At 38.9% G+C, this 144,179-nt stretch overlaps 1 protein-coding gene and 1 long non-coding RNA gene across 3 annotated transcripts; one reads left to right on the forward strand and one right to left on the reverse strand.

The window, feature by feature from the left end:
• Positions 1–37,541: 37,541 nt before the first annotated feature.
• On the reverse strand, positions 37,542–83,667 carry Tekt3 (tektin 3). 2 transcript variants are annotated; one of them, XM_063241661.1, is made up of 8 exons: positions 83,509–83,667; positions 64,918–65,525; positions 62,173–62,256; positions 53,761–53,831; positions 50,239–50,382; positions 47,765–47,987; positions 44,552–44,706; positions 37,542–38,174 (listed from the first exon to the last, which is right to left on the reverse strand). In XM_063241661.1, the coding sequence occupies exons 2-8, from the start codon at positions 65,518–65,520 to the stop codon at positions 37,958–37,960; spliced, it is 1,497 nt and encodes a 498-aa protein (XP_063097731.1). In that variant the 5' UTR covers positions 65,521–65,525; positions 83,509–83,667; the 3' UTR covers positions 37,542–37,957. The 2 variants fall into 2 exon arrangements, with proteins under 2 accessions (XP_063097731.1, XP_003466256.2); XM_003466208.4 differs by lacking the exon at positions 83,509–83,667 and adding an exon at positions 73,850–73,983 and having other exon boundaries at positions 37,543–38,174.
• On the forward strand, positions 83,397–115,466 carry LOC106026848 (uncharacterized). Its single transcript, XR_001200425.2, has 5 exons — positions 83,397–83,487; positions 102,123–102,272; positions 103,192–103,364; positions 104,811–104,896; positions 113,878–115,466. It is a non-coding gene; the product is annotated as an uncharacterized LOC106026848 (long non-coding RNA).
• Positions 115,467–144,179: the final 28,713 nt, after the last annotated feature.

Raw genomic sequence — 144,179 nt, forward strand, 5'->3', positions numbered from 1 at the left:
TCCAGTTTGTGCCTGGCCCTAGAAAAAGGACGAGGGCCTCAGGGCCTTGGCAGACCATGGGACGGCCGACCAGGGTCTAAGCCAAGGACCTACGGTGGGCCTACGCATAGGGCATAAGCCTCTGCACCCAGTCCAGGAAGGGCTACGATGCGCACATTTATAAAAAAAAATAAAAAAGGGGGAGATGTTGGGAGCCGCAGCCCCGAGCCCGGTCGCCTCACTTGGCGGACGTGAGGCCTGTAGTAAAGAGCAAAGCCTGAGGTAGATTACCCCTCCCATCGAGCACGTTAGTTTCCTGCTTACCGCGTAAGCAACCCGCTCAACAATATAGTCTGCCTGGCAACTGATGATGTTAACCAATCAGCTTGCCTTGCTTACTTTAACATGATTGGACACTGTATCCGTATATATACTGGTGCCACCCCTGGGGGGGAAGAGGAAGCCCGGTAGAAGCCCGGAAGTAGAAGCCCAAAAGGAGCCGCGGAGAGCGGACCAGAGGAGGCTTCGGCTGGGAGCGATCCCAGGGCAGGCTGTACGGAGAAGGAAAATAAAAGAAAAGGTTGTCCACTGCCAGACTTTGTCGTGTGTCCTTCCTGCCGGCCGGGAGCGGACATCGACACACCCATAATAGAGTAAAAATATCACCAATAACATCATTAATATGTGAGCTCTACCTGCGAGCTCACCAATTACCAGGAGTCCTCAGGACCTTTTAGAATTTCCCATCTCAGAAAGGTATTGTTCTGAGTCATCCCCAGAACAGTCTACATAGTATCCTTTCATGCTTTATTCCTACATAATCTTGGGTCACAGTTGTATGCAGTTGTGTCTTATGAATCTATAGAAGAAGACTGGATTACAAAGCATTTCCTCGGCATATGGAGCTATGGAATTTTTGTTCCCAAGTTATCTCTAAGATTTTAGTTCCAATAACCTTGCTGCAGAAAGCATGGCCTATTCAACCACTTCCAATGTTAACATGCTAATTCCCATCAGTGGAGGAAGTGGACCAACATCCTCTCACAAAAATGAAAAGGCAGATGAAGGCAAGTGACACTGGCTGAAAACTCGGGGGCAGCTAACATTCCCCAGACAGGGAACAGAAAACATCAGGAATGTCCAGCATCAAAGACAAAAATCCCAAAGAGATTTGTTGCTGTGACCCAAATGAGAAATCCCAAGTGAGATCTGCGGTTATGCAGTGCTTCAAGAGAGAGTCACATTGCTCACCAGAGCTGCTCAGGTTCCCCTTTGTCATATGTTTACCTTTCTCTTGGGGGAAGAATGCAGCATTTCAGCTCCAAGAGTGACCTTGTCATGGACTTCAGAAGAGTTCCTCAGAACCCAGTTACGATGGCATATACGACCCAGAGATGGCCTTTGCATATTGGATTGCTTATTTCTTTACTGCAGGTTGAGACCCATTAGCTCAAAGGCCCAATTTGTGTATCAAATTCCAGTTTACACACTTTAGAAATATCACCAACAAGTAAATTTTTAGCCTCACAGAACTTACCTGTTCTGTATACCTCGTGACACCACGATACACAACTTCTACCTATGGATGGGACAGAGCCTTGTGATCATAAGATTTCAAACTGTTGTGGTCCTCCAGAGACATGTTGTCCTGAGAACTAGATGGCCACATTAATATTACCTAGTATATAAGGTCCCACTATGATGTCCACCAAACGGTGGCCCCTGTGCTAACAGCCCTTCATGTGACCCTGTCAAGCACCAGCAACAAAGCTTTTTCTGTTCTACTGCTTCTGGTCATATCAATATTTTCCTCTGATTGAACTCCTACTTATGGTCAGGAAGAGATGGGACCCAGAGGACTCAGAGGGCTAGAGAGGGCTAGGGGACAGGTGACCAGGAAGTTCTCCAGAGGAACAAACACATCCTGGTGGTAGTATCTCACCTCCCTCAAACAACCCAGCTTAAGGGTTTCTTTCACAGAAGTTGGGTAAAAGTGCTTGACGTGGATTGTCAGTAACCGGCTTACCATGGAAAGGCCCTCTGTCAAAGGAAATTCATTAAGCTGAAGGAAAAGATATGCAATTAAGCTGAATACATGGCTATTCAGCTTTTGAGATGTGATAAGCAAACCTGTGTGAGTGGAAGTTCACGAAAGTGCTAAATACATACACTACATCACCGGCATCCTCTCAGCCCCAGAGACTAAAGAAATCACTTATCTTTCTACAGTTTCAACATCTGATTTCCAACTTCTACTGCTCCCATGTATGTTACATGTGAATACCTGAGTAGTGGCAGAGCTGGTCTATCTTGTCATAGCAGCTCCAAACTGAAGTATTAGTTTCCTGTCTCCAACATGCAGCACAAGCTGTAAGTTCTCTTACTAAGGTCACTGGACTGTGCTGATTTCTTCTACGATAGAAGAGTGAACAGAAATTGTCTAAGTGTACTTTGGCATGCGGTACCATCCACAATCAGAAGCACATTCTTGGAGAAGTGTATTTGCACATCTTAACCTCAACTATGTAAATGAAAAGGTGCAGTTTTGTTGTTGTTTTATGATAGTATTTGGTCAATGAATATTTACTGAGAACAAATGATGACCCCAACACAAATAATATCACTTGACCCCTTCAATCCTCATAAAAATATAGAATGTTGCCCAGGAAAATATGCATGGCTTCTTGAAATTTGGCTTCTCTGTGTCTCTCACCTCCCATGCAAGTTAGACTCTTTCCTTCCATTCTTTGAATCTGGATATGACGAGAATAAGTCCCACTAGCATATCATAGTCATGACTAATGGGACTTGCAAGCATAGTGGCAAAGGCTGTAAAAGTACTTTCTCATTGGCGGTTGTTCTCTTCTGATGGCAACTCTTGCACCATCATCTAAGCAAACCCTCCCAAACTGCTAGATATTGAGAGACAATGTTAAGAAAGATCCCAGTCACCCAGTCATCCTAACTAAGGACCCTGGCCTCAAAAAGTAGGTATGCCAGAGAAATCCTGAAACACCTCAGTTAGAACTGTGAAATCCAGTTATTTTCTGTGTTAACTCAATCCATTCGGGGATGGTTTGTTACACAGTACAGGATAGCTGATACATTCCTATCCTAGAGCCTGGGTTAGATGCGAGCCGAGTTATTTTTAGAAACAGAGATCTCACCCTCAAGGGTGGAAACAATGTCTCATGCAGCAGCAAACTGTCTTCCACTTGCTCCTCAATATCTGGGGTGTAAAACATTGATTTTTACCAGCTGACTCAACTTTTATCTTCAAAGGAAGATAAAGTTGCCAAGATTCCTGAGGTTTTGTGGGAACCACTTGACTCATCAGAGACTCGGGCAATTTCTGAGAATCTTGTGGTTCTATGAAGAATCTCATACATCTGGAAAGGGTTCCGTGGATTTGTGGGAGTGCTTTGAGGTGCAGGGTAGAGCAAGACTTCTCAAACTAACTGTGACGAGGGACTGTGTTTGCCTGTTCTTTATTTACTATGCATCACAGTTATACGATGCACAGCACAGGGGAGACGCACATGCCCACTGAGTGTGCACTTCCTGTTTGCCTTGGAAATATCAGATTGCTATAAAAGCATATAGATTCTTTTTCTCTGAGTCTGTACTTATTTTATAGTTGGCCCATAACAGTCTGTGAGCCAGTACTGGTGTACTGTACAGCCCAGACTTTGAGCAGATTTGCTGTAGGTAACCTCAGACTGGTTTTGCAAGGGCTCAGTTTCAGGTCTAGAATCACATGCCTCATTAAGGCTCAGGCTGGACTAATAAGATTTTCCTTTGAACACTGAATCAAATGATGTCTCTTCGATCTTCTCCGCAAAGCCTATGGGAAATCAAAAAGCAGGGAAACTTCTGTGAAGACCAGAACCCTTACTTAGGAAGGGCACTGGATGATAAAAATAAGAACTCTTGGATTTAGTACTTCACTGGCTAGAAAAGCAGTAAGATTAGGAAACATTGTTCTATGACCATCTGTTAGCCATGGTGCTAATGGTGTTGACTGGGCACAGTTTACTACCTGAGAGCTGCTTTAAGGGCTCTTGAGGCAAGGTCTACTCAAGGCACTGAGGGCAGGAGAGCTTCCCCATCTTGTCTTGTTCCCTGTGTGGCAGCATCGTGTTTTTACCAACACATCTTTGCACACTGAGAGTCCATGGAATAAACTAAATATTTGTTAAGATAAGGGGAGTCTTGGAAAGTTTCTTGGTAGACAGTGAAACAATTCTAAAAGAACTGAGAAGATCTGTAATTTTTTTAAAAAGGCAAACAAATAAAAATCTGTGTATGACCTTCTTATTAGTCAATTAAAATATTTTTTCATGTAACCCAAAATGTAGCATGATGGTTCTTTGATATATAACACAAAGCACTTTCCTTTCTGGATTGGTAGGTGAGTTACTCCATGGCATCTCTCTGATATGCACATTATAGGCATTAAAACATCACACTGGCTCTTTTTACTGTCTGGAGTTCTGAGGCCTCCATCTGTACTTTCTCTCCCTGACCTGCAGTTCTCTTCCAGGTTTATCATGGTGTGAGTGTGTTTCCCAAAAGTTTGTGTGTTATAAACTTAATTCCTCAGTGCAGCAGTATTGGGCAGTGGGGCTGAATGGGAGGAGTTTGCATCATGACAGTTGAGCTTTCTTGAGTAGATTAACACTTTCCTTGAGGAAGTGTGAGGGTTCCATTTTGTAGAACTCAATTGCTGACCACAAAAATAGATTGTTATAAAACAATATGTCCCTCCTGTTTTACCTCTTTTCACGTGTCTAATTGTGCCTTTATTCTCCACCATAAGTTGAAGCACTTAAGGGCTCTCACCAGATCTTAAAGCTCTAGAACCATCAGCCCAAACAAAACTTTTTTTTCTTATAAGTTACCCAGTTTCCAGTATTCTGTTATAGCAATAGGAAACAGAATAAGGCAAAGCCTCAGTTTATTGCTTTTGGGAAAGTTTCCTGAAATAACTGATTAGTAACCCATCTCCTGTGTTTCTACAATGCCCTGTGCATCCCCACAAATAGCAAAATCTATTGGATTAGAACTGCCTTTATTTGCCTGTCTTTTGCTCTGGGGTCTCAATTGAAAGTATCATTTCTGATAATCCTTGGCACCCTTCCTTTCCAACTTAGAGTCCCACAAAGAAAGGTGGTATTCTGCCACCAATCAGCTAGTGACCCAAGAATACATCATCAGTGCTCACAAGAATATTCATGGAATGGACTTCAAAAAGAATGCCCCTTTGATGGTATAAACAGCTATTTTGAAGAAAACAAGACATTGTAATAGTCAGTGCTGATTTAATATCATCCTGTTTTGAAGTCCTACCATACTTTTGTTCTTCTGTTTCCATTGGTTTTATCATGTTGTATCTTATTGGATTTTATTATGTGTGATAGTATAAACAAAATTTTGTGGACAATGAGATAATATAGTAACCATTGTTCATTCTCTATTATTTGGTTCTGAATGCCCTATACTACTTTCATTCTCTTTAATGGTTTATATTATTTTGTTATGTTTGATACTATTGTGTATGAAGGTATGCTCAACTATTTCAAGGAAAGAGACATTATGGTAGCTACTGTTATATCATGTTGTCGTGTGGTGAAATACTGTGTTGCTTAAATTGTTCTGTTCTGATCTGCTTTGTTATGTCCTCTTCTATCTTAATCTCTTTAAAATAAAAATAGTATGCTCCTGGATATTCACAGAGACCCAGAAATTCACTGTGCAGAAGATAGGGAGCCCAGATTTATACATCAATACTAGGCTTCACATAGCTGTCTGGTCCAATGGAATGAAGAATGTCCCATATGGTGTCCCTGTGTTATTGTCAAAAAAATATAATAAAGATGAACATTCACCAAACGAGCTGTGTACTGTGGTAACCTATGTTCCTGTTACCACTTTCAAAAATCTATAATCAGTGCATACAAGAACTATCCACTGATTGTCAATTCAAATTATAAAACCCCCAAAAGACAATTTCTAACTCTTAGCAGGTGCTCTATAGAAGGTTGTGTTATAAAAATAAATATTAAGTCTATAGTCTGAGCAGATTGTAAATGGCCTAGTGTGTCACAGATGTGAGTCTTTAACTGAAATATTTCTGCATGTTTTATTCTGTAGCTCAGAACCGGAAGACTTGTAATCCTGTCATCTGGCGTGACACATTGTGCACAGGGAAACTATCCCTGATTCATCTCGCACAAAGGCTGACACTGGCTTAGACAGTGTAGGAAATCTCAGGCTAGGCACTCACGTCTACCATACCTGACAACGGGAAGTAAGGGAAATAAAGAGAACTCACGTCCTTAGGTCCCTTCACGATTCCAGTTCAAGTTCACACATCCTCATAATGAACCTCCTTTTTTCTTCTTGTTCCTATTTGTAGCAACCAAAATGCCTAGCCAGCACATCTGGATCTACGACATTCTCTAAGTCATAGCTCGAGAGTCAGTCATTCTTGTAAGTTAGGAAGACAGCATGCTTCGTGTTTATGAGGGAATTCTGCAAGGTTGCAGGTAAGCACTTGCAGGACCAACAGGGAGGACTTGAAAGCCCTGGAGAGCTCACCTGCCTGTCGGTCACCCCCTGCCTTGGCCATTGACCAGTTCATCAAATTGAGGATAATCAGCTTTCAAATCCCTGGGCAATTCTGAGGTATCATTTCCTTCCAGTGTTCTTATGGGGCTGGGAAGAGGCTGCCTTCTGCAATGTTTCACCCTTGTATGGCTTCTCCTTAGCTGCTCTGCACCCCTCCAACCCTGGCACGCTTCCTTCCATTCTGCTCCTGACACTCGCTTAACAAATCACTCACTCCTAGATCACTGCTCCTGGAAATCCTGATGCAAAATAATTTCTTACATCCTTTCTGGAAAGTAGTAGAAAAGGGAAAGGGAAAGAAAAAAGAAAAGTAAGAACAGAAAATTTTAAAAAGCACACAATAGGGGCTGGGGATTTAGCTCAGCAGGCATAAGCACCTGCCTTGCAAGCAGGCAGTCGTGAGTTCGATCCCTGGTACCGATAAAAAAAAAAAAAAAAGCACACAATATTTTCATTTTATTTACAATCTCAATTACAGTCTCATAATGCATTAACTTCAAGTTTCTGGTGCATTTCTTCCCATCTTACTGTTTCATTTAACTGTTGCCATTATGTCTGAAATTACAAAGATAAAATGACCTTTAAAGTTTGCAAAACACTTCATAGATTGAAAGGATCTCAAATCACTGGCAGCTGGTTGATCTATACAGCATCAAGCCACTGTGTCCTAAAATTTAATTTCATTGTCAACATTTAAACCTGGAGCCATGTGAAAATTCCTGTTTGTGAAACGAGAGAAATGATTTATCCATGCCAAGCCTATAGTATTGTATAGCAGTTGTCATTTGGATCCGAAAAATGACTCACGATTAAATATTAGTCAAGCTATAATAGATTCTGCTGGAAGAGTAAATAAAATTTCAAACGTGAGTAAGTTAATCTGACAGAATATTGCCTCTCATTCAGTCAAAGTCCAGGGAGTATCGGTGAGGGTTATGTTACAAGCAATGACTAAGAGATTGAAGATTCCTCCTTGTGAGTCACTAGGTAAATACACAGCACTCAGGGTCACTATGGGAAGAAAAGAGAATTTGATAAAGGCAATACTGGCTCTTAGTCATCTAGACCAGCATTTTTCTTTAGAGTTCATTGATCAAAACTTATCTAATGGACTGCTAAAAAGGAGAAGGGAAATACAGGAAAGTGCATATTATCTATTGAATGTTGTCTCCCCCATAGCTAGTTGTGTTCTCTATTTTGACAATATTCCTATTGTCTCCCTGATACATTTGTTATTTATCATCTTAACCAATCCTCTTCACTCATGATATTACTGTAGGTTAAAAGAGTCAGTGTGATCTGAGGAGTCTCTGGATTCATAATATATCACTTCCTCATTCAGGACTGACACTATCTGAAGTAGCCAGGAGTCCTGGACACACCTCTTTAGGAAGGAAAAAGCCTCCCCATCTTCTGGGCAAGCCCCCCATCAGCTCACCCCAAAATGCTTTTCTGATGAGCATAACACGGAGCTGTTCCCAAGGCCAGGCCCATGACAAGAATTTCTCTATTTCCATTTCAAAAGACACACAAGACACACTGCCACTAGGAAAAGAACTTTTTGAACATCTTTTCTCTCTCTCTCTCTCTCTCTCTCTCTCTCTCTCTCTCTCTCTCTCTCTGTATTTCTCAACATCTTCCACAGGAAAACGATATGATATCTGTGTCCTCAAACCAGGCCACAAACCACACTAAACACAGAAAGTAGTGAAAAATTCTTTATGTGGCTGAAATAAACCACATAAAGCCCCGGGTTAGCTAGAAATGAAGCTATCACTTAAAACTTCTGCAGAAAATGATATTGTAAGGTGGGACAACAAATTTTTTTAATATTTCCCACAATTATTACTTTATAAGCTAGAAATTGTCGTATGGACTAATCTAAAACCAGCTCATTACAAATCCATTTCTACCTTGATGCCTCAAACTCAGTTTGATTAGACCTCAAACTGCTTTTATCTTTAGGATAGAGGAAGACTATTTAACCAGGAAATATCAGTCAAAAGACAGGAAAGTCACTTGCTAGTTTCTATAACTGCAAGATCCTCCATAAAGTGCTCATAGAAACAATGCGAAGCACGTATGCGAGCCATAAACTTCTGAGAGTCACTTTATGAAAAGTAAAACACACAAGCTATAGTTTGACTAGCAAATGTCTCCCATAGGCCCATGGGTAAAAGGCTTGGTACCTACAGGGGTGCTACGGGAGGTAGTGGAACCTCTAAGATTTAAGGCCAAATAAGGAGATGCTACACCATCGCAGGTGTGTCTCCAAAGGAATCATGAGACCTGGGACCCTCCACACTCTGCTTCCTGACCCTCCTGAGCTCATTCAAGGTTTCTGGGCCACACTCTCGTCAAGAGACCCAATAGCAACAGGACTAACAAGTCACCTCTGAAATTCTGAGCCAAAAGAGTCCTTTTCTCCTTACAAGGTGAATAGCAGTTAAACAGAATTTATTAAAGATGGAGATCTTCTGTAGAGGACAACAACCAATGGATTGCTAGGATTGCAGAGAAAGGGAAATGTGTGTGAAGATTGTCCAGTCCATGGGTGAGGAAGGAGAGTGTCATAACGTGGGTCCCTCCAGAGTCCAACCTGGAGAAAAGGGCTTGGAGCAGGTTATTAAGGAGACGATTCGAGGAATCCAAAGTAAAGGAACCAAAAAAGTAACATAAGGAGGGAGAAATGAGATTATTTTATGAGAGGGTTATCACCTTGGGTACCTAGAACTCAGTCCTGCTGGGGACTTTTGAAAGACTCAGCTATGTTAAAGAAACACCTCCGAACAGCTCCCAGATAATTTGTATTGAGTTAAAGAACAGCATTGTTCTGAAGCAGAAGGATCTTGGTAAAATAGACATAGATTCTTAAGACTGTCTAAACCTCCTTCACCATATCTGGGGTTGTAAGTTGCCTTGGAACCATGAAATCTCTCGTTTGTACCTGTGCAAAGGGTTATGCTGTCTTGGGCAGGCCGCTAGAGCACTTTAACCTCCTGCAAGTCTACAGGTGAATGCAGGGAAGGGCTGAGGCACAGAACATCCACAGGGGCCCAGCTGGGTTCTGTTAGGTTTTCCTTTTGTAAAATAGCATTGCTGGATGTGTACAGGACATGGAGAGAGTCGCATACATTTGAAGTAACAGTTTGGTAAGACTATATTCTGCCATTGTTTTCTGAGAAATAGCTCTCTTGCACATAGAATTATGAATTGATGGAGTTTTCTTTCTTCCAGTTTTTTAAAAACTGTTACTTCTCCTTTTCTTGTTTGTATTCTTTTTACTGATCAAACATAGGCTGTCAGCAAGGCTGATGCACGCTTGTAATCTCAGCATTCTGGGAGACAGAGGCAGGAGGATCGCAAGTTTAAGCTCAAACTGGGCAACTTGGCACTTTAGTGAGACCTGTTCTCAAAATAAAAAATAAAAAAGTATTTGGATGCAACTATATGAAGGCCTTGGGTACAATCCCTAGTATCACACATGCAACACTCAATACCAGTTACAGTTTTTTGTGAGATTCGGTATAAACTGAAAAGGTAGAGTTGTTATGAGGAAAAGATTTAACTTCTGACCAGAAATAACAACAGACAAATAAACAAACTCCAGTCCAGACATAGAGAACAACCGATTTTTCCAAGATATCTGAAGAACAGTGATCACTGAGAGATGAAAAAAAAAATGAGATGGACTCAAAAACAGCCCCAGGTTGCAACATTACCCTGCTGGCCATCGTGCAAGGATGCAGAAGGAGATAGAATGCAGGTGAAACCCCTGTCTCTGACAGATACATGATTGATGCCTTATCCTCTGTCTATCACCTGTCAGTCATCTGTCTGTCATCTGTCATCTACTCTCTCTCTCTCTCTCTCTCTCTCTCTCTCTCTCTCTCTCTCTCTCTCTCTCTCTCTCATCTGCCTTAGTTTCCCAGGCTCTCAGACTTTCTGCTTTGTCCCCTCAGTTCACAGAGACAGGGGTTAAATCCTTCCCTCATTAATCCATCTTAGCTAAATACAGAAGTCCCTTTGGTTTTCTGACCTGTGTTTTCCAAGCAGGCTGTGGTCTTTCTCAATGCTTGATGTCAGCCACAGGTTTAGGTACATTACTCAGCTGTCAATCATCTGATCCCAAACTACTTCCTCTAGGAATCTCCTCCTGGCATCTTCCACCTACCATGGCTTACTGTGTATACCACAAACCCTCCTTATTCATGAGGGATACCTTCTGAGCATGTTCTTACTGTTTTGCTCAAAATACATATTTTCTTCTCTCAAAATGTTTCTGTTTTCAGGATAAGAACAATTGCTCCCTTGGGAGATCATTATTTCTTCTTATAGCCATTATGATCAATTTCAGCTGGCTTTTGTCTCAAGGTAGTGTTTCCACGACAATGCTAAGACAGTGTTTGGTCACATAAAGGCCCTTGAGCTAGTGACTACCATAGAGATCCCCACATCCCTGAGACATAGTTGATAGAAATCAGCTGATCCCAACTGTTTGGATTTGTACCTGCTCATAACCCTGAAGCCCCCACCTTTAACACGGTTAACCAGTTCATACTGTACTTCAACAAAATTAAAATCATGGTGTGTCACAGGCCTGGGAGACGCTCAGACTGCTGACACCATGGATACCAACTCCAGTTGTTATAAACCTAATTAGGATTTATTGCTTTTATTTCTTCACATTTCTTTATTGGATTCCTCCTTGTAAGCCCTAACTCCATGGAAGACTGGGTTCTATGTTTAATTATATTCCCTGGCATAAAATAGGAGTTTGTTGAAAGAATGAAGGTATAGTAAGAAAAATATACAAATCTCCAAACTCCATATCTTATTAGAGGGTTAGGGATGTAGTTCAGTGACACAAGCACCTGCCTGATAAGTGCAAGGTCCTGAGTTTTATTCCCCGTACCAAAAAAAAATATATATATATGTATTATTAGAATGCCCACATTATGGTGACCCTGTGTTTATATCCACCACACTTAGGCTATTTAATATTGCTGTCAGCTGCTTTGATAACACTGTCTTTATATTATTTCAAATACTTTAAATTTCAAATCTCATGGCTCATCTACTGTCTGGTTCTGTCACTTAGACTTCCAGAATATTCTTTTCTAGAAGAAAAGAATAAAGTACAATTAGAAACAATGAAGCTAAGGTAGTCACTCTTTTCCACCCATTTATTTTATTTTAAAGAGGATAAAACTAAAAATAACAAAATATAACAAAGCAGATCAGAAGAAAACAATGTAAGTGACACAGATTTCAAAGCAAGACAACAGGAGATCGTCACTGGCTATCATAGTGTCTCTTGTTTTCTTCTAAATAGTTGTCTATATCTTCACATACAATTAATTCATACAGAACAAAACAGTATTAAACTGATCAGAACAGATTGATGAAGGCATTATAGGCTTTCAAAACTAGACAATAGAAAAATCAACAATGGCTGCCATAATGTCTCTTGTTCTTTTCAAAATACCTGTCTGTACCTTCATGTATGTGAATACCCATTTAATTTTAAAAAGCAACCTAGGACCATTCATTCTTCCACCTAACCTAAGAGAAGTGGAGAATCAGATAATTATAACTCAAGAGATCTCCAATGTTCTACCAAAAGCACAGGCAAGTTGAATCTCCTAGCCCAGCAATGACCAAACTGTCAGAGCTTTCAATAACATGAACAGCCCACTATGGCACACATGCCAGAGGCTGGCCATCACTGTCCCAGCCTGATGTTCAGGCACCTTCACCTGACCTAAGTCTCATTAAGAGTTCATAAATATGTATCGCGTGCCATACGTGCAGGTAAGATGAATTCTGGGGAAAACATGCAGGTTGAGATGTTTGCCCCAGACTCAGCACCCGGTTCATCTCTCCTGTCAATCACACGGAAAGATTCAAGGGAAGAACTTGGGCTGAGCTGCAGTCTTTCAATTCTGAGAGCCTGATTTACCTGATGTTTCTTCTCTGTGCTGTGCTGTGATCTGTCATCTGTCATCTGTGACCTGTGTGTAGTGTTTTTGCTTTCCTGTCACCCTGGCAACACTTTTCTGTTTGTGTCCTATCTTTCATCAGCATGGACTTGCCCTGGGCACAACTTCCTGTGATCTTCAGTAAACGTACCTACTTGTCACTTGCCGCTGGGTGTATACTAGGCAATTCTTTGCTCATTATACGTAAGAGCCTCTATGACACTTGCCTGTCAGGCAGTGACAATATCTCAGGAAAAACTTGCGCAATGCTGAATGCTTCTTAAAAGGACCTTCAAGTTATCATTTTGTCATCTTCCCTTAAAATGCTTCTTGAATGCTTCTTGAATACAAGGCCTTCTAAAGCTTTTGTATGATACATACAATTTTCCCTTTTAAAATTTGCAATCTGATTAAACACTTAGAAGCATGCATACAAAGACACACGTTTATTATTTTTATCATTGAGACATCAGGAAAATAAAGTTCAGAAAAACTTCCCAAATCCTTCAGCAAAGAAGGATTAGACCTCCTACATGAGTCTAATGTGGTTTCACCAGCTCCCTCTGAAACGTGAATGTTCTCAGTGGTGTGTTTTTACTTTAGAAGGACAAACACTTCCTGGTGTTTGGTTACTAGAATAGTGGATCTAACACTTGACCTGCGGCGGCTGTTGGGAACAGGATCAGAATTTTGTGCAAAATGTTTGAAGTCCTCTGATGAAGGATTGTGCAGTATGAATATTTAGTCATGTTCTAAACATCTGAAGCACTGAACTATGTTTATCCAGACCTGGCAACTCCTGTGTTCAAAACTATTTTCCTGGAGCACCCTGGAGGAGTTAGCCTCTGCCAGAGAATGTTCCTATAATGTTTCTCTGGACACAGAGGGAAACGTGCTGGACTCTGTACGTGCAGATGATGGTTCGTAAACTGTCTGTTCTCACGGCCTCCTGGCAGGTCACAGGAATGCGGGAATACACAGCTTCCATATAAATGCTTAGGGCACCTCATTCTTTGCATGGGCCACTATGACCGTATGGATTCTCTGGAACCCAGACCAACTTTTGGGAAAGCTTCTGGTTGAGCTGTCTGGATTCTGCTTCTTTCTGGCCACACATTCCAGCCACAACCCGCTTGTGGTTCTGTGTGCCAACCCTGGTCTTGGCACATGGATCCAAAGCAAAATGATAACAGCTGCCCTGCAGGGCTCCCCCTCTGGAGAAAAAGAGGGTGTAGGAGAATTTGAAGGCATTGATCCACGAATGGCTAAGATGCTAAAAGGTAAGCCATAACTGATCTAGCTTTATTTTAATTTTTATTCCCTTTTACTGTATTCCTACCCTACAAAAGCAATGCTTTAATGTCTTCTCAAAGATATGCTCTAAGACATCAAAAAAAGAGTCATTTTCCTTCCTATGCCTTGTGTTAGTTTGCCAGGGTTCCATACCAAAGCACCCCAGTCTGGGTGGCTCAAACAATAGACATGGATTCACATAGTTCTCAAGTCCAGAGCCCCAAATCAAGATGTCAGTGGATTGGTTTCTTCTTACTTTGCAGATAGTACTGTCTCCTCCCTGTGATTTTTTGCATTCTTTCCTCTGTTTCTGCATCTTTATCTCTTTCTTTATGAGGACACCATTAAAATTGGATTAAGGCTCACTTACATGACCTCATTAACAGGTTAGTCTTAAATTCAGTCACACTCTGAGAGACTGACACTAAGGGCTGCCACACGTGAAGTTCAATGTTCTGTCCTGACATACTTCTAAGAGAACAGGTTCTTAGGGTCTTAGTAGTTAATGTAGGGTCCCCAACGGAAAGAAAATTTGGGAGAAGAAAATGGCAGCTTCAAATCTGATCTCACCTGACCCAAAAGAGATTCTCCTTGCAGATCGGCCTCTTATAACTGTCCCTCTCTCCTTTCATAAGGCACACTCACCACATCGTCCCAAAACACAACTCCATCCTTCATGAACTAGTGGGTAAAGTTCACATAACTCCATCCTCTGGCCTTGATATTCTGCTCTGTCATTTTATCCACACTTTCCTTCATTTCAGATAACTAGAAATATTCGCTAGAAACTCCAAGGCTTCTTTGGAAGGAGGGACTCTTCTGGGAGCTCAAGAGAGGCCAGAGCTTAAAGCATCCTGAATTTTCTTTCCCTAAGGAATGATTACAGTAACTTCCAAGTCTCTGCACCTCGTACTGTGTAGGAATGCATTATGGGCTGAATTGTGTCACATCAACATTCATAGGTTGAAGTCCTAAACAACAATCCCTTCTTTTGATACTTTTACTAGTGCAATTTTTTTATTCTATACTTTCAGAATCAGAGAATATGTGTGCTTTTGTAACTGGCTCATTTCCCTTAGCATAATGGCCTCAAGGGCTCATCTCTGTTACATTGGCATGTGTCAGAACTTCCTTTATTTTTAAGAGTGAATAATATTCTAGTGCATGAATATAGTATATTTTGTTTATACATTCTTACATCAGTGGACTCAGGAGTTGCTTCCACATTTTAACTATCATGAAAATACTACTAGGAACATAAATGTGCAAATATCTCTTCAAGTCTCTGCTCTCAATTTTTTGTCTTTATACTGAGAATTGGAATTGTTAGATCACTTGATTATTGCATTTTTTAATGTTTTTTTTTCATATCATCTTTACTAGTTTCCTGCCAGTGGTGAACGATCCCTTCAATTTCTGCATAATCTCACCAATATTTGCTGTTTTGTTTTTGATACTAGTGATTCTAATGGATATAAAGTGTTATCTCATGATTTTATTTACATTTCTCCGAACAGTAGGGATTTACAGCATCTTTTCATGTATTTGTCTGTGCATATTCAGAGAAATATCTATTTGAGTCATTGAACAATTTTTATTTTTTTATCTTTTTTAAAAAATTTTATTTGAAGAAAGCTAAAGAAAACAGAAAATGGCTAGAAATAATACATACATTCAAAGAAAAAAATAAACAGTAAGAAATCACTAGTTGATGATTACAGATTGTCCTCTTACAAATAGTTATTCAAGATACTAAATTGGAGCATATAAAATGGGGATTCAAACAGTGAAACTGCAACCAGTCTGTTCAACTATCCAACAAAAACTTAGAAATATGGTTATCAATCCTATACACTTAAACACACATGCAGTTATCCATATCTTCAAGTATGTTCAGATTGAATAAACCCAAGCAGGCTAATACCACTCTGAACAAAGAGTAATAGTATTGTTGGGTTTCACATTATGACATTCCAGGATCAGCACTGGGTACTTTAGTGTCTTCTTCAAAGTATCTGTTCATTTCATCATGTGTCATAAGATCAGGTCTCATAAAATGTTTATAAATTCTACACATGCATGAGTCTTAACATATATTTCTATCCTTTCTATATTAGAGAAAGGAAACAAAACAAAACATATTCCTATAAACACATGAAACGAAAAAGATATATAAGACCATTGTACAAGGAGTTCTACCATAGTTCCTGTGTTGTCTCTTGTTATCTTCAATAGAATTGGCTATATCATCAGACATAGTATAATTGAATATATCAGTACATAACAGTATTAATAAAAGCAGAACTTTGTATATAGTATAAAACTTCAAAAGCAGGCAGTTATCAAACCAGAATGTGTATCATAAAGTCTTGTCATCTTCAGTGTAGTTGCATATACTCTCAGACTTGATACTATCAATCATATCAGTTTTGAATAAAATCTGTCGATACCAAACAGCAATCAAACAAATCAGATTTAAGTAAGATTAGTCAGATAAAACAGTATAAGTCATACAGGGCTCCAGATTAAGATAATAGGAAATTAAAGATGATTACTGTGCTATATCCTGATGTTTTGGGGATAGCTATCTGTGCCCTCAAATCTAATGCAAGTAGACAAACTGGGACAGAATAAAATCTATCTAAGCAGAGTGGTGTGAGTAATGTGGGTTTTAAATCCTGATACACTATTAACAATATCTTCTGCCACCTTTTTTAAAACTCTCCCTCCCCTTTCAGTTCCCCAAGGTACACTGCATTTTTGGATCTGACCATGACCCCTGGCTTTAAATCAGGAGGGGGGGCAACCTGCTGTTTATCTAAGTGGTTCAGAACCTTCTCTCTCCTGGACTTATCTCTAATTGTATTCCTTTACCTATTAAAGCCTGTCTTTCAACCTGTCCACAAATACTGGTCTAAGTGCCCCTATTACTCTCTGATTGAACCATTTTTAAATTGGGTTTTTGCGGTGGTTTTGTTGGTGTTGAGTTGTAGGAGTTCTTTGTCCCTTATCAGAAATATGATCTGCAAACATTTTCTCCTATCCTACAGATTGACTTCATTCTACTGTCTTTTGATACAAAAATGTTCCTAGTCACCTAGTTCCCCTTTTGCAGTCTGCAGAGTTGTTCTCTTTTTCCACACGAGCTTTATCTCCACATTAATCTGTTCATTACTACCGCCATTTACCACCATTTCCTGATCAGTTAATTACAACGTCTACTAAAAGGAACACTTTCCTTTCCTTTATCATAGTCGGGCCCACAAAAGAATGCATTTTGCTCCTCCCTCATCCTGAGTGCTAAGAAGAGCATATGCAGCCTTTCCTACTCTGTAACTTTCAAGGGTGCTTATTTGCAGAGAAGCAGGAATTATCTGATTCATTGAAACTTGAACTACGTGTGTCTGCTAGTGAACAACCAGTGTGTACACACCACATACTATTTCTTCAGTTACAGGTGGCTTCCTAAAACAGACCGGTTATCCACCATCCTATGGGAAAATCAGCAAACTGAGTCAGGAGGTTTTTTGAGGATCCATCTTTCTCCTCATTTTTGGCACCTGAGAATGTGATCCTCAAGATTTAAATCTGGGGTAGAGATCAGAAAAAAAGACACCCGTCCTGTCCTAACCCTGTGAATTCTTCCAGAACCCAGTTAGTACCAGAGATTTGTATGCATATACTGAGGCTCCTCACTGGCCCACCGAGTAATATGCAGAAAAGAAAGCATGAAAGTAAAAAAGTTTATTTGTTGCAGGCTGTAACTTGGGAATATACTCTGGCAGCAGGAGAGAGAGGGGTCTTCAAGCCTCTGTTTATGTTGTAAAAAGTGACTGAAAATCCAGAAGAAGACATAACAATATAACAATAGAGGTCAAAGCATGACTGTTTCAGCAACCTAGTACTTCACCACCATATAACCCGACTTAATAGTGTCTGTCTTTTTCCTTGTTATGTCCTGTTTTATCTCAATCTCCCCCTTATTCTTTTAAAAAAATTATTTAGTCATTTCTTATGTTTGTCTTAATTAAGGGAAAAAATTTTAAAAATTTAGGATATATAAATAGTAACTCTTTTTGATTTCCTATTAACTTGTTTTGAAGTCCTGTAATACTCCCACGATCTTGTTTTGACTGAATAGACTCTGTTCCATTTTGTATGATACTATCAAGTTTGAGGATATAGGCAACTACTTTGAAGGCAATAAGATTCACTAAGATGCCCACTCTGGTTTGACTATTGTCTTCTTTGGAAGTCCTGTAATGTTTACAATGCCTAAGTTTTATTGGTCTTGTTCTCTACTGTTTTGTCCAACTTTATAATATCTAATGAGATAGACAATTCTTTTTAAGGAAACAAAAGACAACGTTGATAACCATTGTTGATAACCTTGTACTCTGTTCTACACCATGTGCTATGTCTATCCTTGGTTTTGACTGACAGCTTTGTTTTGCCATATTTGACTGTATTCTCTCCCCCCCAAAAAAGTAATAAGAACTAAGGAGTAATAAAATCCAAAATGGTAAATTTTGTTGTAAAAAAGAGAGGGAAAAAAAAAGAGCTCTAACGGATATAACAGCAAGTGTGTTTAGGGGTGTTAAATAGCTGACTATATCAATGTTTTTGGATCATTGAACACAGCTGTTTGCAGTCTCTCTGTTTGAATGTCCACTTTGTATTCCTTAATACTGTGATTTGAGCAACTATTTTCAAGATGATAAGATGTAATCTATTAACAGGTGATTTCTTACTGTTATGTTTTTTTTTTGTAGTTCTGTATTACGTGTACCCTTACACCGCTTTGTTTTGTTTTGTATTTTTCTCTTTTTCCTCTTAAATAAAATAAAAAAAAGAAAATCCAGAAGAGGGAAAAGAAGTCGATTAAGTAACTGGAAAAGTGTTTGCACTAAGGAGAAGAGGTTACTGAGAGGCCCTATCTGAGAGCATAGAGGAAAACAATTGAATTCTCTGGAAACTCCAAAGTTTCAGATTTCTCACTTTCTGAAAATCAAAGAGATAAGATTCTAGGTATTATCCTTCTCTAGGGCTGCAGAATTCTAGTTACATTGTTTTCAGAAGCCACCTAAATACAGGATCTTCTGAGCACACAAGCTCCCTACCTGTTAAATACTCAGGAATATTCCAAACTTCATTTCCTGATAAATAATCTTCTGATTCTACTCAATGGGAAAACATTTTATGTTGAAAGCTTTGGAAAAATGAATAACATTTTAAATCCATTTTTATTAACTATATCCATCTTATACAATTTATGCAATGAAGTCTGGCTTAATTCATTTGACACTTTTATTTTCTTTGCAAATTATTCATTGTGTCTAAATTTTTTTTATTTTGTTTTGTTGTGTTTTACTCTTTTTGTGTTAAATTCTCAGTTCATAAGGAAGAATCAGCAACTCAAAATTGACTCATTAAAGAATGAGAGTGTAAGGAAAATAGTAATATAAATATTAAGCTCCAAATAACATCACAAATATAAATAGAAAAGAAGAGTCCAGTCCAGTTCAAATATAGAACATGAAACTGCATGTGCCAGAGGAAGTGATAGTCCAGAATATTTCCTACAAACAACCCCAACTGAAGCATTGAATGGGAACTTTGACAATAAACTTTTAAATTAAATTTCCTTGAACCTAGGCATTTTGTTCTATTCTGCAATGATTTGTCTGTTTAGAAAATTTAATAAATAAGGATGTGAAGATTCTGCATCACTTTCCAACAATTACTTTTTAAATAACTCACTGAGGTTTATTTTCTTCCTGGAAAATGCTCAAGATAATGCTTTTCCAGTTATTTTTATCTAAGGAGTCTAAAATACATAGTTAACACTTAAAGGTCTTTACCAAAGCATGAATCAGTTTGGGTCAAAATACTCAACCAAATTTCATAACACTAATTTTATGTTTTTTTGACATTTATGTTCACAAGGGAAACAATAAGCTTGTTTTGAAAGCCATTTGCACTGCTCAGGTCTTGTTTCTAGCTTATCACCTTTTGCGTGCATGACGGGATGACACGGCTCTGTTCTCTGTGAGGCTGAGTTTGTCACGTGACCTGCTTCCACCAGGGAATAGGAGCAGAAGAACCACTCTTATGGGTTCTTCATGCTGTCCCTTCCCTGCTGCCATGACAGCATGGCACTGTCCCCGTAAAGGCTGTTCCAACAGATTGGATCCCAGAATGAGGAAGACCTCCAGCACGATTTCAGCTGACCTGCTTGGAACATGAAATTTCCTTAATAAGATTTGGGGATCATTTGTTACTGCACGATAATTTAGCCCACCCTGAGTGATGCTCAGTGAGTGACAGAGTTCTTTAGTCACCGGACGTCTGTTGAGGGATGACAGTATTATTAGCATATAAAGTGCATACCCATGAGTAACATGTAATGAGTAACTTCATGTGGGTTTCAGGGTAGAGCGTGAGTTTGTTCTTGGTCTGTATTTAGATTAAACCATTGCTTTATTCTACCTGCATTTCTATAAAAGAGTATCACAGGCTGAAAAGTGTATAATGGATGAAAATATATGTGGCTTTTAATGCTGGAGGTTAGGAAGTTGAAGAACATGGTGCGTGTGAGAAACTTCTTGCTCCATCATTTGACAACAGATGGCAGGCGGGCAAGGCACAATACAATAGAGGATGTGATTCTTCTTTATAACAAACCCACTCCTCAAAAACCCATGTCACTTTGAGAAAGAGCCCTCGCTTCTTAGAGGTATCTCCTCTCAACACGGCTGCATTGAGGATTAAGTTTCCAGCACATGAGCTTTGAGCTACACGTTTAAATCAACCACGGAAATAGTAACTTTCATATTTATTCTTGGCGTAAGAGTGACACACATTCAAGGAAAAAGTGGCTGGTGAAACTTTTGTGCTGGAAACTTATATTACGGGACAAGAGGTGTTCATTTTAGTTAATTATTGTGTGAGTCATGGAGAGGACTGGAAATGTGTGTCGGAGCCAGGGTCCGTGGAAACCAGCTAAGCAGGCACTGGAGAACAGCATTGCCATGAGAACAAAAGTGGCTCCTCACTCAGCATTACGCCTACCAGTTGTGACGTAATGATGAAGGAAATTAAAATTAAGCGGTACCCATTTGGTGTATGTCTTCTCATCAGGAGGTGTAAGGGTAACCACTGGGAGTAAGAGAGCTTATTATCCACCCGAGTCTGTGTAGGACAAAAAAGGACCAAAATGAATATTGAATTTGTTTTATTTTTAAGTCTTAATTCTAAGTCACTGATAAAATCAATCATGGCCATGTTAACAAAGTCAAGTGATTATTATTAAATTTGTCTCCATTTTCATGGCTTTTAGGAAGTTGTCATCTAAACTTCTTTTCCCCCCCTAAATAACCAGTTACAACACAGCCCATCTTTCCTCCATCAGTGATTTTTTACTAGCTCTCCTGACACAGATGTGAATATTTTTTAACTTTCCACTCCATTCATTTCATCCTAGTATTAATTTCCATAGTTAAAAAAAATACTGCTTCTGGAATAATCTAATACGAAAGGTAGAAACTTTCTTTTTAAAGGAAAATTGAAAGAATTTCTCTTTTTCTTGAGAAGTCTCATCTTAATAACTAACATCATTACTGAATAGTTCGTCTGTAAGTAGAAGGTTATACACACACGTATGATCCTCCTAATGTGCTAAGGTCCTTATTATGCCCATAAATATGAACAAGCTGCCTTGTAGTTGAAACAGGCATTGACTTGCCTCACGTGATCGATGTATCACGTGATCTTTCTGCTCAGTGCTTTCTCTGTTTTGTCACAGCCAGTCAACTTGTTGCATGTGGAACATGATTCTCTTTCCCCTAAATTCCTGTGTTATCTGGCCATGCCACATTTCCCAAAGAGAACTATTAAAAGTTACCATGATTGTGTTGGTGCCCTGCAGTTCTATTTCTGATCTTCACCTTTTGTATAATGTGACATTCTGCCTGGGGACCTCTCCCTCCCTCCACCACCTTGCCTAGACTTTTTCTGACTATTCTGGTGGAAAATTCTCTGCCCCTCCGTGCCACCTCTTTGCTCTTCCTGAGTGTGTGCTTCACTGTACACACACTCCTTCTAAATGTGACACAGTACACAGTCCCTAAGTCCCAGGACCATGCAGTGGGTTAGTTCACACAACCATTTTCATACCTTGGTCTGTTGTCAGTTTACATCTTCCTAGTCTGAAATGAGTTGCACACCTTCATGTGGACTCCCAGAACAACCTGTCTCCTTGACACTGCAGTGCCATCCTTGTCCCCAGCATCTCTGAGACATTTGCTGCCTGTTCAGAGATAGGAGTCCCTATGTTACAACACCTCTGTTGGGCTTCTTTCAAGTCCCCCTCTTTTCACTCTAAAATCACCACTAGCATATGCTTCCTCCTTTTTACTTCCTAAGTAGCTTTTCCTATGACATTTATTAAACATTTATCTATTGTAAACCCATCAATAGGGAGGCTGAAGCAGGAAGATCACAAGTTCAAGGCCAGTTTGGACCACATAGTGAGTTCAATCAAGGTCAGCCTGAACTACATAGCAAGACCTGTCTCAAAAAAACAGACAAAATTATTAAATAAATAAATGAAAGGCCATTTAACCTCCTGCTGCTGACCAGATTAAGTTCAAGTATTGTAATTGGTAAAAGACCACCAGAGTCACTGCATTGTGTTTATATCCTGAGTAATCTCTGAAAATCTAAATTAATACTCTGACTAAAAGGAACTGGGTTTTAGTCTAGACTTGGTTTTTCTTAGGAGCTGTGTGTTGTTGGGCAAGTTTCTTAGACTCATTCTCATCAAACCCAAAGGCCATGAAGTGCCACTGATGGGATTTACAGCAAATGCGTAGCAAGTTTGTGTCAGATGCTAAAGACCCTGCAGTGATCTAGAACCCTGCTCGCTCCTCAAGCACATAGCAGAACATGATTTTGCTGTTTATAGGCGTCGCAGTGGCTCTGGACTCTAGAAGATGAGCAGAAGGACCTCCCCTTCCTTTCTTGGTGCTTTTGAAGGTCAACAAAGAACCTTCCTTCCTTCTTCCTCCTCTCCCCTCCTCTTTTTTGGCTCTTGGAGGTCAATAAAGTGATCCTTCTGTCATGGTTTATGTCTGTGGCCCCCAGGCCTCATGAGTTTGCATTGTGTATTTGTGATGGTTCATTGTCTAGTGCTTGGATTGATGGTGTCAGTGCTCCACCCACAAAGGGGTGGAGCCAGGATGTGATGTAATGGCAGGAAGAAGGTGTGTCTTGCTCTTTGCTGGTTCCTGCTTACTGTTTGCAGCCGCCATGAACTGCGGCCCAGCCATGCCCGCCTGCCTTGGAGCCAACTGAGTGTGGACTGAAACCTCCAAAAACTGTAAGAAATAAACCTTTCCTTTCCCAACTTGGGCTTCAGGTATTTTGTCTCAGCAATGAGTAAAAAGTAACTAAGACACCTTCCTTCTTTATAATTCGTCCATTTTTAGCCCAATGAAGCTTTTTTCTTTCTTGGTGTCATCCTTATGCTACATTTAGTAGATTCTACAAAACTATAAATTCATGGTTGCATGACCTTAGCCATTCATGGGATAAAGAAGAGACCACTGAGACTCAGCGGTTTCTGGCCCTAGGACACTGAACAACTTCATAGCTCTACAGAGCTTCACCGCCCTCAGTTTTCACTAATTCTAGCCAGCGCTCAATAGCTACTAATAGCTGGTAGCTGCCCTTTTGAACAGAGAAGATATAGAACACTTCCAATTGTAGAAAATTCTATTGCATTGCGCTGAGACCTATCTCAGGGTGGGATGGCTGCCAATGATGACATAAATAGTATTTATAGGAAATGAATAGAACAGTGGCTTCAGAGACAGAGAAATAAAACTGCCCTAAATGGAGGAGACAGCCCAGCATCTCTGGGACACACTCCAGTGCATCTGTGAAATTTGATTATTGGGGATTTAGACAAATAACTGGAATATCTCATCTTAATCATGTGGGCTCAGGGAATAATAGGAAGAGTAAGGGAAAATGGTACCAAGGAAAAGCAGCCCTTTCTTATGCAAGGACCTCTAGTATTAAATCAAAAATATAAGGCAGTCCCAGAAGATATGAGGCTACTCATAGGAAAGGGTGGCTTTCCAATTTTTAAACTTAATCAGTTTAAGAAAGTAAGGTCTACATTGACAAGGGAAAAAGAAATGATTGATACTTAGATCAGAGAAAAGAAAGGAGAAATGCATGAGAAATTTGTCTCAAAGATTTTTGTAGGTGACCATACACATCCTCACCTAATTTCAATTTATTCTTAGGATGTGTTACTTTTAATAAACTCACTGGCTGGGTGTGGCAATGCTAGTTCTACTCTAAGATCCTTGAGATATACTCTTTCTTGAAATCCTCACATCACAACCACAGTGATCCTTTGGGAACTGAGGTTTGCACCCCTCCTCTTAAAACCCTCCAATGGGTTTTATATATTATAAATGGGATTAAGAGCAAACTTCCACCTCCAGGACAGGCTATCATTTGAGGGGTCTGATGTATACTAGGAATGCAATTCTTTGCTCAAAGACTATTTGGGATTTTAAAATGGCAATAATAGAAGATATACTAAAAGCAAGATAGCCTCTTAATAAAAGGAATGAGAAAACTGGCTTTCCACATGCCAAAGATTTTTAAAAGTCCCTTATCTCTCAGCATGCACCAAACTAAAATTCAAGTGGATCAAAGATCTAAATATTAATAAATAAACATTAAATCTTATGGGAGACAGAATAGGAAGAATTCTTGAAGACACTGGCATAGGCAAAGGCTTTACAAACAAAATTCCTATCACACAGTAATGATAGCAAAGAATCAATAAATGAGATCTCATCTTATTAGAAGGCTTTTGCACAGCAAGAGAAATCACCAACAGAGTAAAAAGAAACCCACAGTATAGGGAAAAGATTGGCGACTGTTCCTCAGACAAAGGACTAGAATATATAAAGAACTCCAAAAAATCCAACCCCCAAATTTAAAGATCCAATCCTAAAAGGACGCATATACTCAATAGACACATATCAGAGGACGAAGTAGAAATAACCAATAAGTGTATGAAAAAATTTCAACATCATTGGTTATTCAAGAAATGCAAATTAAGACAACACTGAGATTCCACCTCACCCCAAAACAATGGTTACTATCAAGAAATCAACAACAAATGTTAGCAGGTTTGTGGGGAAAGATGAACCTTCTTTTCACTGTTGGTGGGAGTATAGATTGCTGCAACCACGGTGGAAATCATTGTGGAGATTCCTCAAAACCTAGAGATTCTAATCGACTCAGCTATTCCTCTTCTTGTTATCATGCCAAAAGAATTAAAATTATATCACTGCAATATATGCACACCCATGTTTATAGCAGCACAGTGTGTAATACCTAAACCTTTGAAACAGCCCCAATGCCCATTAACTGATGAATGGATAAAGAAGATATGGATTTTCCATACAATCAAATACTACTCTGCCATAAAGAAAGATAAGGTCGAGACATTTCTAGCTAAATGGATGCACCTTGATCCATACTCTTGAGTGAAATGAACAAGCAGGACACCCATGTGTAAATCCTACACTGTTTCTCTGTGTGACAAACTAAAAGTGAAAATGAAGACCAAATGTATGATAGATATTGTGAAGTAGGAATAAAATTTCAGATGGGAAGGGTTACTGGGTAAGGGGAGGGAGAGAAAGAAAAATGATGACAGGAGAAGGAAACAAAGTTTTTGTAAACAAGGAGTGGAAGAGGGATGGAAGGGAGGGGAGGGGATGGGGGAAAGATTCAAGTTATATCATGTACAGGTGCAAATTCCCTGTAATGAATGTGATCATCGCGTATAACTAAAATGTACCAATAAACTTATTTAAATAAATAACAAAAACAGAGGATACACTAGGCATGTCCTTCTGATTTCAGGGTCCTGTACATTTTCACAGGTCTCATAACCGTAAAACAGGCTCTTCTTATCTCCAACTCCTGTATATGGCTACTGAAAATTTCCATCTTTTAAAATGTGTTTCCTTCTACTTAGAATACCTTTGGAGATCTCCTAGTGCCAACATATTTCATATTGATTTCTTGTCTCTTGGATACTTGTCTACATGTCATATCTTCAAGAAAGCCTTCTAATGCTCAATCCACTATTTCTCATAATAGAAATATATTCGAAATTAATAAATACACCCACTTATTCACTTGCAATTTTCCATATGACACCTCTTCAGAGAACTGTCAGTGAGGACAGAACAAAGTCAACTCTGGAAGTGATCACAGCACAATTCTCAGTCCAAGTCTTGTTTCCAGCCTAGTTCTATCAACGATGCCTGTCCCAGTCCAGTAAGGAGCAGGAGGACAGACAGAGCCCAAAATTTGTGTTACTTATTACTGGATCATCCTACCACCCCCACTGAACCTTAGCATGATCATCTCACTTGCCACTGGCTGTTCCTTGCTTATATATTGCTTAAGGATCTTCATTGTTTACAAAAAAAAAGCTTAATCAGCATAGTTCTCCAAGGGCTATGGATAACCATTGCTGTGAGAGACATAGTTAAGGCTTCAAAAGAAAAACAAGCAGTATTTACAGCCAAAAACAGCATGAGAATATCTTGTTATACTTAGAGCAGCAATTAATTCTAACAAGAGTCTGAAACAGGTGTAATGAGCAAAGGAGAATTTAAATTTATAATGTAATGGTTCATGTTAGTTTCCTTTTGATACTTTTTTGCTCATTTAGTTGAGATATTTTTAATTTTTTATTACTAAGAGAGTAAAGTCAAACAAAATAAAACAGAATAAAGCCAATCAAATCAAAACAGTGCAAGCAATACAGGACTTCAAGATAAAAGGAAATCAACAATGGACTATACTGCTTCTTCTTGTCTTCAAAATAGCTGCCCATACAATCAGACTTAATAAAATCAAGTAAAACAGAACAGAATAAAAGCAATTAAAACAAAACAGTGAAGATGATACAGGACTTCAAAGTAAGATAATGGGAAATCAACAATGGCTACCATCATATATCTGTTATCTTTGAAATAGCTGCCCATACCATCAGATATAATAAAATCAAACCAAACAAAACAGAATAAAACCAATCAAAACGGAACAATGAAGATGATCTAGGACTTTCAAAGTACTAGAGAATCAACAATGGTTTCCACCTTCCCTTTTTAGATATATCCTCCCCTTTCATTTTCACATTTATTGTACATTTTGGATCCCACTAACTCCTTCAGTTACGCTGAGGAGACAACATGCTGTTAACCTATATGAATCCAAACCATTTCACCCCAGATTATGATCACAAGTTGCAAGTTGCATCCATTTACCTACAAGAGCCTTATGATTATCCTTCTTTATCGCTGAGTAGCTTTCCATCGTGTAGTACCTTTCGTATCCATTCTGTGGTTGATGTGCAAGCTATCCCTACCCTTTTCTGGTTGGCTTTTGCATGAAGCATTGTTTTCTCTCCCTCTGACTTGAAATCTATGAATTTCCTTTTGAGTTAATGCATTTCTTGCATACTGCATATTGATGGATTGTGTTTCTTGATCCACTCTGCCTGTGTTTCTTTTTATTAGTGAATTGAGGGCATCTATATTAATGGTTATGGCCAACATGCACTGGTTTGTCTCTGCCATGTTTTTCCCCCCTTGTTGTTGGCTCCCTACCTTTTCCCAGCATTCAATTGTTTATCCTACTTGGTGATCCCACTCTGCTGCTGTTCCTGGGATGGTGGTCATTTTTATCTCTCTCTAGAATATCCTTCAGTACTCTTTATAGCATTGGTTTGGTGGTCATGAATTCCTTCAGCTGTTCTTTGCATGGAAGTATCTTGTTTCTCTATTAATTTTGAAAGATAGTTTTTCAGGGTAGATCAATCTGGATTGGTTTTTATTTTCCTTCAGGACTTGAAATACTTCACTCCAACCTCTTCTTGACTTGATAGTTTATGTTGACAAGTCCGATGAGATTCTGATTGGTTTTCCTTTATAGGTCATCTGTTTCTTTTCTCCAACAGCCTTTAATATTCTGTTCTTGTGCTGAATTTCTGGGATCTTGATTATTATATGTCCATGTAGAGATTTAGTTTGGTTATGGCTAGCTGGAGTTCTATATGCCTCACTTATCTGTATTTCAGATTATTTTCCAGTGCTTGGGAAGGTCTCTGCTATTACTTCTATAAAGAGTCTCTTTATGTCATTTATTTTGACTCCTGCTTTTTCACTTACACTTATCATTCTTAAATTATTTTTCTTTACATTGTCTTGTAGCTGTTGAATTTTATTTCTTTCTCTTTTTTATTTTAAGGAGTAAAATAGAATAAAATCAATCAAAACAAACCAGTGTAAAAGATACAGGACTTCAAAACATTATAAAATTAACAATAGTTATACCACAATGCCTATTGATATCTTCAAAATAGCTGCAGATAACTTCAGATATAGTGAAAATCAAACAGAACAGAATAAAACAGAAAGAATAAAATCAAAACAATGAATGCAATAAAGGACTTCAAAATGATCCTATAGTAAATCCAAAATTGTTACCATAATATATCTTGCTATCTTTGAAATAGCTGCTCCTGCCATCAGATTTAACACAATCAAACAAAACAATAGAATAAAACCCAACCCAACAAAATAATAGAAATGATGAAGGACCTTAAAACAAGACCATAGGGAATCAACAATGGCTACAACGCTCAGAAGGAGATACCCCCAGATGCCACACTGCATACTAGTATCCTCTGAACCTATAATCATACCACCGGCCCTAGACCTACAATGTTAGTGAAACACCAAACACCATGGGCATCCAATTGCATTTCACCTCCATAGCTGTCATGACAGCCTGTGTTTCTCTGGATAAGCTGGTCACTTACAGTGGGTGTGTAAGGTGTGGTTGGTGCTTGTTTGCCAGCCTGCATCTGGAAGGGGCTGGGGTCTGTCTGTTCCAGTTCAGCAGTGGCCTGAACATAGCACTGGTGTCCAGAATGGGCTTGCTTGCTGGTGTGGCTTTGTTCTCTCTACCTCTGGTCCTCACATGGTGCTGGCTCACGGGGAAAGGGTGAGGTCTGTCTGCTCCAGTTCAGCAGGGTCTTGCACATAATACTACTGGTTCCCAGATTTGAATTATTTCCTAAGAGATTTTTTTTTAAGAAAGATCTTTCCTTTTATGATCACTAGCTGCCATCCTGTCTTCAAAGTCTGAAAATCTATCTTCAGTTTCTTTCAAGCAATTTTGCCAGCTTTCAGTGGAAGTTTTAATTTCATAGATATCTCTTTGAGTCTGTTTCGGCCATTCCAATTTTTCTCTGTACTGTTCAGGTTTCCCTCATTTTCTTATGTGACTCTTTTTTTAAATCAATGTCTTCTTTCGATACACTCAGCAACCCTTTTATTATGATTGTCATTTCTTTTTTTATCTGAGACATTTCTGATCTGATTTATTTTAAAGTCTCATGAAGTAGTTTCTTTACTTCAATTGCCATCATCCCAATTGGCATTTCAGATGTGTGGCACTTTCTTCTGTGTTTAAATCTACTGAACTTGTTCTGTTTGAGCTGGAGGCCAGAGATTGCCTTTTGCTCCTTTGTCTTAACATTTTCCAAGGTTTCTCCAGATGAGGGGGTCGTAGAATCCGAGGCTTTCCACATTGGCTACCTGTCCACAGTACAGGGCACCTGGATTTCTCCCAACCCAGGTTCCACAGGAAGTACACACTAATGGCTTCTCCAAGATGTGGCTGGCTGGGTACCCAGGCCCGCGCTGGCTACCCACAGAGGAGTCCCGATTGCACCCTACATGTGCAAAGGGGCTGGGCTGGTTTCTTTTCTCTGCCCATGCAGGTTACCTGCAGGAGGGTCCTGAAGGTGGCCTACGTGCAGATTTTTAATTTTAACTTTCATTACATTTGTAAAGATACTATTTTATTCTATAAAGTTGGAAATATAAAAGAGCACAAAGGAAAAAAATCTCAACTTACCCCTACTCAAAGGCAACCATTTTAACATTTTGGTAACAATTTGTCTTAGCCTATTTACTTTGAGTATATATTCCTAAATATAATGTGAATATAAATGTTGTCTCATATTCACTTAAAATTATTTTAAAAGCCTTCTTTTACTAAAATCATTCATAAAGATAATTTTGATGTACATCCTTCCTGATTTCTAACAACAGTATACTTTTAATGTTGTCTTTAGAGGTCTTAGTTACCTCTGAATAATCTAACTCCCATTTTGTATTGAGCAGTTACAGTACTGCAATAAATTAAGCCTACATCTTATTATCTGTCTGGCTGGCACATTCTTGCCTTTCAGGGCCAACGCTACAGTTCAAAGTCTGAGTATAACAGACCTAAGTTCCACAACTAAATCAAGTCTTCTTAACCCTACCGTTACGAAGTAGAATCAGAGGTTAATTACAATAGTACTGTATTTCAGTCTTGACCTTTTTCATCTCCTCAAGCTGGAGGCTCCTGATGGTTGCTAAGCTTTAAATAAGCTCAGCATCAGAGTATAGAAGCTCCAGCCGCACAAGACCACATTCCAGTGTTCGGGCAGAATAGTCTCTTTTTGTCTGGTTGCACACTCTATAGGTTTTTGTTTTCTAGTCTGCTTCCCATTTCCTCAGCACTCTGATCTTTCCCCAACTCAGAAGCTAAATTTCAGCTACCATACCATGATTGTACATGGTTTTTATTACCATAGAATTATACCAGGAAAGTTAAATCAACTTTACTACATGTCCTGGATGGCTGTGCAGTCATTTAAGTCTGCCTTTGCAGCTGTACAGCCTTTGATAGTGCTGACACTCCAGTGCTTTGGGTTATTTTGATTCTCAGACTTGGAAATAGGTGTTTCTGCTGTGCACATCTGAGCTGGCCATGCTGTGGTTAGAAGACCTTGACTTGTCCGATTTCCAAAGCGAAAAGCTTTCGTCTTAGCCTGCTATTTCTAGGAATGGTGTGGGCACATGCGTGATTACTTAGCACTGCAGCCTGAATTCTGGGAAAGTAGAATCTGACTTTCATAGTAAAAGATGGACATTCACTATCGAATTCCTCTGCTCATCTGTTTATTGAGGCCAGTATATCAGTCAGTATATGCTAGATTGGATTGCAATAACAAACAACCCCAAATACCAGTAGTTTAAAACTGTTATAATTTTTACTTACATTGTATAGCTATAATTTTTAGTTTTATTATATGGCCACAGTATGTCAGCAGGCATATTCTGCTTATTGTGATCACGCAAGAGATCATCTCAGAGCTTCCCAGTGGTCATGTTAAAAGTATAGCACTTTGGAAAATATCATATTGGCAATTAAACACATAAGCCTAAAGTGACCCACATCCCTTCTAATCATACACATTGATTTACTCACCCACAGAGACAAAAGAGAGAGAACACTGGAAATACCTTGATGTACATTACTGATGATTACCACATAGTTGGTTCCCAATGACAAAGTTCAATATGTCTTCAGTTCTTTTTCTGGTTATGGTTACTGACTCCACTTGTAGATTAAAATGCCACGCATTAACCTCAATAGGTTTTTCCACCTCAAAATTGTCTTAAAACTGACAGAAACAGTCAGCTCTCTGTATTTGTGAGCTATCCAACTGTGAACTCAATCACCTGTGCATGAATAAGTTTTTTAAAAACTGAATGGATACTAAACATTTACAGAAATTTTTTCTCCTGAATATTCTCTAAACAATAAGGTATAACAACTATTTACATAGCCTTTTGGTATTACAAGTGGTCTAGATATGATTTAAAGTATACAAAGAAGATGTGCATGGGTTGTATGCAAATATTACTCCTTAATATAGAGAGACTTTTGGCATCTGCATAGGACCCTAAAATTAATCTTCTAAAAATATCAAGGGTTCTAACTAGCCTGGTTGTTGCTAAATTCTTTCTTATGGAAACTAGCCATTTGTTTTTCTTCCAAACAATTCTCACTTATGTAGACAAAAAACAAATTGAATAACTATTTGGCATGTAGTTTAGTGGAATATCCATGCCAGGTTCCTTGGTTTCTCTTTCTATCACCTTGTTTTGAGATTCTGTGTTGTTTCTTTTATTCTGTTTAAAATAAAAAAGCAAAAAAAGAGAAAGAAAGTAGCAACAGTGCATTTATCAATAATTCCTTGATAATATGGAAATTTCCATTAGTGTGACATGAAAGTTTTAAATGAAAACAATGAAATGCACTACCTGTTACATGTTTAATGATGCCTTTAACAAGCGACTTCCTTTCTAGGAAATAAGACCAATAAATTTTCTTATTTAACAGTTGTATATTTTTGAAACCATAGTACATTTCTATAATCTTCTTCAAAACTAATTCAAACCCCTAATTATAGGTGGTTTATCCCTAATCATAGTCGGTTGATTCAGATCATTTTTTTTCCTAAGGGCTAATTGTACAAATTCCCAGTGGGATAGTATTGCATGGTTGTCTCAGTATCGACTGAAAACTTCTGAAAGTGTACCCTACTAGACTGTAGATGTGTAAAGGCTTATAAAAACCATGTTTCCCAGACTTGTAGCTAAGATACTGAAAGTGATTTAGATTTTTATATTATGCTATAACAATGGAAGCCTGCATGCAGAACTGAATTATTTTAGAAGAAGGAAAAGTATGAGGTTTGAATTTGCCTCTGTGAATAACAAGCTCCCAATCAATTCTTTGGTGTCACGTGGTGGCCACAGAGCTCCTGAAAGCAGGAAGATCCCACACGATCACACATCCTATCTGTTGGTCCTGACACAGGCTGAGATCTCACGTAAGGCTGTTGGCTGGGAACTCAGTTTTTCTCCATGTGAGCCTCTCCATGCTTTGGACCTCCTCACAGCAAGCTGACCTCAGACTTCTTACCTGGCCATCTGTTTCCAAAAACACAAAAGCAGAAGCTACCAACCCTCAAAAGACTTCCATTGGGAGCTGCCTAGTATTACTCCCATTGTATTCTCCTGATTTAAGCGACCACAGAGTTGGATCACTGTCAAAGAAGGGAATATTTATGAGGGCATGGTTATATGGAAACGGGAGGCTTTTTCTTGTTGAGCACAGCCAACAACTACTACATCTACCTTAGAGAAATAGAAACCTTGGACATTTCATCAAGCAACTCTTGCAAACTGTCAATTCTTCATTTTTGTAGATGAAGAGAAGGTGTCCTTATGTATAAGTGACTGGGGGCTAAAATGCCAAAAAAATAAAACTTTGAAACCTAGTCCAAAGATATCACTTTGCCATAAAGTTAGCCTTTACTTCATAGAGAGAAAAGGAAATGGTTCAGAAATGAAAGTTATTTTTACGGTTCCTATACACTGTTCATCCCCAGGGGAGATCACCAAGAATAGCAGACACCTTGTCCCCACAGGCTCCATCTCTACCACAATGTGATCTGAATTGCTTCCTCGGGTCAGGATAATGTCCTCAGAGATTTTTCCTTTCTGAAAGGAAAAATTATGAAGATGGCATGGTCTCCTGTTAGCTCCCAGCAAAATTAGAAATAGTAAGTTTCCAGGAGAATTAGCCAAAGGTCACAAAACAGTAGTCTCCCTTCATGTTGCATGACAAGTATCTTAGCTAAGGAAGAATTTAAAACTGTCCAGAGAGCAGGATGACATATGTGTACTGACATTTCTCCACCTTGGGCTCCTAGGACTTCTAGATTCTTAGGAGCTGAATTCACAGGTGGCCACGGGAGCCTCTCAACTCAGCATTCCAAATTAGTATTCCCAGAGGACCAGGGCTGACCTCCAAGGTAAAATCAATTTCCTATCCCTGGAGAAAAAATTAGATAGTCTGTCTTCCTCATGCATGCATGGATAATTGCCAGGTATCTCAATAGATATAAAGTTCAGAAAAACTACGACCAGAGCCCTCTGCATAGAAGGCTGATCTTGGCCATGGGACCCAATGGTTCATACAGCCCTTCTGGAGATACTTAAGAGCCATGATTGGAGTGGGAAATTTTGAAGAGAAGTTTCAGGGCACAAGAATGAGCAGTAGCCATGTGCTCTATGGTCAGTTCATATACAAAGAGAAGGGATCATTCCTGTCCTCGGTGCAAAACAAAAATTATAACCTAAAACCAGACCCCACAGTTCAGCTATTTATAACATGAACTCAGGAGCAAAAGTACCAGGTGAGAGGTGTTTATGACAACACTCTCCAGAGACATAAATGGAAATTACTAAAATTATAGGTGGCTTGGCTATTTAGGGGCAATTACCACATTTCTAAATCTGATGCATGGGCAAGTGGAAGCCTTTGACATTCCAGTACCCTTTCTAAAGCCACATAATATTAAAGATAGTTTGGGCCTCAATAGATAAGGCCATATCATGTGCCGATATTCATAGCCTTGAGACTCTTTGATATGGTCACACTCTCTGAGTCTTGGCTACTTGCGAGAGGATTTGCCCGCATGAGGTAGCTGCCGTGTTTCAGACTAGAAACCAAATGTTTATTTGCAGAATTTAGCCTTGCCCACAGTTTACCAAAATAACAAGAAAACTAGACTTTTTCTATGTCTGAACTACATTTTATTCCCATCACAGTCTTGTAATGCCAGGAATATAGACTTAAGTAAAAAGACGATATAAGCATGTATTCCTCAAAAAAAAAATTAAAAGGAAAATTCAGGGAAAAGACTGTAAAGATTTTCCCCAATTCCATAGCAAATAAGAGGAATATAGAAATTATATGCTTTAAAACCATAAAATTATGGGATCGATATTTGAGTACTCTAATTGCTACATATTTTAGTGGCAGTCATGTATCTTTGCTTCCATTAGAAGCAAAAGGAGAAGGACAAAACCTACAATTTGATTTCTAAAACGATATACTGAACCTGAACAAATAACCCTGACTCAAGTTTATCATCTGTACGTCAATCCTTCTGGTATTTTAAAATGTTTTGTGAAGTTAACCAACCAAGATCTTAAAACATCTAAGAAATGTGGGTGGGGATATGAGGAGAGAGAGAGACACAGGAGGGAAGGAGGAGGAGGAAGAGGAAGAAATAGGGATTAATAGACAATAATAGTCATGAGAAATACAAGGAGAAAGAGTGAAAACCCTTTCCTTCCTATCCATTTTTCTCACTTCATAACTTCTAGGACAAAAGGATTCAAAGCTAGCACACTATCTACATAATCTCAACATGGATGTGTAATGCTTTAACAAATCATACAAAATCAGTAGTCTTAGGATGAAGGAATGTTTTCTGAGCATAACCACAAAGGTAAAAATCATACACAAACACATATTTTTACTTTCTTATTTTAAAAAAATGATATAAAAGCAAGCAACATTTAAATATATACATTCTGTAAATATTTACGACAAAATATCCTATAGTTAACACATAGGAGAACACTTGAAAACATAAGTTGAAAAAGATTAATACTCAAAAGGCAAATAATAGAACTGGAAGTTCCCAGAACAAGAAATAGCACATACCAAGTGGAAATGAAAAAGGTTTTACATCAGTGGGCCCCAAGAAATAGACAGTAAGACATAGACTTTGTATTGTGAATAATAAGGTTAGGTTATCAAACATGCAGAAAGAGAAGTCCACTCAGACATGCTTGTGGAATGGAGTAGGGAGAGGGCAATTTAACAACACATTGCAAGAATCTTTTTAAAAATATTCCTAATTTTTTATCTAATGATTCTTTATCTATGAATTTGTCCCAAGGACGATATGAAAGACATTTATATTTAGCTAAGATTAGATCACAACTACATTTTTTATGCCAGGGACGATCCAACAATCCAAATACCCAATCATATGGAATTAGTTACAGAAAATTCTGAAACCCCAATTTAACACAGTATTGAAAAGCTGCTAAGATGAATCTGCTATATTTAATGACAAAGAAGGAGTATTGTGCAAAGCATAAATGAGTTGTGAAAAAGGCACTGAAAAGTATGTCTGACCCATAATAATGTAAATATTTGCATATTTAAGCAAACATTTGCATAAAGGTGCCAGCTACTTTATTTGGTATGATTCTATTTTTGACCGAAGAATGTGTACATAAATACAGAAATAAAATAAAGTCTATTAATAACAAAATAACTGCTTTAGAAATACAGCTTTTTATTTTCTTTTGTCCATATTTTCAGAAATTGCCACAAACAAAATTCATCAATATGGACTCAAATATATCACTACGCATTTAAGTATAAATATCATATACTATTTATCTATGGAGATAAATCGAAACATTACCTGTTGCCTAATATATAATTAGATAGAGATACAGAGACAGAGACAGAGATAGAGACAGAGATACAGACACAGATATGTTGAGAGAGTTCCATGACAAAAGAACTGAAAGAATAAACAAAATATTAACAAACTTAATTAACTATTTCTGGGTGCTGTGATAATGATTTCAGAAATTTTCAAGAGATATGGTATATGTTTCTTTGTGTTTTTCTGTTTTCCAAAATGTATGTTATACAAGAGATTTTCATTTATAATAAAACAGTTGTCTCAGTCTGTTTTCTATTGCTATTGTCAAATACCACAGATGGGCTAATTTAGAGGTGTATTTGTCTCGTGGTTCTGGATGCCCAAGAACATGGTGCTAGGCTCTGCTCAGCTCCTGGCACAGCCCTCCTTGCTGTGTTGTACCATGGCAAAGGGCATCCATGGAAAGACAGAGCAAGCAAGCCACAGAGAATTTGCTTTTATAGAAAAGCTACTTCCTGGAGTACCTGTTAATCCATTAATCTGTGAGCATTAATCTGTGAGGGTAGATCCCTCAGGACCCAATCACCTTCCAAGAAACCTCACATCTAAATATCATTAACATATGACTTTGGGGATTAAGTCTCCAACAGATAGCTTCTAGGGATACACTCAAACCATAGCGACAGTTACTAAAAAAAAAGGAAGAAAAAACTTTAACATAGGACACCCTAGAATTAAGCAGTGCTTGCTTTTCCATCTCATCTAACATCAGTCCCTGTTTTCACCGAGAGGCAGAGAGTCTCACCAAGTCCTCCTGACTTGTTATACTGTGTTCTGCATGCCTTTGCTTCCACTGACACCTCTCCAAACTTAAATATGCATTGCTCAGCCACTGCTTTTATAAAGACATTTCCCTGCTCTGAGACACCCAGCAGCTCCCAGAACCCTTGAACCTGGAGTTGAAAACCTTCCATACCGTTCTCCTCCAGATGTCTCACTTTCTTTCTTCATCTATTCTTTATCTTCTAAATCTTCTCAATCTTTTTCTATATTTTTCTAACTTTTCTTCCCTTCGAACTATCCCAACTACCCCATACCCAGAAGTCTGTCCTATTTTTTCTGTGTATCTTTTAAGGAATAGCTCAAAATGCACCATTTTTCTGCACTAGTCAGCTTCCCATCACTGTAACAAAATACCTGAGATAACTAACTTATAAAGAAAAAAGGTTTATTTTCTCATGGTTTTGGCTATTCTAAGACATGAATGGCACACCCATCATTTTGGGTCTGTGACTGGAGGGCAAAGGTGATGAGGATGTTGCAGAGCAAACTGCTTATCTTATGGCCAGGAAACTGAAAAGAGAAAAAGAGACTAGGATCCCACAGTCACCTTCACCAGCATGGGCCCAGTCACCTAACTCTTAGGCTGTAAAGATCAGGTCTTTAGCTCATGGTCCTTTGTGATTCCTGATCCCACCATCTTGGGGATAATATCTTCTGGTGCAATCCATTTGGGTCTCACATAGAACAATAAGAACCACACAAGTCATCTTATTTGTGTTCTTTTAGATTGGTTCTATTTCTTTAAATCCTTCCCATTATCTTGAAGCCTAGTAGATAGCAAATAACTAAGGTTTAGACAAACAAAAGGCTTTCAGAGACAAAAGACTGGTGTATTTATACTGATAAAAGTTCTTTAATATGTAAATTTATTAGCATTCAGTTAGCTGCGAGGCCAAGCCTGGTTTTCCTTCATTTAGGAACACCAAAACTCCTTCTTTTGCTGGGGTCTCTAACAGAAACCAACCAGCCGCAGGGTGGTGGGGAAGGTCTTGCGCATTCCCATGCATTTTTCTTGGTCGATGTACAGGGAATTGGCTTTGACAGCCAGGTCATGCTCCAGGGTGGCTTTGTTGTGCACCAGGGACTGCAGGGTGTCCTCGGCATCCCTCAGGCGTTGCTGCAAGGTCTGTATGGTGTCATCAACCTCATAGACCTCATTAACAAGGCTGCCAGAGGGAATAAACAAGGTTAGGTTGGCAGACATCACACTCCTAATAGTGTGTTTTTGGCTGAATTAAGGGCATAGACAGTTACCATATTCCTATTGGAGAAATAGCTGCTGGGTTGCATGATATATGGAACTCCCAGCAACAGATGGGTTCCACCAATGTTAAAAATGCTTCATACAGAAAAGAAAGCAGTATTTGTACATGATCCTGATATGCCAGGGCCACTGTTACTAACTACACACCACAGTACATAATCCAAAAAGCAAACTAAGTTTATTTTTGGAGTACTTAACAATAGAAATAAGCTCTGAAAAGACAATAATAATAATAACTTATTTATTACTTTACTGTCCTAAGTGTTTTACATAATCAAGCAATTCAATCTTTGTAACAACACCGGGAAGTAGATACTATGAGTATCTCCATTTTACAAATGAGGAAACTGAGGTTCTGAGAGTTTAGATAACTCTCTTAATGGTTTTGCGTGGAGCTACCTATCAGCTGCTTTTAATTACTATTTCTCTGACTCTGGTCAATTGAAGCAAAGCTCTAAGTACAGTCAAACCTTCATACTTATACTTCTGCATCCTTTGGATTCAATCAATCCTAGGTCAAAAATATCTGGGGAGATAAACTGAATTTGTACTAAACACCTAATAGAATTTTCCTCTTGCCGTGATTCCCCAAACAATATATTATGACTATTTACACTACATAAGATATTACAAGTTCCCTAACCATGACCTGTAGTATATGGGAAGATATGGACACTAAAAAGTACTACACCATTCTATACAAAAGAATTGAACATCTGTGGGTTTTAGCATATAAGGGGAAAACAGGAACTGAACCCCCATGGATACTGAGGAACAGATATATTTCAAATTTCAACCAATAATGTGAAGCTAAAATTGTCTTTATTTAGGGAGTTTACTCATCAGCAGATTATGGGAATGTGGCATTCGATAAAATATGCAGAAAAGTAAAGGGAATAATAGCTATAAACAAATGGGGCTATAAACATCATTTGAGATAGAAAAAATTCATAACGCTAAGCATTATTCCTATTAAAATCACTATGCAAAGGCAACTATATAGCCCCACAGAACTTTGCAACTGAAATAGAAATGTCAGAGGTCATCAGGCCCAGTTTCCTTGTTTTACAGATGAGGAAACTGAGTCCACAGAATTTCTCACAGGCGGACAAGCCGATTGTGTTTCTAAATCGTGCCAGGTTCTCCAGGAAGCGGAGGAGGAAGCCGGGAGCCTCCTAGTAACACTAAGTAATGGGTTCTATTTCCTGGCCCCACCCCTCAGCCCCTTAGGATAAAAGGACAGAAGCGAGACCAAGGAAATCAGCCTCAGGACACTGGATTCTTCTGGGGGTCACCCAGGGACAATACACAAGATGCCCAGCTGAATTTAAATTTCAGATAAATGATTAATTTTTTAGCACAAGTATTTTTTAGATTGGAGTAAAATATACATAACATCAAACTCACCATGTTAACCATTTAAATATGCAATTCAGTGGCGTGAGGTGTATTCACAGGGTTCTGCAGCTGTCACTGCCATCCATGCAAAACTGAAACTCAGTTTCGATTCCTCCTCCCCCAAGACCTTGGTAGTCAGCATTCAATTTTCCCACTTCTATGAATTTAACTAGTCCAGATAGGTGGAGTAATAGAGTACTTATTGTTTAGTGATTGGTTTACTTCACCAAGCACAGTGTTTTCTCCAGGTTCATCTGTGCTGAAGCACACAGTTCTCCTTTATTGCTGAAGGTATAAATATTTTTACTTGGCATTGAGTATTTTTAGTATAAGAATTTCATGCAATATGCAAAAAAAATACTCACTGGTTATTTAAAATTCAAATATAATAAGCTGTCTGATGATTTAATTTACAAGATCTGGCAACTGTAGCATAGAGGCAAGTTCAGTGTAAGACACAAAGTGGGCTCTCACAGAATATTGAGATAATACTCAGCGTAAGAATTCCACTCAAAGGCTCTTATATCCCACTTTGCCTAACAGGCACTTTGTGAACATTTCTAAGGGCATGAAACAAACCATGAGCTGTTGTCTCGGTGGGAGCCAGAGGGGCAGAAAAGGGACTCGTTCTGAACTCCAGTGGATCTGTGTTACTTGAATTTATTTTATAACTGGGCGTATTCCTATCTTACTTGTGAAATTAAAAACTACTTTTAGAAAAATAAGATGCAAAGTTTGATATAAAATTATAAAGGAATCATTTATTTCTTCCTATTTTAGTAAGCAGTAGTGTGAGAGAAGATAAGGAATCAACATTAATGTCTGTTGGTAACAGGCACCATAAACAGATGATAGAATACTGCACAAGCAGTATTTCCAAAAAAGAATGTATACTGGTCCTGGGAAAATAATATGCAATGTAATTCTGGTTGAAAAATCAGTCTTTAAGACTTTCTATGCAGTGTGATCACTTTTTATTAATATTCCTGGCACCAAATACAACAAAATGTTACAATGGGTTATCCCTGGATGCCCTGAGCAATCGAGCTTCTGTTTTTGTTTGATTTTCTGTGCTTTCTGGGTTTTCCACCATCACCATGAACATACACTACTGTATGTTATGTAAAATATCTTTTTAAAAATTAACACATAGGCTACCTTCTCAATCTGTACATTCTGCACCTGGGGATTCAACCAAACTTGGGTGGAAAATATTTTTTAATGACTTTGAGCCTTTACACATCCTATTCTTTCTCACTACTGTTCCCTAAACTATTTGCATGACATTTACATTATATTTGGCCATATAAGTGATCTAGAGATAATTTAATATATACAGGAGGATGCATACAGGTTATAGGCAAATACTGTCCCATTTTATAGAAGGGACTTGAGCATCTGACAATTTGGTATCTGTAGGTGGCTGAGGATCTGGAACTAATATCCCTAGATATGCAGGAAGCATAATTTGAAGGCATTTAACTTTCTCCAGTCTCTTAGAGAGGTTATGTGAAGGGGCTCGCACTGCAGTAAGCATCTCCACATGTCACTGAGAGAACATAGCACTCAAGTGGAGACAGTATGGAAATTCCCCAAGCCACTCCACCGTCCAGGCTCACCCTCTCACACACACACCAGTCAGCTGGCCAATGGCTCTAGGCTGGCAGAGGCAGTGTATGAAGCAGATGCTACCTCAGCACTCCAGATCTCTCGTGTGTGCCCTATTTTGGATGGTGGTGCTGACAACATCCTTGTGGATGTTGAAACCAGAAACCCCTGATCATCAATGACTTGCCCACCTCCTTCATGTACCCAGTATTCCTCAGCTATTCCCACTTTCCAATTGGCCTTCCATGCCTCCTATGTTCCCCAGTCAATGCTCACAAAGCTGTCCCTGAGGATAGGTGTTTGCATCCTCTCTGGCCTCAAAGCCTTCTTCCTTGCTGTCTTCTCAGCCAGGATCACCCTAGCCCACTCTTCATGCCCCTAATGAATGCCATCCTCCAGTCCCAGGAACAGGACACCTGTGGTCCCTGCAACTAGGCTGATGCTGATACTGGGTTTTCCAAGAAGACCAACCCTTTGTGGTCCTCAGACACTTGCGATAGTCTTCTTAGCCCATCTGCCCTGAAGACTATCAACACCACCAAGCAGAGACCAATTTAGGTGCCCTGCTGTCTGAAGTGTCCTGCAGTCCCTCCTATAGCTCTTGGGTTTTCAAAAAATTATTTATTGTAAGAACACAAACTTCTCCATCTTAGGTGAAAGAGGTCATCTTGGGTGGTAAGTTTCCCAAAATTCCAAGTATACACATAATGGGAGTGGGAATTAAAACTTAAGTGAGCAAGTCTCAGTGGGTCTGGGGGATGATAAACACAAAATCTGAGAACTCGTGTCAAAGCATATTTTTTGTCGTTTAGGAAAAGGTAAATTAAAAAGTGTTTTTTTACCAAAAAATCCCAGGGTCTAAAATATCATCAGCACTTCAGGGAGGATGTTACAAATGGCTGGGAATGGGCTTCATAACTGAAGGCTACCATCCTCCAGGGGCTGACTCTGGTCTCCTTCCCTCCTTCACTTCAAAAGGAACCCTGAACCCAAACATAGGAAGCACAACAGGGTAATATATGAGCCCCACTCCTTGCAGCCCAATGCTAGGCCAGTGGAAAATTTACCTGTGAGAGGCTGTTTCAAAGCATACACATTAAAATATCAATGTTTAGATATGAGAATTTAAGATACATAGCAAAGTACTTATTGTCCCACTGATGTATGAGAGAAACACAGTCAAGGCAGCACCACCATCCCCCTCAAAGTCAGCTCTTAGGAATACATTTGGCATCATCTTCAAGGTCACATTTCACTCTATATTTTGTGTGCTTGGCTGACAAGAGGGAACTACTACTCCATTTAAAAAAAAAAAAAGTACAGTCCTGGAATTAATTTTGCATTTAAACACAAGTAAAACTGTCACGACCTTTTAAAAAAATATATCAAGATTATTTAAGTAAAGCAGAGCCTGGCCTGGCTTACCACCAAGGATGTCAAGAAGATTTAGAATCATTTTTGAAAGAACTCCTTTAGAATATTTTAAGTGAAAATAAAAATCTTGAAATGAAAACAGCAATTTTTCTCTGTCCACACTCTTGAGTTTATAACCTTTGCTTTTCTTTAATCTGGACAGCCAAAAGGTTGCTTTCAGCATGATCAATTGAAGAAGGAAAATAATCTCCCCCAATAATAATCCTAAATATCTTCAGCAAGAATTTTCCTAACAAGAAATCCTGACAGACACACAAATAGGTTTTCACCTAAAGTCAATGAAGGAACAGAGGAAATAGAAAGCCAACAGGAAGAAAAAGGCAAATTCTATTTAGCAGGAAAGGTGGTGGGGGAGTAAAAAATCATTCATCCTCTCAGAGAAAGCTGTGAATGCCTCATTCATTATTTGATAACTCCAAAATTATATTGTGCCACTACCCAAAACCTTTTTCTATCTGGGTTAAAACTCAGTGGTAAAGCACTTGCCTAGAATGCACAAGCTCTGGGCTCAATCCTCAGTAATGAAGAGAAAGAAAGAAAGAAAGAGAGAGAGAGAGAGAGAGAGAGAGAGAGAGAGAGAGAGAGAGAGAAGAAAGAAACCAAAGAAAAAATAAAAAGACAGCTCTGTGTCTGTCTAATGGCAGTCTAAAGGATTTTATTTCTATCCTTACTTTTAATGACTCCACAGAAATGTTTTAGGAAATGAAACTTCAATTCAGCTTCTTCTAATCATGTCTCCATAAACCATAATTTGTGTTCTAATTCTAATTGGCCCAGTGGATACGCCCTTATTAGTAGGTTCTTCCAAAGCACAGAAATGCTTCAGGCTGGCTGTACAGGGCCTGTCTGGTCTCTGGAATGGACAGCAGTTTATTTCAAGTAACGGGCTAGGTGGGAAGAGAGGCCCAATGGAACCTACTTTGAGAAACCTGCAGCGTGGGTGAGCTTCCTGGGAGGCCATGGCATAGGACTAGGGAGTCAACAGCTCCACTAGAAGAAATTCAACTAATCTAGGAAATTAGATCCATTCTAAGAGGAAACTGGCAAGGTTAAATAATAATAAAATTAATACAGTATTTAGAAGATGAACCATGGAATCAGATTCCTCTTGTTATGTGTATGTAGGGGCCAGGCCAGATGAGAAGCAGACGTTTTTATTTCTAATGAGAACAGAATGCACTAAAATGAGCCTAATAAGACCTACAGGGATGGCAGAGGTCTCTGTGGATGGTGTCTATGGCCTGGGCAGATGCAAAAAGCCAACAGAGGCCATGCAGAACAAATGGGAACAGAGGAGTTGGAGAAAGTGGTCCTCAAAGTTCCTTTTCCAACAAGTCCCCACCATAATGAGAAACACACAGCCATCAGCTTCTGCTGCTCACGAGAGAGCTGTCTTGGAAACTCCAAAGACTCCAGGGAAGTATGGAGCAATCCAAACACTCTTTGAATGTTCTGTATGAGCAAAATGTTTGTTTACTAACATCATGTCATTTCCTCTTCCAAAAAACTGTGTAGTGAAATACACACAGTAGAAATTTTACCATCTGAATCATCTTATGTGACTAGTCCAGAGGCACTGGGCACACACACACTGCTCTGCAGCCACCACCAACAACTATCTCCAAACTTCTCTACCATCCCAAAGGGAGAGTCACGTCAACAACTCCCATCATGAGTTTCCCCGCTGGGAAATCCACTGCCTGGGAACAGCATTGGAATGAGAAGGCTCCTGCGTGAGCAGTGGTCAGAAAGCACTGTTATCTGGAGCCAGAGCTGTAGTCAGGCTGGGGGGACAGGGTCACACCAGCGTGCATCTGCCTCCCCTCTGCCCCGTCTTACCGAAGTTGTGCCATGTCTCTGCATAGCTCTATGTTAGGTCTCCGTGTGCGCTCATCCAGCCTGGTCTGAGCCACCTTCAGGAAGGCGGACTTCTCCTTGATGGCCTTCTTGATGGATTCTATGCTCTTTTCTGTCTGGAATATCTCCTGTAGAGTCTGTGACAAAGAGAAGCAATTGCCTGGAGTCCGATGCTGTCCTTCATACAACCTACTCCCTGTCTTCATCCTGTCCACTTGCTTCACCCTCTGGGAGCAGGAAGTTGATTCAGGAGAACTAGCTCCTTCCTAGTTCTGAGCCCAGGGAATCTAAAACACTGTACTGAATTCTGCTAGAACCTGCTCTGAAGAACCCATTGTGTTTCTCTTCCCAATCCTTAGGTCCAGTGATTTCATGCTGGTGACCTGAAAGCAACCAAGGTTGGAGTAGATATACCACAAAAGTTGAAAACTGCTAAAATTCATGGTTTCTGGTCCCCACCGACCCCAACACCTGTTGTTAGTTATTGACCAGGGCACATCGGCGTGTATTGGAGGAAAGTGAGGCCATAAAGTCCTAATCTCCCTTGTCACACCAAGACAGCCTTGCCTCTGTATATACAGCCAATTAAGGACAGATGTTTAAGAGAGATGTTGTCCTCCTAACAAAAGATTTGGAGCTCATCAGGTTAGGCTCTTGCACGTCTCATTTGCAGGGGAGGAAATACTGGTAGACTTGTGCTTCTGACTTTATATTCTTTGTTTCTTAAAGAGGGTGCCCCAAATTGCATACACTTCCTGATTCCTCCTCCTTCCCTTCCTCCTCTTTCTCCAGCTCTCTGAACACTTGCCCTTCTGCTGGGACCTTGGCCTCTGCTCTCCTGTAGTTCCACATCCTTCCACCACTGTCCCTCCCCCTTGGTTTCTTTAGCAGTCTAGAGACACACATGAGAATCACCTCAACTGTTTACCATCATTCTCCTGTCCAGTTCCAAGTGGTTCCTCTCCAACCTCTCTACCGAAAATCACTGCTGAAGTAGATTGGCCTGTGCCCATTCCCTCTATTTCTTACATATCTAACTCCTGGTGGCCCCTGAACTCAGTCTCTGGTCCCCATTAACCCTATGAAACTGCCTCTCAAGGTCTATACTGAGACCTCTTGGATATCACCTTCTCCTTGGAGCCCTGCCTTATGTTTTCTCTCTGGCCGATTGATGTCCTAACTCCTGGCCTTTCTAACCATTCATCCATCACCAAAGCAAACTGTCCTGGGCAACTTCTCTGCTGCATTCTCTCTCTCCTACATAATTACACACATTTAGCACTTGTATAATCCAGGAACTCCTAAATTTGCCACTTAATCTTTGGCCTCTCTCCCCAGCTTTCATCAACTCGATAGAAGCTCTTTTCATCACCAAGGTCTTCTTCAGAAACTATGCACTCTGTGAAGCCATGTCTGCATTCACCAGTAGAAACACTACTCTTTCTGCTAAACAGTCTTAACATTTTATCTGCAGGTCCAAGTGGTTCTCCTGCACAGTCTCAATGAGCTTACCATTTCCAGAATTCATATGTTGCCTCACTCTAAGACGTAACATTCATGTGTGTATACCCAAAGTGTCTGGCACAGTAACATGAATGTACTTACAGGCTAGATTGTGTGCCCCTTCCATCAAAATTCCTATGTTGAAGACCTAACCCCAGGTACCTCAGAGTGTGAACATATTAGGACACAGAGTTTCTACAAAGGTATTAAAGTGAAATCATTAGAGTACATTCTAATCCAATAAGAAGTATGTCCTTATAATCAGAGGAAATTTGGATAAGATATACAAAAAGATAAGACAATGTAAAGATAGAGAGAGAAGACACCATCAAAGGTGACCTCAGAGAAAACAACCTCACAGCACATTCAGCTCAGACTTCCAAGCTCCAGGACTGTAAGACTATCACCGTCTACTTTTTAAGCCAGTTGCTCTGTGGTAACTTTATATTACAGCAGACTGAGCAAACTAACACAGTAGTAAATAACAATTAGTAGAAAACACAAACTCTGTCAGCAGCCTTCGCACATAGCTTTAGAATGGCATCCTCCTAATCTATTGACACCACCTGACCCCATTCACCTTTTCATTAATGTTTTCTACAATCTGATTCCAACCAAAGTTTCTTTCCTAGGATCCACACCATTCATGCCAGCCACACTGAACTCCTCATAGACTTGATCTCCACTCCCATTTCCTACTTCCAAAGCTTTGTTCAAAGTTTTGTTCAACTTGGAATCTTTGTCTCCCGATGAACCCCGTACAGATTTTCTCCATTTGTTATTTGACAGCTACAACTTGTAATTTCCTAGTGTTAGGAATTGTTTGTGAACATTTTATATGCGCACATCTCTTCACAAATATAAATTTCTTGGGAACAAAAAGCTGTTATTTTATGCTTCTCTTTGCCCTTTGTAATGTACCATGTTGTCTGGCTCAAGTAATGTTTGCTGTGCAGTGAGGAAAGGCAAACTGCTACTCCCTGGAAGAACTTGGCACCCTCCATTGGGCAGCCCTAGAGCACTAAGAATGAATGAGAAAAGGTCTTAAGAAATGACAAACTAGCTGCAAAGCCCCTGACTGGGCAGCATGAGGTCGAGTTTGATCCCTAGTATAAAAAAAAAGAAAGAAAGAAATAAACTACACACAGCACAATCTACAAAAATAGCTTAAAGCTAGAGGAAGGGCTCCTTATTCATCTTAAAATAAATTCTGCATGAATTCTTTATCATCATGGTAAAGCCCCTACACTTAAAGCAATCAAAAATTTACAATGTCCAAAATACTTTGAACTATGAACAGTTTCTGGCATTTAATTCTTCCAGAAAAAGGGTGTGAAATCACTGAACAGAAAACATTTCTATCATGTGTTCTAATAATAAATTTTCTTCCTGGTTATATACAGTGATTCATTAAACTTCAATAATAATATATTTGTTTCCGTGAAATACTAAGAGCCTTATGTTACACAGTGCATTCTTTGTGTTCCAAACACCAGTGGATTCCAATTTCATTTTGACACCTAGCTACTTGGCTGAAATCAATTTATACTTTGTGCTGTTGTAAAGTCTTCTTACTCTGTGTAGCCAGGAGGTCACATGCCTTATGGCATCTTTCTGGGAGCGGTGACAGATTTGTGGTCCCAGAGCACCCTGCCTTACCCCTGCCACCAGCATACCTTGCGGTTGATTTACCTTTGATAAGTGAACCTGAATCTTATTCTTAGCATCTGCAGACTCAGCAATACGATTGGTGAAAGCCAAGTTCACTTTGTTGAATTGATTCCACATCTCATTGACAGTCACCACCAGAAGGTTTTCGATCTCATCTCTTAGTTTTGCGGAGGTCGCCCGTTCACTCTGGGAGCGCAGAATGTTGTCATCTGTAAATTTGGCCCAGGACTCAGGCACTGAGACCCTGAAAAAGGGCAAGATATCAGACAGTAGTGATAAGGATGAAGCAGTTTTGATGGTGTCTGTGGGTGACCATGTATGCCATGAAAGAGAAACCCACAAAGCAGTGATCCTAATCTCCTTGCATCAGAGATAAACATCAGAGCAAAGCTCAGATTAAGTATTTCTTTAAAATTCCTTCTTTTACTAAGATTCTACAAATCCAAAGCATGAATACCACTTACGCCATTTCAGGTACATAAAAAGCCGGAGGAAGGGTGTAAATCTGTAGGCTCATTACAAGTGCATCGGAGCAACCCAGGAAACACATGAAAAAAAGTTCAACCTCAGGAGCAATCAAAGATGTACTAATAAACAGAGCATATATTAAGAATCCTTTATTGAAATAGCAAGAAGTAAAGAGAATGGTGATTTGCAATGCCAATAAGCAAGTTTAGAAGGCCCTCATATCCTACAGGGGGGAAGTTGATTTAGTACAGCCTTTCTGGAGGGTAAAAAGGCAACACAAACCAAGAGCTTTTCATTTAAATGTGTACAGTCTAGAAATGCCAATTCTAGAATTTTATTCTAAGGAAATACTGTACTACAAAATGGATGCAGAAAGAAAGATGTGATTTTTTAACTATATATAATGGAGTACTACTCAGCCACAGAAAAGGATAGACTGGAGACTATTATGGGTGAATGGATGCAACTTAAGGCCACACTTATAAATTAAATAAATCAGGTCCATATGTGTAAACATCAAATTGTCTCACTGGTGTGAGAAACTGAATGAATAGATTAGATCCAAAATGTCCAATAGGTATTGTGATTGGAAAGAAACTATTCAAAAGCAAAAGACAAATTGTGATGGGGGAAGGGAAAAGGAAAAAAGTTTTAAATATCTTAACAAGATAGTTATGATAGTTATACAACTAGTTTCTCTTAGTTCAATGAAAAGAAAGGTTTATGCTGATATCATGCCTTTGTCTCATACTAGGAAGACAAAATGCAATGCATTAATTATTGTAACTCACCTACTAACCTGTTTTGAAACTGTTTTATTGTTTTTTTCTCTTTCAAATAAAAAATGGATGCAGGAGGATATTAATTTCAGCAATTATCAATCCCTAAAATGTTACAAACAACTCAAAAGTTTAAAAAGTAAAGAAAAGATTAAGTGTGGCACATAAAAATTAATCTGGAAATATTCAAACTCACTCATACTTATTTATTAATGCAGGAAAACATTTCACAAATAATGCTACTCATATATTATGAAGCAAAAAGTCTAATTGGCTATAAAAGCAGTATGTATCCATATAAGTCTTAATTTAAAAATACAAAATGCTACCTAAATGTGTGAAGAACTAATGGCTAATTTTTAACTTTGGGGTGTCTTGATAGTAGGCTTAAGAATGATATTTGCTTGTTAGTGTAATAAGATATTAAATGTCTCAATGTTAAGTAGAGATTTTAGCTTAGGCATCAGTGACCCAAAACACCACCATGCATAGACTCTCTGTACCCCGATTTTGTGTGAGGTAAGTCACTCTGAGTTCGAGGAGATCTTTAAAAGAGGTAAGTGGCCAGAATGTGAGATCTGATCCGAGACCATGTCCTACCCTCCAGGAATGTAAGGAAGATGATCCCTCATTTCCTTAAGCCAAGTAAGAGGCATTTTGTGGGAGCCCCTGAGAATACAGCCTCTGATTCTCTCTTGAAGAACTGAAAAGTCCATGTCAGTAACTGGCAGTGTGGCCCACAGGCCAGCCAAAAGACAGGGCTGCTTTGGGGGTCAGGAGAAACACAGGAGATAATAATAATTCATTTGGGAGTCACTTTGTAAGTGGGATAGGACAGCACTGTAGAGGGATTTCTTGGGCTAACAAAAATACTGTTTATCATTAGTAGACTGTAGCTACGTAGGCATCCAAATTTGTCAAAACCCATCACAATTTAATCTGAATATACTTCGTTATATGTAACAGTAAGAGTGAGTCTATTCCACTCACTTTTGCACATACATACTCACTTGCCTTTCCTTTTCCAGCCCAAGAACCCTTGCCACAAGCTGCCGACACGCCCTTGGACTTCACAACCTCCAGGACTGTGAGTCAAATAGACCTCTATGCTTTATAAGTCACCCATTTGGGGTATTCTATTACACCACAGAAAATGAACTAAGACACTCCATAAGGGACATCATTTTGAAAGGACAGAGTATGAATGAAAGGCATAAAAATCACAGAAGTGGCCTGCGTGTGACTTACGTCGCATCAACCCTCTCCACTCCACGGAAGTAGCTGATGCCATCAGATGTGTTGCGCAGGTGGTGGCATTTGTCATCGATCCGGTAAGCTGCCTGTTTATCACTTAGGTCCTTCTCTAGCTCATGCTGGGCGGCTCTATTGGAGCTATAACACAGAACGGAGAAATGAGGCTTTGCATTCAGGCAATAATTTCCCACAAGAAAGCAGGATTGTCCTTCTATGCCCCCATCCCTGTTCTCTCGGTCTCTCCCCCTTCACATGACACTCAGTGTCCCAATCAGCAGAGCATTCTCTGGAGAGCTGTGTGCACACCTCATGAGAGCCCTACTCCTGCCCTGTGCACACTCCCTAACCCAGGAGTAGGATAGGAATAAGGAGAAGCAATGTACGTAAACAATGTGTATCTTCCTTACACACCAGCAGTTCCAGACTGGACACCGGTGTACAGTAGCCTGTCCATCTTTGTGCCTTCTTTTCCTCCTTTTTCCATTTCTAAATCCTCACCCCCTTCCCCTCTATTCTCTAAGTACAATTTCTCAAGAAACGATGAAGCATTTAGAGTGAAGCCTCTCTCTGTCCAGCCATGACCAGTGTGTGGTCATGTTACAGTTAAGAAGTTTGCTAGGAAATATAAAACCCAGAGTTGAAACTAACTGCCAGGGTACAAGCAAGGATTTCTTGAAAAAAGATGATGAATTATGTCTCATCCAAGCTCTGTGTTCCAGAAGCCTTATGGCTGGGAAGGAAGAGACCTTGGTGAGCTATAGCTTGCATGGTCTTCCACATGGAACAATTTACTCTCAAAGATACAGGCTCAGAGAAAGGGACAGGTGTGAGTGGCAGGTGAACTACCTCTTTGTTCATGGGATAGTTCATTTAGCAAAGAATGACTGAGTGCCTACTACTTGCCAAGCATTGTTCCGTAAGCCGGGATGCATCCATAAATGAAGCAGACATCTGTAAGAGACTCGCCTTCCACTGACAGGAGACTGATTCAGTGAATTGGAATTTGTGTGGTTAGAACAATGAAAACAAAACAGCAAGAAAAAAGAGGCCAAAAAGAAAAAATTATGATTTTAAACAAGACAGCAGGGTCTTCCCAGGTGACACTGGGAAAACACTAAAAAGGGAGACTCAGATCATACAGACTGGACCCTGGCAAGAGTCACATTTTCCTCTAATTAAATTGAAGAGCACCGATTTAAGTGGGTCATTCTGGTGCCAGGCTGAAAACAGACTTGAAAGGGATCCTGGGAGACTCCCTGGGAGATTACAGTGAGATATCATGGCGATTTGGACCAAGGATACAACCATGAAGAAGGTAGAGATACCAGCTGCATTTAAATGATAAAAGACAATCTGCTATGAAACTGGACTTCATTCAGAAAGAAAGAGCTTAAATTGAGTCATCAGAATAATTCCTCCTGTCAGCTCAGGGCAATGCAAGAGAAGGCAAATCAAGTCGACATACTAAGCTTGAGTGTGCACTGAACATTCACATGGAGATGCCCAGTAGGTTGCTGGAACTGGGCAGAGAAGGCTAGAAACAAAACGTTAGACATCACTAGCATACAGACAGTCCTTGAAAAGCAGGATCACTAAGATATCATAGTCATTTCCTTGTTCCCAGCACTTTAAAACAGTCAAAATATACAAGAGCCACTCAGTAAAGACTGTTGTGTTGAACAACTGATTCTAGCTGCAGATTCCCTTCAACTTGGCCTGTGCCTTCAGAGAAATTACCCAACCCATCAGAGCTAAAGTTTCTTCTTTGAAAAGTGAAAATGAAGGTAGCAGCAGGTAAGGCATCTTCTTTTTGTGAACTCTAAAAGCACACATGTAAGACGGGTGAAAAATGGAGGTATTGCCTGCCCTTTCTATTTCTGCATTGTTTCTTGACTTTGGTCTTTTTTAGTGCGGTATCAAGTTGTCGCTTAAGCTTTCTCTCTTGGGCTGACATCCCTGAAAAGGAAGGGTTTCCTGGATCTCTTCTGACCTGGACTCAAAATCTCTTTGAGAAGGCACTTGAAGCAACTCTCCATCAAGATATAGCCCAAGACAGAAAGAATCTTAGCTACCATATTGGCTTGATGTTTTATCAGTTAAGGGATTCATGGTTCCTTCCAAAACAAGTGAAATAGAAAACTCTCTTTCCATCTACATTATTAGAAGAGCACAGAAGAGAGGCCATCCCAGGACGTGAGGTGAAGATTTTGCCTACTGCATATTAAAGGAAAGCTAAGCTCATCAAAGCATCACCAACAAAGATTCCAAACAAGTGCACACACATAGGCAGAATCTCCTACAAAAGCCATGATACAGTTAGCAGGGAGCGATTTCTAATGAGGATATCTAGACAGATGTAGCTACGATTCTAGTACTCAAGGATCTAAGTCACAAACAGCCAAGAATGCAAAAGATGTGAGCAGATTTTAGATTATGGAAAAAAAAATGCGAATGAGAAGAAAACAACCAAAATGATTCCTTAAGCCACACTAAACTGTGTTTCAGCAATTCTTAGGGATGAGAAATCAAAAATTAATATCAGAAATGCAATGCCTTGGAAACTGTACAGTTAACCAAACTATGTTGGTCAGCTTCAATAATCTTGTGCCCCCTTCTCATCAATTTGTGAATGAATCCTTCCAATTATATCTCAAGAGAATCCCTGCATATATACTTCACCAGTCTTTCCAGGATTGATGCACAAAGTGCACAACTGAGTGAGTGCTATTGTGACATTCATTCCTCTGAGGGTATCATTTGTAACCTCTGATAACGTTAGGATAAGCACAACTCTTATTGGAAGTAGCAATCCAATGCTACTTCTTTCTATGGCCATAGCCAACTATGATCTTTCTAGCCATGTAAGGTAATAGGCTCCGCCCATACTCTTCTATACTGACATCACTTTATTTTCTATACTTACATCACTTTATTTTCTATGCTGATATCACTTTATTATTCTTTACCTCTCCCATTCTCCTCCCAGCCCTCCCCTGAATATTAAGTACCTACTATTGCCAAGAAAGAGAATCAATGACTTGCAGGAACTTGTATTCTGGTGGGGCATTGGCTACGAAAACCATTACAACATAATGGGAGGTAGTGAACTTAGTGACGGGGTAGTCAGAGGTGATGGAGCTCTAAGGAGGGGTGGAAAATAAACATGGGTGACCCATACATAACTCATTACATTTCCAATCGCTAGAGTTGACCATATTCAAGTCAACTTGTCATCAAAGAACTGAAGCTTTTGCATTAGGAGAAATCTTATATATTCCAACTGAGGGCAGAAGTCCTTTATATAACACCTCAAAGTTACTTCTTTAAATAAAAAATTTAAAGCGAACATCTCTAGCACTCACCTTAATATCTATATAAAAGTACACATGTGTGTGCCTCTCTTGTGTGCATGTATACTTGGAAGAGACTAAGAGAAAATTAAATTTGAGGCATGAAAGTGAACTTCAATATAGAGATAAAATTATATAATATTGTATAGAGATGTAAATTTCTTACGCAAGTTGGGCAATAGCTTTATCCAAATGTAGCTTCATTCTTTCTTGACAACACAGAATAACATCAATTTCCTACTTAATTGAAAAGTAAAACACACATTAATATTTTCATTATGGAGCATAACATCCAAAGTCAGAAATGTAACAATTTGCCCATGAGGCAAACTTTATGTCTTGAAAACTAGTAATATTAAGCAAAAAAACATATTAAATTCACTTATTATTGATCTGTCCCATTCATTTGTTACAGAGCCACAGGGAAATTATATTGCATGATAGCACAGGTTGGGACTTGGTTAAAATTTTAGGATTTAATTTTCTTTTTATTTTTGTCCTTAATTAAAACAACAAGAAGTTATCAAAATTATGTTAACAAATAAGTTTGGATTCAAACACAGGCCTTCTTCTACAGAAGTTATTCTTCTACAACAGCTATTATTTTTTTAAAACCCACCTATTATGTAGCTATAATGGCAAAGTAAATTATGCAGGTAAAGAGGGCAGTTAGATGAAGCCCCCTCTGCCAGTGCATAGACCCCCACTGGCTGGGCTCCTTGGTCCAAACACAGTCCTGTCTGTGCCCCACAGCCAAGCTCCTACATGTGCATCAGAGCATGCACCAGGTTCCTCACTTGACCACACCCATGGTGTTTGGATGTGCGAGGATGCATGGATTATTCCATAGCATGTGTTCCTCCAGGAACTTTAAACATTTATTTCCCTCTGAAATTAATATTCACATTGGAAAATTATGGTCTTAAAATAGCACCAATAAGATGCTCTTTAAAAGTATACATAATCATTCTTAGTGCTTTCTCATACAAAACATGATCAAACCCTATATATAGCTTTGGGGCATTGTAAACTTGAACATTTTTTTCACGATGTTAAACAATAATGTGGACAATGTAATAAATATATAAACAGCACCAACATATATCTCTTTCCAAGGTTTTGATAAGTACACCCAAATTGCCCCTTAGAAAAGTTCTGTCTATCATACAGTATGGCTTTTTTTCTTTTGTAGCCAAATAGCCATTATCATGCCTCTAAATTTTTGCCAGTATGATGGGAATCCTTCCCAGAAGACTAGCCAACTTGCCTGAATTTACAATCTAATACAAGCATATATTTGTTCATCACCTGAACTTCCTTTGTGAACTGCCTACTTAACAGAGTATCCATTTTTTTCTGTTTTTTTCTTATTAATGACAAAGATTCCTATTGTTTGAAATGAAATCTTTTCCCATAATATATATTATTTGCCTTTCTATAAGTTTGGCCCTTGCCTACAGGTTGTAAATGACGTTTTTGATGTAGACATTTGCCATCTGTATGACTTTAAGTATCCCTCTTTGGTTTCTATCTTTGTTATTTGATTTGCTTTAGAATTATCCTCCATTTACATAGTGGTTTTCTTCTTGTTTAACAGGAAATATTTAAGATACTTAGAACGATAACCTCACTGATTTTTAGCTACTCAATCAATGAGATGAAACAAGGATTCAATCTTCTCTCACATGTCCTACCAAAATAACCCCCTGATCTTACAAAGATTTCTTGCACCGTGAGTTATGCAACAATGTTAGGGGGTTGCTATTTTGTTTGTATGGCTTATTTCTCAACTATTTCAATGATAGTGTGTGTGGGTGTGGATGTGGGTGTGTTGGTGAGATGTTGGCAAAGAGTGCATAGAGTCTTACTTAGAAAACACTGCTTAAAATCCTACTGTGCAAACACTGACCAAATCCTACTGTTCTATATTATATAGTATGTTTTAATATACAATGCACGTACTGGCAGCTCCTAGGACTTCTAGTAGGAGAAAATGCATTAAATGAGTTTTTATAAAAATTGTTAAACAGTAATTTTAAATATGATGAGTGGAGGCAGAGGGAATGAAAGCCTAAAGCTATGTACTTTAGTATGGAGCTCTGTTGACTTGTTCATCTGTGCTCATGCCTGAAAGTAGCTTTGAAATGCCAAATTGAAATTAAGAGAAGTGAAAAACATCCCCTCATCTGCTCCCAGGAATATTTATAGAAAAATACTGGATGCACACAGAAACCAGAAGCATAGGGAGAGTTTGAACCCCACTAGACCTGTGATCGTAGCCTCATGTCTACGGTAGCTAAGATTCTGGCAGAGTGCCACTTTTAGGAACCATGCATTTAGGAGCCTGAAAAGCAGTGTAATACCTCTGGATCCTGACCCGATGAAGAATCATAGACTTCATGGATTGCATGATCATGGTAACCTCTCTGGGGTTCTTAGACTCCCAGTATTCTAAGTAATAAAAGCAGGATCTCATTTGCAGGTCTTCCAAAGGAAATGTAACAAGAAATCACACCAAGGAGTTGGAAGAGCTTAGATTAATCCTACTGTTTGAGCAGGTGGAACATTTATAAAGCATCTCTTGCTACAATGCATCACCTGTGTTCTTAAGACAGTGGGATAGAGAGGCAGAATAGAGACTAAACCCTTCATGTGTCAAGTAAAAACCCTTTAGGACATCACATTCCCTGATTTTGGGTAGAATAGTTATTAAACATATATGCTTCAATGCTCAAATGCTGATACCACTGCTCAAATGCTGGCTTTGCCATCTGTTAAACTGTGACCAAAGACAGGTTAAAAACTAAAGGCAATATTCACCTTGCCATGGCATTTGGGTAGATAAATATGTGCCTGGTTGATGTAAGTATTCAGTAGGGTTAGCACTTATGTCGCAACAGAAGAGATTTGCCTGATGTTAGATCTTCATCTTGTTAGATGTGGGCTGTGCTTTTAGCTGAGGAATACAGGCCACATTACAAGAACACTGAGTTCTGGCTACAAATATAGAGAGGTCCTGGCTCCAGGATACACCCTGAATTCTGAATATAAAATCATTTTTTGCTAGGGGTGGTGGTGCACACTTGTAGTATTAGTGTTCCAGAGACTCAAACTGATGGACTGTGAGTCTGAGGCCAACCTCGACTACATAGTGAGGCCCAAAACCAAAAACAAACTCATTTCTTGGATGTCCTTGTTAAGCCTAAGCCCTGTTCCCAGCAAGTTGAAACTAAATTTGTGGTTCTATTTATCCACATTAACTGGCACATGTTTAAATTTGAGAGAAGTGGGTACTAGTATAACTAGTGGGACAGGGAAGTCCACTTACAATCTTAAAAATCAAAGTTCAAGTCCAGTTGAGTCTAGCTCAAGGAAAACTCACAGATAAAAGCAGGTGCTGTTTATATATATAAGGCTATTTAATGATGAAATGATCATCAAATATTCACATATTCTCACTGTGAATTTAGTAGGAAGAGGCATTTCCTTTCACTAGTGATTTCCATTCCCATTTGCTCCTGAGTCTGCAAAGATGACTGACTAGCTTGCCTTTGCAACATGGCTTGTTGTGAGAAGCCACTGGTCCCAGGACTCATTTACAGACAGAAACCTATGCGAAGAGGAAAGTTACTGATGGTCAGAGCCCACCCAAACATTCTTCCCGTGCAGGGGTCAGGGAGCAGGGGTCAGGGATCTCTATCTGTTCAATCTTCGGTCAGTGCAGAGCCCTCCTGGGTGGATTTTGCTGAAATGTCTCAATGTCTGGAACTGATTGTTTGCACATTCTCAATAACCTCTGTGGCTGTGGTGTTTTTGTTTTCTCCTTCCACAACACGAAGGAGGGGAAAGCCACTTGTGGTAAGGAAACTGGCCAGCTGGGGCGAGGCCCAGAGCCTCAGCCTGAGCTCTGAGCTCTGAGCAGCAGGCCCAGCCTGCACCCCAGAGCAAGAGCAGGAAAATGACGGTGAGATGACTCTGCAGTTCCACTGGCTTCCGAGGTCAAAGAGGTAGCACAGTCCAGGAGGGCCATAAAAATGAGAAGCTGAGGCCATGGCTGACCCTCAGAAGAAGCTGTCTGTAAGCTGAATACAGATTGCTTATCCCTCTTCTGAAATGCTTTGGACTAGATTTTAGACTTTTATAGAGTTTGGAATATTTGCAAATGCACAATAAAATGTCTTGTAGATGGGACTTCAGCCTAAACACAAATTCATTTGTGTTCCCAATACATCTTATGTACATAAACTCATGGTAATTTTATATAGGTTTGTGTCATATGACTGCATTTTCCTTGCAATCTGTCTCTCCCATAGGCCAAGGCATGGAATATTCCACTTGGGGTGCCACGTTAGTGCTCAAAACTGCGGAGTGTTTCAGATTTTGCACTTTTCAAGTAGGTATGCTCATTGATTGAATGTAAGACTCAGCAGAGTTATGAGAAAATATTTTCCTGTGCTCCTGTTTTGCAAAAGTTAGCCTCCTTTCAAGGCTACATTTTTCTTTGCTAACAGTCAGTTAGCTGCTTTAAAAATTGAAACTCATTTCTGTAAGATAATAAAATTATATGTTAATATTATTACCTTGAATAAGTGACAGGACACACTTATTACTTGAATTGGCACTGACCAAGGCATCAATTTATGAACTACTACCCTAATTTGAGATTCAATGTTTGCATGATAAAGCAAGATATGCTACTAACCTGGAAAAATATAACCCTCCAAAATCAATGTCTTTCATTTTGAAGTAATACCTTTATTGAGATATAATTCACATATTATATAATTCACCTAACTAAAGTATACAGTTCAATGTTAGAATATTCAAAGTTCTTACAGTTATTGCTAAAACCAAATTTAGACCATTTTCACTACTTTCCCCTAGAAACAAGCACTTTTTAGTTATTGCCCCAAATTTCCAATAACCTAATCCTCCTTCTCCAAGGAACCACTAACCTACTTTCAGTCTCTATAAAATTTCTATTGAAGGGGCTGGGGATTTAGCTCAGCAGCATAAGCTCCTGCCTTGCAAGCAGGCAGTCGTGAGTTCGGTCCCCGGTACCGATAAAAAGGAAAAAGACAAAAAAAAAAAAATTCTATTGTAGGAGTCTCCATAAGTGGTCCTTTGTGACCTCTGTCAATTACCAGAGTATTCAAGATTCATTCATGTGCCATTACTTCACCCCTTCTTATGGCTGAATAAATTCTATTGTATATGTCTATATTAAATTTATCCATTTGATCCAATTGATGAGTTGATAAATATTTAGGTCGTTTTCACTATTTGAGTATTATGAAAATGTTGCTATAAATATTCTCCTACAAGTCTTTGGAATATTGTTTTCATTTTTCCTTTTGTAGAGTCTTAGAAGTAGAATTACTGGATCATATAGTAGCCATATATTAAACAATATTCCAAAGCAGCTGCACCGTTTTATATCCCACCAGCAGTGTGTGAAGGTTCTAATTCTTCCACATTCTCTTGATATTTTATGTGGTTTTTGTTATAGGCATCTTAGAGAGTATGACATCAGATTTCATTACAATATCAATTTATACTGCCCTGATGATTAATGATGCTGAACATTTTTTCAAGTGCTTACTGGTCTTTTGTATAACCTCCTTGACTTTCTTCTATTCCTACCTTTTGCTAATTTTTAAATTGGGTTGTCTTGTTCTAAAGACAATAATATTTATAAATTCTCTATGTAAGTCTCTTGCCAGATATACAATCTGTAAAGATCTTATTTTCACTTTATTGATAATGTTCTTTGAAGTACCAAACTTTCAGTTTCAATGATGTTCAATTTAATCTATATTTTATTTTGTTGCTTGTTTCTTTATAGTCATATCAAAGAAATTACCACCTAGTCCAATGTCATTAACATTTATGCATGTTTTTAAAAAATTTTTCCATTTATCTTTCACTTAGATATTTTATCCATTTTGACCTAATTTTCATATGTATTGATGGAGGGATCCAACTTCATTCTTTCAATCAAGGGTATCCAGTTGTCCAAGTACCATTTGTTAAAGAGTTCATTCTTTTCTCATTGAATTATCTCAATACACTTGTCAAAGACCAATTGATGGTAACAGAGAGGGTTTGTTTCTTAACATTTAAGCTCTATTCCATTGATCTGTCTATATACATGCGAGTACTATATTACTATAGCTTTTCAGTAAGTTTTGAAATTGAGAAGTGTAAGTCTTCTCTTTTTTTTTTTCCTGTATCTTTTGGCTATTTTGTATCTTTGGATTGCCATGCGAGTTTTGGAATCCATTTATCAATTTCCATTTGGAAGTCAGCTGGAATTTTGACAGAAATCATATTAAACTAGCATATTAAAATAAACTGATCTATGGATCAGTTTGGGAAGTACTGTCATTTTAATACAATTAAGTCTTCTAATTTGTAAACATGCTATGTCCATTTCATTAGCTTCATTTTTAATTTCCTTCCCCAATACGTCCTATTTTTGGAGCCAATGTTTTTAAATCTGGTGGTTTATTAAGATTACCAAAGAAATGCCTGGTCCTCATTCCTGATTTGAATCAGAATCCCAGTCACTGATGTTTTCAAGGTGATTGCAATGTGCGGGCAGCTTTGAGGGCCACTCTAGAATAACAGAAATACCAAAGGCATCCAAGTTGCAAAACCACTGTTAGGAAAATCGTAGTGTATTTGTGGGAAAACTTAAACTGTTAGAACTAGCCTACAGTTTACTCCTGGTGGCACATCTCAGGAACAGTAACAACACCAGGGAACAAATGTGTAAATTCTTCGCCATTTAGATAACAAAGTAAACAAAAGATTGTCTTAAGATTTACAAGATTCACCAAAAGCTTAGAAAGAAGAAACAGCAGAGCACAGACCCATCACTGACTGTGAAGCTATTGCATTCAGGATTTCCTATTCAAATCATGTCTGCAACAGAGACCATAACTTTTACAGAGTAGAATGCACAGTCTCAGTTAGTGGCCAAAGATTTCTTGAGTGTATTATTTCAATTTAGATTTCCCAGAGAACCACATAGTAGAGGAAAGGAAATAGCAAAGAAAAAACTTTAACATCATTCTTAAAACAATGGAGTGCCCAAAAGGGACATTGTAAAACAGAAGTACTGATGACATGTGATGATCGGGTTGCTAGATCATACTGACTTCCTTGCCAAGGACTTATTTCTTACCAAGAACCAATCAAACAAAGCCAAAGAGGTGAGACCATGTGATGCTGATTCAGTGACAGAGAAGAAGGATTTGTCACAGTAGAAATGTTGTGGTTCAGAGAGGGAAAGAGGGCTGAGAATTTAGGTGGTAGCCAGGCAAAGGAAAGTCTGATAATTTTCTTCTGAAGAACCAAGGAACAGATTTTAGCTGAAGAAAGAAACCAGTAGTAATGTATATTATTGATTCCAGTGAAATTTACAAAAGGGAAAGTGTTGGAGTATTTCTGGCTAGAAAGATGCACTGGAAACTGATTAAAGAGTCAAGGAGACAATAGGTATAACCCAAGCCATGGTGTGGGTACAAAGGGTGAAACAGATTGGGAAATGTGTAGAGAGCTAAGGGATGGGGGATAAAAGGAGACTGGGTTTGATCAGTAAGGCTGCATTCAGGTGTAGAAAAATCATATTGAATCGTATTACTATGTATAATTACATGTTAATTAAGGAAAATTCTTAAAATGCTTGACAAAGCAATTAGGGATGAAGAAAAAAGGCTTAATAAAAAGTATGCATCACAGAAAGAGACAGAGAAGGGCCTCCAGGACAGGACATCTTAAGAAATAGCAGAGCTCTTATGGTGATCAGTCCAGAAAGTGAAGGTTAGAGCACCTAGAGCTAATGAGATGTAACAGGTGCAAACAATCTGGGGGCGAATCAGCAGAGCAGCACAGAGTACAGCTGTTAGCTTCTGGGTGGGCATCTGGGAATATATCAAAAGCTTTCCAAATGTATATATCCCTTGATGCCTCAGTTACATTTCTTGATACATATTTTAAGAAAGTTATCAGAAGCACATACAGTATTCATAGTAATATTTTTATGCAACAGTGTTACTAAAATAGAAAAAGGAAACAACCTAACCATTCAATGAGAGGGTTGATTTAAATAATTAATGACAGTATTTTTATATTGCGGGATACTATGAAACCATTAAAAATTATATGTTAAAAAGATAAGATATTGATAAGAAAATTTATCCTTATAATTTTAAATTAATAAAGTACCATCCAAATTCATAAATGTAGTGGGAGTCTGAACTTGAAGATGGGTGTGTCATTGTATAAGCAGGTTGGTGTCTGTCCAAACATCTTTGATAAAATGACTGAAAATTCAAAATTAACACTGATTTCTGCCCAATGGGATTGCAAGTGATTTTTATACTGCTCCATTTTTTATACATTTCAAAATCCCAATGAATTAAAAGTCAAAAAATGTACTTTTGCTAAGCTCTATAAACATGATATGCTAATTCTATTTGTGAATGGGTTTATGCTACGGTATTGTTTTTACACTTTAAATGCATGTTTACAATGAAAATTTGCATTATTAATGCATTTCCCCCATATTTACCGTGAGCAGTTCTTTTTCAGCTTCATCATGAACTAGGTCAATTCCCATCCTCTTCTCTCGATGAAATAAACATTCTCGGGCAACCTACAGAACCACAAGTAATAAAGCGCATAAATATAAACTGACTGATAATTTTCTTGGAAATAAGTCAATAGGTATTCCCAATACCAACCTCCCAAACCATTTTGTGGAAATTTATTATGAAAAAGACCATGACAACTAAATATATCTTTGCTGCTAGCTAAAAAATAAACAGTTAATGCTTCAACATAGCTTGGAAAAATTCCTCATTGGGAAACTTGATTTAAAAATAGCATCTATTTGATCTCTGCAAATTAACACCTGAGAAAATTATTTGGCATAGTTTATTCAAGAGAAATAGTTTAGTAACAAATTATTATTCCAAACAGTTTCGACTGAGAAAAATAAGGAATAAATGTATGATTTTCTTTCAGGCCATCAGAATATTTGTGCAGTCAAAATTATTCTTTTTAAAGTGTCATTTATTATTTTTACAATTATAAAAAGGGTATGCTTTTATCTACTTGTGAGACAAAATAGAGAAAATATGATCAACCATATTCCTATCATTGTTTTGTTTTCTTGCTTTAACAAAAAGGTATAATGTTCTTACACTTTCACATTACGCTTTTCAAGATAACATTAAATAGTAGATCTAAGGCATGAAATATTCCTAGAGACAGAGAACATCAATGATGCCAATGGAAAACGGCTCAGATGGCTTACAATAAATTATGTACGAAAGACCATTATGTAGCTGTTAAAATGCTTTTTTCAAAAGTTATATCAAGACACAAGGCTACTACACAATGCTAAATTTTTTAAAAGCATAAATGTAAGAGTATATAAATTATAATCCAGATATATCATTGAATAATATCTTTTTTTTTTTGTCTTTTTCCTTTTTATCCGTACCGGGAATCGAACTCACGACTGCCTGCTTGCAAGGCAGGCGCTTATGCCGCTGAGCTAAATTCCCAGCCCCCCATTGAATAGTATCTTTGACTCTAAATTTTGATAGTATAATTGACACCTTTGAATAGAAACTAATGTGTCAAAGGGAACTCTGATTTCTTCATTATGTATTACTAAATTGTTTTTTAGGAAATTTCAATTAATCTACCGTTCCATCAACAATATATGAAAGTATCCATTTTTGCTTTTTTGCCTATTCTAGATGTTAGCAATTTTCATTATCGCAAATGTGAGCGATCAAAGTCTACCCGATCAATTTTATTGATGTTGCTTTGTTAAGTTTTCACATTTTTCTTCATATTAGTTGATCATCTATATTTTCTCTTTGGAACTCTTTTTTTTTCTGTTGATGTGACTTACTCTAAATTTAAACAGAAGTTTCCAATCCTGTGTTGGGAGTAAATATTTCAGCACAAAAACCGTGTGAACAAAAATTGTAGAAAAAATTGAAATTAGAGCCATCCCTCAGAAAGCAGCCATCGCTGAGAAGACTAACAAAAGAAGCTGAAGCTCCTCCACGAGGGGAAAGGGCTATTGTCTCAAGGACACTGAATTCTTGAAGGTAGTGTGGAATGTGCTGGGCGTATTATACAATAAACCAACACTCCTCAAAATGAGTGGAGGTTCCAGGAAAGCATAGGGGGCCTTCTGACACTGAACAGCTCCTGTTTAAAAACATAGCATCAGTGCACTATCAACTTTTCTCATGCCTCGAGATTGTATACACGTGTGAGTCTGGGGTTGGTGGGAAGGGGCTGTGACAAGAAGCGATACTGTGCAGGGACACACGGTCAGTTCAGCCACTAGTGTTCTGGCGCCTTGGTTCTCTAAACTCTTCTGGAATCATTTATATGACTTGCATATCTTAAAATATGGAACAGCTGTCTTCAGTGGCGGAGGGCAGAACAGTGTTACAGGGACCATCAGGTGGTTCAAGAGTTAAGGATGATTTGGGACTACTCAGAAGCCTGGTCAGAGGTCAGTAACTAACCAAAATACCGCCTCTGCTACCATGGGAACTAGCATTACCTCAGTCCCCTTTATCTGTTTAATAAAACTCACTCCTAAAATACTCCCCTTTGATACTGTGTGTCCTAAAACAGAACCACAACATATACACAGCTGCATTTCATGACACAAACTGAAGGGATAATATTTTTTCTTAAATGTTATCTTAATCTAGAGACAGAAGAGACCAAGAAACCTTTTTAAGAGATAAGATGCAGGTGCGGGCCGGTAATCCCACCAATCCTAGAGGCTGAGGTGGAAGGATAGAAAAAGATTAGGCAATTTAAAGGCTTAGCAAAAAACCATGTTTCAAAAATGAAAAATAATATTAAAAGGCTAGAGTTGTAACTCAGTGTGAAGCCCTTGTGTTCAATGTCCACTACTTTTAACAGTTTTAAAAAATACATTTGAAAAAAATTGGGATGTAGTTTAGTGTGAAGGGCCTTGAGTTCAACTTACACAAGAATAAGAGAGAGAGAGAGAGACAGACAGACAGACAGACAGACAGAGAGATTTTTCCCTTTAAAATTGTCTTTAGTCTTTAATCTTCTTTGCAATCAGAATTCTTAAAGTATTTGTTCTCTATAAAGTGCATAACTAAAGTCAGTACAGACGTGATGATAGGGCATTGCTCCTACAGGTTAAATAAGACATAATTTTACCTATATATAGCTTCAGAAATTCAACCAATGGGCTACAGTATCAAAATGCAATTCTTTTTGCATCAGCTCCCCAGTTTACCTGCAGAGGGGCTTCAGTCTCCATTAAAGCCCTCTCTAATCTTTTCTTAATATCTGTAAGTGCATTCGTCTCTCCAATCATCTCATCCAACTCATGAGTGATTTCAGACTTCCAAAACCCTATGTCATTGACACGTTCTCCCAAATTTTGGGTAGAGTCTGTCTGGGTTTTTCTCGTTTGTTGATATTTGTCTTGAATGAGGCGAGACGTGTCCACTCTGAGTCTCTCTGAATTGTGTCGGGAAGTATTGGACTCTTTGTAGTTGGTTAGATTGGACCTGTACCAGTCATCGGGAGTGTACCTTGTGAAGAGGGTGGTTCTGTTGGACACGAAGGGAAGCATGGTACTCTCGCCCAACCTCTGGGCTCTGGTGCAGTATGGACCCAACGTTGGCAAGTTGGAGGCCACTTTGTAGTATGTGCTTGGTTTCCAAGGAAGGCTCAAGCTGTGGGTTAAATTGTAATGGGGAAAGCGATCCCTGTAGCTCGATGTCAAGGTACCAATGGCTGGTAGAAAGTTGGTCGGTGTTGGTGGGGGGCGGGCATAAGTTGACGTTAAAGTGGAACCTACAGGCTCCATAGTGCTCAAACACGATCGGTTCATCTCTCCTGTTTAAAAAAAGGGAAAAATAGTCACACACAATATTAACACAAATGACACAAATAAAAGAATAATGTGACTTAGTATTAGTTGCCTGTTCTTCAACTAGTTAGATGTTTGTTCCAACTAGTTATCCATACTTCCTAGTGATAATCTATTCCAAAAAATTTTTTCCACCTCTGTCTCCAGAATGTTTTAAAGTTATATGTTTTTAAAACAGCCACCTTAATCTTTGAACTTGTAAAATTGAGAGTTAATAATGTCTTATTGTCATAAATTCAAATCAAGAGCCTGAACAATATAGTTTCACAAAGAGGGATTCATATCTTGGTCCTGCTGTTTACTAGCTATGTAACCTAGGGCAAATTACTTAAACTCTCTGTGCCTAAGTTATTTCATCTATAAATAATAGGAAATAATATTACTTCCTTTTTGACCTGCTATAAGCCACACTAACAAAGGGTTGGTTGGCAGCCCTCCGTCACCCCTACTGTGTTATCTTAAATAAACACACAATCCGGGTAACAGTATGTGGCTGGTGTGCAAACACAGATTAGGGCAAGTACTTGGTCTCTTTTCTTGGCAACCTGCCACCTCTAAAATACAAATTCTGGTCTAGGCATACAAGGATTAGGACAATGCAAAGTATTTATAATGCATAGCACAGAGTTTGGCTGCATAGTAAATACTTAATGAATGTTATTTTTTAAATGACCAATTTAGAGGAGTATATATAGCAAAAGCTGAGTATTCCTTCTCTCTTAAAAATAAATCCCTTAAAAGTAGCCACTGTGACTCTTCACAGTTTAATAATAGCTGTAATTTCTCAGACTTTTTCTTATTCACATATGCACATATATTATTATGTTCCACAGACAACTACCAAATGCCATGATACATATAAAAATTTAACCCTAATAATTGTACATATTATACTAGAACTCAGTTTTTTTAAAGCTAAATCTATATTTTGTACCTGTCTTCTTTTAGGATACGTACATTTATTCCATCCTTTTGACTAGTTCCACTGTCTAGAAATTTTGTTCATTAGTATTCCAGAAAACTAAGGATGCCACAAACAATGACATACTTTTCATAATCTAAATATCACACTGTCTAAAGATTAATATCTATGGATCTATTTAAAAGAAAACACAAAATCAGAACTAATTCTATGTTCTGCTAAGAAAAAGAGAGAGAAATAATTCAATGATTAAAGAGCTAATTCTTAAAGCCTTTGGTATCCAAACTACAAAATCATCTCTTTGTGGATCTGTGTCCAAGCCAAAATCCACTCAGACCATGTGGCAATGACCCACATAGCCCTAGAACCTTCATTTATTTCTGTATTCTTCCGTCTTAAACCCCAAATACTTTCTACTGCTACCCAACCTTGGGGAATGACAGTGCAAAAGAAAATCTTAGTAAACACTTATAGTTCTTTGCTTTTTTTTTTCCTGAAACATAAGTATGACTTTTTCAAAGGCAAATTTCAATTCTTACATTTTCCTTATTTCTAACCCCATCTTCAGATCAAATCTAGAAATAAACTAGTTTTCTCCTATGAAGAAGTTTCAAGTGGTATGGACAAAACCTATTTCATTTTGGTTAATTCTTTGCAATAAAGGATCCCAAATCCAATGATTCCCTTGGTCCTTTAACCACGGAATTCTAAGCCTGTTAGGTTGGCATCTTGAGACATTCCAACACTGAACCATGAAGCTTCTATTTCCAAGGCTGATATATAAAAAGTCAAGTTCAGATGAGGCATTTGGACTGAGAAAAATCCATAGAGGTTTTTAAAAGCTTTTTGATATCTGTTTTCAATTAGTGATGAGATATAGCCTAGGATCTGAAATCTAAAGCATAGAATCAGTTATTTAGAATTCACAAAAGTAGAGTTTTCACAGGAAGTGAGTTTCACAGACAGAGTCAGCAGTTTACAGCCACAGCTGGAGCTCTGATTCAAGCCAACATCTTTGAAAGTTATTCAGGAAGACTGTATAAAAAACATCACATCATGATGTTTCAACCAACTGTTCCACTATCATATAGTTTTCAGTATTGATCAAGACAACCAAGGCTTTCATGGCCTAAAATACATCTAAAACATTGAAAATATATTCCTCACCATGACAGACTCACCATGAGAGACTAAGACTTAGCCTCTGTATCCATCTAAAAACCTAGACACAATATATGAAATGACAGTTGTCACACATTGGACAACAGGCAGCCCTGGACTGGGTTCATCCAGAGGGGACAACTAAATATATGAGCCCTCTTATTGTCCTGGCATTGTGCCTGGAGGCAATTTCCAGATCACAGTGGGGGAAAACAGATAAAAACAGAAGAGAGCCTTGCGGTCTTTGTAAGCTGAGAAACTTATCCGAATCTGGAGAGGTCGTCACTGCTAGAAGTTGTGAAGCAGAATTCTTCAACAAAATGAGCAATGCAGTGCAGAGCTCCGGAAATCTACATAGGGAGCCACTTGAGTCTTGCTGAGTAATAGAACACACACACAGTGCCAGATTCTTCACAAACTTTGGCAATGAGTGCTGGCAGATTTGTTAAGGGAACAATTTCTAGGGTTCACAGATGGTGGACAGTGAAACTAACCAGGTGGTAGAGTCAGTGGCGTTGACTTGGCACATTTAGTGGAGACCTCAGAAGAGTCACATATTTAGGATAGGGTTAAACTGTCCCTACAGGGAAGATACTGAAGACATACTCTCTAGCAAAGCCTGAAAGCAGGTCTCAAAGACATTGAATTATCCAAATATTCAACTATGTAATATCATAATGCCCAGTATTCAGCCAAAATACCAAGAAGGAGGAAAATATGATTCATAATTAAGGAGAATCAGACAATAGAAATAGCAGAAATGATGGGAGTACCAAATTATGTTCAAATATTTGATTCACGAACACCAGGAAGACAGACACGAAAGATTAAAAGAAGAATCAAGTGAAACTTTAGAGATAAAGCATGCAATTTTATACTTTTATAATATATACTTGTAGAGTTTTACTAGATGGGATAAACAGCAGACTAGACATTGCAGAAATAAAGATTGGTAAACTCGAGTCTAATCAAATTAAAGCAGACAAATTTTTTTGACTGTAAAAAGTGAAAAATCACCTCAGTGACCTGTGGTTTAACATCATGTCTTTGGAGCACCATACAGAGAGGGGAGAGGGATGAAGTATTTTGCAAGAAATACTGATTGACTACTTTCAAAATGTGATGAAAACTATAATACTTATGTCTAAGAAACTCCACAAACTCTAAGGGGATGAACACACACACACACACACACACGTACACACACACAGAGCTTCCTACCTCCTTGCCCACCTCATCAAAATCAAATGGGTAAAAACCAGTGATAAAAAGAAAACCTTAAAATTAATATAAGACACCTTCACTAGAAAGCACAAAGATAAACAGTAGTGTAGAATTACTGTCAGAGTCATCTGAGCCAGAACACAACTTCCCCTTCAGTACTGATGGTCAAACATACTAGGCAAGCACTATCCCTGAGCTGCACACCCCACCCTAAGTAAGATCCTTAAAGGGCTAGAAGAAAGTATGTGCCCTAATTCAATATTCAGTGAAAATATCCTTCAAAAAGGCAATGTGAAGTATTTTTTTTTTTTTTTGTCTTTTTGATTTTTATCGGGACCAGGGATCGAACTCACGACTACCTGCTTTCAAGGCAGGCGCTTATGCCGCTGAGCTAAATCCCCAGCCCAATGTGAAGTATTTTAAAACAGAAATCAAAAGAATTCAGCAGCAGCAGACCTGTAATATAAGAATTGTTAAAGGAAATTCTTCAGGCAAAAGGAAATTATACCAGATGGAAACTTGGATCTACACAAAGAAATGAAGAATGTCAGAAATGGTAAGCATGTGAATTCATATTTTTTAGAAATTTTTCCAACTTTCAAGTCCTTCTGAAAGATAATTTCTCAAAGTAAAAACAAAAATTTATTGTGGGATTTATAAAATGGAAGTAAATTATATGTTAACAATAGCACAAATGATGGGGGGCTTAGGTGGAAATTTATTATTATAAGGGTCTTAGAGCTGAACTCCTATGTTATTTAAACATATCTTGTAATAAGTTAAAAATGCATGCTTTAAACTTTAGAATGGCACTTCTAAAACTATAATCCAAGGATCCATGAGATGCCAAAGACCTTTCAAAAGGTGAAACCATCAAAATTATTTTCAGACTCAGGTGCTATTTGCCTTTTTTGCTCTAATTCTCTCAGACTTATAGCTTTCCTGAGGTGACATGATACGTGCTGTCACCACAGATTAAAAGATAAATATGGAAACTCAGTTGCTAAGCAGAAATTTTAAACTTTTTCCCAAAAATGTAAAACTAACATTCTTTTCTATTGTTTTGGTTTGAAAAATTAAAATGCTATTTTTGATGGTAGCATGCACCACATTGTTATTTTTAAAAGAATTCCTATTTTGGGGGCTGGGGATTTAGCTCAGCGGCATAAGCACCTGCCTTGCAAGCAGGTGGTCATGAGTTCGATCCCTGGTACCGGAAAAAAGAAAAAAAAAAGATGAAGAATTCCTATTTTTTAACTTTCAAATTTTAACTTCTAATTAGTTATAAAATTAAAATTCTAATATAATAAAGGTTGATAGTATAACTGCATGTATGCAAGGTCGTTGAGGTCTTCCATATTTTGTAAAAAGGGCTCTTAGCTCAAACACACAAGTTTTCTAACAGTTGACCAGAAGTGCTCCCTAAGGGCAAATAAAAGAATTCTAGCTAATGTGCCAAGCAAAATGACAGATTTCTCAAAACAATCCAATGGAAAGACATAGATTTTCAGGATGATTTTTAAATAACATCACCAAATTTTATACTGTCTAAAAATTCCTTAAATATTATATTTTTAAATATAAAAACAGGTACTTAAAATATTAAAACTACATGTATAAACACTAATCAAAAAAGTTGAAGTGGCCGTAATTAATAGCAAACCACAAAGGCCTTAGACATGAAATATTATTAGAGGTAAAGACGATAAAGGACTCATTTGAAGATATCACAATCTTAACTTTAAATAACTTAAGATACATAACATAAGGATTGACAAAACTAATGAGAAATAGACAAATTCACAATAATAGTTGGATATTTAAACCCTCTTCCGTCAATAATTTAGGCAGAAGGTGGTTAATATAGAGAATATCCAGTGACATTACAACTGGACCTAATTTACATCTGTAGAACACTCCACCCCAACAGCAGACTGGATGCCATTCCCAACTACACAGAGAACTTGCGCCAGTGAAAACTCTATCATGAACCCTACCACAAAACAAGTATCACTAACCATAAGATACTAAAATCAAAGGGTGTATGTTCTCTGACTATAACAGACTTAAATTATAAATCAGTAATAGGAAGATATTTAAAAAGTCCCCAAATAGTAGAAAACTAAACAACATCGTTCGAAATAACTCATAAATCAATGAAAAAATAACACAGGAAATGATGAAACATCTTTAAGTGAAAGAGAATAAAAATAAATCAGATCAAAATTTATGAAATATAGCTAAAATGATGATTATCAGGATGCTTATAACTTCTGAGTGTTCATATGGGGACATACAAGTAAGCTAAAATCAGTGACCTGTGCTTTTCTCAGGGCTGGTGGGGGGAAAACTCAAATAGAAGACAGAAATTTTAAAAAATCAATAAAACAAAAAATCAACAAGCAGGAAAAAAATCAAGATCCTAGCGATAAAATGATGTTTTGCTAGACTTATCAAAATTAAAGGATAGAAAAATTACTGACATCAAGAAGAACAGGGAATATTATCTATCCAGTAAACATCAGAAAATTAAGCAAGAAATATTAACACAACAATGTGAAAAATTCAATAACTTACATGAAATGGATAAAAGATACAAATAAAACTGACTAAAGAAGAGATACACAATCCAAATATATCCATCATAAAGATTTTAAGCTACAATTTAAAGTCCCTCCTCAAAACTTCAGGGCCAGATAGCTCCACTAATTAAATTATACCTAACTTTTAAGAAAGAAATATTTCCTCAGTTTTTAAAAGCCAATGACTTCATTTTGCTGGTGGGTTTTATAATGTTTAAATGATTCTTTAAATTATAACTCAGTCATTTATTAAAAGGGCATGTGTAGCACATACTAAGATCAAAATTAATCTTACAGCTATCTAGTATTTCAAGTGAATTATTTTGAAAAAATGATTGAAAATATCTATAGAAGAAATCCATCCTTAGGCCATGTGATTGTTTTTTAATTATACTTTTAGTCAAGATGACCAAAAAGCATGTTAAGAAATGAGGGATGTGCTACAAAGTCAAACTCAACATTGACTATGGTCATTTAATGTGTAGTCAATAGGTGGTATTTACATACAAAAAATGCTACATTTGTCTTCCGTAAGTATAATATATTTAAGAGAGAATCAATCTCACAGAGGTTGTAAGCATTGGAAAACTCCATTCCCTAGCAATTTAAAACACAGCCTCGAGTTAAGTGAACATATTTTATTAGCACCTTTAGGCAAGACTTTGGGATTAGAAATATTTTAAAGTATAAAAACAAGTAGATCATTTCTTGCAAAAGACACAAGTGAAGAAAGTTTATCAGACGCCTTCCATAACCTTTCTCTGACCAGTGGCAAGCATGTGCTTGAAACCACTCACATACAACACCTTTGTTTGCTCAGTTCCAAACTGAAGGAAGACTAAAATGCTGTCATCAATACATTAATAAACAACAAATTAGAAGAAATTATACCAGATTTCAAGGCTCTGGTAATTTCTCTTTATACACACATTAAATAAAAACACAGGAAGAGTCAAATAATCTATTCTTTAAAAAATGTTTGAAAATGAATTACACATTGATGGTGCACAGATTACTATGCATTGGATCGCTCTGTATTGGTATCTAGCACATTTGAAATGGCACATTCACTGTAATTTAGCCACCCTAATCCTTGATGTACACCAGGACACTATGCATATAATCAGAATGTATATGAATACTTCTCACGCTTTTTAAACGAAATAATCTACTGCACACATAGGATGATATCTATATAATGTTATAATTGTATACAATTACAAAATTCTTGCAAAATAAAACTCAGAAAAATTTTTTTAAAAATTAATAAGATCCAGTACTACAAAATAAATAAATAAATAAAATTATCACACCACAGTTAAAATGACCTAGAACATGCAGGGCACTAATACTACTATATTAACTTTAAAAAATAATATTATGTGTTAGTTTTTTGCATAAATATATGATAAAAGTAGAAAATACACAGTGTAAAAATAAATGTTAAATGCTAGCATGTGAGTTCAATAGGGAAGGAGGGTTCCCAAAGGCTACTGTAAGAGGCCTCTGGCTGAGGATGTGGCTCAGTGGTGCCCCGGCCCCGGGTTCTAGTCCCAGCACGGGGTGGGGTGGGAGGACAAGCAGAAAAAAAAAAAATGAAAGCCTCAAATGTAACTGTGCTTGGATCAGGTGGAGTTTGTTTTTTTGTTTGGTACTGGGATTGAACTCACAACCTCATCAGGTTTTTATGTGGTTTAGTGTTCAGGGGTTTTGTTTGTTTGTTTTGTTTGTTTTGTTTTACTCTAGTTATTTTACTGTTTCGTTTTTTTAAAAAGAATATTTTGTCAAATACCTCAAAGCACTTTGTCTATTAATAAAACTATTTGCTTTTTTCCAAAATGACTGAATAATTTCAGTCATGACTAAACTGTCTATAACAACACAAGCGTCCAGGAGAAAACATACAGGGGTTTGGTCTAAACTGCCAAATCACACGTCAGAACTTCCTGGCCAGTGAGAAAACAAGTGCTTTGTTCTGAATTTCAGAGACTCTCATCTTCCCCTGGACTGCAGCTGGGAATGGGGACTAAGATGCAGGGGCAGAAGGGGCCAGCACTCAGGGGTGACGACACCCAGGTGAAGAGCAGAAGACGCTGCTGGTGTCAGAAATCTGGAGTGGGTACACGGGGACTTGATGCCCCTTTCCTGGATCCAACTTTAAAGTAACTGCTGAAGCTCTGAAAGGCATCAGAAAGACAAACTTTGAGGGGAGACTAGACCAGGATGCCTGTGGATTCACAAGGGTTTTAATTGAGAAGAAAGAGATAGAGAAGTGAAGGGCCGTGCAGGATTTCTACGACCTTCCCCAGATTCTGAGCACAGAGGTGGGAGCCTTGAGTGGTGAAGAGGGTCTCTTTGGGGTCATCGCAGCAGCGGACAGCTGTCACCCAAAACCACTCACCTGTCAGCCGACGCCTGGAAAGGGGCGGGGACCGGGGCTGCGAAGGGACGCAGACCCGCTACCACCGCCCACAATAGGTCAGACACACACTTTCCTGGCTCTAACCCCGCCTTTCCTCTGTGACGTCAGATGCCGCGGACCACTCAGCGCCTGCTCTAACCCGCTCGCCCCGAGCCGATTGGTCAGTCCGAGAAAGAGTGAGGAGAGAAACATCTCAGGAGACCGTTGCCAAGGACGCTCTGGCGATTAGGAACTGCGGTGCACAGAAAACTAGCCAGGTACAACAGTTGAACGGAGTGAGGAACAACTCAAATGGGACGCCATGGAGATTCTCCCGCCTCTTCTCCAGCACCTGATTCTGAGCTCTTTGGGCTGCAAAGAACTTGCTAGCCCCTCTGAGGAGCACCAAGTAACTGGGACACTAAGAATCTGTCCTGGGAAGCCTCACAATTATGTTCCCATTCTCTCCTGCAAACCATGGAGGATTACTTAGTGATCTTCCCTGATCTTCCCTTCCTTGTTCCAAGGAAAAAGATTGCATCCTCCTCTCCTTTCTCTCCCTTCTTCCTGCCCCTCCCCCGCCCCCTTTCTTTCTCTCCCTTTCATTTTCCCCCTTAAATAGCACCTCACACCGTTTCATCCAGGCTGGGCCGACGTGTTTTACATACATCCCCATCCATCCATGGGAGTTTATCTTTTACAGATGGGAAACTGCAGTTTGTTGCAGTTAATTAGCTTAAACACAGTCACCCAAAGGCACCCACGGCTTGCACTACAACCCAGATCTCTCAAACTTTAAGGCACTCTCCATGAAATGGCCTTCTTTGTTGTGTTAACAGCAGAGTTCACCGAGTTACTTTGGTAACCACCAATGCTAAGGAAAATAAAGCCCTCGGTTAATCATTCTTGGTGTCTCTCGTATGACACCCCACCAAAGGGATTAAACTGACTACAGGTCAGTAGCAGGTCCTCAGCTTTGCACATTCAGAATCCTGCCAGTCTCGGGTTTATCAGAAGCTGAGGCAAACTGACTCGGCAAACCTAAAGTAAGAACCTTAGAATACCACCACCAGGTTTTACACCAAGCAAAGCAGTCAACCTAAAGATGGAGATAAATCCAGAATACTGTGCCCAAGTAGGAAAACACAGTCTTCTACTCACAATACTGCACACAGGATTCAACAAGTCAAGTCTAGGCTCCCATAGCCCACACAAGGGTACCACCAATGCTGTCTTTGTGTTTTTCCACATTCTATATCAGCAACTCTCCACTTTGGGTCTAACATTTCTCGCTGAGATTTTACTATTTTTCTTTCAAGCACAGTGGCTGTATTTTGTATTCTCAGAATTTGAGATTGGTCTTCTAATGCCTATGGACTGTAGACAACACAGTACATTGTAACATATTTGTTCTTTGAGTCAGTAAGCTGGCAACTGTTCTAAAATAGATTTGGTAACCTGCAAACTTCTCAAAACAATGTGCTACACCCGATATCATTGCTAACTGCATATTAGGTTCATCCAACGTCTGACTTTTAAAAATGATAAAAGTATAGCATAATTTGGATTTTTGAGTGATCCTTTGAGTCAGTGAAATTTTAAACCTCTTGGAATGAAAACACTATGAACATGTACTAATAAAAAGAAATTACTCAGGAACAAATTTTTAATATTTTCTTCAAATTTGCACCAGCAAAATCCATAGTGTTATTTCCCTGGAGTTCTGCTTTGGGGATTGTCATTTTTGGAAAAAGCAATGCCAAGCTATAAACTGGACGTGGGATCCAAAAGAGTGTAACATACAAAATATAACAATATTTACAGAAAAGGACCTTGTGGAGGATTGATTAAGAAGCTTTGTTGGTGTGTGATATATTCACTGAAAATTTCTATCAATGAAAAGGCACTATCAGTTGCCTCTATTGTGTTTTGCTTATGTTACTAGGCTATTAATAACGTTGTGTATTGAAGTCATTTTTTAACTGAACATATTTTTCATAGCTTGAAATTACAGGGCAAACCTTTCTGGTATAGTTCCAGAGAGCCAAGGCATGTTTACTCAGTCAAAGCTCAATATCACCACTTAAATCACTTGTTTAAAGAGAAGAGCTGTGACTCAAGAGATGCACGAAAAGTCCAAAGTCACATCACTGTTTGTGATTTCCTGAGCATGAGGAAACCTGGCTTCCACCGTGCTCTTTTTGCATTATCTCATTATGTACATTTTCACGTGTTGCCTCTCTCATTGGGAATGAGTGCCCTGAGACCAGGGATAATCTCTTTCCAGCCTTAGTCACAGGAACTATTCTTAAAGCACCTCTTCTGCTTCATATACATCATTTGATCTATACCTCTTGCATTAACCTCAAAGATTGACAATATTATTCTTCCTTTACAGAGATGTATAGATTAAGTAACAACCAATTTTTCATTATCCAGAAAGTGACAGTCTGAGTTCCTCATCGGACTGTCTGACTCCAAAGCCTAAGGTATTTTTCCATGTAGAAGGCCTCTTATGTGTTCTTTTTGCCCTTAGTACCCCCTATCAGGGGGACCTTGCCTCTCTTGCACAACTAATACATGTTGAATGAATGAATGAATCAATCAGTCAATCAATCAACCAATCAGTCAATGAGACATCGTAGTTCTAGACAGAGGGACTAGATTTCTTCTTAGTGTTTACTGGTTCCTTGATGTTGTATAAACCATCCCAGGTCAGTTAGATTGTTCCACAAGATGGATATAAAGATTTTTCACTTGCCCCTAAGAAAGATAGTCAAATGCTATATAGAAATTCTCTCACAAAACAAGGCTCATATGTTTGTGTTTAAACAATTCTGGGGAAAGCCATTAGGAGTGGCATTTACTTATCTAGAGGTTGGTAGTAAACCTTCCTTGTCTTTTAATCCTGGAAGAAATAAAATTCAAGGAAAAGGTAATCCAGATTGGAGCTAGTAACTGAGTTTTGTGATGGAGCAATCAACAACCATTCGGTAGCTAAGGTGGTCACACAGTTCATTGGTCTTCCACCCTTTGTCCCTTTTATACAATCTAGGACTATCTTTTATTGTTGTTATTTGGGATATTTTGTTTTGTTTTGATGCAGGGTCTCGCCATATAGTTCAAGCTAGCCTCAAACTCATGGCGATCCTCCTGCCTCAGCCTGCCAAGTGCTGGGAGTGCAGGCATGTACCACCACACCCAACTCATCTAGTACTATGATCTGAAATTTAATCTTAAAATTTTATTCTGAATGTTCTGCTGTTTACTATAGTCTATGTCATAAATTAATCATCAGCAGCACAACAAAAGTGATTCATATTAACTGTTCTACTGGGATCCTGGCAACCTAAAGGAGGAGATAAAAACACAAACAAAATAATGGAAGAAAAGAAATAATTTGATTTAATGTTATTAGGAGTCATAAAATGGTAAATGTTGGTTACAGAGAATATTAGGTCATGGATTGTATTTTGTACTATGATTACAAAGAAATGGAAAACTATATCAAGGCTACTTAAAATGTCTGGCATGTTAAGATCTAAGGTCATTCTGTAATATTCTTAGAGTGTACAGAAACTACATATTCTTAAAGAAACATGACTGCTATAAACAGAGGAACACCAACTAATCTAAGAAGGCTAATCATTATCAGAGATGGACTGTATTTCATCCAAATAATCAATAGAACCTTTATTCAATTAGGAAAATTTAGCTTCTGAGCTCAGTTACCACTGCAGAGATGTTAGAATTTTGTCAAGGAGACAAAGAATGTCAGAGAAAATCAAAATCAACACCACTAATCTGTGCTCCCTCACACAGTTAGCCCAGTACTTATTAGCCCTCAGCAGTACACAAGACCATAAATCACACGAGGTGACTGGGGATGATAGGTAAGAGCTGGTTCATTCTGACCTGGAAGAGGCTATTTCTCACCTGTAAGAACATTGTGAATTGATCCTTAAGCACATCTATTATTAAAAAAATAAGTTGTATAAGTGTATCATGTAATCAATTATATTAAAACAATGCTAATAAATGTGTAAAACTCTTCACTTTCTGATTCTTGCCTATACTTTTTAACCTTGAATTTATTTTACTGTATTGCAGCTTCATGACGGAAATCGTATATAGTGACAATTTCCTGAAGATCTATTCCCAACTCTGACTGCAGCCACATTCAATTAACCATGGTCGGATTATTTACAGCCTAAAAACCATCAAAAGCTACAAATCAAGATTTATGAGTTAATTTTATCCATCAAGAAAATGAAGAAAATGTTCTAATACATACTAAAGTGTCCCATGCCTGTAGCCATTAAATTATGATAAGCATACACACAAAAACAAAAGCTATATTCTTCCTGTATTCAAAAACAATTATCTGATGCAAAAAGTAGCTTTACTTATGACATCTCAATGCACACCCACTCATTCCAAAATGTAAGTTCACTTTTGTCTTACTTGTTAACATAAAAATACCAACCAACATTCATGTTGGAAGCCCCCTTGTTCACTAATTACAATTATTGGTTGACTAAAGATACAATGAAAAAAATCAATAAAAATATTCTATGAAAACCAATCAGCTATATAGAACATACCATAGAGTATCTGCATATTTCATTATTATTGATAGACTATATGGTACACATCTTTTAATGTAGTTAAAATGTTAATAAACTTACATATACACATAGGCACCCTTTTTTCCCAGAGCCAGCCACAGAATATTTAGATCACTGAGTCTGTCCTCAAATGTTAACTGTCTGGTGGGAGATGGGCAAAATTCTTATGGTGCAGGCCCTACTATGATCAAACCATCAGAAAGAAGTCCAGTCTCTATGGGGTTCAGAAGAGGAAAAAGCATCATCAACCAAGGAATCCTAAAAGGGTAGTTCACTGGTTACATAGAAAATCTCACAGACCTGGACCTGGCAGGCACTTACAGAAATAAGAGTGGGGCTGAATGGTGATAGGTATGTGTGTCTATGCAAAATATTTGAAGCATCATTTCTCAGTGATTTAATAAGAAGCAATTTATTTTTGTGGATATAGTTGAAAATGATGTATTTTGGAAGCAGTGAGAGTCTGGCTTGTGATACCCTTTGTCTGACCAATGTTCACTTCAATCATCCATGTCTGGGGCTGCCAGATTGTGGACAGGATAGGAGGAGACGCGTACATCATTAGGTCTCCGACCATATAAGCCTTGGCTTCCAGCTTGGTTTGCACTGGTCACAATCAGGCGGTCTGGGAGACTCTATCTTGGGGAGGGATTCAGAATAACTACAGCCTCCTGGTGACAGACCTCTCTGTAGCTAATTTGTTAGCTGGCTGCACCAGATATCAGTGCTTCAATCCATGTCTCCCGGATCCTGGGAACATTTTCTTGAGCTCAGGGTCCTAATGCACTTTCACACCTGACAGAGACTCCTGTGGTTTCCTGAAGAAAGATTACTACTAGGCATGATAGTGTCTGCCTGTAATTCCAGCACTTAGGGAGACTGAGGCAGAAGGATTGCAAGTTTGCCCCCAGCCTGGGCAATTTAGTGACATAGCAAAACTTATCTAAAAGTTAAAAAAAAAAAGCTAAAAATTAAATAAAATAAAAAGGGGGCTTGGATGATAACCTAGTGCAAAGACCTTGGGTTCAATGCTCCATACCAAAAAAAAAAAAAACATAAAAAAAAAAAAGATTACCTCATTGTGAGTGCTAAAAGTACCCTGGAAATTCCTAACAAAAGTGAGAACTTCCTGGAAATTTGTGCTTCCGGCCAACTTTTAACCAAATACTAATGGCTTTAGGGGTAAATACCCTAGTTCCCCCATCCCTCATTGGCACCAATCAGAAATGTGAGTCATCCTCTCTCAACAGCTCTTTTCACAGCTTAGAACTGAAGTTACCCTCTAACTTCTTTTTACTTGTCCTCTGGATCCTACTTCTTCATTTTTCTACCATTTTTTCCCAACAGAACATTTCACGTGGATCCTCAGGATGGGCTCCCAGGGAACCCAACCTCAGATGGTGGCCATGTTTCATTTGATATGTTCTCTACCCAAATCTAGCACTCCTTGGCCATGACTAATTGGACCACAAGTAGACACCCAGTTCAAAGATCACCCATGTTGACCAGCAGACTGTGATGGCTCAGCACAATAGCCAGTCTAAGCAGATTCTCTTGGGAGGTTTGATCTTGAGTCACACTGAACATGAGTCATCATATCTTACGTTGCAAAACTCTGATTGAGATTCCTAAATTGGTCTGTCAAGGAGTGACAAGATAATCGTGCTATTGACCTCCACTGTGTCCTGAATAACTATCCCATGTCCAGACATTCTCCTGTTTCCATGGGATTTCTGAATTCTATGTAATTTTCTCTTACAATCTTTGTTACATAAGGTAGTTCATTGTTTCTGGTTTTCAAAATGCCTAAAATGCAAACTAGGAATCACTTCATTGATGGCCCAATCTTCAGTCACTCACTGTCCAGTTCTTCAGGGAAAGGGTCTTGAAAATTACCAACAAGGCCATGATTTGTGTTAGAAGCACAAATCCGTATTCACAGAAGTTGGACAGTGAAGAGGAAAGGAAATCTGCTTGAGATGCAAAAATTGAAAGGTGGCAGAGTAGTGTTCTTAGTTGATGTAAAAAAAAAAAAACTGAATATCTCTTTGCCTTGCATATTCCCTTGTATGTGACTAGATGTGACTACTAAGATGGTTAGATGTGACTACTAAGTTGATGAGGAGATCTCAGGAAAGAGAGAAAAGATCAGAAGCCACAAGTGTTCAAGGGACTATAAAACCAGAATGTTGAGTTCTTTGGTGTAGAGCTTGAGACAGTGATTTTCTGTAGATTAAAAGGGAGCTACTGACCTAGTCCAGCTCCTTAGTGCCTAAAAGAGAAAGCAGCTCAGGGCAGACATTCTTATTCAGAAGACAGAGCAGCAGGCTAGAGGAGGTGTGGAGGAGAGGGGTACCAAGTACAATTACATCACAATGAAAGGATCCAACATTTTACACAAAGAAACAAATACAGAAACAACACAATTCTTATTTGCCTGGAATCAACATCATCTCCCCAACCCCACCCATACTTCTCTAAAATGCTTGTAAAAATCCTAAGTGCTTCTCAAAAGTCAGTAATTAGCTCATTAGAGTATATGCAAAAAAGTCTGCTTCGCCAGAACATTGCCAAGTACAGAGCATGATACATCAGCATTGTCCAGAGAGCTTCTTAAATGTAGATTTCAGTGTTTTATCCCAAGAGTATCTGATGCAGTTAGCCAAGAGAGACTGGGGAGAGACCTAGCAAGTCATATGGGTTTAATTACAAAGGAAAAATTTATTTGGATCTGAACAATGATATCAAGTCTTACATTTTACTCAGAAGGACTTTCTGATTGTTCAAAAGCAGACGCCAATTTATATACTGATTTCCCTTGATGTGGATATATATGTATATAATTTACTCTGTAAACAGTTGCCAATATTTTTACTATGAATGGAGCTTTTTAGTTATTTATAGGTTTGATGTAAGTTTAAACCTTTTAAAGTATGCATAAGAAACCTTCAAATTTCTCTTCTTTCTCCCTCATCTACCCCGTGGAGCACAGTCTTTGCAAAGAAGTTTAAGGTAACTGAAGTTAATGGAATCACAGAAATAAAAGTTAAAGGGATCTTAGTAACTTCCAGTCCAGATGAGGAAACTGAGGAAGAGTTTAACTGATTGTCCAAAGTCATACAACTGGCAACTATCTCTAATCTCCTTCTCTCTCATACCCTGGAGTCCAGGACTGAGTTAATCTCTTTGGACCTTTGCTTCTGCTGTTGCTGCTTTGCAAACAGCACTTCTGGGTAAACTGAACAGAGCCATGGGGGCAGTGTCCCTAAAATCACTCCACCGAGGCAGTTTCATCTCTCTCTGCTTGATCAGACCCTGGCTACAAATTATACTTCGACCACTGCCTTTGGAAGATTTGCGAAGATTAAAAATGAAAATAAAATAAAAGCCAAAATCTAAATTTTGGCCTCTTTAAAATACCCTAATATTTTCTCATGTACCTAAATTTCTGGGGTCTTCTTACACCTTATATGCTGGGGTTTGGAAATCCCCTCCCAAAGGCTCACATATTAAAGGCTTGATCACTGGCTTAATGTGCTATTAGTATATGACAGAGCCTTTCAGAGGGAGGCCTCGTTAAAGGAAACCGGATCAGCTGGAGTGTGCCCTTGAAGGGATATTTGACCTAGGCCTCTTTCTCCACCTCTCTGCTTTATCTCTGTTAGGTGACCATGCTCCAAACGTAATATATTGTGGTGCCCCAGACTCAAAGCAAACCAAGAGACCAAAAACTGAAACCTCTAAAACTATGAACAAGAATAAACCTTTCTTACATGTCTACCTATGCATTATGTAAATGCACACGTAAACCTACATAGTTTTACTTCCCTGGAAATTGTCTTGAGTTCAAAGTGAGAGTAATAAACTCCGTACCGTATTATTTCTTCTTATCTCATTTAGCACAAACTTTGGGTTATCATCCAATTAAAAAGAGCAAACACACAGAATGATGTTCTGATTTATAGGAAATCTTATACTTTCCCCACACCAACAGCAAGTGTTACACGTAGCTGCCCACAGCTGACGAAGCATCCACTTGCTTCTACTCCATCCTTTGAAGTCAAACTCGCGCTCTGGGGACAGTCAACATGTCATTCAAAAAGTTGCATTCTGAGTATTCAAAAAGGAATGAGCTGTTGCATATCCCCTGTGGAGATCCAGGCCCACAGAGACCCAAACTAAACCATGGCTCTCCTTGTGAAACTGTGTTAGATGTGTATGCACTCACTGCCATGGGTCAGAGCACCCAGCATCCATGCTGGAATGAAGGTCGCAAGTGATTTGTGAACCCTCATGATCAGGTCCTGATTAGGTCCTTTGCTTCCGGCTTTGGACAGATTCTTCTGCAGACCCCAACCTGCCGAAAAGCACTTCCTTTGCTGTATGTTATGGTGTGGAAAGCGTTAAGCAGAGCTACACTTCTGAAGACACAGTCACCCTCTGGGACAGCTTCCCAACCTCCTCCTGTCTAGGATCCCCACCCAGCTTTAGGGTCTGTGTGTTCTATCCAGGCTGACAGGAAATGTTTTTCTACCTCTGGCAAACCCCAGAGCTTGTTGGAAAGATAGCGGACTCAGTAATGAAACAGACCCCAATTGCTTAAGCTTGATTTTGCTCACACTGTAAAACACATTTAACAAGTCACTCTCTGAGACTCAGAGAGTTATCTGTAAAATTGGAATAACAATACCAACTTCACAGACTATTAAGTAATTTAAGTGAGAGCATAGATGAAATAATATTGCCCTTCTACTCCATAGAGCATATTTTTATTTCTGTGGAGCAAGAGCAAAATAACCGGGGGCCTGTCTATGAAACTCCACAAGCACATGAAGTAGCTATTTCCTCCCCACCTCCTTCTCCCACAGCATGTGATGCAAGGGAAGCACTGTATTATTTTGCAGCAGAAACAAGGCAAGACAGAATTTAATTATACAGGACTGTGACAGAGCCACGACATTGGAGGAGCTCACCAGTTGTTACAGAAAATGACGAAGGGCTTCTTAAAAGGTGAAAACTATTTTTAAATACCTGGTGTTCTTTAAAATAGTGTTTTCCTCTCTCTCCTCAGCTTAAGGTAGATTGGTTCGAGGTCTTGTTTAGATCAGGATCCACTGTGACTTGTGCTGCTGATCCTTCTTCTGGTTCTGTATTCTGAAAGTTCATGTGTACTTCCAAGCACACAGCTGAAAAATAGTAATAGAAACATATGACTTGGTTCCTGACATACGCACCCAGAAAGTTTCTTCCTGGTGAGGATTTGGAGGAAGGTGTACTCTGATACACTGTTAGCATGAGTGTACATTGGTACAGCCATTAGGAAAAAGGGTATAGAAGTTCCTCCAAAAAACAGAAGAATGGATAAAGAAAATGTGATATACATCCACAATGGAGTATTAGCCATTAAAAGGAAAATAATCATATCATTTGCAGGAAATGGGTGGAATAGGAGATCATCATGTTAAGAAAAATAAGCAGTCTCAGAAAGACAAATATCTCATGTTCTGTCTCATGTATGGAATCTCAAAACAAAAAGGGAGAGAGCTTTCATGATGACGTGAAAATAGAAGGGGACTGTTAGAGAAGAGAAAGGTGACAAAGGGAAAGAGAAGGAAATGGAAAATGGGTGGTGGAAAATCACCCAAGTATATTTTATCCACCAAACTAAAACTCATTAGTCTATATAATTAGTATGCACAAATAAAAAACTGTGATAGATCTACCATGCGATCCACCAATCCCACATCTGGGTATGTATCTAAAGGAAATAAAATCAGTATGTCAAAAAAGATATTTACACTTGTATGATTAATCATAGCACTATTCATAACAGCCAAGATATGAATCAACTAGGGTGTGCCTCCATGATAAATGGATAAAGAAAAGGTGGTGTGTATACACAATGGAATACTAACTGGACCAGGAAGAATGGATTTCTGCCTTTTTAACAGCAATGTGATAAGGAACGGCAGACATTATGCTAATGACAAAGTCAGCCACAGAAAGATAAATAACATATGATTGGTTTTTGCATTTTCTTTTTGGTTTGTTTGTTTGCTAGTACGTGTTTGCAGTACGTGCATTTTACAATCATTTTGGGGAGTTGGTATGTGTATATAATACAGTATGTTCCTTTTATTTTAAATCCCTTTCTCTGCCTTCTCCATCCTGCCTACTCTAATTTTCCCCCTCTTCATTCTTGTTATTAATGCTATTAGTCTTAGTCTTAGCTCATGTTTATGTCATATAATCTCCTGTTTATGTGTGAAAGATAAAGTTGATCTCGCAAAACTAAAGACTGACTAAGCCTAGAGTCTGGGAAGAGTACAGGGAGGGGATGGCCAATGGGAACAGGGCTGCAATTGGACATAAAGAATAATTTAGTTCTATGATGCAATGGATTAACTAGGGTTGACAATTAATTAAATACTGCAGCTAATAGACAAAAAATGCACCAGAAAAGAGGTGTGTCTAAGACAATAAATATGCTAATCAATCTCGTCTGATCATTGCATATTATATGTACTGCAATACCATTGCATAGTCCATAAATATGCACAATCACTGTGTATTGATTAAAATAACTAATAATAGTGAATAACAATTTCTCCATGACTATATTCTTTCTTTGAAGAACTCAAGAAAATACTGCACTAGTTAAAGGCACAGTAAGTCTGTCCTGGCTACTAGTGTTGTTGTTAGAAGTCAACAGGGCAGTGAGAATTGGGAAGACTTTCAGCTGGGTTTGGGACAGGAAGCACCTACAATGCAGAGCAGTTTCTTTCTCCAGCCTGAGAGACTACTGAACTCTTGAACAAAACTACTGACAGAACTGAGTACTTTCCAGGGTTATGTGTTCCTCAGGCAATCTGAGGGCATTTTCTTTTTTTCCAGGTTTTGACTTCGGTTCATCATTACTAATCTGTTAGCTAATCTGTCTAGGGTAGAGCTGGTCAAGGAGTCTTCCAGGTTCTCTGTCTTTTTCTCAAAAGCTCTTCTTCTCATTATGCTAGCGAGTTTCCCTCAGGTGTAAACCATCCTACGGTTCCAAACAGAGAAGCAATTCACCACCTCAGCAATGTGTTCAGGAAGCGTATCACCCAAATGGCTAGATCATGAATTCTTTTGCCAATCAAGTGTTTTCCAGGTTGTTTGCTACCAAATGGAAGGAAGATAGAGACAGTCTTCCATTCATCAAGTAACATTTGATGACAGGTAATCTTGTTATTTCTGGCATATAACTCAGGAATTTTATTTTAAACCAAATAAGAGTGACAAAAGAATATTAATTCCAGTCCTATCTACGAATCTATTTGAATACAGTTTCTCGGCACTAACAATTATAAAAATAAGCCATTTGGAAAGAATTGATGTTGAAATACAGCTCAATTTAGCAAAGACAGTTCCAGGAATGTGTAAGTGTAGTTTTGAAAATGAAAAATTTTAAAACATTCTTTCTTAAAATTCTTTAGGTTTTAAAGTTTTAAATTTTCACTTACATATTTTTGCAAGAGATAAATATGATAGGATCATCAATGGGCCATTTTCAAGCCTAACTAAATGTTATTTTATAACAGGAAGAAATAACATGAACAGTCATGAGATTTTTCTTCTCAAATATAACTTTGAGGAAATGAAAATGTTATTCAGACACAGCATAAAATAAGAGCAACTCCTGGGAAACATGAACCACCTCTGGCAGAGTAGAAAAAGATCATTCTGGATAAGAGGAGGTGCGCGGCACCTCTTAGTGGCTCAGCCACAAATGAGAGGGGAGGAACAGAACAGAAGTGGGGGTGTTATGTCAGCAGTGGCCCCCAGTCTGTGTGCTCCTCCCCATTCATGCTTTGGGACCCAAACCCTGCAGACAAACCTGGCTCTCCCAAGAGTCACCAGGGGTCAAAATCTCCTTCTGACCTTTCAGCCTTCGGGGGCAGGTATATAATTCCTTGACTGACTTTTCAGAGGACAGAAGCATGGGTCCTGAAGGAAGCTGCCCATCTGAAACAGGGCGAGGGCGTGTCCCAGAATTGGAAACTTCTTCCAGAAAGTAGGTGTTAGAAATAATGGACAAACTGGCAGCAGATCCATCCCAAGGTTGAAAAAGAAGAAAGAGAAACATACAGGAGACATTGAGCCTCCTGAAGGGAGGGGCCTTCAGTTACCAAAATAGGCCACCAAAACGGGAAGCTAGACCAGCTGGAGGAAAACTTAGTCAGCTGTATTACTGAGGTCTCGCCCTGGTTGCCTTCATCTGGGTAGAAGAAAGTAGAAATTGGACAGACTGAGGGCTGAAATCATGTGCAAGATCACAAGTATATTACATGACAAGTACTGGCTCTTTTTACAAAGCACACAGGCGCATTCATTCCTTGCATGACTTCTGCAGAATTTTGGCTTTAGCATGGCTACCTTTCTTAGCAGAGAACTTTGCTTTAATGGTAACCCAGTAATCATAGCATTAGAAAATTCAGAAATAATGATGTTGATACAGGCATGACCTAACAGTGGCAGATACCTCTTGGGATACCCGATTAGGCCCTGATTTTTAGGACAACTGCCCTGATACACTTTCAAACGTAGTCCCACGTACCTTGGCCACATGATTGCTATTCCAGGCGTGGTCCACAGGCAGGAGTAATGGCATCCCCTGATGCTCATGAGAAACATAGACCCAGAAATTCTGTGTTTATAACATCTATACACTTCATCTCAGCCAAAATGCCGAGAAGTAATTTATAACAGCTCTAGAGACTCAGACGTTTAACCACAGGTTCAGGCGAAGTACATACAAATTAAAGCTTGAGAAACATTGGAAAACACAACACTACTACTCTGAATGCAGCTCTTGAATGAATTATAATACAAAGTCATGCCAACTACAACCTTCTTGAGGATTTTAACTGAGAAACGACGGCCCCAAAGGAAACTCTCACAGCACAGCTGTGCAGAGAAAGTGAAAGACCCCTGGATAGTTTTTGGCTCCCATCCTTCTTGGTATAGCTTATGATATAAAGTCTGCCATTCATATCTATTGGTTCCCCATCCGCTGGTTCAACAACTGCAGATTGAAAATACTTGGAAAAAATTTGAACTGTACTGAACTCTTATCATTATTCCCTAAAAAACACAGTATAACAACTATTTACACATAATGTAGGTATGATAAATAATAAAGACATGATTTAAATGTATGAGAAGTTAGGCTGGGGATTTAGCTCAGCGGCATAAGCACCTGCCTGCAAGCATGAGGTCGTGAGTTCGATCCCCAGTACCGCCAAAACAAAAAAAGAAAAAAATATGAGAAGCCGTCTGTAGGTTATATGCAAATGTGATACCTACTGTAAGGAATTTAAGTATCCTCATGTGGTCCTGGAACAAAATCCCTCATAGATGCCAAGAGATGACAATATTTATTTGGACAAACATTCTGTCTCACTTGAAAGCAGCATGGATTTGTTGGTAAGTATGAATATATATATATATATATATATATATATATATATATGTTTCATCAGAAAACTGCAGATCAATATACATTGTGAAAATAGATGCAAAAAATTTTAACAAAATGCTAGCAGAATACATGCAACCATATAATAAAGGGATAAGATTTGGTGATCAAAAGAGATTCATCACAGGAACATCAGGGAAGCTCAACATTTCTTATAAAATCAATCAGTATAACATATTGTATTCATAAACCTAAGGGGAAACCTCCCCATGGTCATCATGGTACATAAAAAGTACTTGACAAAATCCAATACTTTTTATTCATATAAAAGAACTCTAAAGCCTAACAATGGAAGAAAGTTTATTTAGCAGAATAAAAGGCATTTATGAAAAAAACTATAGCTAACATGCCCATGAGGAAAATTTTCAAGCTCCTCCTAATGTCAAGAACAAACAAAGGATTGCTATTTTCACATTGCTGCTCAATACTGTATAAAAAGTTCTAGTCTGAGCAGTAGGGTAAGAAAAAGATAAAAGACATCCAAATAAGAGGGAAAGAATCAAAACTGTCTCTGTTCACAGGTGACAGGATGCTGTACAGAATCCTTGTGGACTAATCAAAAATATGGTAAATGTTTAAAACTATTTTTAAAGGGAACAATTTATCAAAACTATGGTCAGCAAAGTAACCACTACAAGGTCAGAGTTTCAGAACTAGAAGACAGGGCTGTTGTCAGTGACAATTAATGAGAGATACCTTAAAAATAAGGGAACCTGAAAAATGGATCTAACAGCTCCCAGATGATGCAAGCAAGACTAATCTAAAATTAGTATTAGTGAAAAGTCAGAAGAAAGCACGAATGGCACTGAAAACTCTGTTTACTTAAATAATAGAAAATTTTCCAAAAAAGAAGAAAGAATTAAACACACATTGTCTTGGTCACTTTTCTCTCATTGCTGGGACACAACACCTGACACCCAAAATGAAGGAAGGAAAGGTTTGTTTTGCTCACTGTTTGTGGAGGTTTCAGTGCATAATCAGCTGGCTCCAAGGCAGAGCGGCATGGCACTGGGCAACACCTCAAGGCAGCAGCCAGAGCAAAAAGGCTCTCCTCCTACCTTATATTGTACAAAGCCACCCCACCCTTCTAGAGCAGGTGTAGCACTAAAAAATCTCTGTGCTCTCCTCTTGCACAGGATGAAGATATTTACAAAGTAAGGATCTTGGCTACCTGCTGAGTGGCTCAGTTAAACTTTTGAAGTTCTCAAGTTGACACAATGTATCAACCACAACACACAAAATAAGTAAGGCATATAAAATCCCAAATACCCAAGATCAGAAAAGAACTTCTCCAGGACATATCATAGTGAAAATCCCAGATATTCCACACGATAACAGAATCGGAAAAGTAACAAGTCACTTATAGAAGTAAACCCATTAGAATTTCATCAGTCTACTCAACACAAACTTTAAAGACCAGGAGAGCTGGTAGTGAAATGTTCCAAGCTCTAAAAGTAAACAATTTCTACACTAGGTTGACATAACTTCCAAAATTATCTTTCAAAATTGATGTAGAAATGATATATTTCCATAATAAAGAACACCTAAAAAGTTCATAACCACTAAAGTGACTCCAGAAAAATCCTTAAGAATATTTTAGAAAGAAACAAAAATGAAGCTAATGACCAAGGTCTAATAGAATGAATACACAGGTAGGTAAGCAATTAAGTAGAAAGAAAAGATAAGGTGTCAGCAAAAGAAAAATAAGACAATGATTGGAACAAGACAATAACTGTCAGTAATAACTGTCAACGTGAATAATCTGAATTTCCCAGTTAAAGGACACAGATTGGTAGAATGGATCAAAACTTAACAGTATATTGTACATAACAAGTACATTTAACTGAAATGAATCTATGGATTATAAATCAAAGGGTGGAGAGCAATATTCCACACATCAGGAACCTCCCCCCACAGAAAAAGCAGATATAGTTGCCCTGTATTCAAGCAACGTAGGCTTCAAAGTAAAAACTGATCAAATGAGGCAAAGAAGATCATTAAATATTGGTTAAGGGAAAAATCCAATAGGAAGAGATAATAATAACATATATGTCTCAAACAGCAGTGTATCCAACTTAATATAGCAAGTATAAAATGGAACATAAAAATCCAATGAACAAAAAAATTATAGTGGGGGAACTCAATATCCCACTATCACAAATATATCAACTAGACAAAAAAATTATAAAATCAAATATCAGAGGGGCTGGGGATTTAGCTCAGTGGCATAAGCACCTGTCTTGCAAGCAGGCAGTCGTGAGTTCGATCCCTGGTACTGATAAAAAGGAAAAAAAAAAGAAAAAAAAATCAAATATCAGAGCTGGAAAAAAAAAAAAACTTTGAACAAATTGATTTAACAGATATCTATAGAGTGTTCCATGCAAAAAAGAATACACATTCTTCTCAGCAGAACAGAAACATTTTCCAAAATAGATCACATGGTAACCAATAAAACAATTTTAGGTAAATGTATAAAAACTGAAATTATACCATGAATATTACCAGATTATAGCAAAATAAAACTAGGAATAAATGGCAAAAGAAAACACAGAAATTATACATATGCATGGAAATTAAACAATAGGTTTACATCAATTGTAAAGAAAAAATAAAGTTTCTAGAACTAAATGATGATGTTAGTACAACATACCAGAATTTATCCAAGTTATATTAAAAAGCTACAGTAATAAAAGCAGTGCAAAAACAGACATCAGTGGTACAGAACAGAGGGTGCAGGAGCAATCCTGAGCATGTACAACAATTCGATCTTTGACAAAGGGGCCATAAACATACTGAAAGAAAGATAGCCTCTTTATTAAATGGTATTGAGAAAACTAGCTATTATGGATTGTGTTTAGATATCCCTTCAAAGCCTCATTCACTCATAAGTGGCGCTTTTTGGAGCTAGCTGGATCTAGGGGTGTGTGATACTGGGGATAAAGGTGTATGGTAATAAATCAGCACGCTGATTGGAGTTCAGAGTGGAAATGGATGGTGCCCCTCAAAGGACTGGTAGCCTGGGTGGAATAAAAGAGAAAGGCAGCCTGGCCACTTGCTCCCTTGCTGTTCATTCTCTTCTATTCACCATGTCACGGGCTGTTTCTCCTCTGCAGTGTTCTTCTGTCATGCCACTCTGTGTTTAAAAAAAAAAAAAAGCCAACTATGGACAGAAACCTCTACAAACTGTAAGCAGAAATCAAACTTTCCTCCTTTAACTTTGGGTGTCAGGTATTTTGTCTCAGCCATGAGAAAAGTACCAAACCCTAGCTATTCATATGCAAAAGATTGAATGCAGACCCATGTTTCTCACTATGTACTAAATTTAAATCAATATAGAGAAAATATCTGAATGTTAAAACAGAAATATTAAAGTCATAGGCATAGACAAGGACTCTCCGCACAGTATCTTAGCTACATGAGAAATAACACATAGAATCAATAAATGAATCATACCAAATTTAAAAAATTTCAGCACAGAAAAAGAAACAAACAAGAACCCCTACAGAAAGGTAAAAAATTGCCACCTATTCCTAAGACAGAGGACTAATATTTAGAATATACAAAGAACTCAAACAAAACTTAGACCCCCCCCCCAAAAAAAGACCAAATCAAAAAATGGGCAAATGAAGTGATTGGACATTTTAAAGAAGAAAAATTACAAGTGCTCAATAAATTCATGAAAGAATGTTCGACATCAATGATCACTAGAAAAATGCAAATTAAAACAATACCGAGATTTCATCTTGTCCCAAAAAGAATGAGTATCATCAAGAAATTAAATAATCAGGGGCTGGGGATTTAGCTCAGCGGCATAAGAGCTTGCCTTGCAAGCAGGCAGTTGTGAGTTCGATCCCTGGTACCGATAAAAAACGAAAAAGACCAAAAAAAAAAAAAAAAAAGAAATTAAATAATCACAAGTGCTGGCAAAGACACAAGAAAAACAAAAAATTCTGCACTGTTCCTAGGAAAGTAAACTAGTACAACCACTATGGAAATCAGTATGGAGACTCCTTAAAAAAGCTAAAACTACAAATTCCATTTGACTCAGGTTTTCTCCTTTGATATATCTTCCCCAAATAGTTACAGACATATTACAGTGCTACATGCATATCCATGGTTATGACAGCACAATCCCACATAATAGCTAAATCTTGAAAGTAGCCTACATGTCCACCAACAGATGAATGGATAAAGAAATTTTGTATTTACACACAGTGAGGTCCTACTCTGCTATAAAGATAAATGAGATATTCATAGGAAAATACATGTACCTTGATACCATAATAGTAAGTGGAACAAATCAGATACATGGGCTTAAAGAGTGCAGTTTCTTGTATGTGAGAAACCCAAGTTATAAATAAAGAGCAAAGTAAAAGACAGATACTAGGAAGATACATCATTCTTACATAGGAAAGGGATCAAAAGATGGAACATGGGGACAGGAAGAGGAAGGAAAGGGAATGAAGAAATTATATAAATAATATATATATAGTTGTACTATATATATATATACAAGAATACATAAACCTTATATACTGCAAATATGCATTTTTTTTAATGACTAAAATGGATTTTGATACTGGGGATGGATCTGTTGCTAGGACTACCTTACCATGTGGTTCATAGGAAGAGTTCAGAAAGATTTGGAGATTCCCTAGAATTGAGAATCCCCAGAATTCGATAAGCCAACCTTGCTGGATGCTACTGGTCTGATAAAAGCTGATAAAAATGCAAGCAGTAAAGACCAGTCTCAGGAGGTTTCACGTGAGAACATGGACTACGTTGCAGTTAGATTCAAGACGCTATGTTGCATTCTGTCAGAAAATTTGTCTGCATTTTGCTCAGTTCTGAGATTTTGCAGGAGACTGAGATTAAGGACAGTGGTCCAATTAATCTGGAACAGGAAATTTCAAGGGATCCCAACATTCAGACTGTGGCATGAGTAATACTTTACCCTTTTAGAGAGAAATACACTGAGAAAGAGAAGCAAACCCATTTCTGTTTCTGCAGAAATGAAGGGTCAGTATAGTTAGTTGGCCTGGAGAAGAGTGTGGTTGCTGCAAACATCAGGTTTGGAGCCTCTAGCCAGCCTTATCAAGAAAAAGAAAGAAAAAACTCAAATTCACACAATAAGGACTGAAAAGAGAGAAATTACTACAGATCCCATGGAAATTCAAAAGACCTACTTTGAAAATGTCTACTCACAAAGGGTGGAAAACACAGAGGAAATGGACAGATTTCTAGAAACATATGAAACACCAAAGCTCAACCAAGAAGATATAGCAATTTTGAATAACCCAATATCAGCTATTGAAATTGAAAATGGGATTAAAAATTTACCAACAAAGAAAAAATCCAGATCCTGATGAGTTCACAGATGAATTCCACAAGAAATTTAGAGAAGATTTAATGACAATAATTCCTCAAACTCTTCAATGAAATTGAAAGAAAAGCAGTCCTCTCTAACTCATTCCTGGAGGCAAGTATTACTCTGATGCCAAACCAGAGAAAGATCCAACCAAAAAGGAAAACTATAGGCCAATCTCACTGATGAACACTGATGCAAAAATTCTCAATAAAACACTGACAAATAGAATGCAGCAAATCATCAAGAAGATTACACATCATGACCAAGTGGGATTTATTTCAGGAATGCAGGGATGGTTTAACATATACAGATCAATAAATGTAATACACCACATCAAAGAGCCTAAAACAAAAATCACATGATCATCTCAATAGACACAGAAAAAGTTTTTGATAAAGTCCAAAACTTGTTCATGATAATAAAAAAAACCCTACAGAAACTCAGAATAGATGGTATCTACCTTAATCTCATAAAGGCCATCTATGACAAACCAACAGCCAACATTATGGATACTTTCACTCTAAACTGAAAATTTTCACTCTAAAATCAGAAACAACACAAGGATGTCCACTATCACCACTCCTATTCAATATAGTTCTGGAAATATTAGCCAGAGCAATCAGACAAGAGAGAGAAATAAAAGGAATAAAGATAGGAAAAGAAGTTAAATTATCACTATCTGCACATGACACGATACTCTATATAGAAGATCCCAAAAAAACTCCATTAAAAGACTATTAGAGGTAATAAACAAATTCAGCGGTGTAGCTGGATACAAAGTCAATACTCAAAAATCAGCAGCATTCTTGTACACAAACAAAGAACTCACTGAGAAAGAAATTATGGAAATATCCTTTTTCACAATAGCATCTAAAAAGATGAGATACTTAGGAATCAATCTAACCAAGAATACAAAAGACCTATATGCTGAAAATTATGCTATGCTAAAAAAAGGAGGTTGAAGAGGATATTAGAAAATGGAAGGATATTCCTTGCCCTTGATTAGAAAGAACCAACATTGTGAATATGGCCATACTCCCAAAATTGTTATACAGATTTAATGCAATCCCAATCAAAATACTATTAACATATCTTACAGACCTAGAGAAAACATTCCTAAAATTCCTCTGGAAGCAGAAGAAACCTAGAATAACAAAGGCAATTTTGGGCAATAAAGACAAGGCAGGAGGCATCTCAATTCCTGGCTTAAAACTATACTACAAAGCTACAGTGACAAAATCAGCACAGTACTGGCAAAGAAATAGACCTGAGGATCAATGGAACAGATTAGAAGATGCAGACACTACCACAAAGACACTCAGCTACCTTACATTTGACAAAGGGGCTAAACATGTTCACTGGAAGAAGGATAGCTTCTTTAATAAATGGTGCTGGAAAACTCAGCTTTCCACATGCCGAAGGCTGAAACTAGACCCATGTCTATCACCATGCACAAAACTAAAGTCTAAGTGGATCAAAGACCTAATTATTAAAACAGAAACACTGTATCTACTGGAGAACAAGGTAGGTAGAAATCTTAGGTGTAGGCAGAGAATTCATGAACAAAACTTAAACCACATGGGAAGTACTTGAAAGAATCAACAACTGGGATCTTCTATTACTAAAATTTTTTGCACTTCAAAATAAATCATGAACAAAGTAAAAAGAAAACCCCCAGAATGGGAAAGAATTTTAGCTGGCAATCTCTCAGAGAAAGGACTTGGATACAGAACATATAAAGAATTGAAAAGCATCAGGCCCCCAAATTCAATGACTCAATCCAAAAATGGGCATCTGAGATTAACACATATTTCTCAGATGAAGATATACAAATGGCAAATAAATATATGAAGAAATGTTCATCATCACTGGTCATTCAAGAAATGCAAATTAAAACAACACTGAGATAACATCTCACCCCAGAAAGAATGGCTGCCATCAAATAATCAACTGATAACAAATGTTAGAGAGGTTGGGGGGGAGGGAGGCACATTTCTCCATTGTTGGTGGAGTTCAGACTGGTGCAACCACTGTGGAAATCAGTATGGACATTCCTCAACAAGCTGGGATTAGAAGTTCCATTCAACCCAGCCATTTCCCCCATGAGTATTTTCCTAGAAAATTTGAAAAGATTATGTCACAGTGATATATGGCACCCATGTTTACAGCAGCACAATTTATGATAGCTAAATCTTGGAAACAACCAAAATGTCCATCATCACAGAGTGGATGAAAAAGATGTGGTACTTTTATACAATGGAATATTACTCAGCTCTAAAAAGGGATGATCTTGAGGCTTTTATAGGTAAATGCAGGCAACTTGAGAGTATCGTGATAAGTTAAATAAATCAGACTCATATTTGTAAATGTCATATTGTCTCACTAGTATAAAAAATAATAAAAACTGAAAGTAATAAGGTCAAATGTATAATATATATCGTAATAATGAAAGGGAAAGGAAGTGCTCTAAAGGATATAACTGCATGTTTAAGTGTGTAAAATAGATAACCATACTACTAAGTTTTTGTTAGTTTATCAAACAGAATAGTTTGCCGTGTCATTGTTTGATGTCCACTTTTTATGCTTTGATTTTGTAACTTGAACAACTATTTCTAAGATAACGATATGTAAATTATAAGTAGTGATTTCTTAGTTTTTTTAAAAATTCTGTGTTATTTCTATCCTTTTATATCTTGCTTTTTTCTCTCTAAAAAAAAATCAGAATTAGAAAGAAGCCAGGCTCAGTTGGTTCCTCTCTAAAATGACATCCAACCAAGCACTGTCTCCAGGGGACACTGACGTGTCTTGGACTGGAGTCCCCCACTCAGCTGTCATACTGGACAGCACCCATTTTTGCTCCACTCTCCTGGTGCATTTCTCCCTGGAGGCCTCTGGCATTGCCCACTTTTACTGTGTCTGTGTGGACTAAATCCTCGCCTCTCGTGCCACAATCCAGGAGTCAGGGAGAATGCACCGATTAACCTTTCCTTTTTCTGCATTGAGATCTATCTGTTTCTTCCCTTCAGATATCTCTGGGTCCAGGGATCCACCTCCATCCTCCTCTTCATCAAGTTGCTCCCTTTCATTCTGAATCTTGGAGAAGCCCGCTTGCTGCTGCTTACCCCTCCACCATCTTCCCAGAAGTCTCTCTTTACATATTCTATAAAAAATATTAGCAGGCTGGGGACTTAGCTCAGTGGCACAAACACCTGCCTTGTAACCATGAGTTTGAGCCCCAGTACCAAAAGCAAAAAAAATATTAGCATACTTTCCATTCTATTCTACACTGCCTTTCCTTTCCACACAGACTTCTTTTCTTACCAATATGTTTAAAGCAATCTCTTTTAGTGGTTGTATAATTTCACTGTCCTATTGAGTGATAGATAATTTTCAAACTTTGGAATCACTTTACAAAGGTTATATAAGCATCTGTGGAATAACTTTCCCAAGGTGGAACTTCTAGATTGAATTAGGAATGTTTGTTCCTAAATTATCTTATTTTACTTCTTAATTTCAGCTCTGGGAATTGAACTCAAGGATAATCTACCACTAAGCTAGTTCTCTGTTATTTTTATTTTGAGACAGACCCTCCCTAAACTGTACGTATCTGTCTGGAACATGCCGACCTCTCGCGTCAGACTTGCAAGCAGGTGGAGTTACAGGCTTGCACCATAATGCACAACTTTATATTTATAATTTTGATACATGTTATAAATTCTCTTGAAAGACATTGTTTTCATTTTAATTCCTTCTAGAATGTCCTACTCACCCATCCCATATCTTCTACCTCCTCCAAATCTATTGATATTATTATAATTGAATGAAATACCTGTTTGCCCACTTTTGACCAACATTGTGTTATCAAATTTGGGGGATTTGGGTAACATGATAGGTAGTTTTATTTATCATTCTTTTTTAATTAAACATTTGATGTATTTAAGAATTTTATTTTCTAGATTATTCATGTCCTTCACCTGTTTTTCCCCTGGGTTCCTGGTCTTTGCTTGTTGTTTTTTATAGTAATTCTTTACAGTGGAGTTTACTTACCAGCACACTAAAACCAGCCCCATAGGACAGCTGTGTGTATTGACCTGTGAGTCCCAAAGTGACCAGTGAAACCAGTGCAGTTTGAACAGCCCATTCACTACATGGGCCACAGTATGGAAAGAGGCAGTCCAGAATCTATTAGGTATGAAGTCTGCTTTTGGGCAGCACTGTCATGTTTTATCATCTAGAGGAAGTATTTGCCAATTCCCATCTTTATTAAAGGTTTTTAATAAGATTAGGCACTTTAAATGTCTTATTAGCGTGCATATCATGTTTTTAACTTTCATTGGATATAATAATATATAATACGGTGAAATACACCATTAGATATTCTTACATTTAATTATTCTTTTATATGCTAAAGTTCAAAATTAATTCTACTAAAAGATTTATAGCTAATAAGAACTTTCGCATAACTCACTGCTTTTTAACTCCTGCTTCTAGGTGCTGTTTACTAATTTCTGGTGCTATGTATTGACTTCCTGCGATCAGAGATGACCACTCTGCACTGTAGATCATTAGCATCCCTTCCTCTCCAGCAATTCTCACAGTAACATTTTATTACAAAAAAGTATTACATCATTAATTACCCAGTCAATATTTACATTATTATTATTAATCAAATACAGTTTCCTGCAAAGCCAGGTAGTAAGTGTCTTTAATAAAATGTAACTAACATTTGCTTAATTTTTTCTTGCATAATCTCCCTATAAAACTATCTTTTGCATTTTCTGTCATATCTGGTGTGCACCTGTTGACCGTATGTTACAAATGCTCAGTGCACCAGACAGACATCAATTCTGGGTCGCACTGAGCTTTCAAGGTGAATGTTCATTTCCTTAAGTCTCAATTCAGCCAGCATCCAGAGACTTTCATTTGTCACTTATTCCTTAATATTTTATTCCATGGGTCAATATCCTTTATTAAGGATATTTTATCCTTAATATTTAATATTCCTAAATATTTTATTCCATGGGTCCTTTGTCTTCTTCATTTTTGGTTTGCTTTCCCATGTTAGTGGAATGAATTTGTAGAATTTACTTTGTATATTCTCATGGGCAGTAGACTGTGGGAGTCCCACGTATCTAAAAACGCTAGTATTCTTTGCTCCAATTTAAATAGCAGTTTGTTTTCACTATTAAATTCTTTTTTTAAATTTTTTTATTTAAAGAGGAAACAAAACAAAACAAAACAAAGCAGTAAAAGGGTACAAGTAATACAGAATTTCAAGAAAAAAATATACAGTAAGAAATCACTAGTTAATAGATGACATACTGTCATCTTAGAAACAATTGTCCAAATTACAAAATTAAAGCATACAAAGTGAACATTCATACAGTGAGATGGCAGACAGTTCTGTTCAATGATCCAACAACACTATTAAATTCTAGGCTGAAAATAATTTCCCTTCAGAATTTATCATCTACTTTTTAGGGTTATACGAACCACTTTAATTCTTAATCTTTTTTTATGTGTCCTGTTTTTCATTATCCAACTTTTGAGAGTTTTTTTCTTAATCCCTGTTGTTCTGATATTTCATAAAGATAGACACACCATGGATTATTGCTTTTAATTTGTTCATCAAAATTTATTTCCTTGTTCTACATACTTTTTATCTTTTATTTTCTGAATGATTATGGCCTTCAGTTCTAGCAAATTTTCTTGCACAATTACTTTCTCTCCTTCAAGAAATATTTTTTTCTCTCAAATGGATCACTTTATGTTCACATCATTTCTCTCCTACTTTCCATTTCTACATCATATTATTTTTAGACTTTAGAAGATCACCTCAAGTGCATTTCCCAGTTTACCTCTTATACTTATTTTGCTATGATCTTATTAATTTCTCACTGTAATCTAATTTTTCTGAGAATTATGCTCATAATAGGGATGCAATGTCACCTCTCATCTTTTAGAGACATCAGTTCTATAGTATTTGAAGTTTTCTTTTCTGCCCTACATAATGTCTTTCCTCTTTTATTTTCTCTCTCTCTCTCTCTCTCTCTCTCTCTCTCTCTAAATATCTGATATTCCTGCCTGTCCATGTTTTGGAGCAAAATAGAAAGAAGCTGACGACAAGCTCTAAGCACCTGAACAAGATTGTGAAGCAGAAGCTGTCACTTTTGGGCATCTCCTGTGTGGAGGATTTGCTGTGGAGAAGCATCCTCCAATCTCATAGATGCACAGGTGCTGGCAAACCTTCTGTGAGCAGAGGAGGAAGAGAGAACAAAGCAATGCAGATTTTTACCCAAAACTCTTTTGTACCCCTACATCCTGCTTCCCCATTGTGCCCGGTGTTTCTGCTTAATCTTCTCATATCACAACCCTGCAGCCCTCAAGCAGGGCAGGGGAGACCACTCAGGAAAAACATCTGTTCCGGGTGAGGACTATGATCCTCTGTTTGCCACGCCCAGCTTCATTTCAGCTTTCTGCAGTACGTGATGTTTTCTAGTTCAGGTTTTCCAAGAAGTTTTATGGAATAAAATACTCTGTTTTCCTTCAGTATTTCTAGCTCAGCCCATATGAGAATATAGTTTCCTCCTCCTTGAGGTCAGTTCTTATCTCTCATCTGTTTTCTGTTTTCTGTCTTCCACAACTGGTTTCAGTGTCTTGCACACTGCTGGTTCCTCTCTCATCTTCCGAGTCCTACTGGAAGCAGAACTTTTATATTACTACAAAATCATTTTAGAGTGCTCTTGGATGGGGAGGTGGAGATACAGAATAACACACAGATATTTGCTATGTTTTTGCAAGACCTTCTCTTTTACCTTCTATTTAGGTCCAGTTTTTAAATTATGCTCAAACATGAGGTGCAAACTTTGTACCTTTTCTCTGAGCCCTTAGAACATTAATGCCACATATTCCTTGGTAGAATAGGTCCAAAAATTATGTCCTTTTAAAAGATTTTTTTCACTGTCTTTTATGGTCATTGGTTTATGGAGGCTTTCTACTTCTCCATAAACCTTCTCAAAATTTGATATTTGGAGCTTCTGGTTCTACAGATGTTGTATTTCTGATTCTTTAATCTGTTTGTTCTATAGCATAAGATTCAAGGGAATTAACAACGTTCTCCACAACAGCCAAAATGTGGAAGAAGCCCAAATGTCCCCTTGGGAAATAAATGGTAAAATGTAGTATATCCATACAATGGAATATTATTCAACCTTAAAAAGAAATTCTGTTACCCGATATATCATGGACCAACTTGAGGACATTATACCAAGTGGAGCAAGTAAGCTTGTCACAAAAGGACAAGCATCATATTATTCTATTTGTATGAAGACCTAAGGGACTCAAATTCATACAGTTTTCCAGGGCTGGTGAGTAGGAAAAATTACATACATTTTGCTAAAATTAAATCTGTAACAAAACGCATGTAAGATTTTCTCTCATGCCCAGGTATGATGGCACACATCTGTAATGCCAGCATTTGGGAAGCTGAATCAAGAGGATCTTTTGAATATGAGGACAGTCTAGGTTACATAGTGAGTTCAAGACCAGTCTGTGAGTTCAAGTGACTTCATCTCAACATTGTTTTCTGCCCTCATGTTTGCATCTTTAATTATACAGTTCAATTGCATAAAGTATAATCATATTGAGTAGCGTCACTATCATTCAGCCACAGAACTTTCCATCCTGCAAAAGCAAACCTCAGTGTCCAATCAACAGCGTCCCAGTATTTCCTTCTCAGAGGAGCTCAAACTGGTAAAACTGAGCCTCTGGGTAGCTGAGTTAGCTGGGCTTACAAACACATGCTACCAGCTACTCAGGAGGCTGAAGCAGGAGGATCACCTAAGAAGAAAAAAGAAAAATAAGGAAAGAAAGAAAGAAACATAAGAAGAGAGAGAGAGAGAGAATCAGAATATTTTTGTTGTGATTATTTGATTTAATTATTTCTCACATTTAGTTATTTAGTCCTTATATGAAAATTTTATGATTTTAAACTTATAAAATGTCCACGTGGTGCTTTTTTAAGCTGGCTCTTTTCACTTTGTCGTAACTAATCATAAGTTGTTAATGATATTTATTGTAAAATATGTTTCCGTTTTCACTGTTTGCTCAAAGAATGATCCTCCCCCTCCTCCTTACAGGGCTTTTGCTTTTCTGGAATGTCTAAGGACCTTGTACTTTCCTTTGCGCTGGGGATTCCCTCCTGGCACGGTGGAGGTTGAATCTTACTTGCTCATGCTCTGGCTGATAGTGGCAGTGTCTTCTGGGTGTAGGATGTCCCCCTGGTTAGGTTTAGTAGCCTCTGGGGCACTTCTCAACTTCTACATCAGAAGCTTTCACTCTCAATATCCTACTCTGTTATTGCTTCTTGCTATTTAACAGAAGTTAAGATTAGGGCAAGGAATGGCCTAAACTAGCTAACTTTTCAAATGCAGTCTCCCACCTAATCACCCTGCAGTGAGCCCCAGGAGTCTTCTCTGAGCCTCTGTTTCTATCTAAAGACTCTGGGCTGAGACTTCCTCGCACTGCTGGTCAGCATCATAGCCTTTTCCTGGGAGGTTCCATGGTCTGTATTTTTATTTTTCCCATCTTTAAGAACTGTCTGCTGTTATTACACACTAATGATGCTCAATCCTACTTTTAGCGCTGTGATAGCTTTATATTTTCAGTAACTTTTATCTGCGGGCTGGGTCCCCTTCTTGTCCTACGGTTGTTCTTCATAGTGACTTTTTTTAAAAGCCTGAGTAGGAAACTATTTCTTCTTAGATCAACATCGAGCTGGTACATTGCGTGCTTTTGAACAGCGCTGAATAGCTCTCCACACTTGAGTGGCACCCCACTGAGTCACTCACAGCCACGTGTGCCCAAAGGAACCCTGAGGACCAGGCCAAGGTGCTTGTCTCTGCCAGCTGCTAGGTAAGTGAAGCCTGTTGCTTTTTTGCATACCATCACTTCACAAGCACTTCCCCAGGCGTGCAGAGAGCTGCTGTGCTCTGCCCTCTGAGAGGAAACACTGGCAGTTTTGATACCAACGCCATAAAGAATCAATGCATGGCAATGGCTACAGAGGGACATAAGGCATACTTTTGTTCAGCAGCAATTAGTGCATTCCGGTAAAGCCAGTTCTGGGCAGGGAATAGAGGGAGTAGCTACAAAATGGCCTTTGTCCGAACTCCCATAAAAAATTCTACCCAGTGGGAGTAAACACAGACATAGTCCAGAGAGTCGATTGTAGATGTCCTGGATCTTGGCTTTGCCAGTGAAATTATCTCAGGAATTTGAGGACTGCAGTCTGTTAAAGGAGGAGGGAAACAAATTCTTCCCTGAGAAAAGGTACCACATTCAGAAAGAGTTAATTCTAGAGCTGAGGCCTTATTACTTAGTAAAGATTTGATTTCTAAAGAGTTGAGTAAGTTTCTTGTATAAATAGCAAACAGATGTAGCCAAAGGGAGACAGTTCTCCTTCTTGATCTAGCTCCCATGTCTATCCCTAGGTCCCACACACACATAGAAATGTGTTGGCCACTTTGATTCTAAGATAATAACCTTAAAACTGTGTTACAGCTCTGGAATTACACAGGTAAAACTTGTTCACTGGGCAGGCGTAATTATCACTTTAGAACTTCAAAAAATGATGATCTAAGGATTTAAATGACTAGATGAAGTTTACATGATAGTATTGATCTTCTTCTAACCAATCTACGTGCATTACCTGGACATCAGAGCTATCATCCCTGTTGCCTGCCGCTAAGGCCTAATCTTGTCTTGTTTACCTGTAAGATGACCACATCTCTGTGTCATACTTTCCTCCTCTTTACAATGGACACCATGACAGTGTTTTCACAGAACCCAGGGAGCAGGAGTTGAAGCTGTGGCACGATCAGAACAAAGAGTACCAGCCACTTAGCAGACGATGCGTGGACCTGTCTTGATTTTTGTGCAGACTCACAAAGCAAGAGTCTGTCCAAGATCAGCAGCATATGCTTTAACGTTTTCATCAGTGGGAAGGTATTTGAACTGGTACATTTGACTCTCGCGTTTGGTTAATTGTATATTAAGAAGGTAGCAGTCAGATGAATGGTGTGACTTCTTGATTACTTGGACATGAAGGAAGCTACGAAATCTTAAGTAAAAATCACCAGGGAGTGGAGCAGAAAAATGAAGCAGGGAATACTCTAATTTACCTTTTGTTTTCTTTTCCTTTCTTTTCTTTTCTTTTTCCCCCAAAGAGATAGGATTTGCTCTGTAGGTTTACCTAAAAGAGAGTCTGGTAACAATTACTTTAAATGAAAATCCTGGGACCTAGACCAAGGGCTGCCTCATTCACTAACCAGTTACCTTAATTTCCTTATCTGTTAAGATAAGGAAAATAGCAGAATTTCCAACTAGGTCTTCTGATAGCCATTCTGGAACTTTCTTTCCTTGTAAAAACTAGTCATGATTTATCTCAAATCCAGGCTCCATCCAACTACCATAAAAATGATGATAAATGATACTATAATTCTAGGTTGAATGGAAAAAACTGTAACACATCAGACCTCAAAAAGTAGGAGCAAACCTTTGCAAACTAATATAATAAAGTATAGCTAGACATACTTGGGTCCTTCTTAGGCAGTGAGTTCTCTTTTTGGCCTACTACAAAGTATTTTCCCTAGTTTCACTTCTAATGATTTATGTCTGCTGGACTTTGATATATAGTTTAACTTTTGTGGAAGTTTGAACATGTTACAAGTGGAAGATTGGGAGCAGGGTGTGAGTTTAACGCCTGCCCATTCTGGTCTGCTCCAACCCATCTGAAGTAATTCAGAATGTTGTCGCTGTCATCATAGATACCCCTCACTGGCTACCATGTCCTAGGTGCTTAGAACATCCTTATATGATTCTCCATTCTTCCATTCTATTTTGCAATTTTCCTTGTATTTAAACTTTCTGTGACCATAGGGATTCCACCCAGGGCTCCTGGCATGCCTGGAAAGTGCTTTTCCTCTGGGATTCATTCCCAGCCTCTATAATGAAAACACTTAAATACACTGAAGTTTAGTTATTTTGACAGCTACTTTGGTCACATAAATATGACTGAAAGTGGAAAGTTTCTGTGTTGTAGACCAGCTTACAGGGCTGGAAAAGGACAGCCTCAGATTGTACATTTCCTCTATGTTGTATTAGGTGTAAGTAATCTAGAGATGATTTAAAATCTGTGGGAAGATATGTTCAGGTTATATGAAAGTGTGACATTATTTTATAAAAAGGACTTGATGCACCAATGATGTATAATTAAATGAAAAATAAAAGTTAGGTGTTCCTGGATTTTGGTATCTGGACAGAGTCCTGGACCAATCTTCTGCAGATGCCAAAGAGTAAGTATATGTTGTTAATTCATTAACATTATATTTAAACTAGCACTTTAACTCAAGCCTGTACAAAGCACAGATAACACAAGTGTTTTCTCTGCAGGGTACATCACAGCCCTCTTAAAGATCCAGCATTTCAGCTCTACACTTAGAGGCTCACTCTAAAGTACAAAATCATCAACCAGAAAGGTAAAATACATGCTAGTTATTATAGTTCAAAAGTGATTTACAGCTTGGGAGCCAAAGTATGAAAGTAGATAATCACTTCATTCTAATATCAATGGGGTTTTGGCCATTCTGAAACACCAACAGGGAATTAATTGGAGGCTTCACACCTATTAATGACTTGATAAACTTACAACTAAAGAATCCACAAATAAACAAGATCAACTGCAACTGTAAAGCTAATGTGTATAAGAAGGCAGAACAACATACAAGAAACTTTTAGAATTAAGCTATCTATATTCAAATGCTGCTCTGCCATATGCAAAATGGGAAAATTCTCCATTATATGCTGATATTATCATCTGCAAAATGGGACCCATAAGAGTGACTAGTTGTTGGTGACCACAGATTACAGCTTGAGTCTAGAGGTCATCTGAGGCTGTCCTTTTCCTGCTCGGTGAGCTGGGCTGCAACACAGAAGCTTTCTACTTTCTCCCACCACAGCTGAAGCCCTATGGCTAGTGACACTGTAGCTCTCACAGGGCAACATAAGCCCTGCTGAGGATAACAAGGATCTTTAAAGCAATGCAGGAGCAGTAATAAAAATTTCACTTGGGGAAAACACAGTTTCCTTATTGATCTGGGTCTCATCTTTGAAAGATAGTTTTGTTCTTTTAGTAGCCCACCCGCCATAATCACTGTGACTGCTCCTGGAATCACTCACTACCCACCCTGTGCACTGGCTAATAAAAATAGCAGCAAGCTGGACGGTCATTGTCCATCCTGCAGCACTGACTTCCAGCCCTCCTTGTGTGCATTACTAAATTGTCTCTCTCTTGTGTCATCCTTGACGCATCCCTCATACAGGTAGTTGGGGACCTTGGCCAGGTTCCTGGCAATTAGTGCATAGAGTTGGTGTAAGAATTAAAGAATTAAAATTCGTAAAGTACTCAGGAGAGTACTGGACATGTAGTAAGTATTTGATAAGCATTAACACGGTTTGCTCACCTCCTTTCCCTGATGACTTCCCTTAAGGGAGGTAGAGAAAGCATGATTCCAAATCTAAAGGATCCAATTCTAGTTTCACACCCTAGAAAAGGAAGAGGCAACTCCAACATTTTTCATCTGACAAGGAAAAATTACATAAAGCAATGTAGTGTTCAGTAAGATAATAAGTTTGCATTCCTGTTTGCAAAAGTCTCTGAGATAACTATACTTGCACTTCTGTAATCATTTACTTCCCCGGACTTTTGACATTTCAGTCGCTTCTGTATGAAGCTTAATGTTCCACCACTAGAAGAGTGAAAAACAGAAATGAGGCTGATGTTTATACAACTTGTGACGATACCATTTTGGCCCAGAGAAGTATGATTCATTGTGTTCTATGTGGCTGTTTAGTGTCTAGATAAATCTTCAATAATACACTTATCCTGCAGACTAGACACTACCAGAATCACCTTCCAGTGATCATTCATCTACATCACAATTGCATTTTCCTGGCAAGTAACCTACTTTATGAAGTTAGTGTTTGGATACTGTGTGTGTAATATATGACAGGAGACAAGTGGAGAAATGGGAGATGAGAAAATTTAAAAGCAGTGTCATTAATTGTAATTTCACGAGCTAGTTAGTAATAATGACGTTGAATTTTAAGTGTCCATTCTTCTAAGAAAAAATAGGGTTCTTGTATAATAAAAATGAGTGCATAGAATAAAGAATAGAATGATAATTAGCAGAGACAAGGTAGAAAAGAAACAATGAGTTGACCAAAAGTCATTAAGTTTCACATGGTTTGAAGGAGTAACTTTTGAGGAGCAAGATGACTGTAGTCAACAATAGTGTATATTTCAAAACAATAATAAAGTATGATCTTAGAGTGTAACTCAACAGCAGAGCACACGCTTAACATACATGAACGCCTTCGGGTACTGTCATGGTATCTAATCAGAACCCTCTGGCTGGGAGGAAATATATTTGAATACAGTGGTTCCTGGTTATACTATTTGGTAGCCAAGGAGACTTGAATATTTTGTGCCTTCATTTCCTAATGCACATAATAAAAGAATCAACAGCCCCAAATAACACGGCTACTGTAATTGGAAGAGCTCAGGAAAGTGCCAGCAGACTGCAAGCCCTCAGTACAAATGTTGGTTTTTATTATTACCATTATTAGCCTTCCAGGGCTCACTGTGAAGGGTGAAGCTGAATTTCTGACCCTGCCCAAGGAGGTGTGCAGTTGGAGTACCCAGGGTCCTCTGCTGGGAAACCAGGGCAGGCTTATCCACAGAGACGGAACTGACTCTTAATCAGATAAACTTTTATCTGAGTAAAATATCCCATTGGGTCTGGGAATCTGTTCTTATGAAAAATCACCAAACTGTGATTTTTTCCAATTTCCCCAAATACCTTGGAAACTATACTAGAGATGGAATTTGAGTGTTTTTTATTATGCAAATGATCATAGTATTTGGTAATTGAAAATGCAAATAAGCAATGACAAACAAAACCCTAAATGCCACAATCCATCCACAGTTGTCCTCCGGAAAGCTGATATCAACACATTTGCATATGTGCATCTTTTTTCTGTGATTACCCATAATGTAACCCTATCACAAAAATGTGATTACATGGCTGTGTCACTTATGTGATTTTATTTGATGATTCTGTCTTTTCCTTGGCGGCTTTCATCAGCTTTTTTAACGCTTGTCAGATTTTCCTGATCTGTCAGGCTGACATCATTATAACCACTTTACAAATGGGAAAATTAATGTTTGGGGAGCGCAGGTGAACTTGCCAAAGTCCACAAGCAGCAGAGCCAGACCTCAGCCCAGGTGCCAAAGCCTGTTCTGTAATTCAAACTCCCTGCCTCTGCCATCCCGCTTACAGTGCTGTGCTGTGTATCTGTTTCATCCCCTGTAACAAAACCATCAATTATCCCGCCAAACCCAGTTTTCCACTGAGATAAAAAATGTGGCATGTATTTTTTTCTGTATATATTCTTTGGTTATTTTCATAGGAAAAGAGGTTTCTAGAAGTGGAATTGTTGAATTAAAAGATGGTGTATTTTAAGCTAGTGATAGATACTGCCATATTGGTCTTCAAAAATATAAATGAGGATGCTCATTTCGCTCTCCTTCATTGTATAACTTTAATTGACAAATATTTATTACAACATGTTAACTGACAAATACATAGTAAGGACCTGTTTGAGTCAAGGCATTAAGAATAGTACATTTATATATGTTGGGTTATTATTGTAATACATGGAGAATTACATATTTTTAAGCATTTATTGTCTAATAATCTAGGAAAAGGGTGGGCCCCAGGTAAGAAGAAATGGATGCCCAGTGAGGTTAGTAGCATCCGTAAGGCCATGCGGTGGAGGAAGCAAAGAGCTAGCTTCAAAGCTGGGTCCGCTAAGCTCCAAAAGCAGTGTTTGGTTATTCTATCGCCCAAGCAAGTTACAAAGTTCATTTGGGGGATTTTCTGCAATTTCTTGTGCCCTTCCCAAAGCCACATATTTTGAGTGGACCGTTAAAGGGGAACAAGTATAACCAAAGAATATATACAGAAATAAATACAGCCAATTCTTGCAGCGTTCTAAGACTAACCTGAGTGCTGTGAATCTCCTAATTTTGCCTGCCCGTAGAAAGTCAGCATCCGACGCAAGCCCCAGGGATGTCTGTACAGTCCATTTTCAAGTGACACTGAAACCAAAAGCATCAGCATCAAATCATTTATTTTAAAAATCTGGAAGCAGAGGGCCGGAGGAAAAGGCTACCTTGCCCACTCTCTTGGTCACTTTCTCATTGCTGAGACACCATGCCTGACACTCACCAAGTAAAATTAAAAGCTCAGATGGTAGAAGTTTCAGTCTACAGTCAGCTGACTCCAAGCACAGAGGGCACAGCTGGGGAAAAAGAGCTCATGCAGAGTGGAGGGAAGAAGAGAGGGATCAAGGGAGGAAGGAGAGAGATAGAATATTCCAGGTCACCCCAGTGGCCCACTCCTCCATCTGAGTTTCATTGCCCAATATCATATTTAGCTATAAACCCTTGGGGAGCATCTAGTTATAGACCATAATACCCAGAGTCAGGTGGCAGGTAACAATAGTAAAGGGACCAGAACTCAGATTCCTTAACCCACAGACCTGCTCACATTCATACAATTTTCCAAACAAGACCCCATAATTCTTGATGCTTTCTGCAAGTCCAGGAAGCCCTCTGTCATTCCATGAGTGACCGGTCAGAAGGAAAGGCACAGTCCCTACCCAAGCATCTATTTCTCACCCTTATCTCTGTCCATCACCCTTCACAATGTTGCTCATAAAAGTATAACCTCTATGAAAAAACCACCAACAAAGTAAAATAACAAAATAGTTGCAAGTCATATGCAGAAACATATATAATTACTAATGGATAAGCAGGTTGTACAAACATAAATTTTAAAAAATAAAGAATCCCATGAAAAAAATGAAGCTAAAGAAGCATTTTAGAGGAAATAAAGCATAAGTAGCCAACTCTACTAATAAGTCTCACTCATAATTAAATTTAAATTACAATAACAGCAATTATTAAACACAAATAGCAAAAAAAAGTAGTGACAAAATGATGATAGGTCATTTTAAATAAAATTACCAAATGTTCAGGAGATATGTATTAATCTTTGGCTTCTTCTAACTCACTTTCTGTATCATTCGAGTAACATAGAAGGAAATGTTTCCCATTATTTGCTATGCTAATTAAACAATTTAATCTCCCTTGTCTGAACTCCCATACAATGAATTAAAAGCAAAATGAAATCTAGTTACCATAAAAAAAAAAATGGGTTCTAATTCTGGGCAACAAAGACAGGCAGAGGACGTCACAATCCCTGACATAAAATTATACTACGAGGCTACTGTGATTAAAAAAAAAGCATAGTACTGGCAAAAAGAAAGAAAGGAGAGAGAGAGAGAGAAAAAAAAGGAAAGACAGAATGAAAGAGAAATAGAAAAAAGAAAAGAAAGAAAGAGGAAAAAAAGAAAAATAAGCACAGACCAGATGATCATTGGAAAAGATGAGAAGACACAGAAACAACTCCAACCACACTCAGCCACCTTATCTTTGTAAAAGGGGCCCAACAGGTTCACTGGAAGAAGGAAGCTTCTAAATAAATGGAACAGGAAAAACTGGCTTTCCACGTGCTGAAGTCCAAGACTAGATCTGTGTCAGTTACTATACACTACACTAAAATTGAAATGACTCAAAGATCTAAATATTAAAACAGAAACATTAAACTTTCTGGAAGAGAGAACAGGTAGAATTCTTGAAGATATAGGTATAGACAAAGATTTTATGAACAAAACTCTGATTGTATGAGAAATACACAGAATCAACAACTTGGACCTCATCTGATTAAAAAGCTTTTGGACAGCAAAAGAAATCATCAACAGAATGGAAAGTCAACCTATAGAATGGGAGAAATTTCTGACCAGTTGTTTCTCAAAGGATTAATCCTTTGAGAATTTTAAAATCTAGAGCATACAAAGAATTGAAAAGAAATTAGACCCTCTCCAAATTTAAAGACTCAATCTAAAAATGGGCATCTAAGATAAATGCACACTTCTCAGATGAAGAAGTACAACCAACAAATATATATTTGAGAAAATGTTCAACGCCATTGGTCATTCGAGAGATACAAATTAAAACAACACAAGATTCCATGTTACCCCAGAAAGAATGGCCATTATCAAGAAAATCAACCAATTACAAATGCTGGTGGGAATGTGGGGGAAAGGGAAATCTCCACTGTTGATGAGAGTGAAGCCACCATGAAAGTCAGGGCAGAGAGTCTTCAAAAAGCTAAGACTGGAGATCCTGTTGGCCCAGCTCTCCTTCCTTTGGGTATTTTCCCAAAAGAATTGAAAGCATCTGTAGCAATATATGCACAGCCGTGTTTATAGCAGCACAGTTTGTAAGTGTTGGAAACAACCCAAATGCCCATCAGCTGAGGAATAGATCTTTTTAAATGTGGGGTTTTTGTGGGTCTTTTTTTTTTTTACCCATTTCTAGGTAATGGATGCACCTTGAAACCATTCTGTTAAGTGAATATAATTTGGACAAACATGTAAATATCTTGTATCTGTAGAAGCAAAATGTGTAACGCATATTGTGAAATAGGAAGAAATCATTCAAAAGTAAAAAAAAAAAAAGGGGGTGAGCAAGAAGGAGGAGGGGAGGGGCTGGGGATTTAGCTCAGCGGCATAAGCACCTGCCTTGCAAGCAGGCGGCCGTGAGTTCGATCCCTGGTACCAATAAAAATGAAAAAGACAAAAAAAAAAAAAAAAAAAAAAAAAAAAGAAGGAGGAGGGAAAAGAAAGTAGAAAAATGAAAATGAGAAAAGAAGGATAAAAATGGAGGCAAAGCTTTGTAAATAAGGAGGGAAGAGAGTCAAAAGAATGGGAAGGGAATGAAAAAAATAGGAATCAAAACATATCATGTACAGGTACAAAGTTCCTATCATAAATATGATCACTATGTACATCTAAATGATACCAATAAGCTTAATAATAATAAAAAAGAAAAAGATGCTTCATAAAATATATCTTGCCCAGCCACAGATTAAGAGAAAGTAAATACAACACATAGTTATATTCCACAAAAAATTTCTATCTCGACATGTAGCAGACTTACAACTTCAGAAGAAGATAATCATTTTTAAAAATGGGCAAAATATTTGCAGAAACATATGACCAAAGAAGACATACAAACATAAAAACATATGAAAAGATATTCAGCATCATTAGCCATTAAGAAAAACAGATTAAAGCCATGATGAGCTTTTACTTCACATCCATAGGATATCTATGACTTACATATCAAGCACTGGCAAAAACCTAGAGCAACTAGAACTTTCAAATGTTGCTGGTAAGGGCTGGGGATTTAGCTCAGCAGCATAAGTGCCTGCCTTGCAAGCAGGCAGTCATGAGTTCGATTCCCGGTACCGATAAAAATGAAAAAGACAAAAAAAAGTTTTAAAAAATGTTGCTGGTAATAATGTTATATGGTACAAACACTTCAGGAAACAGTTGGCAGTTTCTGGAGTTAGACATGTTAAAATGATGGAAAGATAAAATTTAGAAACTGGGAGAAAATATTTACAAATTACACATCTGACAAAAGACTAGCATCTAAAATATATAAAATTCTCAACATTCAAAATTAAGAAAGCCAACAATCCAACTAGAAAATGGACAAATTGCATGACCAAGCACTTAACTGAATCAGGCAGACACACGGCACATAAGCGCATGGGAAGATGTTCAAAATCACTAGCCATTGGACAAATGCAAGTTAAAACCACAATAAGATATCATCACGTACTTATCAGAATGGCTCAAATGAAAAACAGCAAGTAAGAATGTGGAGTAACTGGATTACCCACATTGCTGGTATAAACGTAAAATGATGTAGCCCTTGTAAGACACAATTTCTTTTAAAACTAAAATATAGCTACCATGTCTTCAGGGACTGAACCCTTGAACTCTATGCTAAAGAAATGAAAACATATTTACACAAAAATCTGTATACAAACATTCATAGCAGCTTAATTCATAATAGCCAAAATGAAAAACTAATAACAAAATGAAAAACCTTCAACAGGTTAGTTTTGGAACAAATTAAGGTGAATTCATACTATGGATTACTATTCAGCAACACCCACCTTCAAAGACTTTCTGGGAACTATATTAAGTTAAAAAAAGTCAATTCCAAAAGATTAGATAATGTTAGATCACAATTATATGATAGTCTTGAAGTAACAAAAGAAGAGATTAATGGTTTCTTGGAGCTCAGGTCAGGTTAAATGTAGAGAAGGGAGGTAAGTACAGATATATATGGGCAACATTAAAGATTTTTATCATAATGGAACTATTGCGTACCTTGACAGAGGTGATAGATACACAGACACATGATCTGGTAAAACTGCATAGCCCTGGACAGACACAAATGACCACAAATACATCTGGGGAGATTTATACTTCTCAGTGTTTTATATTGACATTAATATCCTGATGGTAATAGTGTTTGTATTTTTCAAAATATCAATCTCAGAGGAAACTAAGAAATTATTTGTTACAGCTATATGAATCAGCAGTTTTCTAAAAATTAAAGATTTAATTTAAAAACATTTAATAAGTTATTATATGACTTAGCAATTGTATGTCTAGGCATTGATTCCAGAGCAATAAAAACATAAAATCTTGCAACAAAATATTTATAACAGCCAAAAATAGCAAAAAGCAACCAAGCCAATGAATCTTGGTTTTGAAACGAATGGATAAGTGAACTGTGGTATATCCATACAAACGAAGGCCATTCAGCAGTAGAGGAGAATGAACTATTTCTGTACTCAACAACCCGAGTAAATTTTCGAATAATTACTCCAGACAAAAAGAGAGAATCTGTTGCCATATATGATTCCTTTGGTATAAAATTCTAAATAAAGCAAACAAATACATAGTGACAAAAAGCAGATCTGTACCTCTTTGGAGACAAGGTTGGGGTGTGAAAAAGTGGGAAATAGAAATCATAAAACAGGTGACAAACACCTGCCTGGCAGGTGTGAGGTCGTGAGTTCAATTCTCAGTACAAAAAAAAAGAAAGAAAGAAAAATGAAAGAAAGAAAGTAAAGAAAAAGAAAATGGGACGAGAAAGTTTGGGAGTACAAAAGATGTGTTCATTATCTTATTGCGATTATTTGATAAGTACATGCATGTGTATATGTAAAAAATGACTGAATTATTTATCGTATGTTATTTATACCTCCATTAAGCTATTAAAAACCAGCATCAACAACATATCTTGCCTTGAATTTCCTACCCCACAATAACTTTATTTTTCCTATAACCTCCTACTGCTCTTCACAGTTTTTACGTGTTAAATAGTCATTGCATGACGATTCACAGATTTTTCACTCGTTGAAGTCATTGCGTGATTTTTCATGTTTCTTTATCTTCCCATCAGACTCTCTTGGAAACATGAATAGAAAGAACAAGAAATAATAATAAAGTCATCCCAACAAACAGTGAGAGAGGACAAAAGCTCCTGTCATTAGTCATCAGGATGAAGTGCAGAGGATCAGGATCACTGAGGATCTGTGTAAGAACTTGGCCCGGTGTCTGAAGCATCCTGACTGTGCTCTTTCCGCTGCACCTCAGGAACCAGGGGAGAATATTTTTCTCTCCAGTTCCACATCCTTTAGGCTCAGCCCAGAGATCACAGAATGGTTAAAAACGGTCAACCTAAAATGAAATGATTCTCAAGGGAAGAAAGTTGATCATCCAATTGGTAAAAGTTCTAGGGAGTCACTGGGTCAAATTTGGCCAAGGGACGGGATCCCAGATGAAATCTGCACAATGCGGGCTCTCTGAGTTCCTAGTCCTCTGCCTTTGCATCTGGGTAATCCTGGTCTTGTCTGCTCTGGAGAAATCATCCTATCTCTGAGGAATAAAATCTATGAGGGCTCAGTGAAACCACCTTCACCCGTTCAGTCTATCAGAAAATTCTGCCTCAGGAGTGGGGAGGATCTGAAATGTTCTTGGTGTTTCTATCTCTTTCAGAGGCAGATTCTACATCAGAATTCAAATAGGAATCCAGTTTGCAAATCCCTAACAGATATCTCTTTGCCCTGCCACAGCCCACCTCTGCCAAAAGGCAAGCCTGACCCTCTACAGCTCAGGACCTCCTTCCTTTTGGGGCAAGGTGTATAGTATCTTGAGAGATATTAAGTATGTCTTCCAAAGGGATTCTCCAGAGTTCTCACGTGAGAGAGGATGCAAAAAGTACTAATTGGGGAGATGTTGGAACTTAGGACCCTGGGAAGCTAAGCAAGCACCTCCCTTCCCTGGTAAGCGGCTGTGAGTGGCAGGCTGTGGCCCTTCCAGGGGGAGAACCACCAGCAGCTCCTGAGATCTACGCCATGTTGGAACTTAGGACACTAGGAAGCCAAGCAAGCAGCTCCCCTCCCTGGTAACTGGCTGTGGTGTGGCAGGCTGTGGCCCTTCCCAGGGGAGAATCATCAGTGTCTCCTGAGATCTGCACCATATTGGAACTTAGGACACTGGGAAACCAAGCAACCAGCCTGCCTCCCTGCTAAGCAGTAGTGAACCTACTGGTGCATGGCCTAGAGCCTAACATCCCACTTCCCCTACCCTCCTTCTCCTGTCCCCCATTAGCAAATGGGAACCAGAAATCTGAGCATCTCCTGGGAGGTTGACCATAGCAAATAAGGGGGATTTCCTTCTACCATCTCTTGGAAGGCAAATATTTTTATTACTGTTTTGCTCTATTCTGATTAATGGTACTGCTCTATTCAATATTCTGTTTTGATAAGTTCTATAATGTTCTGTATTTCATTTTATTTTGATATATGTGATTAAAAGAACAACTATTGTAAAGATAACAAATTATTCTGTGATACCTATTACTGTTATCCCAGTAACCTGCTGTGAAGTTCTGTATCAATTTCACTGTATGATCTTAGTTGGCTTTGTTCTGTCTTGTTCTGTTGTATTTTACTATTTTCAAAATAAAAATTTTTTTTAAAAAAGGTACTAGTTGGCTATACTAACCTTCCCTCGCCAGAAACAGAACAACTTTTGTTTGTTTGTTTGTTTGAGGCAGCATCTCACATGTAGTATAGGCTGGCCTTGAACTTGCTCATGTAACGCAGGCTGGCTGGGAGCTCACAGTTACTCATCCTGCCTCAGCTTCCCAAGTGCTATGATTACAGATGTGTGCCACCACCCCCAGCTGGAAATAGAACAACTTTTGCAATTAGATATGGCCAAGAATCTAAGTTCTGACCACAAAGATGTGCACAAGAAGGCTGTGCAGGACTTCCCTAAGTAACACTTCCTGAAGAGCTGCCTTTGATCATAGAAGCATCTCTCTCCTTCTGTTGCCTGGATGTAGATGTCTTAGCTAAAGCTTCTTTAGCCACTTACGACAGAGCAATGAGGAAACCACCTGCTAAAGGTGATAGATAAAAGCCTGGCATCCTCGGGTCCATCAACTGCCATACCAGCCTGAAGTGCCCACTTCTGGACATTCTCATGTACAAGAGAAACCCACGTCAATTGCTTGTGTGTCATTGTTATTTTGAGGGCTTCCACTGATGCACGTGATAGAAACTTTAAAACAGTTGCTCTTCCCTGCTCCCACACTTGCTGGATTCTCTTAGGATTTTCCCTATTTCTATTCCTTCACTTGACTATGAACTTGGTAAGAGAAAATTTTAGCAATTTTCAAATGCCTCTCACCCTCCTGCCTAACACACACCAAGAACTTGTTCAGTATTTTTAAATATTGAAGGAAATTATTTCTAAGATAAAATTCAAATGCTAGCTTGAGTTAAAATGCCCTCCTCTGTTCCTTTTCCCTGGGGGTAACTACTGCTCCACCATAGATGATTAATGGTGACTGGCCCCAGAGCTTTTCTTACTGATAAATTCAACTGGCTTGGACCAGAAATACGGGTGAAAAATAGCCATTGTTGGTTCTCCTCCCACTCACCCGGGCTCTTCCCCCTCACTTGCCAATCATAAAATCACGGCTTTGTTCAAGCAAAGTGCACTGTTATATTTCTGACCTCTCAAATCCCAACCAAAACTCTAGGAATGGCATAACCAACAAGTCCCCATGTCCCCATTATTCCTGGCATTTCCAAGTCAATATTTATCTAAAATATCCAAACACTGCTTTAATAATTTTCTCTCTCAGATTGCAGTCCCTTGGTATGCTCTCTTATCCATGTACACCCAACGTTTCTAACTCTTTACTGTCCTTTTGTTCTATAAATAAAATAATTTGATAAAAAATATTTATTGGGCATTCCACAAGTGATGTGCATGTTCTGGGAACATGAAGATGGAAATGTGACTGCAAATTGGGTTTCTCCATGAGTTATAAATGAACAAAATACAATTTGGACAGCCATTGTAATGCAGCCATCAACCAGATAAGCTGGTCACCTTAAGGAAAGAAACCAAAGTTCTTCTGAGACACTGGGGAGAGCTTCACAAAGATAATAACACCAAACAAATGCAAATAGCACAAAAGTATTTCAAGGAATCAACAACTGGGATCTCATCTTTTTAAGAAGCTTTTGCACATCAAAAGAAATCATCAACAGAGTGAAAAGAAAACCCACAGAGTGGGAAAAAATTTTAGCCAACTGTCTCTCAATCAAAGGACTTATATCTAAAACACATAAAGAATTGAATAAATCAAGCCCCCAAATTCAAAGACCCAACCCAAAAAGAGGCATCTGAGATGAATACACACTTCTCAGATGAAGAAATACAAATGGCAACTGAATATATGAGAAAAATGTACAACATCACTGGTCATCCTGAGAGATGCAAATTAAAACACAGACTCCATCTCATTCCAGAAAGAATGGCTATCATCAAGAAATCAACCAATAACAAATGCTGGAGGAGGTGTGGGGGAAAAGGAACACTTCTCCACTGTTGGTAGGAGTGCAAACTGATACAACCACTGTAGAAATCAGTATGGATATTCCTCAAAAAGATTAGGATTACAGATCCCATTTGACTGAGCTATTTCCCTTCTGAGTATTTTCCCAGAAGAATTAAAAAACATCATACCACGGTGACATATGTACACCCATATTTATAGCAGCACAATTTGTAATAAGTAAATCTTGGAAATAATCCAAGTGCCCATCAACCAAGAAATAGAATTTTAAAATGTGTGTTTTTATATAATAAAGTACTACTCAGCCATAAATAAGGATAAACTGCAACTTGAGACCATACACATAAGGGAAATAAAACAGATTCATATGTGTAAAAGTCATATTGTCTCACTAGTGTGAGAAACTAAACAAGTAGGATCCAAAATGTACAGCAGAAATTTTGAATTGCATTGAAGACAAACTGTGGTAAGAGAAAGGAAAGGGAAAAAGAAAATATATATATATACACACACACACAAGATAGTTAAGATAGCTCCACAGCTAACTTCTCTCTGTTCCTTGAAAAGAATGTATTGTGTTAAAATATTATTTACAAGATATCATGTCTATATTCCATACTCTGAATAACTATGATGAAGATGGCAATGTGCAATGTACCAACTATCATAACTGTCCTACTAATCTGTTTTGTAACCCAGTTTCATTCTCTTTTTTTTTTTTCTTCTAAAAAAATAATGTCAAGAAGAGAAGGGAAGGGAAGGGAAAGGGAGGGGAGGGGAGGGGAGAGGAGGGGAGGGGAGGGGAGGGGAGGGGAGAGTTCCAAATGTTCTGTGCAAATGTGAGGGAAGTGAGGAACACCCTGGAGGATCGAGGGCTCCTGGAGAATGAGAAAGATCATAAAGGAAAGATCATTAAAGATGAAGTGAGACCAATGGACAAGAGCCAGGTCGAGTGGTGGCCTAAAGTCAGCAAATCTCCGGCTGGACTTTCACCTGGAGGCAGTAGGGCTCCACCCTGCACTGCTAGTGTTCATTCTCTGCTGGAGAGAGATCACACTGCCAAGAGCACCCAGGAGGCAGAAATGAGGCAAATCAGGCAACTGCTCTGCTGCTCTGAACAAGAGGGCTAGGGGCAGGGGCGGGAGAGGGATAGATTTGTGAGATGCCAGGACCATGAGAACAACAGCATTGGACTGCCTGTGGGATGGTAGTTTGGACCTTGTGACCGGGTACATAATTGGGTAAATTGGAGATGGAAAACACTCCTTCCCCCCAATTATCTTTGATAGTATCTCACTTAAGAGAACGGACAGGTAGAGGGAGAGTTTTTGGCAGGGGCTGTCAGGGGAAACCATTACCCCTTCCCTCCCAGTTTCATGCTAACCCTGCTGAGCCCATCCTCCTTTGTGCCTTATTTTGTTGCCCTGTTCATCTTGGCCTCTCATTTTCAGTAGGTTTTCATTTCAGCTGATAACTGATGACAAATGATCTGCTGTCACCCTAAAGTGATGATCTCTGAAGCAGGGGGCTGGTCACTTACCTCTTGACCAGAACATGACCCAAAAACAGAGTGTCTGGCACTCCTTAAGCCCTGAAAGAAGCTTTACCTGGTTTAGATCCAAGCCTTCCAAAAGAGGGAATGAGCAATGTATCACTCTGGGAACTAGGGAAGCTCCCGGACCTGGCAGACCACTGCACAACAGACAGGTCTCAAAAGTGCTGGGAGGGGAGAAAGGAACAGACATGCTGTGTGCAAAACCTCAGGGCTTATGTAGCCGACAGTGACCTGGTCCAGGCACAGGGGCCACCAGCCAGGGCTCTTAACAGTTGCTTCTGACGTGTCTCAGCAGTGAAAGGATTTGCACCACCAGGGGCAAATGGTTAGGAGTTAAATTGGGATCTATTGAAGAAATGAAGAATGATAAGAATATATTGCATACTAAGTCAAATTGGACATTCATGGTCTTCTTCATGGAGATACCACTAGGGGTCCAGGTGTAGAATGTCTTGGCTTCTTTCCATCCTTTGTATAATTCATTTATGGAAAATTCCAGTCAAAGTGTAACAACAGTGAAGGAAGAACCTGAAGAGCCCTTGAAATTCAGAGGGCTGATTGATGATCCAGAATCAAGGAGTGTCTTGGCTCTGCTGCGAAAATACTGTCATCACTCCTAGGAAACTGTCAAAGCAACTGCTGCCAAGGACATCTCCCGGCCACTGTGTCCTTAAATTGCAGTGAGAAGGGGTGGATTAACTCTTGGACCCTGGTTCCTGATCAGTCTCTGATTGCCTTGGGCACACCCTTGGAATCTGAACTGAGCATGGTGGATGTTCTTTATCCCTAAACCCCCAAGGTAGTAAGAAATGTCACAAAATCCTACAGTGTTAGAGTGAGAGTACACTTCTTTGGGAAGTGGCTAGCTCTTTTTATTTTTTCATAGAGGAGAAAGCTACAAACCAGAAAAGTGACGTGACTCATGCTATGAGCTAACTGTGTCCTGGCCAAGTAACACCGCTGTTGCCAAGGATGGGTGGTCCAAATATTGTCTACTAAGTCTCTCTGTGTTTATCCAGAACTGTGAACTGTGAAAGAAATGAAACAGGAAATGGAACTGACAAAGGCAAAATGCCCCAAATTTTATACTGCCATCATCATGGTACAGTGATACACCTCCCAGTCAATTCAAAGAAAACTTTGAGACGATTGCTCATTGCCTTGAGCTCATTCCCACAAAACATCCTTGACCACCAGACCCCAAGATGTCTTGGTAATAAATAAGAGGTACAACTTCATATTCATTCGCACAGCAAGTTCTCAAGAGTTTGATCAACATGAACCACTTTTCCCCAGCTGGAATGATCCCATTTCCACCCCACAGGCTGTCCTGGAAAAACCAGTTAGGTTTGATCCCTCTCTTGCTTTTTGATAACAATGAGCAGCGGATAGCTTCTCTCCCCTGATGAACGTTAGGTAATTTGGTTCACGTTGTCTCAAAATTTTTGAAGTGGTGTACATGTGGTAAGCCTCACGGATCACCAACTATGAAGACCAGTTATCTATAAGAGATCAAATCACAGAATCCCGTTGCTTATGTAATACGTATTTTGCCTTCCAATGTCCCAATACCCTCTTCAGTGCCTTCTTCTTCCAAGAGACCTCTCCAGCTGTCTTTTCCTGTGCTCAAGTTTCCATAGGTTTTGTTGTTCTCCCTTTTTTAATAAAACTCCTCTTAGAAATGACTTCCAAGCGAATGCATCTCAGAATCTGCTATGTCCTGGTCATCCTCTCTGCCTCTGCTTTTTTTTTTTTAAAGAATCACTCCTCTTTTTGCCTAGATATAACAACAGCCCCAAAACTAGTTTCATATTCTTCACTGCTAATTAATTAATCTTGGCAAAGCTCTTCTCATCAGGATACTTCCATACTCCAAAATCCTCAGCCTTTTCTTGCTGCACACAGGAGAGTCTAGATATCCTCATACATTGTTCAAAGTCTCGTATGACCTGAACTTAGTAGTTCTTTCCAGCCTGATCTCCTTTCCCCATCCACTGGGTTTACCTCGGGCTAACACATCCCTCTGAGGTCTTCCACTTCTGCCTTACACGTTCCTTAGTTTCTGGATTTCACACCTTTGTTCTGTTTGAAATATTCCCTCTCCTTCCATTTAACTCCATTTACCTGAATCTTGTCCGACTGTATTAATTAGAATTAGTTAGAAACAACCAAGATGATAACTAGCAAGTTTATCTAAGACCAAAATTCATTTCTCCTCCTAGAGAAGTTTGGAGAACCAGGTTCCTACCAGTTTATTGCTCCATTACCCTTAGAATGATCCAAGATGGAAACTAACGTTCCATTCATCGTATCTATATCCTTGAGTCAAAGTATAAGAAAGAACAAAGAAAAAAGAGAGCAAAGAGTACCAGCTATCTTTTAGGGGCAGTTTCTGGAAAATTGCCACATTTAACAATTCAGTTTACATTTCTTTCAATTAAGTGATGTGGTCACATCTGGCTCCAGTAGAGGCTGGGAAATGGCTTTATTTTGGGAGACTATATTTCTAGTTAAAAGCTGAGAGCACTGTTATTGATAGTGGATGAAATTACCAATGTCTGCTGCATTGTTGCTCAGAGATACCTCATCCAGGCAATCTTTGTTTTTCTCCTTCATTCGTGATGTTCTCTCCCGAACTGAGGTCACTGATAGGGCAGGATTCTGTGCTGAGTTTACTTGAATTTTCCTGTCCTGTGGGTACACATGGGGCAAGATGTATAAGAATGGTGCCCTGGTTTTGGCCAGCTTTTCAATCTGACCCACTGTGTAAAATCATTCTTTACAGCGTGATTCCATTTTCACTTTTAGATCTCCTTTTTTCTTGTTCCAAGATATAAATTACACGAGGGAGCGGATTTTACTGATGCCTGCATACAATTATTCATCTCTTCCAGCAATGGGAAAGAGTATCATCATGCCTGGCTAAGCCTTAAAATGTGCCCCCTCCCACAATGTCCTTCAGCCTTTCATAAACCTACATTTGCCAAGGTCTGCCCCATCCTATACACAGACATGTCTGGATTCTGTCTTGTTCTTGTAAGCACTTACATAATCATATGCTTTAGCATAAATAATCACAGACTGTTATATAAACAATACCCAAAGCCTCCCATGCTGTGCAAATACACAGTGGGATAAACATTTGATGGATGGATAATTATTGCCTCCAATTTAACAGCTCTCTAGGATCATTTGGTTTGGCTTAAATGCAGGCCAGTTTTTGAAATGTAAATAAATAATCACAGAATCTAAATTGAATGTACATCTAATGCCCAGAAAAGGAATTCATGATAGGTATGTATTGAAGACTTGTCACAAGAGAGAAATTGCAGATAGAGAGATCTCTTTCTCTATACAGAAATGATTTCCAGGGTCTCTCATGTTGAAAGAATGATATTGGATGCTTCTTGTGCATAATTTCTCAATCTTATTACAACTTGAGAATTTTATCTCCATTTTACGGAAAAGGAAACTGTGGATCAGAGAATAGAATTCATTTGCTCTAGGACATGTAACCCTAAACTTTAGACTTAAACTTAAATCTTTCTGTGACAGAACCAGTGAGGTTTCTGTTCCTGCATGATTTTTCTGATATTTGATGAACTTAGATGTGTAATGTGCTCATTATACATGAGCTTGAGACAGGTCACCAGGACTCAGCAGCGTAAGAGTGCCCCAGGAAGGAAGTGGTCTCCCTCACTGAGAGGTAAACATAAGAGGCAGATTTAAACAGATGCCTTGAGACCCATTATCAGCAGTTGCAGAAAAGGCTGCGTCTGAAAGGTGGTTTCTAAATTTCTACAGACTGCAGAACTGTAAATAGAAGCTGGGTTCATCAGCCAAGGGGATGGAAGGCATCTCATGAAGAACCAGAGTGGGAATCTGATTTAAAATATTAGTGGAGGATTGTGCAACACTGTGATAGTACTTTGTGTCACTGAACTGTACCCTTAAAAACAGCTAAATGGCGTATTTTGTCCTATGTAAAATAAAAATGTTAGTAGAAGAAAAGAAAAGAGACAAATGCACTGAATCAACTTAGAAACTGATTCAAATGCAAGAAGCTTTTAGTGTCTTGGAAGGGAAGATCTTCAGTGTTCCACACACCCTTACATTTAGACAAAAGACACATCTTTGCCACAACATTGAACATGTCTTGGACTCTGATTACAGGAGGATGTTTATTAATTAGTCAATAGGATGTTATTTAATTTTCTTAAGTTAGTCAATAGCATTCTCTCCATACCCATTCTCTGAGCCCAGGAGACCAGCCCTGTGATGTGAGGCCCTGACAAGTCAAAGATGAATCTATCTGGGCCTTTTCCCCCATAATTATTAAAAATAACAGCTGGCAGATATAGAGCACTTATTACCTACAAGACACCCTAGGGAATCTTGTGCTTGTCTTCTTGGAGCTGGGGTGCTCAGGGTCAATTTTAGAGAAAAGGGGGTGAGGTTTGGGGAAGGGAGAGTGTGGTGACAGGCCTGATAATGAGTGGGAGGCCTCCGGCCTTCCTGGACAGGCTCTCAGGGAATAGCACATTTAGTGCTTTGCGGTTGGCTGAAGACTGATAACACCTTGAGAAATATCTTAGGAGAATTTGTATTCTGTGCCCAAAATCAATTCATTTTTTGGCTCACATGCTTTCAAATAATTCAAAGAACTGGGACTTGGCTTTTGTAAATCTAGTGTTCTCATCTGCTAAAGTGTTAGCACGGATGAGGCACAGCAAAGTCCTTGGAGAGCAAATGAGCTGAGATACAGGAATAGAAAAGCACCAGATTTGGCCAGGGATGGGTTTTGGTGTGTATTTCCTTTCCACTTCTCTCTTTCCTGTTGAACCCTTCATTACTAAACTCCTCAGTTACAGTCTGTCATGGTTTATATCAGTGGCCATCTCCAAGCCTCATGCAATCATGGATGCAACCAAATCTAGCGTTTGTGATTGGTTCACTGTCTAGTTCTCAGATTGGTGGTGTGAGTGCTACACCCAAAAGGGGTGGAGCCAGCATTCAATGTAATGGTAGGAAGAATGTCTGTTTATCCCTCTCGCTGGTTCAGGCTCGCTGTTTGCACCACCATGCTACCCTGTCTTGTAGTCAGCTGAGTATGGACTGAAATCTCCAAAATTGCAAGAAATAAACCTTTCCTTCCCTAACTTTGGGCATCAGGTATTTTGTCTCAACAACAACAAAAAAAAGGAAATAAGACATGGTCAATGACCTTTTCATGAGGTCCCTGCTGCCAGCTTTTCCATACCTCAGCCCAGACACACAGCTGCAGAGGAGTCTTTCTCAAACCATGTCCATCATTTTATTTTGTAGTTTAAGAATTCAACAAGCATCTTCACCTGAATCTGGCATCCTCGTTACCCCAGGCCCCCAGCTCATGCACTATGCTTCTCATTCCTGATCAGCCCTTATTAGCTCTTGATAGCTCAGGCCACGCCCACATCATTAAGAACTGCCACAGACAACTGGTTTTTTGGCATCTGTGTTTTGCCATGAGTCATCGCCCCCATGCCAACCTCCTCCCTCTTTATCAGTCTCCCTGCTTATCAATGAAGGCCATCACCTCCTGCAAGGCCCAGCTTATAACCTTTAGGAAGAGTTCCAAAATGTCCATTTGTGTATTAATTCCTTGTGCCCAGTTCCTTGGTCCAAAGTTTTTCAGTTTAACCATTTTCAGAGGGAACATTGTCTTGATCCATCTGCATGTGACCAGGCGGTGTAGAGTGGAGGAGCTAACACCCCGAGCAGGGGCATCTAATTTATTCTTAAATAACATCTTAAAGGCCTTGCCTTTGTTTTAAACTTCCACTTCAAAAAGCACATGGTGCTGCCATTCCTGAGCCTTTGAGAAATTCTCTGGCATAAATGGGACTGCTTTCTACATTTGCTAAATGTGTTACTGTTTGTCCTCGTGCAATGAACTTCCAAAATGTTGCTGCAACAGACTCCTCCCTCTCTCTCTTTATCTTTGCAGCTTTCTGCCTTTTGCATTTAACTCTTTTTAGGCAATGCTGTGACTTTCCTGAACACACACCCAACCTGCTTCCTTCAAGTTAGAGTCTCAACTGGCCATTTGTGCCCTGTTGCTAATTTCTTTCTCTTTGAATCTATCTGCCCCTCTCAGCCACAATATATACCACTGCCACTGTGTCTGCCACTCTGGAATACATTTCCTTAGAAGATACAGAAATGCCTTTTGCTGAACATGGGTATAAAATTGGACATGTACAAGACATTCTTGTATCAGTTGAATCACTGAACTTCAAGAGTCTTATTCAGGATGGTCTTACTGGTTGAAGACCAGGAAAGATGTACACGCCCCATTTTCCACGTGGGCATGAGATGGAGTGGGTTGAGCTACCTTCTCTGCCACAACAGGTACAGGTTCCTACTGAATTGTAGACATACACTGTCAACAAGGCAAACACAGTCCTTAAACGGGATATTCTCTTTTCCAGTGGGGAGACAGAAGTTTCCTCTGGTTGTAAGAGACACACAGTAGACAGAGCCTCAGGCACCTGGACCTGCCGTGACTGATGATAACTTGGTATGAAAGCTATTTCTGAACAACAAAGGATGTACCAAGGTCCTCTCCGGCTCTGGGCTCCTTCATTCCACACACTCGCCTACTTCACATACAGTATTCTAACCTGCCAGGCTCACTGGAGAGAGACAAAGAGAACCGATGAGTGAGTTATTTATTCCTTCCTGCTTGTACTGTTAGAGTTATTTATATTAGTGAAGAGTTTGGGTCTTGGCTCAGATAATCAGACCTGCAGACTCTGAGTTTCCTTAGCCTCATCAGGACAGCATCTCCAAAGTCAGACCTGAGAAGGGAGAAATGGAGTGATTGTGGCTGTGCTTAAGAATGCATGATCTATTTGCTTACTTGATACGCGTATATTGTGTATGTTCTCTGTGCAAACCCACTGTAAGATTTGAAGGTACAAGAAAACAAGCAGCCGCTGTACTATCCTACAGGAGTCTACAATCTATAAAGGATACAACCAGCTGATTGGTACCATCTCTGTTATAGGCATTAGGCCAGGTTGAGAGAGAGTAACTGTAATTCCGGCCTAGATATTAAGGATGATGTAAATCATGAGTGGGATTGAGGCAAACCAAGGAGGCCTCAGCCCTGAGCTTATCAAGAATTGTAACAGGATTCCACGAGGTCAGCTCCACGGATGTGGCAGAATGGGGGGGGGGGGAGTAGAAGGCCTGGACTTGCTAAGTCCAGGATTTGGATTTAGCCTGGAGACTGAAAGAGAATTCCAAGCAAGGGGCTGACTCACATCCTGGGAGGAAAAGTCTGATTGGAAAGCGCAAAATCAAGGACAATGTACCTGGCCTCCCAAGACTTTTAGGAAACAGAGTCACCAGGTGTTGGTAATGGAATCAGTGAGGCTCAGAGAGAAGGGTGATGGTGGTCACAATTCTACTGGGCATTTAGCAAGACATAGAGAGGCTCAGCAGGATTTTCTCTAACTCCTTTGCTGAAAAAAACAGGCAGCAGGACTAAAGATGCCTATCCATAGACCTCCACTGCACAAATCTGAGGACAGGGCCTGCCATATCTAGAACTCAGCACCTCTCACCAAGACTTCCTCGTTCAGCTCCTCATCTCATTCCTATAATTGGACCTTGTGTACAATTAAAAGCCAAGAAAACCTACTTTTCAACTCAACACCCTCAGTATCCAGCCTCAGTCCCAGCTATAGTGGATGACTCTGGACGTGACCTTACTCATTGCCCTGGATGTATATACAAGCAAGACCCAGGCATTGTATCAATGTACAAACCTACCATACCAATGTACAAACCTACTGAGATACAGATGCATTGTGCCTCCTCAGCCCAGAGATCAGCTTGCAGCCCACCCTGGCCCTATCTGCAGACACTTAACTCACAGCCCACCACATCCTCAGGACTTCTGCAGTTCAGCTGTCTCCACTGTTCCTCTGTCCAGTCACACACAGGTAAACAAAGAGGTATCACCCACCCTCCCATGATACATACACAACCACCTCACTATCTTGGCCCATATGGTCCAAACGCTCAGAAATGAGAGTCGTTTTTAAAGAGCTGAGTTAAACTTAGCTTTGGAAAGGGCATGAGTCTGATTCAGACACAGTCTCTTTTGGTTAGCAGGTGATACAGGTATTTGCTTAACTGTGATTTAAAGTTACCTGTGACCAGTGTTTCAGGATGAATGGTATTTTTTTATTACACAATTCCTATGTTGAACACCTGGCTCCAATACCTCTCCATTGGAAAAAAGAGCTTTCTAGTGATAATAAAGTTAAAATTAAGTCATCAGAGTGAATTGGAATCCAGCACGCCTGGAATCCCTATACAGAGAATATTAAGACAGAGTCACATGGAGGGAAGATCATTTGAGGACACAGGAAAAATATGCCATCCACAAGCCAAGGAAAGTGACTTCAGAAGAAATCATGCCAACATGTTGATCTCAGATATTTAGCTTCCAGAACTGTGAAAAAATAAATTTCTGTTGCTTTAGCTGCCCAGTCTCTGGCACTTTGTACAGTAGTCCAAGTGGACTAAGTATTATACCCAACGTGTACTACAGGAACACAGAGGAAAGAGCTTGAACCTGCGGAAGAAGGAAGATGATTCAGCGATCAAAGTCTGGGCTCAGGGTGGGCTGGCAGTGCCCAGACCTCTCTGATCTGCTACTTACTTGCTTGGTGAGTCGTCATCTGGCATAACGGTTGGAACATAGCATGTACAGCAGATATCCAAGAGAATGGCCACACGATAGGTACCTATGGCTTTTTTGGCTACCAGGACGGAATCCTGTATCATGCATATAAAAAATGCACAAAGACAGAGGGCCTTGCAGGAACTGCCTGTAGAGGAGAGAACTTCCCAACAGAGGGGACCCCATGGGCAAAGCCTTCAGATGGGCAGAACTTGTCAAGGGAAAGGCAGGTCACCTGCCGGAGGATTGGGAAGAGTGGCCAGGGAAAATAGGAATAGCAGACTAAATTTTGTTTCCAAAGAAAGAGAAACCCTAATCTGAATATTATACAATGTGCACATTATCAAAGTGTCATACTGCATACCACACGTACGTACGGTTAGTATTTGCCAAATAAAAATACAGGGAAAGCCAATGAAGTTTGTTTAAAGCAAGGAAACAAATAGCAGAGAAAGGATCTCTGGCAAGCTGTTAGGAACAAGATTGGATGAGGAAAGAGAAATACAAAGTAAGCAGCTGCAGGCTTTGTGATGCACAAAGAGGCCAGCAGGTCAGACGCCAGCGAGTATTTCTAGCTCTTCTATTTGCTGGTCTGAAATATTTATTTCAATGTTTGCATGCATAAACAATGCAGTCACTCCTCTCTCTAGCTCTTAAGAGATTGTCTGTGAGTGTTCCAGGAAGAGACTGTTAATGCCTTTGCTCTGAAATTGATTTCTGAGAAGCAAGCCCTGCATTTGCAAGCTGGCTTCCAAAAGGATTTCTGAGGCCTGGCCACTCTTCTGTCCATGGCACCTCTTGGGCATGGGTCTGGGCTGAGGGTCCGGATCTCCAGTTTCCAAAGACAGAAAAGCCCTTAGGGAATTTATCTTGGAGGTGGATAATGAATAAATAAAAGTGGGCTAATCACACCCCTGTCCATTTGCCAATGTTCTGCTATTTAAGCTTTTGCAGCATGGCATGAGTGTGAGCTTTTTCTGCAGGAATGCAGACTGGTTACCCCAGATCATCATTTCTTTCTAGTTTACGCATACTTTCTAGATAGCAGAAAAGTTGAAGTCTGTTAGTCACTTTGATAGTACCTAGTTCAACTCTCCCATTTTATACACAAGGAAACTGAGGCCCAGTGATGCCTTCTGGGTTTGTTAGTGTCATACGTGACCCTGGAACTTAGATACTATGACCCAGGCTGCTGTGTCATAGCATGCATTGTTCACTGGAGCATCGCTCAAAAGAAATAAAACGCAAGACACATATGTAATTTTAAAACTTCAGTAGCCATAGGAAAAAAGTTTTAAAAAAAAGGTAAAATTATTCTTAATAATGTATTACACTTAGTCTGGGATATGAAAAATACACAAACTCTCTCTGTTCACATCTTTCAGTGCCTATCACACTACACACCTGCTTGGGCTGAGCATGGGTGGAAAGGAGCCCCAACTCTGAGGGCCTCTCCAAGGAAAGCCATCAACTGCAAACCCACAAAACTGCACATTTTGCAGAAAATCTGCACTCCTCTGAGGAACATTAGTATATAAAGAATTATTCCATAATAAAAGTGTAGGCCGTGGTAGACATTGTCCCAGCATATAAGAAACAGAGAACTTTTTATCTAACCACCCATGTCCAGGCGCTTTTAGCTGACACAAGACGCCTGTGGGCTGCTGGTATTCCATCTATCCCTCGAGGTGGCTGCTGGTGGGTGGCTGTGCCAACTCCTGGGTGGAATGCTGGCACAGGAGTGCAGAGCGTTAGAGGGTTAGATGCATGAAAGTGCTGAGGGTTAGAGAGACACTACAGGACTTGTAAGATCAGCCCAGATGACCCATGCGGAATTCCCAGCCCTTTGTGTCAACTTCCAAGACCATGCCGAGTTACAGAAGTCCTCTTCTCTCCTATAGTCTGAGATTTCATTTTAATTCCATCACAAGCTGCTACCAGCTGGTTTTATCTATAAAATCTGTAACATCTTCTCCAAAGATGTTAATATGTATCTCAGGGCCAAGGGTTCCTTCTCTGACCTTTAAAAAAGTTTTTTTTGTTTTTGTTTTTGTTTTTTGGTCAGGGTTACTAAATAGATGAACTGACTAAGGTTTCTGATAGGCTGTAGACTCCCAAGGTAACAAATCCCACCAGAAACAAGGTTGTTATATTCTGCACCTCCAGCTGGCTCGAGGTGCCGCTGACCTTGGGAATCCATCAGGTCAGATGCTCAGATGGATGAAACTAACAACCCTCTTGAAACAAGTGGTCACAGAGTTGGTTACATAGTTTGTTTCTAGAACTGTTCTGACCAACACATTTGGGCTATTGAACCCTTGAAATGTGCTAGTCCAAATTGAGATTTGTTGTAAGTACAAATGTATGCCAGACATCCAAGACTAGGTATGAAAAATAGAATGGAATATACAGCATTGAACAGTTCTCTAAGGAGGCACATTGTATGCAGGTTGAATTTATGAGCCTTGTGATATGTAAACCCAGCAGCTAAACTTGAGCGTTTATTTAAGATTTTGTGTCTGTCTCTTGGTTTTTGTTTCACATTTCCATTTACAGCCAAAATGGATTCATGATATTTAAAACTTTTATAGATGTTAAATGGAGAACAGGGCAAGAAAAAAAAATTTTTTTGGTAGCACCCGAAAAATATTTTTATAAAGTAATAAAATTTAAAACTAAGCTGTTTAAATGTTGCTCTTTCTACCTATTTTATCTTGTCCAAAAGTGAAACATTCCCTGTGAGAAGAGAAAGGTTCCACCTGGTTCTTTAATCACTAAACTCCAAGCCCAGGATTCAGTGCCTCCCTGGCTCCCTGGATTCTCTCAACGTTATTTCCCAATTAGTTGTTGCCAAGGTAAAAAGACATCCTTTTAACAGTTAGAGAGGATCAGCTGCTTGAATGAGCTCAAATCAGTGCTCTATTTATGGTTTTTCAATAAATACAATGAACTTTAGGGGAAAATGCTTATATTAATCACTTGTTGAAATAATATTTGTCATGGATTAAATTAAATACAATGTATTAAAATTAATTTCATGTTTCTTTTCATTGTTAATGTAACTACTTGAAAATTTAAAGTTACACAAATGTCATTCTTTCCCATGAGAAATCATGCTTCCAAAGGAAGCATTTCATTTACAACTTGAGCACCTCCAATGACAGGGGGCTGGGGTTCCACTGGCAATACGCTGATAGATGGCCTAATCCTGGTAGCTGGTGACCAACACAAGAATGTGAAACCTAATCCAGGCTGGAGGTGTTGTTGGGCACAAGGGTCCACCACCCCTATGCCATTCTTCATTCACTACTCTGGAAATCATGGCCAAAACTATCCTGAAAAACCAATGACTAGACCTGAGTACTTCAGTTTATGTAACTGTGGAGAGTTAGCCAAAACTTCCGGAAAAAGATGGCTGCAAATACAGGCTGTTACTTACTGCTGGTGACCCTTTATAAATGGAACATAAAATCTAGGGCTAAACATGGGGGCCTTATCAATACAAAGCACACTTGTTATGCACCTTGATTTTCATGGTGGACATATGAACACACACACACATGATAACATTGCACAGAACAAAATACATGCACACACACACACCTTTATCTGCATCATTACTTACGAGTGACTCTACAATTCTCTCAAAGTTCAGGGGCATATTGTACATAGTAGCATTATGCAAAGTGGCCAAAAGGAAGGAAAACCTAAGTGTTTATGAATGGTAAACAACTATGGCATGTACATACACAGGAAAATATTATTCAGTCTTAAAAAGAGATGGAAATTCAAAGAGCCAGGCATGGTGGTGCACACCCGTGATGCCAGAACTCAGAGCCTGAGGCAGGAAGAGTGCACGTTTTCCCTGTTTGGGCAACTTAGCGAGATTCTATCTCAAAATAATAAAATTAAGTGAAATAAAATAAAATTTTAAAATGTCCGAGTGTATAACTCCATTGTAAAGCAACTTTGAGATTGATCCTCAGGGCCATAAAGACAAAAAAAGAAGCAAATTGTGACACGGGGTGTAGCAGATATGAACCTTGATGACATTATTCTGACTGAAGTAAGCTAGTCATAAAAGGACAAACACTGTATGATTTCTCTTATACGATATATAGGAGATAATCAAATTCATAAACAGAAGGTAGCTTGGTGGTTGCCAGAGTCTGAGACAGGGAGGAATGGGGTATTAATGTCTAATGGCTATGGTTTTTCATTTGAAGTAGATTGAAAAGCTCTATAGATTGGTGTTGGTGATGCTTGCACAACAATGTGAATGCATATCAGTGTTCACACTAAATGTACTTTAGGGTCTTGTGACCCACAGAGAAAGACACCCCTCCACAGTTCACCTAGCTCAAGCAGGAAGAACCAGCAAGCTATTAAGCAAGTAAAAACGGACCAGATCTCCAGCTCCTAGATCAGAAACCTCGAGGGAGGCAGAAATCAGGGTGACGCTGGGTATTAGGAAGCCATAGACCACACTGGCCTTCAGTGTTCATCCCTCACCCCAAGGATGTCACATACTGCAACCGATCTCTTGTGCTACCCAAAGACACCAACCTGTTATTATGTAGTTGTTATTGACCAAAAATGTTAGGAAACATGAGATTCACGGAGCTGATAGTCTAGATAGTGGTGTCCAAACCTGAAACCAATGGGACTGGAAAAGGCAAAGACTGATTCTAGCACCAGGAAATTAGATCAGACTTAAAGCTGAAATTTGTACTGGGGATCATATTTTTAATACCATCTCACCAAAATTGCAAAGATTTTCCTGTACAAACTACGGGGGGATGATATTATAGATCATTACAATTGTACCATTGAAATAATCCTGGGTTTTCTAATTGACGTGAAAGAACCTCCTAATTGGGGCAGGGACCCTATTGGCACCCCCAAGAAATTGGTCACCTAAAGGAGATGACTTTGCAGGACTCCACTGAGTAACTAACTCTGAGACTCCAGTTAGGAAGGAGGAGAGAGCTACCAGGAAGGGGATTTTTCCTGTATCTGATCACCAGAGAGCACAAAACAACAAGGGTCAATTTTTGACAATGGGCACATTCCAAAAGATTACTATTTTTCTCTTTGCAGTCACATAGGCTGGCCAGAAGCCCCTAGACTGCCTGGAATGTATATTTAAAATGCCGAATATCTCAGCTGTAATTTTTAGCCCCACCAAGGCATTTATTAAGACACACAATGACTCCGTCAGCCAGCTCCCAAGAAGCATTGTAGCCATCTCAAGGGACCTGTTCCAGACAGCAGCTTCATGGCTTTGCCCTCCACTGTGACAAAGACACGCAGATCAGGTCTCTATATGATTTTTCCCAGTGTGTGATGTCTCCTCCACCACCGTTTCCTGAGCCAATCAATTCAACTGTTTATGAAAAACAATATTGTTTTCTCTCTTGGTCATGGAAGTCATGAGAAATTTTTGTGCAGTGATGCATAAATCCCAGAAAGTTTGGTGAAAAAAGTTTCCTAAACTGTGGGTGGTTTCCCAAGTGTCTAGATTTACTGAATATCTGTGTCCATAAAATGATCCTAAAAGTTTCACTTGAACGCCATCTCCTCAAAGAGGAACTTAGACTCTCCCATGATCTAAAATCCAACTGATAAAGTAAGCATAATTAGTTTCAAATAAATTAGCTATCTTCTATGAGAAATCAAGAATTATTTCATAAGCCCTTGGGAACTGGGATGGGGCGATGCCACAGATTTAGTTCCTCCTTATCATTGAGAAAGCTCTTGGCTTCTGACCCCCCCCCCCCAATTATCTATGCTGGTCTTGAATTTGATGCTGTAAATAAGTGTATTGATACGGTAAGATGAAAGGATCCACAAAAGAATATGTATTGAATACCACTCTTGTAAATAGATAAATACTGCTGTATTAACCTAATTCCACTTCTCTTAATGTATATTTATAGATAGGTAATAGTGTATATATTTCAATAAAACACTCTGAAAGTATATACAAACATATTAATAACGATTACTCGAGGAGTAGAATTAATTTTTATTTCTATTAATGTCTATGTATAAGTGCCTTAGGGAAACATTGGTATTGAGATGAGATGTTGCTGAATTTCAAATTATATTATAAAGTTACAATGATACTGCCTGGCAAGCACAAGCTTGTCAGTTCAATTCCCAGTACCCAACCAAAAATAAAGAAAGAAAGGTAAAATTACAATGATAAAAACAGCATGGTACTGACACAGAAACTATCAGGAAATCAATGGAACAGAATGGAGGATGCAGAGACAACCCCAGGCACATTCAGCCAGCTGTTCTTTGAAAAGGGCTCAAAAACATACACTGGAGGAAAGAGCCTTTTTAATAAATGCTGCTGAGAAAACTACTACCCATATCCAAAAGATTGAATCCAGACTCATATCTCTCACTGTGTACTAAACTAAAATAAAAATGGATCAAAGGTCCAAATATTAAAAATTCACCTCACTGGAAGATACAATAGGGTAAAACTCTTACAGACGTCAGTATAGGCAAGGACTTTCTGAATAGAACCTTGATTGCACAAGCTGTAACATTAAGAATAAACAAACAATTATATCAAATTTAAAATCTTCTACACAGTAAAAAAAAAAAAAAGATGAAGAGATAACCTACCAAACTGGAAAAAATATTTTCCAGCTATTCCTCAAGCAGAGGACTAATATTCAGAATATATAAAGAACTCAAAATAATTTGATGCCCCCAAAATAAAAGGCCCCCTCAAAACACAATCAGTCAAAAAGAATAGATATTTTTCAGCGGGACAAATACAAATGACCAATAAATATGTTAAAAGTGCCCAACATCTCTGATCATTAGAGAAATGCAAATTAAAACAACACTGATATTTCATCTTACTCCAATTCTGGAAGCAACTGTCATCAAGAAACAGAGCCATAACAGACCCTGGCAAGGTTGTGGGGAAGAAGGAACCTTTCTACATTGTTGATGGACATATAAACTAGTACAACCACTATGAAAATCAATGTGGAGATTCCTCCAAAAACTAAACTACAAACTCCATACAACTCAGCTATTCCCTCTTCTAGGAATCTTCACCAAAGAGTTAAAAATCATCCTATTACAACAATACATGCATACCTATGTTTTTTAAAAATAATTACTTCTTTAGGCAATTTTCTTTAAATTAGGATAACAAATTTTCTAAATGAAAAATGTATAATGCTATATTTTATATTTACTTATGTAGTTAACTTCACTCATTTTTTTTACCTCTTTTTGTAAATTTGAATTTCTGTCCTGTGGCCTTTCACTTGAGCCTGCAGGATTCTCTCTACTGTTTCTTAAAGAGGGCAAACAGCATATTGAAAACGCTAAAGGATCGCTAACTAAAAGCATAATTCTTCCAAAACAAAGATAAATGAAAGACATTTCCAAATGAACCACAACAAAACTGAGAGAACTTGCATGCTTATGTTGATAGCAATACAATTTATAATAGCTAAATCTTGGAAGAGGTCTGTATGTCTAACAACAGATGAGTGGATAAAGAACATATCATATCTATACACACAAAATTTGTATTATGCTATAAGTATTTGCAGGAAAACTTATGCATCTTGAGACCATAATCTTTTTTCATGAGACCATAGTCTTAAGTGAAATAAATCAGACACACAACCTTAAATATCACATGATTTGTTATGTCAGAAGCCCAAAGTATAAGTAAATTAAAGAGCAAAATAAAAGATAGATAGAAGGAAACAGGAGATGGATTTCTTGCAAATGGGAAGTGAACCAAGAGATAGAGAGGAGACAGCAAATGAAATGGGATGAGAAAAGAATTAAGTTGTATTATGACAAGTACTAATTCCCCACAAAGGATAGAATCATGACATAATGCAAACATGTACTAATAAAAATTTACATTTAAAAAAGACATGAGATAATCGATTTGGTAGCCATTTAAAGAGGATGCTTTTAGTTTGAGGAACTCAAAGTTCTTTCAAGAAGATTTTACACCTAAAGACAGAAAAGTAAGATTTGTCTTTTTCCTGTGTAACTGTAATTTAAGCAATTGCATCAGATACAAGCTTTTAAATGATTATTATTAAATTTTGTAGATTTTTCTTTTTAATCAACATGTAATAATTATAAAGGTATGGGATATATATATGGGATATAGTGTGATATTTCAATACACAACGATATAGTATATATTGATGATGAAATCATGATAGTTAGCATTTTCACCTGGTAATCATTGCTTTCTGTTTGGGGCCTTTGAGCTACTTTTTTCTAGTTCTTCACAAAATATATAATAGGTTATTGTAAAGTACAGGCATCCCACTGTGTTATAGAACACTGGGACTTGATTGATAGATGAGAGAATCAGAGACAGAGACAGAAATCTTTGCAATGTTCCCTTTGAAATGAGGAAAAAATCTTTGCTAGCCTGGTCAGGCTGACTAACATTTTTGCCTGTGTTGCTCTTACTAGGACAAAGTCTGGAGAAGACAAGAGCAAAGGCTAAGAGAAACTAAATTCATCTACATACAGAGGACATCACATCATCAAGAGAGGGAAATACACAAAATGGGGAAGGAAATACAGAGAAAGAAAAGCATGGGAGAGATAGTGCAAGTATTTTTTTTTTAAGTGAAGAAGACAGGAAAGCTTCTGTCTGTCCACAGCAGCCCCTCCCCCGTAGTACCTTGGGGTGAGAGGAAAGGGCAGGATGGAGAGAAAGGGAGGCCCCATTAATCATGAATTTTTCATCCTCACACATACCCCGCCTCCTCCCAACACCTTTAGTAATGAGTTACACTACTCTAAGGTTTGGAGCTCAGGGTTGTGGCTCTCTGGGTTGCGCTGGCTGAGAAATGAGATCTACTAAACCAAGAAGCTTAAATTTCAGATGAGAAGTCATCTTGTTTTGCGAAATTGGAAATCTCGTCAGTGGATGCAGTAAGGTGGATGGAGCCTCCAGAACATGGAAAGAGCCAAGGTCCTCTGCTGAGCATCAGGGAAAGCCAGACTCAGTCCTTGCCCAGTTATGAGCATCACAGTCAGAATGTCCACTCTACTAGCTCTGTAAGAGTTCCCTGAGGCTGCTGTAACATCACATCACAAACCCTGGGTGGCTTTACCAACAGAAATTTACCACCTCAGGCAGGATAGAAATCCAAAATCAATATGGCGGCAGAGTCAGTCCTCCCCAAGGACTGTGAGGAAAGGATCTGTTCCATGGCCCTCACCTTGGCTCGTACATGCTGTCTTCATATCCACATGGTGTTCTTCTTGTTGGTCTGTCTCTATGTCCAAACATCCCCTTTATGTAGTAAAAATCATATTGGATCAAGGCCCACGGTGATGGCTGTACTTAAACTTGGTTACCTCCTTCAAATAGGATCTTTCACATTTCACATGCACATTCTGAGGTACCAGAACGTAAACTGAGGCTCCATAAAGAAACTTGAGCAAGGGAGACACAACTCGGCCCATATGACAGCCTCCTAGGTCTATTTGCTCTTAGTTCCTGTGGCCGCCATGTTGGAAGTTGTCCCTGGAGTGTCTTTCCCCCTTTCTTTCAAACAGGCTTACTCCAAAGCTGCCCAGGGCTTCCTGTCCTCATAGTTTTTCAGGAATTCCTCAGTGTTTACCCTCTCTGCTTTCAACCATTGCTAGAAGTTTCTCTGGTACATCCAATGGAGAACAAGGCAGGAGGAGATTCTAAAAGGTGAATTTAAACCCCCTCGTGGAGACTGAAACTTCTCTTGGGTTTGGATGCCCACTGAATTAAACCTCCTCACCAAGGCCTTCCAATGGGTCAGAACATGTCCTTCCCCTGCTCAAAATGCACACAGATAAACTTACGCTGTGGTCCCATTCCTTAGGGGGATTGTGGAGAGGTGGCCTGGCCCCCCAAAGCCCAGGCTCTCTTTTTCTTGGGCAAGAAAGAAGCTTCCACCTCTGGGCATCTAGGTGTGGCAAAAAAGTGTTCCTTATTACCCAGATTACTGACATGAAACACTGGGGAGAATATGGTTCATGAGAACAGAATATTACATTTTTAAAAACAAGTTAAATTATGACAAGTCAATGCATAATGGCAGAGCTTCTTACATTAGTGATTTGCAGATGGAGGCCCCAGACATGCATAGATTTCATGAACACATTCCTGTGGCCTTAAAGGAGAGAGAATAGACCAGCAACCAGGAGCCCTTTTGCATGCATCTCCATCCATGAATCTCTTGTATACCCACACTCTCAGCTCCAAGCAGGCGTATCTCTCACCTGCTTAGCACGACATGATTTCAAATAATTTCATTTGGACAAAAAAGTCTGTACAATTATAAAAAATAAATGTCTACATTTACACATGTGTACGTACATACAAGGATACTGGTCACTTGTTTAGTTAATAAACTCTTCTTGCCTAGAACACACTCAATATAGAGCCTTCCGTCAGTACCTGCTGAAGATTTATTCTGTGACCCCAAGGATACCAAAATTCACAGATTTTCAAGTCCTTTGTGTAGAACCTGGGTACACCCTCCCTGTGCTTGAAATTATCTCCAGATTACTTATACCTAATAACAACAAGTGCTAGATAGATGTGTCATACTATATCAAGGAGGGATGTTTGTACATTTTCGGTACAAAAGCAATTTTAAAACAATATTTTCCATCACAGTTGGTTGAATCTTTGGATGTGGAATCTGCAGATACAGAAAGCAGACTGTATAAAAACTGTATTCTGTTTTTCTATGATTTCCTTTCAAGGTCATTACTGCTGCAGAAGATCAGACATGTATGAATATAATTCATTCTTAATGAGAAAGATTTTTTTAACAGTATGGGGTAGAGGGAAACACACTTTAATGGCAGGGGAGTTGTCTTCAGAGAAGATATTCCAGCTGTCAAAAGTAAGAAATAATCTGAGGCTCACCAGCCTCTGGCAGGTAGCTCTGTGCATCAAATCAGCATTTCAAAATGTAGCCCACTAAGACAACTGGCTCTTCCCCCAAAGACAGATATGTTCCATAGACCCACCTGCCTCCATTAGAAACCACCTTCTGGGAAAAGAATATCCAGGCTTGCAGGCTGCATATCTTCCATATGCTGGGTATCCTACTTCAAAGGTTATGGATGCCAAGGAAATGGGCCATGGGGTCATTTTCCTGACATTCCTTTCCTGGAGGACTTAAGTTCTTACACAGCTAGGCACAGCTTGCAGGGCAGAAAGCCAAGTGGAGAGACACACCTGCTCTATGGTCCGATTTAATTCTGTTCCCCAAATGGTGATGGAACACATCCAATCATCAAAGCATGGTGAAAAGAAGGGGTACAAAGCTGAGAAAAGAGTAATCTTTGCCTTTGAGGGGGGGTCTAGGTGGGTCAGGGGATGGAGACCCATGATGAGAGATGATCAAAGGTGATATAGAAAATGCTGACCTAAAGGCACACTGCTTTAGTGCCAAGAAACAAGCATCTAGTTGGAAAGCCAAGGAAGCCTGGAATACACGGAATATTAACATTCACTACATTACATGGCTCTGTATGGATACTTGGTCTATAAATAGTTCTAGCCACCATGAACGCACTCTTGCAGAAGGATATAATTTCAGCTTTAGAAGCAATTTCATAGCCATTAAACCCAGCACTGGTCCAATGCTGATAAACTCCACTAAGACACCATCACTAAAGAGCTCTTTTGATTGCCTGAAAGACAATCGTGTAGCAAGGGGTTTGGACTACGGGCATCCATTGAAAAGTGCCTGCTTTTCAAAACCTTCAGCCAGCTTTGGGGAGTGTGAAAGCTGAGGAATGATGTTCTCTGTGTGTCTGGCTTGTTCAGCAGGTTCAGGGCACCAAGCATGAGGATTCCAGGGCCTCAGATTGCATCTCAAGTGGTGTGACCAAGCATCCAGCTGCCGGTGGTCACATTCAACGCACGCAGCTTGCAGGGCACAATGTGTTCCTCCCAAGGCAGCCAGCCCCACCCTAAGGGTCAGAGAAAAACACACGGTGCTCCTGATGGTCCAGTCCCCGCTTCTGCTGCAAGGCCTGTGATGACCTACGCTGACACAGGGGCTCTGAACTTAGCACCACCTTATCACTTAGCACCGTTCGGCTTGGTCGGATTTTGGGTTTGCTTGCTTTTTTTCCTAGTACTAAAGACTGTAACCAGGACCTCACATGTTCTAGGCCATACTCTATCCCTGAGCTACATCCTCAGTCCTTGGTATCTTTTATTGTGACACAAGATCTTGCAAAGTTTTCCAGGCTGGTCTCAAACTTGAGGTCTTTCCATCTTAGCTGCCTGAGTAGCTGGGATCACAGGTATTCACCACCAAGTACAGCATACTGTGCTTTCTCCTTGCTTCGAAGAATCTCAATCTCATCTTTTTGTTGCTCCCACGGTCCACAGGTCTCTTTTCACTATTCCAAATGTATCAAAAATTTCAGTTCAGTTCAAGGGACCATTTCTCTACTGAGCTTTTCCCTGTAAAGTCATAATAGATGTCACTGCCATCTTCAGCCCTGTGTCTGTCTAGTCCCTTACAAATCCTTCCTTTTTTCAACCTTGATGGTGGTGTCAGACTGCTCTTTAGTGGTGATTATTAGCAAGCATTCCATCCTATATGCCTTCTGCTTTCTACTGGTTTCCTACCCGCCATCCTCCCTCTAGCAAGTCCCTAACAGAAAAAAATTTTGTTTCATCCTCTTCTGATCTCACTTGAGGTACATAGTAGGTCTCAATGAATGTTCCTTGAGTAAAGAAGTGAATGCAATTTGAGCACTCTCCTCAAATGCCTCAGCAGCTGTGGAGGACTGGAAAAATGATCATCAGTGCAGACAGACTGGATATCCCTGAACTGAAGTGCTTGGGACCAAAAGTAGTTTAGACTTCAGATTTTTTTGTTTTAGATTTTAGATAAAGACTGGAGGGATGAAATCTTGGTGGTAGGACCTAAATCTAAACATAAAACTTTTATGTTTTATAAATGACTTATAACATAGCTGACAATAATTTTATTCAGCATTTTTAGCACACCTGTGCCTTGAGTATGACCTTTGATTATGGGGTCAGTTACAGAATTTTTCACTTACAGGATCATGGCATCACCTTAAAGGTTTCCAGTTGGCGTACTTTGGATTCAGGATTCTCAAATTAAGGATGCTAAGTTTGTCATTGCAAACAAGCTTAAGAAATATGGGCAAGATACAGAGGAAGCACAGAATGGAGAGTCAATAATTATAAGTCAGTGGTAGAATATTTGCTCAGCCAGCACAAGACCTTGGGCCCCACCCCAGCACTGCAAATACATAAATAAATATCTTCCATAAATATTTATGTGTGCGTGACACACATGATTTATATCTTATTTTCCATTTCATGCAAACAGGAAGTCACCTCTTTTCCCCTACCGCAGACCTCTTTGGATTATGCTAAAATGAAAATGCATCAGGAAAATCATGATATTATACTGGCATCTGTACAATGCCTTGCAGTCCTCAGACCAGTCTGTGAACAAAAAATTTGTTTACACCAATGATGGGGTACGTGGAGCTCTTTGCATATCGAATCACTGTTGATTTATGGAAAAGAACAGAGATTCCAAGTGACTTTCCTGAGTTCCTGTAAGAAGTTCAGCAAAGAATCGGAACCAGGATCCACAAGGGCACACATGTGCCCATCCTACTTCCCCTCTGCCCTGCAGGGTCTTCTTCCCCAGCCTTTCCAAGAGCTGAAATAAACTTGTCTTTCTACCTCTCAAATGATCTGATTACTGGACAGCATTTCAAAGTACGCACTCAGAAAAGTGCTGGGGGAGGACACAATGAAATCCTGTTCCCATGAAGACAAGTTTCACATAGCTGACCTAGTGATAGGTTGGCACCATAGACTGTAGGTCCCCTCTAAGGATCCTTGCAGATAAAGCCCACTACAGTACCCTCTGCCGTGACTGGATTTTATTATCAATGTGGTGATATCAGCATGCACAGAGATGCTTCCTCCATTAAGGAAATTTAAGAAAGCCCCTCTTTTATTACATTGATTTTAGTGGAGGCCAAATCTGAGATTATTTCTAGGCTAATAGTGGTACAAATTAGCAATCATAGTAATGAGGTGAGCTCTGTAGAACAAAAAAGAAAAAAAAGGAAAATATCCGATTTGCGATGTTTACCAGTTTCTGGGGTGTAAATACTTCCACTCTAGTCAGTTTTGAGATGCCTTTGCATTGTCTTTGTGTGCACAAGTGGCAAGAGATGTGCATAGGAGCCAGGACAGGTGGCTGCCACAGCAATATTTACTGAGATTTTGTTAAGAACAAGGCCCTTTTGTAAGCACCTTGAATACTACGTTAGGGACAACAAAAATAGACCCACAGCTCTGTGAGGACCTCATGAAATAGTATATCCACGGTCTAAAGGAGAGGCTCCCAACCCCTGTTCCCAGACCCATACCAGTGGCCAGAACAAAGCCCCATAGGAGAAAGTGAAAAAGCTTCCCCTGGGTTTACAGCCCAGTCTCCACCTCACAGCATTAGATTCTTATAGGAAGACAAATCCTCCTGTGAAGTGAGAAGTTAAGGGACCTATGCTGAGCCCTCCTTAGAATCATATGTGGAAAAGTGATCACTCAGTTAACCGGTCCCTTGTGCTCAAAAGGATGGGGCTGTTGGTCTGGAGCAGTGCATGGCACACCATGAGCTCCCTGGTGGGCTGAGTGTGGCTGGGGCTAAGAACTTTGGACAGTCCCTGGTCTCTGAAAGAAAAGAATGCTTCACATTCATCCTTTGTCCCAGCCTTCCCTGGGCCCCCAGACAATGACAAGTGGCAACCTCCAGGAACACAAAAATATACACAGAGGGCTGTAACAGGAAAGAGCATGACAGTGGCACAGACCTAGAGAGGGAACAAGCAAGGGGTCACCTTGCCCAAAGCTTTACTCCTGGGGTAGGAATGCAAGGGACAAGCATGACTTTACTACCAGCACCCAAAAGGACATCCCTAAGGCCAGGCCACTCGCAGATATATGGCCCGTCTTGCCTCAGGCCTGGTGGGGTAGTTGGAGCAGGCCCCATAAAACACCTGGAACCTGTGGTTAATCCATGCATGCAGAAGAGGATGCTAAGATGACGCTGGGCTGGAGGAGATTTCCTGCTCAGGGTACTGTCATTCTCCTCGCTTGCTTTTCAATAAAGATGTACATCAGCGTGGTCTCTAAGAAGGGAAGAGAGGGCACCCCATCTGACTGCAGTCTACCAGTATGTGGAATGCTGAGCTGGACTCCTCTGGGCCTGTGAACCCCAAGCTCTGAGCACCTTTACCTCTTGACGTCTGAGGAATTCTGCAGCAATAGATGCTAGGAATAGGGGACCAGGGCATCCTACAGCCTACCCGGGCGGCTCACAGGTCAGGGTCATGGAAGTTTGGGCTGTTGCATAGCTGCCTGAAAAATGTGCTTCTCCCTCAAAGATAATCTCCCAGCAGCCACCACAGGGCAGCCTCATCAAAGCTGCCCCAGGGCAGCGTGCACAATGAAGGCCCGATCATGTGGGAGCCAGGAATATTCTCTGGGAAGAAGCAGAGAAGAAAGAAATGTCTAAATCTCTCTGTTTGCTTCCTACGCTTTACCCACTCAAGACATTAACTTCATACCAACCTCCCACTGAATCAGTGTTTGGGGACTTCAGGAGGCCCCAGGGTAAAGAGGACAGAGCCCAGAAGAGCTACATTTACACACATTCAGGCCATGGGTCGGCCCCACAGCGTACCCTATGCTTCGAAAGCTTCTGAATTTCTTTAAATATTTCACGGGATTGCTGGCAGCAAGCACATGCCAAGGGTGGATTTTTTTTGTGATTTGCATTTTGTATTTTGCCATTATTATTTTTAAGTGGAAATGGTGTATCTCCAGACTGCTACAAGTTTTAGATCCTTCTATCCCACCTGTTAGAGGAGACCAAGCAGCATTATTTCAATCTACAAGGCTATCGGTAAGGCACAGAAGGAATACAAGTAGCTGTTATTCCTAGAGTCTCTTCTTTAAGAAGTTTGCTAACAGAAAAGAAGACTCTGTTCCATTCACCTTTCTTGCCATCTAGGAGAAAAAAAGGGCAATTTTACCACCTAAAACTAGTTTTCAGTTTTGTCAAAAGTTCAGCCATAATCAGGACAAAAACCACTTCAGAGAGGCCATCTGGGTTTTTGTTGTTTTTGTTTTATTTTACCAGACATTAAAAGAGTTTTTAAAGGCATACTAATAAAAACAATTTGAACCTGGTACAGAAAAAGACACAGATGTGAACCCAAACACAGAGTCCATAACCTACAGAATAATGTGGTACTTACAGCAAATTTCAATCGTTTAGGAAACATGGATGATTCAATAGACATTGTTAGACAAATAGCTCCTCAGAAGAAAAAAATAAATCAAGCAATTATATCATTTGCAAGAAAATGCATAGATCTTGAGACCATAATGTTATGCAAAATAAGTCCAACACAGAGCACTAAATATCACATCGTTCT

Source organism: Cavia porcellus, unplaced genomic scaffold (assembly GCF_034190915.1).
Source record: "Cavia porcellus strain 051 isolate PalLab524CR breed Dunkin Hartley unplaced genomic scaffold, mCavPor4.1 scaffold_32, whole genome shotgun sequence".
NCBI lineage: Eukaryota > Metazoa > Chordata > Mammalia > Rodentia > Caviidae > Cavia > Cavia porcellus.

Bases quoted from the DNA above. Each gene is read 5' to 3' on its own strand.
- Tekt3 (XM_063241661.1), bottom strand. From the start codon at position 65,520: ATGAACCGATCGTGTTTGAGCACTATGGAGCCTGTAGGTTCCACTTTA. The intron at 53,832-62,172 runs GTAAATATGGGG...TCAATTAAGTAG, and splicing joins CTGAAAAAGAACTGCTCACG to GAAATTGATGTTATTCTGTG. The intron at 47,988-50,238 runs GTAAGTCACACG...GCCCTTTTTCAG, and splicing joins GTGGAGAGGGTTGATGCGAC to GGTCTCAGTGCCTGAGTCCT.